This window comes from Cryptomeria japonica, chromosome 7, assembly GCF_030272615.1.
Source record: "Cryptomeria japonica chromosome 7, Sugi_1.0, whole genome shotgun sequence".
Lineage (NCBI taxonomy): Eukaryota > Viridiplantae > Streptophyta > Pinopsida > Cupressales > Cupressaceae > Cryptomeria > Cryptomeria japonica.
Window position 1 is genome coordinate 695,579,902 of NC_081411.1, and position 144,179 is coordinate 695,724,080.

The following is a 144,179-nucleotide window of genomic DNA, read 5'->3' on the forward strand; positions in this document are numbered from 1 at the left end:
CACATGTGCACCCCTTAGGACTTAATTGAACCACATAAGACCAAATAGTGTCGCAAGAGGGCTTATGTGGTCCTAAGGGGTCATGCATGTGTTCTAACACATGGGTAACCCCTTAGGACCACATAATGTCCCTTATGATACATGTGAAACCCTTAGGACCTAATTGGATCACATAAGACCAAATGGTGTCGCAAAGGGTGTTATGTCATCCTAAGGGATCATGCATGTGTTGTAACACATGGCTGACCCCTTAAGACCACATAAAGCCCCTTATGACACATGTGCATCCGTTAGAACCTAATTGGATCACATAAGGCCAAATGGTGTCGCAAGGGGTCTTATGTGGTCCTAAGGGGTCACACATGTGTTCTAAAAAATGGGTGACCCCTTAGGACCACATAAAACCAAATGGTACATCGCAATGAGTCTTATGTGATCCTAAGGAGTCATGCATGTGTAATAACACATGCATGACCCCTTAGGACTACATAAGGCCCCTAACACATGTGCACCCCTTAGGACCTAATTGGACCACATAAGACCAAATGGTGTCACAAGGGGTTTTGTGTGGTCCTAAGGGGTCATGCATGTGTACTAACACATGGGTTACTCCTGAGGGCCACATAAGACCCCTTACGAAACATGTGCACCCCTTAAGACCTAATTGGACCACATAAGACCAAATGGTGTCACAAGGGGTCTTATGTGGTCCTAAAGGGTCACACATGTTCTGACACATGGGTGACCCCTTAGGACCACATAACGCCCCTTATGACACATGTGCACCCGTTAGAACCTAATTGGATTACATAAGGCCAAATTGTGTCACAAAGAATCTTATGTGGTCCTAATGGGTCACTCATGTGTTCTAACAAATGGGTGACCCCTTAGGACAATATAAGGCCCCTTAGGACCCAATTGGACCACATAAGACTGAATGGTAAATCACTACGGGTCTTATGTGGTCCTAATGGGTTAGGCATGTGTTGTAACATGTGGGTTACCCCTTAGGACCACATAAGACCCCTTACGACACATGTTTACCCCTTAAGACCTAATTTGACCACATAAGATGAAATGGTGTTGCAAGAGGTCTTATGTGGTCCTAAGGGGTCATGCATGTGTTCTAACACATGGGTAACCCCTTAGGACCACATAAGGCCCCTTAGGACACATGTTTACCCCTTAGGACCTAACTGTACAACATAAGACCAAATGGTGTCACAAGGTGTCTTATGTGGTCCTATGGGGTCACGTATGTGTTCTAACAAATGGGTAACCATTTAGGACTGTATAAGGCCACTTACGACAGATGTGCACCCCTTAGGACATAATTGGACCACATAAAACCAAATGGTACATCGCAAGGGGTCTTATTTGGTCATAAGGGGTCATGTATGTGTTCTAACACATGGGTGACCCCTTAGGACCACACGAGGCCCCTTACGATAGATGTGCATCCCTTAGGACCTAATTGGACCATATAAGACCAAATGGTGTTGCAAGGGGTCTTACGTTGTCCTAAGGGGTCATACATGTGTTCTAACACATGGGTGACCCCTTAGGACTTTACTGGACCACATAAGACCAAATGGTACATTGCAAGGGGTTTTATGTGGTCCTAAGGGGTCACACATGTGTTCTAACACATGGTTGCCCCCTTAGGACCACATAAGGCCCCTTACGACACATGTGCACCCTTTAGAACCTAATTGCACCACATAAGACCAAATGGTGTCGCAAGGGGTCTTATGTGGTCATAAGGGGTCACGCATGTGTTGTAACATATGAGTGACCCCTTAGGACCACATAAGGCCCCATACAACACATGTGCACCCCTTAGTAGCTAATTCAACCACATAAGACAAAATGGCTTTGTAAGAGATCTTATATGGTCCTAAAGGGTCACTCATATGTTCTAACACAAGTGAACCCTTAGGAGCACATAAGACCGCTTATGACACATGTCTACCCTTTAAGACCTAATTGGACCACGTAAGACCAAATGGTGTCAAAAGAGGTCTTATATGGTCCTAAGGGGTCACACATGTGTTCTAACACATGGGTGACCCCTTAGGACCACAAAAGGCCCTTAACGACACATGTGCAACCCTTAGGACCTAATTAGACCACATAAGACCAAATGGTGTCTCAAGGGGTTTTATGTGGTCCTAAGGGGTCACACATGTGTTCTAACACATGGGTGACCCCATAGGATCACATATGACCACTTACGACACATGTGCACCCATTAGGACCTAATTGGACCACATAAGGCCAAATGGTGTTGCAAGGGGTCTTATGTGGTCCTAAGGGGTCACCCATGTGTCCTAACACATGGATGACCCCTTCAGACCGCATAAGGCTCCTTATGACACATGTGAACCACTTAGGACATAACTGGATCACATAAAACCAAATGGTACATCACAAGGGGTCATGTTGTCCTGAGGGGTCACAGATGTGTTCTAAAACATGGGTGACCCTTTAGGACCACATAACGTCCCTTAAGACTCATGTGCACCCCTTAGGACCTAATTGAACCACATAAGACCAAATGGTGTCGCAAGGCACCTTATGTGGTCCTAAGGGATCACACATGTGTTCTAAGACACGGGTGACCCTTAAGGACCACATAAGGCCCCTTATGACACATGTACAAGCCTTAGGACCTAATTAGACCACATAAGAACAAATGGTTTCACAAGGGGTCTTATGTGGTACAAAGGGATCACACATGTGTACTAACACATGGGTGACCCCTTAGGATCACATAAGACCCCTTACTACATGTGCACCCCTTAGGACCTAATTGGACCACATAAGACCAAATGATGTCGCAAGGGTACTTATGTTATCCAAAGGGGTCACTCATGTGTTCTAATAGATGGCTGACCCATTAGGACCACATAAGGATCCTCATGACACATGTGCACCCCTTAGGACATAATTGGACCAGAAGACTAAATGGTACATTGAAAGGGGTCTTATGTGGTCCTAAGGGAACACATGGGTGACCCCTTAGGACCACATAATGCCCCTTACGACACATGTGCACCCCTTAGGACCTAATTGAACCACATAAGACCAACTAGTGTTCCAAGGGGCCTTATGTGTTCCTAAGGGATCACACATCTATTCTAACACATGGATGACCCCTTAGGACCACATAGGGCCCCTTATTAAATATGTGCACCCCTTAGGACCTGATTGGACCACATAAGACCAAATTGTGTCGTAAGTGGTCTTATCTAGTCCTAAGGGGTTACGCATGTGTACTAACACATGGGTGACACGTTAGGACCACATAAGGCCCCTTACGACACATGTGCACCCCTTAGGAGCTAATTGCACTACATAACACCAAATGGTGTCACAAGGGGTCTGATATTATCATAAGGGGTCACACATGTGTACTAACACATGGGTGATCCTTTAGGACCACATAAGACCCCTTATGATACATGTGCACCCCTTAAGACCTAATTGGACCACATAAGACCAAATGGTGTTGCAAGGGGTCTTATGTGGTCCTAAGGGGTCATGCATGTGTTGTAACACATGGGTGTCACATTACGACCACATAAGGCCCCTTTCGACACATGTGCACCCGATAAAACATAATTGGATAACATAAGGCTAAATGGTGTCGCAAGGAGTCTTATGTGGTCCTAAGGGGTCACTCATGTGTTCTAACACATGGGTGACCCCTTTGGACCACAAAAGGCCCGTTACAACATGTGTGCACCCTTTAAGACCTAATTGGACAACATAAGACCATATGGTACATCACAAGGGGTTTTTGTGTGGTTCTAACCAGTCATGCATGTGTTCTAACACATGGGTGACCCCTTAGGATGACATAAGACCCCTTATGACACATGTGTACCCCTTAGGACCTAATTGGACCACATAATATCAAATGGTCTCACAAGGGGTCTTATATGGTTCTAAGGGGTCAAAAATGTGTTATAACACATGAGTGACCCCTTAGGACCACATAAGGCCCCTTATGACACAAGTGCACCCCTTAGGACCTAACTGGACCATATAATACCAAATGGTGTCACAAGGGGCCTTGTGCGGTCCTAATAGGTCACACATGTGTTCTAACACATGGGTGACCCCTTAGGACCACATAAGGCCCCTTATGACACATGTGCACCCGTTAACACCTAATTGGACCACATAAGACCAAATAGTATCGCAAAGGGTCTTATTTGGTCGTAGAGGGTCACACATGTGTCGTAACACATGTGTGACCCCCTAGGACCACATAAGGCCCCTTACAAAACATATACACCTGTTAGAACCTAATTGGATCACACAAGGCCAAATGCTGTCACAAGGGGTCTTATGTGGTTGTAAGGGGTCACTCATGTGTTCTAACACATGGGTGACCCCTTAGGAACATATAAGGCCCCTTACGACACATGTGCACCTCTTAGGACCTAATTGCACCACATAAAAACAAATGGTACATTGCAAGGGGTCTTATGTGGTCCTAATGGGTCACACATGTGTTCTAATGAATGGGTGACCCCTTTGGAAAATATAAGACCCCTTACGAGACATGCATACCGCTTAGGACCTAATTGGACCATATAAGACCTAATGGTGTCGCAAGCGGTCTTATCTAGTGCTGAGGGTTGGGCATGTGTTCTAATAGATGGGTGACCTTTTAGGACCACATACAGCTCTTTACGACACATGTGCACCCCTTAGGACCTACTTGGACCACATAAGACCAAATGGTGTCGCAAGTAGCCTTATGTGGTCCTAAGGGGTCATGCATGTGTTCTAATAGATGGGTAACCCCTTAGGACCACATAAGGCCCCTTATGACATATGTGCACCCCTTAGGACCTAATTGGACCACATAAGTCCAAATGGTGTCACAAGGGCTGTTATGTGGTCCTAATAGGAAACACATGTGTTGTAACACATGGGTGACCCCTTAGGACCACATAAGGCCCCTTACGACACACGTGTACCCATTAAAACATAATTGGATCACACAAGGTCAAATGGTGTCGCAAAGGGTCTTATGTGGTCCGAAGGGGTCACACATGTGTTCTAACACATGGGTTGTTGAAATGTGGCGACTGATCAGCAAAGTACTATACATTTTTTTTGCCATTTTTCGTTGATGAAAACCGACATTATAATAAAACCCTAAAAAGGCCGACTTTGTTTGTTGCCCTAAAAATGCATGTTATAAGCGGCTGGGATGGTTAAGGCATTGTAAGGTTGATGTACTATTTTTTGCTGGATAATAAGAAAGATTGGACGGCTGTGTATTGGTATCAGAGTGAGGTTTTCTGTAAATTGGCAGGACTTTCAAATTTGAGTGGGAGCAATGGAGGATTCCAAATTCAAGGTTGAAAAGTTTAACGGCCAGAATTATCAGTTATGGAAAATGTAGATGGAGGATTACTTATATCAAAAGGATTTGTGGCGGCCATTAGAAGGAAAGGCAAAGAAACCGACCACAATGTCAGATGAAGAGTGGGACATTTTAGATAGAAAGGCACTGGGATCCATTCGATTGTGCCTTGCACCATTTGTAACATTCAATATAACATAAGCAAAAATGGCTATAGATTTGATGGCAACATTGGCTAAGTTGTATGAGAAACCCTCGGCTTCGAATAAGGTATTTCTTATGAAGCGTTTGTTTAATTTGAAAATGAGTGAGGGAGGATCTATAGCAGAGCACTTAAATGAATTTAATACAATTACCAATCAATTGTCTTCGGTAAAAATTACCTTTGTAGAAGAGGTTAGGGCTCTCTTGATTTTATGTTCTTTGCCAGAAAGCTGGAATAGCTTGGTTATGGCTGTAAGTAACTCTGTCTCTGGTAAAAATACTCTGGTATTTGATGATATTGTTGGTGTTATCCTAAGCGAGGAAATGTGAAGGAAAAGCACAGGTGAGACTTCAACATCATCAAGTAGTATTTTGAATGTGGAGAACAGAGGAAGATCAAAAGAAAGAGGAAAAGGCCCTGGGAATGAGAAGTCACGAGGGAAGTCAAAGAAAGGACGCTCTCAATCTAGAGGAAAGAAAGATTGCTGGTACTGTAGAAAGCTTGGTCATCTAAAGAAAGATTGTTGATCTCAGAAAAACAAAGAAGGAGACAAAAATGAAAATGATAGTAAGGAAGCTAATATTGCAAGTAATACTTTACAAGATGCTTTAATCTTATGTTTGGATAATGTTAATGATTCCTGGGTAATATATTCTGAGGCTTCATTTCATGCCACACCCCATAGAAAATATTTTCTAGATTATGTTCAAGGTGATTTTGGACAGGTATATTTGGGTGATGATGAGCCCTATCAAATTGTTGGAAAAGGAAAGATAAAGATCAAGTTGCAGAATGGTAATGACTGGTTTCTGCAGAAGGTAGGATATGCTCCTAATTTAAGAAGAAATTTAATTTCTGCAAGGCAACTAGGTAGTGAAGGTTGCATAGTTACCTTCTTAGATAGTATGTGGAAGGTCACTAAAGGATCATTAGTAGTAGCTAAAGGTGCGAAGGTAGGCACATTATATCTATGTACTGGTAACAGTTACTCTACCTTAGTTGCTACAGATAAAGTTACTACAGGAACAACAACAATAAATGTTGCAAGAACAGATTCGATAATGTGGCACCATAGGCTTGGGCACATGAGTGAGAAAGGGATGAAAATCTTTCACTCCAAAAATCTATTACCAGGACTAAAAAGGATTGATTTAGAGCTATGTGAAAACTATGTTTATGGTAAACATAAAAGAGTCAGATTTCTCAAGGTTGGGAAAGAGAAGAAGAGTGAGAAGTTAGAGCTTGTACATTCAGATGTATGGGGACCAGCTCAGGTATCATCTCTTGGTGGCTCTTGCTATTATGTTATATTTATTGATGACTCAACTAGAAAAACATGGGTATATTTCCTAAAACAAAAATCAGATGTTTTTGAAACTTATAAGAAATGGAAAGGTTTGGTTGAGAATGAGATAGGAAAAAAGTTGAAGTGTCTCAGATCGAATAATGGAGGTGAGTATTGTAGCAAAGCATTTGAAGATTACTGTTCCTTAAATGGGATTTGAAAGCAGAAGACAGTTCCAGGAACTCCACAGGAAAATGGTGTGTCAGAGAGAATGAATAGGACTATCATGGAATGCGCGAGGAGCATGAGATTGCATGTTAGATTGCCCTTACATTTTTGGGCAGATGCTATACATACTGCTATCTATTTGATAAATAGAGGACCTTCAACCCCTTTGGATGGTGGTATTCCAGAGGAGGCATGGACTGGTAAAAAGGTAAATTATTCTTTTCTAAAAACTTTTGGTTGCGAAGCTTTTGTCCATGTTGATAAAGAAAACAGAACCAAGCTTGATGTTAAATCTTAGAAATGTACCTTCATTGGATATGGGATAGATGAATATGGCTATCAGTTATGGGATTTTGAAAATAAGAAAATAATTAGAAGTAGAGATGTTATATTCAATGAGAAGGTTATCTATAAAGAACAGATGCAAGAAAAGAAGCATGAACAGGACAAACAAGAATATGTGGTGTTGGATGAGATTCCTGAAAATGAAATGCCACATGTACCTGATGCTCAGCAACAACAGATTGCCCCAAAAACTCCTGCAAGTGTTAGATGTTCTACGAGGACAAGTAGACCCCCTGAAAGATTTTCTCCTTCTTTGTATTCTATTTTATTAACGGATTTTGGTGAACCAGAAGAATATGAAGAAGCAATGCAGGTAGATGCTAAACAATAGTGGGAACTAGGCATGAAAGAGGAGATGGACTCCTTGATGAAAAATAAGACTTGGGACTTAGTCCCTTTACCTGCAAAAAAAAGAGCCTTACCTAACAAATGGGTTTATCGGCTAAAGGAGGAGGAAGGAGGTCAGAAAAGATATAAGGCTAGACTTGTGGTAAAAGGTTTTGCACAAAAAAAGGGTATAGATTATGATGAAATATTTTCTCCAGTTGTAAAAATGACTTCAATTAGAACTGTACTTAGTCTTGTGGCTGCAGATGATTTACATCTTGAACAATTAGATATCAAAACAACTTTTCTCCATGGAGATCTAGAGGAGGAAATTTACATGTTGCAACCATAGGGATATGAGGTCAAAGGTAAAGAGAACTTGGTGTGCAGGTTGAAGAAAAGTCTGTATGGCCTAAAGCAAGCACCCCGACAATGGTATTTAAAATTTGATAGTTTCATGGCTGAAAACAGTTATCTTAGATGCCATTCTAATCATTGTGTATATTTTAAGAGATTTGATAATGGCAGTTATATTATCCTGTTGCTTTATGTTGATGACATGCTTGTTGCTGGGTCTAAAATGCAACATATAAATGATCTTAAACAAAAATTAGCCAGGGCATTTTCTATGAAGGATTTGGGTGCAGCTAAGCAAATTCTCGGTATGAGGATTACATGGGACAGGAAAAATAGAACCTTGAATTTGTCTCAAAGTGAGTATATAAAGAAGGTGTTGAAAAGATTTAACATGCAGGATGCAAAAGCAGTTAGTACACCTTTGGCTAGTCATTTCAAATTGACTAGGGAGATGTGCCCAAAGGCACAGGAAGAGGTTAATAAAATGTCTAACATCCTGTATTCATCAGCTGTTGGTAGTCTGATGTATGCAATGGTATGCACAAGGCCAGATATTGCACATGCGGTGGGAGTTGTGAGCAAGTTTATGAGTAATCCGAGTATGGAACATTGGAATGCTGTGAAATGGATTCTTCGGTATTTGAAAGGAACTACTACGAAGACATTATGTTTCAAAGGATCTAATGCTGCTCTGAGTGGATTTGTTGACTCTGATCTGGTGGGTGATATTGATTCATGGAGGAGTACTATAGGGTATGTTTTTACTATAGGGGGAACTGCAGTTAGTTGGATTTCTAGGCTGCAAAAGGTTGGTGCACTTTCAACCACTGAAGCTGAGTATGTTGCTGCTACAGAAGCCATCAAGGAGATGATTTGGTTGCAATGTTTTCTGAAGGAATTGGGTCAGACACAAGAGGATAGCCCATTGTATACTGATAGCCAGAGTGCCATTCATCTTGCGAAGAACTCTATTTTTCATTCAAGGACAAAGCACATTCGGCTCAGGTACCACTTCATCCGAACTATTTTGGAGGAGGGTCAGTCACGGCTTGAGAAGATTCACACAAGTGAGAATCCTACCGATATGTTCACAAAGGCAATTCCACAAGAGAAGCTAATTTCTTCATCAATTTCTGTTGGTCTTCTTGATTGATAATTGTGGAATTTATACCAGTCAAGTCCTAGTGTTTTATCTAGCGGATGTTGCATGTACAGTGGTGTCATGTAGTATTAGTCTCCAAGTGGGAGATTATTCGGTGTGGAGCCTGATCAGTCTCCAAGTGGGAGATTGTTGAAAAGTGGTGACTGATTAGCAAAGTATTGTACACTCAGCACGTATCCTCACCGGGGTCTAGGGCCGAGCTGGGCCCCGCGCAGGGGTTCGGGGGCGGCAGCCCCCAAGAAATTTTTTTTTGCCATTTTTCATTGATGAAAACTGACATTGTAATAAAACCCTAAAAAGGCCAACTTTGTTTGTTGCCCTAAAAATGCATGTTATAAGCGGCTAGGATGCTTAAGGCATTGTAAGGTTGATGTACTATTTTTTGCTAGATAATAAGAAAGATTGGACGGCTGTGTATGGTGGATGTAACCCATTCTGGGTGAACCACGTTAAATCTCTGTGTTATCTGTGTCCTGTTTTATTTCTTTATCTTTTGTATTTAAATCTGCATATAATTGTTAGTTCATATTTGCTTCGGATCTACTTGAAACCCTAACATGGGTGACCCCTTAGGACCACATAAGGCCCCTTACGACACATGTGCACCCCTTAGGACCTAATTGGATCATATAAGACCAAATGGTTTTACAAGGGGCCTTATGTGGTCCTAATGGGTCACATGTGTTCCAACACATGGGTGAATCCTTAGGACCACATAAGGCCCCTTATGACACGTGCACCCGTTAACACCTAATTGAACCATATAAGACCAAATGGTGTCGCAAAGGGTCTTATTTGGTCGTAGAGGGTCACACATGTGTTGTAACACATGTGTCACCTCTTAGGACCACATAAGGCCCCTTACGAAACATGTACACCCATTAGAACCTAATTGGATCACACAAGGCCAAATGGTGTCACAAAGGGTCTTATGTGGTTGTAAGGAGTCACTCATGTGTTCTAACACATGGGTGACCCCTTAGGAACACATAAGGCCTCTTACGACACATGTGCACCCCTTACGACCTAATTGGACCACATAAAACCAAATGGTACATCGCAAGGGTTCTTATGTGGTCCTAATGGGTCAAGCATGTGTTCTAACGAATGGGTGACCCCTTAGGACAACATAAGACCCCTTGCAGCAAATGTGTACCACTTAGGACCTAATTGGACCGTATAAGACCTAATGGTGTTGCAAGCGGTCTTATGTGGTCCTAAGGGTTGGGCATGTGTTCTAACAGATGGGTGACCTTTTAGGACCACATAAGGCCCTTTACGACACATGTGCACCCCTTTGGACCTATTTGGACCACATAAGACCAAATGGTGTCGCAAGCAGCCTTATGTGGTCCTAAGGGGCCATGCATGTGTTCTAACACATGGGTAACCCCTTAGGACTGCATAAGGACCCTTATGATACATTTGCACCCCTTAGGACCTAATTGGACAGCATAAGACCAAATGGTGTCGCAAGGGGCGTTATGTGGTCCTAAGTGGTCACGCATGTGTTGTAACATAAAGGTGACCCCTTCGGACCACATAAGACCCGTTACGACACACGTGTACCTGTTAGAACCTAATTGGATCACATAAGGTCAAATGGTGTCGCAAAGGATCTTATGTGGTCCTAAGGGGTCACACATGTGTTCTAACACATGGGTGACCCCTTAGGACTACATAAGGCCCCTTACGACACATGTGCACCCCTTAGGACCTAATTGAACCACATAAAACCAAATGGTACATCGCAAGAGTTCTTATGTGGTCCTCTGGGGACACACATGTGTTCTAATACATCAGTGACCACTTAGGACCACATAAGACCAAATGGTGTTATAAGGGGTCTTATGTGGTAATAAGGGGTCATGTATGTGGTCTAACACATGGGCGACCCCTTAGGAACATATAAGGCCACTTTCAACACATGTGCACCCCTTAGGACATAATTGGACCACATAAGACCAAATGGTGTCACAAGGGGCCTTATGTGGTCCTAAGGGGTGACACATGTGCACCCCTTAGCACCTAATTGGACCACATAAAATCAAAAGGTTTCACAAGGGGTCTTATATGGTCCAAAGGGGTCATGCATGTGTTATAGCATATGGGTGATTGCTTAGGACCACATAAGGCCCCTTATGACACATGTGGACCCGTTAGAACCTAATTGGATCACATAAAGCCAAATGGTGTCACAAGGGGTCTTATGTGGTCTTAAGGGGTCATGCATGTGTTCTAACACATGGATGACCCCTTATAACCATGTAATGCCCCTTATGATACATGTGCACCCCTTAGGACCTAATTGGACCACATAAGACCAAATGGTACATCGCAAGGGATCTTATGTTGTCCTTAAGGGTCATGCATGTGTTCTAACACATGGGTGACCCTTAGGACCACATAAGACCCCTTATGACACTTGTCTACCACTTAGGACCTAATTGGACCACATAAGACCAAATGGTGTCACAAGGGGTCTTATGTGGTCCTAAGGGGTCACACGTGTTCTAACACATGGCTGAAACTTTAGGACCACATAAGACCCCTTATGACACATGTACACCCCTTAGGACCTAATTGGACCACATAAGACCAAATGGTGTCGCAAGGGGCCTTATGTGATCCTAAGGGGTCACACATGTGTTCTAACACATGTGTGATCCCTTAGGACCCGATAAGGTCCCTTATGACACATGTGCACCCCTTAGGACCTAATTGGACCATATAAGACCAAATGGGTTCGCAAGCAGTCTTATGTGGTCCTAAGGGTTCACACATGTGTACTAACACATGGGTGATCCCTTAGGACCACATAAGGCCCCTTACGACACATGTGCACCCCTTAGGATCTAATTGGATGACATAAGACCAAATGGTGTCGCAAGGGATCTTATGTGGTCCTAAGGGGTCACACATCTGTTCTAACATGTGGGTCACCCTTTAGGACCACATGAGATCCCTTACAACACATGTGCACCCCTTAGGACCTAATAAGACCACATAAGACAAAATTGTGTTGCAAGGGGTCTTATGTGATCCTAAAGGATCATGCATGTGTTCTAACACATGTGTGACCCCTTAGGACCACATAAGATGCCTTACGACACATGTGCACCCTGTAGGACCTAATTGGACCACATAAGACCAAATGGTGTCGCAAGGGTTCTTACATGATCCTAAGGGGTCAGAAACATGTGTTCTAAGACATGGGTGACTCGTTAGGACCACATAAAGCCCCTTACGACACATGTGCACCCGTTAGGGCTTAATTGGACCACATAAGACCAAATGGTGTCACAAGGCATCTTATGTGGTCCTAATCGGTCATGCATGTGTACTAACACATGGCTGACCCCTTAGGACCTAATTGGACCACATAAGATGAAATGATGTCACAAGGGGTCTTATGTGGTCCTAAGGGGTTGCACATGTGTTTTAATATGTGGGTGACCCCTTAGGACCACATAAGACCCCTTACGACACATGTGCACCCCTTAGGACCTAATTGGACCACATAAGACCAAATTGTGTCACAAGGGGTCTTATGTGGTCCTAAGGGGTCACACATGTGTTCTTGTTTGTATTTTGATGATGTTTTGATTATCATTGATGGACACACACTTTCTTGATGTATGAGTTATGCTCAACCGGTAATTGTTCCAACTAGTATTGTGTATTATTGTATGTATAGTCTTTAGACTATCGGTATTTTGTAGAAGATTTTTACCGGTCACAGATTGACTGAAGAGCTCAAGCGGTATGGAGACCCCAAGCAGTTTGAGGAGTTCAAGCAATATGAAGGAACCAAGCGGTAGTTAACTTTTTTGATCGGAACACTATGATCTACCAGTCTTCATTTTTGACAATCGGTAATCGGTATATTTATATTAACTGGTATTACTCTATGATGAGTTACCAACCGGTATTACTGTAATGTGTGATGAGTTATCATCCACCAAAACTTTGGCTGTGTGTTTGTGTCATGTTACCAAATGTGTCTAGATGCACTAAACCTAGGAACTTGTAGTCTAATTCTATTGGACCGACAAGAAATCAGTTTCCTTTATAAGGACATCATGTCTAGGGTTTGCATGCGAGATGTGTGATATGTGTAAGAGACAGAGTATGAGACATTGTGCAATCATTGAAGAGAATATTAGGTCTGTGTGAAGAGATAGAGTGTGGAGATATTGAAGACTGAAGTAATGCTGAAATGCATTAACAATGAGCTGACAAGGATCTAATTAAGCATACTATGCTATTGTCTAGATCATTCACTTGTTGATTACTAATATCTTCGACAAGTCTAAAACCCTTAACCGGGTAGGCCTAGAAAAGCCTTTGTAAATCCTCTAAGAAGGTGGTTCACAACTGTGGATCTGAAATCCTTTAACAAGGTAGTCTTTAACAGGACTTATCTCCTAACAGAGATCTAGATTCCTAACAGGATCTGTTCTAGTGAAGAACATTGTATGACTTTAACCGATCTGGTTTCTATTCTGCAGATAGTTACTTGTGAGTTTCTGCTCACTGTGGTTTTTCCCATTTGGGTTTCCACATCAAATATCTTATGTTATGGTGATTGTGCTCTTGTGGGTGAATGCTTTGTTCGCTATTTGGTTTGCATTTATCTTAACCAGTTTATTAGTGAATCTGTTGCACTGGTTATTTGCTAAACTGTTTAAGAGTTTGTTTACAATAATTTTTGGTATACTAGTTCACCCCCCCTCCTAGTATTCATCAATTGGTATCAGAGCCAACCTTTCTATAAGTCTAACCACTTGGAAGGAGATATGGGGGAATACAGTGTGAGGGAACTTACTCACCGTCTCACTCAGACTAATAGAGCCTATGATGAACTCAAAGTTGAGTATAAAGCCTCTTTGGCCAAGAGAAGAGAGGATGATGAGAAACTGATGTAACTCACTGAAAATAGCTCTTCTGATGAAGCAGACATGGATGCCCTAGTTGAAGAAGTTGAAAACTTGAATGAATCTAATGCCAACCTGAGAAGGGAGTTGGAAGGACTGACTATCAAAATGTGTCAAGAGCTTGAGAACAGAAGGAAAGCTGAAGATCTGGTAAAAGACAAAGATCATGAGATCTCCAAGCTAAAGTAAGAAATCAGTACCCTTACCGCTCATCTCCAAGAGAGTAAAGTGGAAAAAGAAGAAATGAAAGGTGAACTAAACATGGCTATTTCTGAGAATGCAACCTTGATGGAATCCAATGCTTCTATTTCCAAGGAACTTACTAAGTCAAAGGAGATACTTGCCAAATTCAATCAGAGTACTGCTAAGCTAGAGCAAAAGCTGGAATCGGCAAAACCAGTAAAGAATACCACTAGACTTGGTTTCTTTGGGTATGAGGAAGGTGAGACCTCTGGAACAAAAGCTGAAGCATCAAAGAAGTAACTGATATCCAAGGATAAAGGTAAGCAAAAATTTAAACCTGTTTGCTTTAATTGTCTCAAAGAAGGACATACTGCCAATGTGTGTAAAAGCAAGGCCTACAACAATTTTCCTTATTTTCTAAACAATAAGCCTAGAGCCAATAGATTCAATGGAAACTGTTATGCATGCAACAAGTCTAGGCATAGAGAATTTGAATGTAGGTCTGATTTGCACAACACTAGGAGATATCCTCCAAGGACTCAAGGAGTTATTCCAGAACTTCCTATGAATCGGAATCCCAACCAGTACAATACCTATGACTATTGTTCAGTTGGTTATCAAGTGGCAACTATTTGGAGAGCAACCTATTTGATCTGTCGTGGTAGCGGTCACACTACTGCAACATGTAGAAGAAAGAATGGAAGTATGAATAAAGGACCATGGAGAACACCTGGAATGGTATGCTATCATTGCAACAAACTGGGAAACACTGCCAGAACTTGCAGACTGAGAAAGAACCTATCGAATGATATACCAATCACTCCAGAAGGGAAGATTGATGCTGAAACCGTTCAAGTGGAAATGAATAAAACTTGGAAAAAGAAATCTGAAGAAGGATCACATGATGAACCTATTTTTGCACCTAGTGTGGAAGTCTCTGAACTGGAAAACTGAGCTTAGAAAAGCTTAGGGGGAACATATCGGTGAAATATTTTGAACCCTTGGTTTATATCGGTAAAGACCTTAACCAGTATATGTTACTTGTCAATCGACAGAAGATTTGAAGTGGTAAAAGGAAAAATTAGGGTTTGTGCCCTAGCAGTGATGCATTTATTATAGTAGGTGAGAGTTGTTTAAAAGGGATTTTCGTCATCATTATCACTTATTAGTTTTCGAGAGAAGAATTTTCAAGAGCAGAGCGACAAAGAGCGATTTGTCTAGCAATTCAAAGTGAATTCAAAAATCTTGCAGAGGAGTCCAACAATCTTTTTTCAATCTATCAGGGAAGAACACTAAGCGGTGATCTAGCAACTGAAGTGGTGTATTGTGGGTGACATTGGAAAACCCTAAATTTTGGATTGTAAAGGTATTTCTAAATTTCTTTCCTATCATGGCTTCTGCATCACACTCTAGCTCTAGTGCACCTATAGATTCAACCGAATTTCTTCAAAAGAAAAAGAAATACAATGCCCTATCCCAAATACCTGCCAGAGTTATAGTTGAGGGAGATATTTTAGGGTATATTGACTATAAATTGGAAGACCTAGGATCCCTAGTGATTCATTCCCAGCTAAGTCTGTTCTATGGGGATGACAAGAAGATCAAACATGAGTATAGTGTCCTTGAGAAGATGAAACTGCATAATGTGGTATATTTTTTGGAAGAGTTCACAAAAGATCATATTCACATCATCCTTAGCAGAGTGCATGGTGATAAGATGTATCTCAAGCGAATGCATGACATCACATCGGAAGAAATTCATGCCATCATCGGTTTCTGCAATATTGGAGAGGTGCTAGCTCTATAAAAGGTCACCAAAAATGAAATGAAAAAGCTCATCGGTTCTATGAGTGACCAATGGGCGATGACTGTCAACACCATCTTTGATGATCTGGTAAAATATGCTTGCATGGTGATTGGCTACCGGATATTCTATGCCAGCAAAATGAATTATGTCCTTGTTGCTGCAGTGAATGCTTCTTACAGGATGATCAAGGAAGACACTACATTTGACCTATGTACCTATATACAAAAGCAGTTGTTGTTGAATCTGAATTCCATCAAACAGAACAATTCTCTGAGATTCAAGTTTGGACAACTTCTGGTCAGTTTATTCTTCTACTTTTAAGGTTATTTCCCTAGAGTAGGCGACGTTCAATGGTCTGCTGACCTACCGGTTTCCAGAAAAATTAAGGAAAGTCTACAAGTAGTAGGAACTGGATATCCTGAGGTTCTTAACAAGTATTTTAATGAATTCAAGTGGAAGATAAGCCAAAGAATGAGGATATTTGGTGGTATTGTGAAGAAGTATGAAGATGACATCTGCTTCACAATAAGGATAGATGACTACATAATGGAAGCAGTGGAACTGAGAAAGGAAGTAGTTGGCCCTATGGGGTATGAAGTGATGTATGACATGTTGATTGGGTATGCCTCTACCCTACTTGTCTCACCACTGGATGCAAAGAAAAAGAGAACCAGTACCTACTTGGAGAGGGTAACATCGGTTGAAGAACCAATACAGAAAAAGGGCAAAGTAGTGCCATCGGTATCTGCACCAGTTACCTTTACCAGTCTGAAAGTGACCAAGCGGTCACCAGCTAAGAAGAAACCTAATATCATTCTAGCAAAAGTCTTCGAGAGGAAGTGGAAATCCAAGAATCACTCACCGAAGTTAGAGGACACTGAATCGAAGATTCAAACAAAGAAGACAAGGCAATCTAGCAAGAAGGCAAAGTCTACCGGTAATGCATCAACAACTTCTGCACCAGTAAGCATAGATATTTCCTCTTATAAGCCAATGACACATTGTCAGAGGACAATTAAGAATATTAAGAGGAAAGTGCTTGGTGATTTAAAGGAATATTTTGATGATTTTAATGATAGTGAGAAAGAGGAGGTAGAACAGGAGGTCATCAAATACTTATGTGTTAATGATCGGTCGCCTTCTAAGATCAAATCTATTACTCCAAATTCTTTGTATAATTCTGTAGATAATAAATGGTGCATTGCCATTGAAAGAGAACAAGAGATCAGGGAGAAAAATTTTGCACAATACTTTCTATTAGGCCAAATAAGGAAAGCTAATGTACTGAGAGGGGAGGGGTGAATCAATACTTCAAAACATTTCTTCAACAATATCTTTACTATTATGCATAAAATGAATAGTGCAGTAACATAATATAAAACTAAAACAAATAGATAACAATCATACATGATTCACTCCATAACACATATATTTTGGTTACATAGAAACTCTTGGTTAGAGAGAAAAACTGCAGTAGGGATGGCACCCACAACTTCACTACTGCAATAATAAAGAGTGCTCGATTAAAGCTACATGTTTAGCTATTTCTGATAGCTTACCCTGTTAGGAGTAACAAGATCTGTTAGGTCTACCTTGCTAAAGGATTTTATAACACTTCATCCAAATGTTGCACCTGGTTAGAGGCTTTACAATTTATAGACTTGATTAGAGTCTTTTACCCTGTTAAAGGTTTCTCTTTCAACTTCACAATATTACAATAAAATCATTACAAATATCTGCAACTTTACATCTGAAATGTTATAGAAGATTCTATGTGCTCAGAATAGATTACCTTGTTTATAGAATACCTCAGTAACCCATATAGTAACTCGGTAAACCCTTCTGTTTACTCTGTTCTTCGATTGTTCTCTAAAAACCTTCTTGGTGACCTTTGTGTCCCTGTAATAGTCTTCTTACACTCATGCACACACCTTTAACTCTTAACTCATGTTTTATAAATAGATCTCTTATGACGGTGATCCAATTCATTGCTTCGATCTTACAAACATGATTTATTGAATGAATAACCATGCAAAATATTTCATTGGTTAAATAACCTCAAAATCATACACAATCTTTAAGTGCAATTTCCAATGTAATAACAGTTAGATGTGCCTCGATCTTGTAACATGTTTTCATATGCATGTCCAGGTTCAATGAATATGGTAACACGTTTCACTCGGTGTAAATCAACTCGGTGTGTCATCTTTGCTGCTCGGTAGACATGAAATGATACTCAGTAGATAGCTCGGTGTATACTACATTCTGTGACTGCTTTCTTCTGTAACCGACTAGACTGTACATACTGATTGAATATTTCGGTAGTAGTTAACCAACTAGAGTATATAGTATAACTTTGACATAAAACTAATGGCAATCTGATAAGTAGTAACAATCTCCCCTTTTGACATTAGTTGAGATGTTTGACAAAAACTACTTTCAAAGTTATAAGTCAAAAATCTATATACTTTGCAAAATGACTATACTGACAGTATATACAATAGTCAATAATATAATATATCAGATATACTTCCCTTGTCAATATACTGTACATAACTCTAATTTTGCATGCTTGGTGATCTATTCTTGTGTGCTTTGCTTACTAATCTGAATACTGCTTGGTTCACTACTTTTGGATATTCTGTTTATTCTGCTCGGTATACTCCCCCTGTATACTATACTCGAATACTATATCATTCTCTCAATATTGTATCAAAACTATATCACTCCCCAAATATATTGTATTTCTCCCCAAAGATTATCATATTACTCTTCCTTTTTGACAAACATCAAAAACTTAATTTCCATCCGGGGGCGGTAACTGGTCAAAAATAGATTTGTACTTGGTCCGGGCATTGGTGAGAGCGACAGAGAGTGCATCCTTTACACTGTCCATTAAAGAATTCTGAGCTTGAATATCAGCCAATAGTGATATTAAGCCATCTAGAGTGCTCAGTGTTATAGCTGCCTCTTGGGCTTCAGATTCCTCTTCGGTAATGGCAATGGTGCCTTTGACAGGTGTAGAGGAAGAGTCTCCTCCGAATTTCTCAGACAATGCCTTAATCATCTTTGTTGCTTTTCTTGTAGCATTGGGTATAACAATGTTCATTTTTACCTTTTCCTTTACTTCCTCATAGGTACCATACCTCAACTCGATAGCATGTCTAGGCAATGTAAGAAATGCATCAATTTGCTGTTTTGTAATGTCAAAATCAATCTCATAACCCATTGGTGACAAAGATTGAGTCCTTGGTTCCACAGAATTCACATAACAGTAATCGATGTCAAATTCAAAACATATATCATTTTTGTATTTCTCTACTAACTGGGGTGGTATCCTATATCTGTTGTGCATTTTCTCTTGGAATTTACTGAAGTAATCATCCATGATATCATTGAAATTATCTCCTAACTTCTTAATGAAGTCATTAATCTGATGGGTGATTGGTCACTGTAGCTCCCAAACAACTTTACCGACTGATGGAAAGAATTTTTCAAAGTAGAAAAACATGCATACCAGTAGTGATCCAGAATTTAGAGTATTAGCCGAGTTATTCTTCTTCGGCTTCCTGATGGTGTTCAGATTTTTAAATAGGTTCTTCAGCAATACCTCGCATAGGTAAATTTTCATTCCCTTTTTCACAACTTTGTAAGCCAAGTCTATTGCTGCACAGGGAACACTGTTTTCCCTTGCCGATTGGAAGAAACAGTAGCCCATTACTCTAATGGCAAATTTTAGTTCTTCATCAGTGACATTATTCAGTTTCAATCCTCTACAATCAGATTCCACTAAGGTTAAACTGATCAATTCCTTCAGTGATATCATCTTCTAGGCTCAGGCATGATCATAGATAGGGTAACCGATAATCAGATGAATGATTTCCTTAGTAATCTTGAATGGTTTCTCTTCTAGCCACATGAAATCATTGTGAACTCTGCTCAGAACAAACTTGACCCACTGGGGTTTGAACACACGAGGATAGGTTAGGGCTTCAGTTAATCCCTTGACTTTGATGTGCTCATACTTGCTGTTCAATATACCATCAGTACATAGCTCATCATAGGTGTCTCTAATTTCAACATGACCGAGTTCTTCAACATGACATTTGGTGAAGAATCTTACATCTTCGACTAACAACACTTTGTCTGGGATGAGTGAAAAGGTGGTTTTGTCATCCAGTTCAGAAGCGACTTTGGGAGTCAAAAAGTATTTCAGTGAGGGTTTCTCTATATTCTTGACAACTATGGGATCTTGGATCTTGGGCGCCATTTGAATATTTCAGATAAAAAACTAACAAGGAGTCCTTAGGGTTTCAGGATTTCAAACGACATATGCTTTATACTTAGCCAATAATGGTAATTAGATACGCTCGGTAAACCAACTTAACAATGTGTTGAGATTTGATGTAAATACCTTGAATTTGCTTTGAAGGAGGTTTGATCGCCTTTGAATCGCTTTCTCTTCTTTCTCAAAAACTTGGTAAGTGTAAATGACCACGAAAATGCTTTTAAGTACACAAAATACCTTATCAGGCTCCGTGCGGGTTAGGTCAAAAACATTAAATGCACTCAGTTCACCTTTAACTAATTTACTCTCCTTTTCTATTTTAATCAAGTAACCAAACCTCCTTTATTTACCGACTTGACAGGTTTCCTGTATTCACCGACTTGACAGGTTTCCTATAAAGTGCTTCAAAGAATTTGATAGAATTTCAAAACTTACTATTACATCTTAACTATGCAGATTTTGAATTAAGTACATAATAGAATAGGAACTGTTAAGATTTTAACCTTTAGAGAATGCAGTCCCTTCATACCTTTACCGATTAATTTGGAATAGGTGCACCTAACTCGGTAGGTAAGGTGCTTTCTTCATTTGACACAATTTCCTTCTTTTTCCAAATCATCTTTAATTCTTCTTTTATTTCCTCAATGTCTTTTCTAGGCTGATCTCTGCAATCTCCAGCTAAGTGTCCCAGTTTGTGACAATGAAAACATGCCATACCAGGATTTCTCCATGATCTTTGGTTGTTCATTCCAAACCTTATAAAGCAGTTAGCACTAATATGTCCATATCTTCCACAACATTCACACCATATCCTTGTATTGTAATCCCATGGTACTGCATAATACTGTCGGTAAGGATCTGTGTGAGTTCGGTAACCTCTAGCATTTGCTTGGTGTGCATACCACATAAAGTTCTTTTGCTTAAACCAGTACTTCTCGGTACTATGTCCATATCTATTACAGTTTTTACAAAACCCTTTGAATTTTGCCTTCTGATAATTGTTAACAAACTTTGTCCTACATTGATTAGATGTGTGACCATATTTATGGCAATTGTAACAATAGCCATTGGACTTAGTGACATTCGGTTGCTTACCTTTTCTGATTTGATATATGTTGGTAGTGTGACCTTGATTTCCACAGTAGTTGCAAATAGGCTTCTTTCTTTTGATGTTATTCTTGTTTCCATCTTGCTTTGATGATTCTCCTCTCTGGGTAGTATGAATTCCTTTCTTGGTAGAGTATTTTCCTTTGTAACTGAGTCCTGCATCTTTGTTGGGTCTTCTTGTATTCAGTTTCTCATCCAACATCTTTGATGCTTCATAACTCTTCTTTAGTGTTTCTTTGGATTTCTTCTCTATTTCTAGTTCATCAACCAACCTTGATACTTCAAGTTTCAATGCTTGATTCTCATCATTTTTTAGAATTGCTTCATGATGTGCATAACCTAGTTGATTTGATAGGTTTTGTTGAATTCCAATTAACCTTGTGATTTTATCATTTTTGTCAGATACTAAGACTTCAAGTTGTTGTTTCTCTCTTTCTAGATCTCTTACTTTATCCTCAGCTATTCTCAATGCATCTAGATTTTCAGTCATCTATGTGCTAAAATGTTCATGTTCTCTTTTCATTGCTTTCAGTTGATCAGGTAGTGCTTTTTTCTTTTCTTTCAATACTCTAATCATTTCTTCAGTTTTTTCAGATATACTATTCTCAGATGATGTCTCAATTTGTTCCACTAACTCTTGAGAGTCCTGCAAATCATCAGATAATCTTCTTCTCACTTTTAGATATTTTTGCATTTGCCTTTGCATGTCTGCAATCACTTGATTAGCATGATCCAGCTCTTCTTGTAGATACACAATCCTCCGAGATTGTTTATAGCCTTCCATTGATAAGATATTTCTCTTTAGGCAGTTAAACCCTTTTCCAAGATTGTAGCTCTGATACCAATTGTTAGGCCCAATATGGAAAGCTAATGTACTGAGAGGGGAGGGGTGAATCAGTACTTCAAAACATTTCTTCAACAATATCTTTACTGCTATGCATAAACCGAATACTGTAGTAACATAATATAAAACTAAAACAAATAGCTAACAATCATACATGATTCACTCCATAACACATATATTTTGGTTATGCAAAAACTCTTGGTTAGAGAGAAAAACTATGGTGGGGATGACACCCACAACTTCACTACTGCAATAATAAAGAGTGCTCGATTAGAGCTACATGTTTAGCTATTTATGATAGCTTACCCTATTAGGAGTAACAAGATCTGTTAGATCTACCTTGCTAAAGGATTTTACAACACTTCATCTAAATGTTGCACCTGGTTAGAGGCTTTACAATTTATAGACTTGATTAGAGTCTTTTACCCTGTTAAAGGTTTCTCTTTCAACTTCACAATATTACAATAAAATCATTGCAAATATCTACAACTTTACATTTGAAATGTTAAAGCAGATTCTATGTGCTCAGAATAGATTACCTTGCTTATAGCATACCTCGGTAACCCATATAGTAACTCAGTAAACCCTTTTGTTTACTCTGTTCTTCGACTGTTCTCTAAAAACATTCTCGGTGACCTCTATGTCCCTGTAATAGTATTCTTACACTCATGCACACACCTTTAACTCTTAACTCATGTTTTATAAATAGATCTCTTATGACGGTGATCCAATTCATTGCTTCGATCTTACAAACATGATTTATTGAATGAATAACCATGCAAAATATTTCATTGGTTAAATAACCTCAAAATCATACACAATCTTTAAGTGCAATTTCCAATGTAATAACAGTTAGATGTGCCTCGATCTTGTAACACATTTTCATATGCACGTCCAGGTTCAATGAATATGGTAACACGTTTCACTCGGTGTAAATCAACTCGGTGTGTCATCTATGCTGCTCAGTAGACATGAAATGATACTTGGTAGACAGCTCGGTGTATACTGCATTTTGTGACTACTTTCTTCTGTAACCGACTAGACTGTACATACCGACTGAATATTTCGGTAATAGTTAACTGACTAGAATATATAGTATAACTTTGACATAAAACTAATGGCAATCTGATAAGTATTAACACTTTCTTGATGCTTCAAATTTTGAATTATTTGAAATAATGGATAAGATCAAAGGCATCTTGTTCATGAGAAGGAAAAGCTTTTGAAGTGGAAAAGGACATGCATCTACATGTTAAAGCTGTAGTTAGAATACACCAAGTATCTGAAGCCAATAAGAAGGATGAACAAGAACCTGCCCTATCCTCAGGCAAATCGGATGAGGCATCTGATAGTGAAGGAGAAAGAGTGATAGAGAAAATTGACACTATTGATGTTGATGCCTTAGATAATGAGGATGCCACTCCTGATAAGGAGCAAGTTAAGAAAGAGAAATAGGACAAAGAACAAATGGAGAAAGAGCAAGAAGAAAAAGCAAGGCAGGAAGAAAACAAGAGAAAGGAGGAAGAGAAAAAGAAAGAGGTAGAGAAGAGGAAAGAAGAGGAGAAGAGGAAAGAAGAGGAGAAGAGGAAAGAAGAAGACAAGAGGAAGGAAGAAGAAAGGAAGGAGGAAGAGAAGAAAAAGAAGGAAGAGGACAAGAAGAAGGAAGAAATGGAGAAGAAAAAACAAGAAGAGGAGCAAAAGAAGAAAGAAGAGGAAAAGAAAAGAGTAGAAGAGGAGAAGGAAGCAAAAAAGAACAACAGGTGGAGATCAAGACAAAAGGAGGGAAAAATCCTAAGGCAATAGGTGATCAAACCAAACAAGTCGATACCACCACTCATATTGATCTTCAATCAATAGATGAGTCTGAGCTGCTTCAAAGCATCAAACTTGCACATGAGAGATTGGAAGCATTGCGGAGGAAGAAAGAAAAGGATGTCATACAAACTGCGGTTGACACCCTTACTGGTCTAATTCCTAGTACCAACCTCCCCAGTACCGATTCCTCTCTATCCAAGCTTAAATTTCTTTGTACCATAGTGGAGGACCAAGTACAATGCTTGGAAGATGTTGGTGAAGCCACTACAAAGAAGAACCATGAAAAGGCACTTAATGCTGCCTTAGTCAAGAAAATGAATGAGCTCCAGACACAACTACTGAAACAACAAAAGGATATCAATTTTGCTATGGATGAGGGCAAATTACTTTTGAGTAAAATCTGCCAACCCCATCTGTTTTGTGATGATGTGCTTAAACAGAAAGATAAAATCCAATCGGAGTTCCAGGCATATATTAGCACCTTCAAGATTCCCTATGATCTGTTAAGTACATATGGGCAAACGGTTCATCACTTTCAGCGTCAGATAGCCAATATGGACTCAGAGATCAGCAACCAGACTAGAGATTTGCAGGAGCTTCAACTACTCTTATTGCCAAGACTGCAGATTCTTCAGAAATGTTTTCTCAACCTAGAAGCTATCATGGTAACTCAAGAGATGAGTACCATTGATGCAATGGAAGAACTAGCATTCTAGATGAAGACTGAAAGTGAGGTTGCTACCTCATTACTTGAGTCATGGACATTGGCCATGAAAACTTTTATGCAGGACTTTAAATCTATTTTTGATAAATTTCATTCCTTATTGTCATGAACATTTACTCTATTTTTATTGTATAAGGAAACAGGGGTTACTTTGTATTACTTTATCATTGTTGGCAAAGGGGGAGTAGTGTACATTAAATTTTTTGGTGAATGTTACCATTTCACATACTTTCATTTTGGGGAGTAGTGTACATTGTAATTTTTGCAAAAAGGGATAGTGTATATGCTTAGGGGGAGTAATTTTGATTATGGCATTTTTGTTGTAAAAACACTTAGATGTCAAAATTTTTCCTAAGTGTTGCCATCAATGCCAAAGGGGGAGATTGTTGGCATTTTGATAATGTTTTGATTGTCATTGATGGACACACACTTTCTTGATGTATGAGTTATGCTCAACTGGTAATTGTTCCAATCGGTATTGTGTATTATTGTATGTATAGTCTTTAGACTATCGGTATTTTGCAGAAGATGTTTACCAGTCACAGATTGACTGAAGAGCTCAAGTAGTATGGAGACCCCAAGCGGTTCAAGGAGTTCAAGCAATATGAGGGAACCAAGCCATAGTTAACTTTTGATCGGAACACTACGATCTACCAGTCTTCATTTTTGACAACCAGTAATTGATATATTGTATTAACCGATATTACTCTGTGATGAGTTACCAATCGGTATTACTGTAATGTGTGATGAGTTATCATCCACCGACACTTTGGTGGTGTGTTTGTGCCATGTTACCAAATGTGTCTAGATGAACTGAACCTAGGAACTTGTAGTCTAATTCTATTGGACCGACATGAAATTAGTTTCCTTTATAAGGACATCATGTCTAGGGTTTGCATGCGTGATGCGTGATATGTGTAAGAGATAGAGTATGAGATTGTGCGATCATTGAAGAGAATATTAGGTCTGTGTGAAGAGATAGAGTGTGGAGATATTGAAGACTGAAGTAATGCTGAAATGCATTAACAATGAGTTGACAAGGATCTAATTAAGCATATTGTGCTATTGTCTAGATCATTCACTTGTTGATTACTAATATCTTCGACAAGTCTGAAACCCTTAATCGGGTAGGCCTAGCAAAGCCTTTGTAAATCCTCTAACAAGGTGGTTCACAAATGTGGATCTGAAATCCTTTAACAAGGTAGTCTTTAATAGGACTTATCTCCTAACAGAGATCTAGATTCCTAATAGGATCTGTTCTGGTGAAGAACTTTGTATGACCTTAACCAGTCTAACCTTAACCGATCTGGTTTCTATTTTGCAGATAGTTACTTGTGAGTTTCTGCTCACCATGGTTTTTCCCATTTGGGGTTCCACGTCAAATATATTGTGTTATGGTGATTGTGCTCTTGTGGGTGAATGCTTTGTTTTCTATTTGGTTTGCATTTATCTTAACCAGTTTATTAGTGAATCTGTTGCACTGGTTATCTGCTAAATTGTTTAAGAGTTTGTTTATAGTAATCTTTGGTATACTAATTCACCCCCCCTCTTAGTATTCATTAGTTCTAACACATGGGTGACCCCTTAAGACCACATAAGACCCCTTACAACATTTGTGCACCCCTTAGGACCTAATTGGACCACATAAGATGAAATGGTGTTGCAAGGGCTCTTATGTGGTCATAAGGGGTCACACATGTGTTCTAACATGTGGGTGACACGTTAGGACCACATAAGATCCCTTACAACACATGTGCACTCCTTAGGATGTAATTGGATGACATAAGACCAAATGGTGTTAGAAGGGGTCTTATGTGTCCTAAGGGGTCACGCATGTGTGACCTTTGAGAACCACATAAGACCCCTTGCAACATATGTGCACCGCTTAGGACCTAATTGGACTAGATAAGACTAAATGGTGTCATAAGGTATCTTATGTAGTCCTAATTTGACTAATTTGACTTAATTTGACTAATTTTCAACTTAATTATTATATATGCAAATATATATAATTATAAACTAGACATATATTGAAATTTAAAATTAAATTTGTAGTTGTTGTTTAAATTTATTTTGTGCATAGATTGAGAAATTTATCTTAAATTTATCTTTATATAGATAATTTTAGTGTATGCATTTATGATGTTTAAATTTCTTTTCTGTATATCTAATTTTTTTAATTTACATGTTTAAATATGTTTAAAATGATGAAAATGTATGTATACTTTTATATTTATTGTAATGTGTAGTGCATACATGCACATGTGTATGTATATATATATATTACCCACTATCATCATGTCTGATGACCCTGGATCCCATAACACTAGTAGTTCTAAGCCTAGTGTTAATCCTTCTGGGAGTGAGAAGACGTCACATAGGTCTACCAAAACTCCATAGGAGAGATAACAACTCTTTAATTAAACATCTAAGGCGCTCTAATTAAATATTTAAATCATTTAAATATCACATTAGGAAACATGTGTGATCAAAGAAATAAGAAAAGGGGTGAGATAATTAAACAAGAGCTACTTCATATGATTAACCTCATTGACAATTATAATCCATATGATGAGGTCAACACAGTGGAGTTCTATAGATCCCTTTCACGCAGTGTATGTGGTATGGTGAAATGGGACACAGTGAATGATAAGGTTTCTAGAGCTGATGTGAAAACCATGTTTCCTCATTATCAGGCCTTTGGTAGGGTGAAGGGTTATATTCCTACCAGGTACAGGGATGCACTAGCAACACCTATTATTTATCCTAGATTATTTTTGCAAACAATTGTTTGCAAAGTTTCATTTATTGAATGATGTTGACTACACCAATTTTCCAAAACATGCTGGGCAAGGGAAGGGAAAATTTTCAGTTAAGTTCAGACGACCAGGTACACCCCCACCTATTAATAAGCGAGCATTGATTGGTCCAAACTTTGTGGTTCTTCCCAAGAGTGCGGACCTAGCACATGCTATAGATAGTGTACTAGATGACACTCGACAATCCATCTTTTCCAATATTGCTACTATAGCCACACAGGTGGATGAGATGACATCAGATTGGGTGGATAGATATTTGTTGCACTCTCATACTAGAATTCATGGAGCTCATGATGCATCAACGAGTGATGTTCCATATTAGAAATACCATCATCGATGGATGCTGCACGCATGCATGACATAGATCCTTTATGATAATTGAGCACATTCTTATCCAGTGATCTCTTGGATTCATATCAGGTCATTTCTATGGAGCATGGGATCCCACTAGAGGAGGTGCCATCATATGTTAGGCGTGTACTTGGTAGACCGAATGATTCTAACCATGGTTGTGAGCATATAGATTCTCAGCCTACTACTGCTACACATCTTATTTCCCCACCCCAACATATAGTAGTTGGTGAGGATACACCTCCTCCTCCTATTTATACATCAGTTGATCGGGCCATAGTACCTGGTACTAGATTTGAGGGGATGTTCACTACCATGCTTATGGAGTTAGATAGTGAGGGAAATCATGTTGCAGTGGGCTCCTTGCATGATTCTAACATCAACAAGATCAGACAAGCCTTACATGCTGCATGAGAGGTATGAATTATAATATAATTTACTAATTTTAATTTAGCAATTTTATATAGCTACTTGATTGTACACATGAACTGCATAGATTAAATTAAATATATATTGGATTGTATTTTTTGAACTATATAGGGTACCATGTTAGGGTCGATGTATGGAGATTTGGATGCTGCCACTGACCCAGGTGTTTATCAGGAAACACAGGTATATAAAGTTTAATTTTTTTTTTTTTTAAGTTGTATTTAAAGGGATATCTAGGTTTTGATTAAATAATTTTAAGTTAATAAATTATATATCGAACGAAATGTGTGCATTGTCTAGGATGATTGAGCGTTGCACAGAATGAGCCATTCATCCTACAAATGCTCTAGAGTCCAGCATGCGCGCGGTGGAGGTATTAGAGACCCCAAGGTATGTTTATCTGCAACCACATACATGTACATGTTCAACTATATTCAATTTGATCTAAATAAATTATATATATATATTTAAAACTCTTAATAATGAATGTTTAAATAATGTACATGTGAGTTCATGTGTAATTTATATTGCAGGTGCAAGGTGCTATGTTTGAGGATTTGCACATTGCCATCGACCTTGTTCATTAGGAGACACAAGTATACATTATAACTTTAAATTAATTGTTTCTTAAATATTTAAGTTCTATATGTAAAGGTTTAGCTTTCAAGTTATCAATATGTGTATGTATATCTAACAAAATTTCAACATGGTAGGATGCACCACTCTCACGCGTGTTGAGCTCCTCGTCACATAGATGTCCTAGAATCTTGCATGCACATGGTGGTGATGTTAGAGACCCTTTAGAGGTATGTGTGTCTACAACATGTATGTACACACAAATTCTCTTAATCTATGTTACTTAAAAAAAAATACTCTAGTATGGATTAAATGTTTAATGTATGAGTTTATGTAGATACTCTATTGTAGGCGCATGGATTGGGAGATGATTCAAGACAGGGCCCCGAGTGACCCATTGTTTATATATGTGCATGTGCACACATTTTCTAGACATTTCATATTTGTACATGTGTACTAGACATTTAATACATGTGTACAACACATTTCATATGCGTATGTGTACTAGATATTTATTTTCCATATTTCATGTGTATGTGATAGATAGACATATATATGTATGTGTTAGATAGATCTAGATTTTATATTACTTTGCATGTTTATATATATACATTATGTTTTTGAAAGTTAAGTGTTTAAATGATAAATAGTCATTTGAATTTAGTTAAGTGTTCTAGTTAAGTGTATGTGATAGATAGACATATACATATATGTGTTAGGAATCTACATTTCATACTAGACTTTGCACGTTTTTTAAAGTTAAGTGTTTAAAGATTAAATTTTTGAAATTTAAGTGTTTATGTATATTTTAGTTGTTCATTGTAAAAAAAATATAGTTGTTAAAATGTAATTTAGTCGTTCATTTTAGTTAAGTGTTTATGTATGTTTAATGAACTTACTTGAAAAATTTAATGAACTTATATCTATATATTTAATTGTAATGAACTTAGTTATTATCCCTTTCAAATTAAATACATAGATGAATAAAACTAATCCATGCATGTGTAAAAATATAAAAGAATCCATGAAGCAAATATCCCCTTAAATCCCCTTAGGACCACTTAAAACACCTTAGGACAACATAATTAAATGAATCCATACAACATAATTAAAGGAAACCATACATGTGTAAATATAAATTTAATAAATACATAGATGAATAAAATGAATCCATGCATGTGTAAAAATATAAAAGAATCCATGATGCTGTTAGGTCCCGAAGATAACTGAGAGGGGGGGTGAATTAGTTGTCCAATAAATTCAACCAAAATTAACTTAACCAAAACTTAATGCTTAATGCCGGTAAACCAAAATTTATGTCGGTAGACAGTTTTATCAGTTAATTGTAGTACTGATAAAGATTAATGCATGAAACATAAAGACAATAACATCCACAACACATAACACAAATATTTGTACGTGGAAACCCTGTAAGGGGAAAAACCACGATGGGAAGCCTTACCCACAATTAAATGATATTACTGCAGATAGTATGTGTATACAATATGGAGTTTGCACATGCAGAAAGGCCAACTATCTAGAGCTCACTGCTCAATCACAAAATGGGAGTCACAGTGACTACAATTGGATGGTTAAATCCAATGATAATGTATTTCATAAAATAGCATCTTCATATGCTGGATTCAGTACCAGTTAAGTTTTGATTGCCTTCACAAAAACCTTCCTTCAACCTTCAAATGATGTTTGCATGTATAGCTCTACTTATTTTTGCATATACCTTATTACAATCCTTTTCCTTATCGCATTTTAATCTCACTAATGAGATCTTACATTTATACCATAACCTAAGACCAATTGAATAGGTCGGCTCACTAAAAGATATTACAATAAAATCAATTACAGATGAATCAATAAGTGATGCATCATGTCGACTCAATGCATTTACAATAATAACAAATCATCTCTATAATGTGTCATGCTGATCTGGAATATATATGCTTGCCGATGCATAACCTGGACCTATTTGCCGGTAACAACAAATATGCAAACCCGAATAGACCAATAACCAAATTGCCAAAACCAAGTGATCAAATAATGTCTTCAACATTACCAGGTAGTCTCCAAGTCATTCCAAGTGCCGGTGAATCAAATACTAGTGACTGTGCATGGGTCACTGACTTGTCGGTGAACATAACCAAAGATCTCCAAGTGCTGATAGGGTTGACAAGTGTTGACAAGTGTTGACATCAATGACAAAACCATATCAACATATCCAAAATACTAACAATCTCCCCCTTTGGCATTGATGGAAACACAAGATGGAAAAACCATCAAAGTGCCAAAATAGAAATGCCAAAAACCAAAAACCAACAATCTCCCAAAGAGATCATTAACCATAAATCAAAATACATAATTTCTCTCCCCTAGGAATAATTTCTCCCAAAAATATCTCTCCCCAAAAATGTTTTTCAAAATGTTTTTCCATAATATCTTTCCCCCTTTGACATCAAATGCTAAAGCAATACAAAATACCAACTCATTACAACATATCAACTACCCTCCCTGAGAAGTAGCTCTCCTCATCAAAGTTGGAATAAAATTTCTCTGTTAATTATGTCGGTTGATGACAAACACCAACTGTCTAAGTCTCTACCGGTGGGGGTAGGACTCCAAGATGCTCTCTGAGATATTCAAAAGTCTCCTTAGGCAAAGGCTTAGTGAAAATATCTTCAATCTGCTCTTTAGTATTCACATAAACCAATTTCACTTCTTTCTGTGAATATCCCTTACACACTAATCTTGCTTTGTTTCTGATTACCTTGCCATCTTCATTAAGTTTATTTGTAAAAACCCATTTAGTTCCAATTACATTTTTGTCTTTAGGTCGGGGAACTAATGACCAAGTGTTATTCCTTTCAATTTGTTCCAATTCATCTTCCTTAGCTTTAATCCAATATTTATCTTCACATGCCTCATTAATTGATGTAGGTTCAATTTGAGAAATAAGACATACCTCTTCATTTGCCAATCTTCCTCTAGTCATAACTCCTTGAAATTTGTTTCCAATTATCTGACTTTCAGAGTGATTTAATCTTACATACCGAGGTGTTTTTACTTCTTGTTGTTCTTCAGTAACTGTTGAATCCTCAGATGATGCTGGTGTAACTAGATCAACATTTTGTACCGGTGTACTCATAGTAGGTTCATTTGTGATTATCTCTATTGCCGATTCAGAGTCCATGTACCTTGAATTTCCTCTAAACTATTCATCAATCTTCGCATTGCGCTCTCAACAATTTTTTGCAATCTCTTGTTAAAACATCTATATGCCTTTCTTTTAGATGAATAACCAAGAAATATTCCTTCATCACTTCTAGGATCAAATTTTCCAATATACTCATCTCTTCTAATATAGCATTTACTTCCAAATATTCTAAAATATTTTAGAGTAGGAGTATTTCCAAACCATAGTTCATGAGGGGTCTTCTTGGTTTCACCTTTGATGTGAACTATGTTGAATGTATAAACTATTGTATTGACCGCTTCTCTCCAGTATATATGAGGTAGATTTGCTTCTGATATCATACTTCTGGTTGCATCCAAGATAGTTCTATTTTTCCTTTCAACAACTCCATTCTGTTGTGGTGTCTAGGGTGCTGATAACTGTCTTCTTATCCCATTCACTTCACAAAATGTATTAAATTCTTTAGATGTGAACTCACCTCCTTGATCTGATCTCAAACATTTGTTTTTCTTGCCGATTTGATTCTCTACCCTCACTTTGAATAGTTTGAATTTCCTAAATGATTCAAATTTCTCCCTGAGAAAAGTATAACCCAACACATTCTAGAATTGTCATCAATGATTAGCATAAAATACCTATCTCCTTGTGTACTTCTAGTTCTTGTTGGACCCCATAAATCAGTATGAATTAAATCAAGAACATTGTTAGACTTCTCTGGAATACTTTTGAAGGTTTCTCTAACTTGCTTTCCAAATTGACATTCCTTACATATCGGATTGTGAGGTTTAACAATCTTAGGTAAATCTCTTACTGCCTTAGTTGTACTGATTTTCACAATGCAATCAAAATTTACATGACAAAGTCTCTTATGCCATAAGAAACTTTCAAAAATATGTTCAATCAAACATGCTTTCTCATTGTTGTTCAAATGAAAGATATTACGTCTAATCTAATTACTGGTTGCAATTCCAAACCAGTTCTATTTAAAATTTTGCATTTACCATTCTTGAATTGTAACTGAAATCCTTTCTCAACTAATTGACCAACATTCAAAAGATTATGCTTCAAACCTTCTACATAGTAAACATTATCAGTATTGTGCTTACCATCAAAAGATACAGTTCATTTTCCTTTGATCATACAAGCTTTATCATCTCCAAATCTCACTAGACCTCCATTGTAATCCTGAAAGGTTGAGAATTTACTCTTATCACTAGTCATGTGATGTGAACATCCTGATTCAATAATCCATTCATCCTTATCTTCAACTTTAGCTGATAGGGCTTGCTCTACCTATTGAATAGTAGGTGTCGGTTGATCTTTTGTTATAGCAATAAAAGCCCATCCATTGTCTGTCAGTTCCTCATCAAAATCATTAGTAACTCCTTCATCAGCATAATAACAAGATTTGTCTCTATTCTTCTTGAATTTGTATCTTTGATAATTAGGGTTAGGATTATATGTTCTTTTAGCTTCTTCTCTTAGTCTTGCATGTCTATCAGGACATCTAGAAGCCATATGACCAATCTTATTACAGTTAAAACATTTAAATGGTGCTTTACCTTCATACTTACTTCCAACTGGACCTTCAGGCATTTTCCTTGCAAATAGTGCTTCAAGCTCTTCCACTTCTTCATTCTCCTAACCGATTTATTCAAGTTCTTTTGCATAAAAGGCTTTCCAATCAGATTTCTCAGATGATGATGATGATGTTGTAGATGATGATAATATTTTGAAAGATAGATTTGTCTTAATAGTAGCAACAGGACCAAATTCCTCAAGTTCAAAAGCTGAAAGTTTTCCAACCAAGGTGTCTCTAGATACTGATGCATTAGGTATTGTTCTTAATTCATTTATAGTAGTAACTTTCATTTTATATGCTGGTGGCAATGCTCTTAAAACTTTAGAAAAAATATCATCTTCACTTAAGGTTCCTCCACAACATTGTATACCCAAAACAATTTCATTTACTCTTTCCATAAAAGTACAAATTCTTTCATCTTCTTCCATTTTGAGATTTTCATACCTGACTCAGAAGCATTCAAGTTTTGCAATTTTGACTATGGAATCTCCTTCATTCAATGTTTCCAATTTGTCCAAAATAGCTTTAGCAGTAGATCTATCTGATAATCCCACGACTTGCTGATCTGATAATGCGCTCAAAAGTGCTTCTCTTGCTTTGCAATCATTTTCCTCATCTTTAGCCAAGTTAGGTGGATTAAGTTGACCTTGAGTAGGAGCAGTATAACCATTCTTTGTAACATCCCATATGTCCTTTACAATGCAATTCAAATGTGTCTCCATCCTGATCTTCCATATGCCATAGTTGGTTCCATCAAGTTTCAGACTATTCTTCCTGAAATAGTTAGAAGACATTGGATCTCCTTAAGCTGTTAAACTTCTACAAAAAGAGGACTAGGATCTGATACCAATTGTTAGGTCCCAGAGACAACTAAGAGGGGGGGGTGAATCAGTTGTCCAATAAATTCAACCAAAATTAAATTAACCAAAACTTAATGCTTAATACAGGTAAACCAAACTTTATGCTGATAGACAGTTTTATCAGTTAATTGTAGTACTGGTAAAGATTAATGCATGAAACAGAAAGACAATAACATCCACAACACATAACACAAATATTTGTACGTGGAAACCCTGTAAGGGGAAAAACCACAGTGGGAACCCTTACCCACAGTCAAATGATACTACTGCAGATAGTATGTGTATACAATATGGAGTCTGCACATGCAGAAAGGCCAGCTACCTAGAGCTCACTGCTCAATCACAAAATGGGAGTCACACTGATTACAATTGGATGGTTAAATCCAATGATAATGTACTGCATAAAATAGCATCTTCATATGCTGGATTCAGTACTAGTTAAGTTTTGATTGCCTTCACAAAAACTTTCCTTCAACCTTCAAATGATATCTGGGTGTATAGTTCTGCTTATTTTTGCATATACCTTATTACAATCCTTTTCCTTATTGAATTTTAATCTCACTAATGAGATCTTACATTTATACCATAACCTAAGACCAATTGAATAGGTCGGCTCACTAAAAGATATTACAATAAAATCAATTACAGATGAATCAATAAGCGATGCATCATGTCAGCTCAATGCATTTACAATAATAACAAATCATCTCTATAATGTGTCGTGCTGATCTGGAATAGATATGTTTGTCGATGCATAACCTGGACCTATTTGCCAGTAACAACAAATATGAAAACCCGAATAGACCAATAACCAAATCACCAAAACCAAGTGATCAAATAATGTCTTCAACATTACCAGGTAGTCTCCAAGTCATTCCAAGTGTCGGTGAACAATATAACCTGCCGGTGAACCAAATACTGGTGACTGTACATAGGTCATTGACTTGCCGATGAACATAACCAAAGATCTCCAAGTGCTGATAGGGTTGACAAGTGTTGACATCAATGACAAAACCATATCAACATATCCAAAATACCAACAGACGCAAATATCCCCTTAAATCCCCTTAACACCACTTAAAACACCTTAGGACAACATAATTAAATGAATCCATACAACATAATTAAATGAAACCATACATGTGTAAATATAAATTAAATGAATACATAGATTAATAAAATGAATCCATGCATGTTTAAAAATATAAATGAATCCATGACACAAATATCCCCTTAAGACAGCATACACACACACACACACACACACATATATATATAATCTCTTGGATCATGCTTATCTATAAATGAATCAATACATGTATACATACATTTAAAGATGATTTAAGAGGTGATTCACACATTGAAGATTCAAGCTACTTGTGTAACTATATATACATGCACTATGACCACTTTGTAGAAATCCCCTTAAGACCACTTAAAACACCTTAGGACAACATAATTAAATGAATCCATACAACATAATTAAATGAAACTATACACATGTAAATATAAATTAAATGAATACATAGATGAATAAAATGAATACACGCATATGTACAAATATAAATGAATCCATACATGTGTAAATGAACCCTTAAGATAACATAATGAAATGAATCCATACACGTAAATAAACTTAAAAATTAAAATCAATACATACATGTTCAATGCATAGACAAAAAATATTTAATTTGAGAATAAAACATGTAAAATCAACATATAAAACGTAAAATAGATGCAACAACAAAACTAAATTTCCACAATATCCGAATGTAAACACATGTCTAAATATCTAAATATATATGAGTTCATCAAAATAAGACCTATCTAATATAGTTTACTTGTTCAAACATGACAAGTGAACTTACAGCTCCTGGTACATATAATTTGGATCCTCCCTATCTTTTATAATCTCTAAATTTTTTTCATGATCTTCAATAGGCAACCTCCACTTTTGGTTGCCACGTCCTCTTTTTGGCAATGTCTCCAACTGCAATCTTGTCGTTATTACTAAGTGATTGTAGTGTAGAACTTTTTGGCCAAGCATATAATCAATGAATGTTACACCATTTGTATCTATCTTTATATGTTGATAATAGGTGCCTTCAACAACAACTAAACCAGTGGGATATTGTTGCCTGTCATCATTGTTGACTGATTCCAATACCTTGCATTTTGGTTGTGTGCATCTCAATAGATAATAATCTACACCTTCAGTATTGTCAGGATCAACAATCACTGCAAAAATATCACCTATGAAAATAGACCACATGTATATATATTTCAAGCAATATTAGGTCATTATAAATTTTTAAATTAATTTTGAAAAAATATTAAATTAGATAAGAATTTAAAAATTTGTACATGTACATATATAATTTACAAAATATGCATGCATGCACTTGTAACAACTAAATCAGAAACACGTTCATAAGAAACTAAATATCAATAATGTCACTATCTTCATAAGGAGGCATTGTGTAAAATTCTTTCATTTCCCATTGCAAAACATATCCATCAACGATATTTTGACAATGAGTATCTATGTTGTTTGCAATGTAATCAACACAAAAACATGATTTTCCCCTTGCAAGAATAACACGAGGCTTTCTAAATCTCATAGTCATGACTTGATGGAAACTTCTAATACCATTAATTGATTGACAAATATAAGGATTTGATCGATCAATATCTGATAATACAAATTATTTAGTTCATTTTGGTTCATTTCACACATATTCATGTACATACAAATTTTAAAAATAATTCAAGAACACTTGAATGTAAGAATATATATATACCTTTAACTTCCCAAAAGTAACACTTGTTGTAAGTTGTATCACAACCAACAAAATGATTTTTACACCATTCAACAATATCATTAGAATTACATATGGTGTTACTTGTACAAAAGCTTTTGATTTAGAAAATTGGACAACCCATGTACATACATATATATTTAAATTAATCTATAAAGAGAATTAAAACCGTACACAAATATGAAGAGAATTTACCTACAAGTTCATGTTGGCGAAGTGCACACTTCACAAATGCTCCTGCTCCATCACGCTCTCCTTTTCCATGTCCACTCTCAAAGAAGTTCCACAAAAACTTTATGCTACATCGAGCATGTTGTAGGGATAAACAGTTAAAAGATTTTGCAAACTTAAATTGCCCTAACATGAATAACATATATTTTTAAACTTTTGACCTGTTATACAATCAAATCATATATAAGAAAAAAATCAACTTATAATCAATTTCAAATCTAACACTTATTGGCACATCCATCTGACCAAATCCAATGTTGTGTACAATCTATCCCACGATCTTTAATATCTTCAAAAAAAATTCCAAAAAAATGTGCTACACAAATCCTATCATGATACATATCATCACTGATATAGAAATGAACCTCCTTGATGATAATGCATTCATTTTCAGTACTCTCTATACCATCCACCTGAAATTGTTCATGTCTATAGAAAACTTGTACAAATATTGCAACGTGATCGGAATGATAATATTGACTTTGAATTTTGTGTGAGGACTAAATGTATAGTTCTTAGAGAAATCTACAATTGAAAGAATACAACCTGGTGGAAAATAATTCTTTGAATCATGAAACTGTTTAGCCTGCCATCTTGCACCATGACAATGTTGGATATGTGGATATATCATATTACAAAATCTATCTATAAACTGAATGTAGGGAAATTCACTCTCTTTCAACATAATTTTTTTGGATTCAGTTCTTGACTTAGTTTGGTATGTCTCATATTCAAATCTCTTCCATATAACTAGCACATGAATATCAATATTTTCAGTTTGCAACACAAACTTACTCAAAAATCCAAAATCACTGCATTCACCTTTTATACATTGTACTTTGAACTCATCTAAATCTTCTAATTTATCACATAAAATAGACTTCACAAATTGTGTTGTACTTGTAGGAATCACTAGATTTGGATTAATTGTTGCCACAAACTTCTTATATGATTGCAAGTGTAGATGAAATTCAATATGATTTTGACAACAAGAAGTTTCATGTACCTTATTTATGTGTACAAAGAAAGGACGCAATCTCTCAAACATCCTTTGGAAAATCTTTACATTTGAAAATTATTGCTTGAATTCTTTAAACAAATCACTTTGTGTTGTATCTAAGAAATTTTTTGGATGTTTAATCTTTTTACCATCTTCATCTATCATTTGTATAGTGTCCCTTCTATTGGAAGAAGCATGAGAGTGGTTGGTCCAGTAATCGATGACCTATCTTTTTACATCTTCAAAAATTTTGTCTTTTCTAGGAACCCTACATATATTTACCCAATTCTTTTCAATGTTTTCATCCAACATATTTCTCTTCCTAATGTATCTATGAACAGTTCTTCTAGATACATGCATTAATTGAGAAATTGCATTAACTTGATTTCTACGAGTAAATTTCTTACTATTAATCATAGTCATCAATGCTCTATGTGTAACACTTAAATCAACACCTCAACTTTGTTGTCAATACAATTCAATGCTTCTTGTAAATTTTCAATTATAGTTTCTTTTACTAATGTATCAGGAGAACTTTTCTTATCATCAACACCCAACAACTCCAAAACAGGGTTCATTTCCCTTTTCCTAAATAACTTAGCAAATAATGGTGCTCTTCCAATAATAGACTTATTTTTAAAATAATCATCCCATCATTTATTACAACGTAATTTTAATGTGATTTCAGGTATCATATCTTTAGATGGAATTTTATTGAAAAGACTATCTTCATCCATTTCCATCAAATTTTTCATACCAGAATTTTTTTCGAACTTGAGCCTATACCAATTTCATCTCGTACCTAAGTAGATGTTTCTTGAACATCAACAGGTTGTTGTTGACTATGTTTAGTATGAACTTTCATCTTATCATCCCTTCTATGATCATACAACCTTGATCTATTCCTCTTATTCCCCATTGCAAAAAATATTCAAATCTTCAAAATTTCGTGCTTTGAACCTAAAAACACAAACATGCAAATGTACCATATATAAGAAAAATATATATTTGCGCGCACCTTTCAAGTTATTTTAAATTCTATAAGTTATCTATATACATATATACTTATTAGAACAATGTTAGAGTTAAATCTATAAATAGAATTCATTTGTAAACTATGAAAGTTAAAAAAGTTATATAGTTACTTTTCCTTGTTCTTAACAAACAAAATATAATTAATGAAATGTATTTAATTTTGTATTCTTAAACTTTACACATTGAATATATGAAACACGTGTAAATTTCATCCATTTAGATCATTTGAATTGTAACTTCACTTTTTAAAATTTAGAAAATAAAAAAATAACATTCAAGAAATAAAACCTAGTTTCTACCAAACATAAGATAAAGAGTAAGAAATTAAGTCTAGTTGGATTCTACATTTGACTATGCAATGTACATATGAAAGTGATTTAATAACATTAATTGCTTGAAATATAGTAGCTAATATATAGAGAATTTCAGTCAAGTATTAGTTTCAAAAAGTGTTTAATATATATTTTACAAATTCACTATTTAGTTCTTTTAAGTATGTAAATAAGAACGAATCTACTCCCTATTCATCACAAAGTACACACACACACACACACACACACACACACACACACATATATGAACACATATAAATGAATCTATACATGTAAATAAAAATGGATAAATGCATACATACATAAATAAAAACATATGGAATCCATGTACACGTAAATAAAAGATTCAAGATAAGATACACATGATTGAATCCACACTTAACGTTTAATATAAAAAAATTAAAAAATAAAAGTTTAATATAATATACTTGAAAATAAATGATTGAATCCACAATTAATGATTAATAAAATAAAGTTTAATTAAATCTAAAAAATATAAATAGTTTTCAAAAAACCTTCAAATATTTGTATATTTGAACATAATTGAAAAAATAATTTAAAATAACATAATTGAAAATAAATGATTGAAGTGCAATTAACGAATAATAAAATAAAGTTAAAAAAAATCTAATAAATATTTAATTTCCCAAAAAAACATCTAATATTGTTAATTAAGCATGATTGAAAAAAAAAATTTAAATAGCATACTTGGAAAGGGTAGACGCCTTCGAAAAAAAAAATCAAAATCTTTGCCCCTATATAAAATTACAAATATTCGCCCCTTTATAATCTTCCTCCTCGCTCCAAAATGCCACTTTATTTGAGAAAAAAAATGATTTTATTCAAAAATCACTTTTATTATTTTCGCACTTGATTGAAATTGATTTTTTTATTGGAAAAAAAACATTATTTTATATAGGGTTGAAGCGATCGGTTGCTTGTATGAATAGTCAAGTTAGCCTCCATAGTTCTGGCCGAACACAGTTCCGGTCAAAACACTTCCGGTGGGAAAGTTTTCAGCTGAAATGTTTTTGACCGAAACTATCTATGTGGAATGATAAGTGGCAGCCACATCAACAAAAATGTTGATTTTCTGAAACTTGTGACTTCTGCAAAAAATTCAATAGGTAAATTAAATTTTGTTAAAAAAAAAAATACCCTTTTGTAGAGATCAAAGTCAGGATTCTACTCATATAATTTTTATAATGTTTTGATTATATTTAATATATAAAATATTAAAAATACTACAAGTAGGTATTCTTTTGTTCGGTAAGAGGCTGGTTTGAAAAGAAATAAAAAAATCAAATAACTTCAAAAAAAAATGAAAAGAGTATGGTTCACTAGAGGAGAGAGTCTTCTCCAAAAGGGTATTTTTTTGTTTTTTGATTAACATAAATTGAATAGAGAAATTGTTGTGGGAGACAAAAACTATCAAATTCTGGTATTTTCGACTTCCAAACGCTATAACAAAGAAAAGATACATCAAAAATTAATTTTTTTTTTGATACACTGTATATATATTCATCTATAATGGACATCAAAATGAGAAAAAATAAGTTGATTTACATTTTCTTTTGCGGTGGGAACTAAACCCCCTAATTTTCAGCAATAAAAAAATGGACGTTAAAGATTAAAAAAAAGATAAAATAGTAGACTTAAACTTCACCAAATTTTACACATTTCATCAGTTTACATAATCTTCAAATTCAAAATACAAATGCCACTTTATGTCAACGCAATTGAATAGTTATTTTTGTGTTAACCTTTTCCTTTGTAAAAGTGTGACGCAGGTTTGTACTTTTACCCTTAATGGAAATAAGCACAACTTCACCTCCTTCTGATTATTCATCTATAACACCTTCATCTGCAGCATAATAACAGTTCTTCTGGTTCCTAAACTTTTGGTTAGACTTATAAGACTTATCATACTTCTCATATCTGTCATTTATTTCAAATGTATCATGTCTGTAATACTCAGCCACTCTCTCTGGACATCTAGAAGCAAAATGTCCTATCTTATTACAAGAAAAATATTTCAATGGTAACTTTCCATCATACTTACCAATACCTTTAGGCAATCTCTAGGAAATCAATGCTTCAAGCTCATCAAGCTCTCTTTCTTGCTCTACTATCTCTCTCCTTTCTCTTTCATTTCTAGATATCCTACACTCAACAGGATCATATTTCTGCTTACCAGACATAGATGTTGATGCTTTGAATATTGTCTCAAACTTTCTATGTGATTCTCCAAATTTGCTCAACTCAAATGCAGAAAGTTTTCCAACCAATACATCTCTTGTCATTGTAGTTACACTCGAGATCTCATCGATAGTGGCAACCTTATGTTTATAAGCAGGAGGAAAATATCTCAGCACCTTAGCAACAATCTCATCTTCTTCAATCTTTCCACCGACAAATTTGATACCAAGGACAAGCTCATTTACCTTATCCATGTATGAATGTATGATCTCATCGTCTCCCATCTTCAATGTCTCATACTTTCCTTTTGAACTCCGCAACTTAGCAACCTTCACTTGACTATCACCTTCATACAGGATCTCAAGCTTCACCCAGATCTCATGTGCAGTCCGAAGTTCCATAACATTTGTCATTTCAAAATCTATCAGGACACTGAGTAAGGCTTCCTTCGCTTTGATGTTATATTCAGCTTCCCTAACCTCATCAAAAGTAGATAGTCCATTCCGAGGAACAACAAATGCATTCTTAGTAATCTTCCAATAATCTTCTCCAAGACATTTCAAATGCACCTCCATTCGTTTCTTCCCTATAGTGTAGTTGCTTCCATCAAACCTCAGACTTTCCTTGAAAAGAATACCTTGAGCTTCCATCCCGAATCTCCTCAAGTGATTAAGATTCCATCGAAGGATCTAGCTCTAATACTAATTGTTAGTAGCAATCAAGAAGGAAGACTGAGAGGGGGGATGAATCAGTCTTCACTAGATCTCAGTAAATTGAACTCCAAAACTTAAACTGATAAACCCCAGAAACATATAGATAACCAAATTAACAGCACAAGACATAACACCAAGATTTTGACATGGAAAACCTGGTTAAGGGAAAAACCACAGTGGGAACCTACCCACAATAAGATGATACTTTGCAGTAGTATGTGAAAATATTACAATGGGGAATGCACATGCATTTAGACACATTGCCTAGATATTACTACTCAAAAGATATATGCCTGGAAGGTTATAACCCTCAGGGAAGTCTCACTGACTTACAATATAATTCAAACTACAATCTGGAAGGAATGAACTACAATAACAACATCTACAAATGGCTGATGAAAGTTCAAGTTAGGTGTAGTTGTTCGCTCTGCAACACCAATCTCACCACAACACTTCGTTGAATGATATATCCTTGTTCACACATTTACCTTTCTCTAATAATACAGACACAATACCAACACCTAAATTACATAAGTATATCACCTATACATACAAATCATCAAACCTAATAACAAGGTCAGCTAAGCCATCAACCCTCAACTCATAATTACAAAAAATATATTACACAATACAAAGATCGACCATCAGACTAATGTTACGATTTACATTACATAACATGGACCTAATTCAAATTCTCAAACAATTATATCCACCGGAAATCCTATCAAGATCAAGTGCAACATGATACACCACCAGAAATACTACATAACATGTAAATTATCAACAATTCATATAAATCACACAAAGATCAATGTGGATAACCAAAACAAATAGGACATGACTAGGAAACACCAACAAGCACGTTAGAATCATTTGAAACAATTGCACCAACACCTCTTTTCAAATCTTTATCGATCAAGATCTCAAGGCTCAAGAACACAACTGATCAGCAACTGTCACAAGGAAAGATAACTTGTGGAGCACCAAATCATGAACCATCTAAAATGAAGATACACAAGATCATCGTAAACAATAATCCAAAGTATTAGCACAAGATCTTATCACATCAAAATGTACCGGAGGGAATACCAGATTCTGCAAAATAGTGATCAACACAACCAAACTACAAAACCGGACCAAAAACTCTTCCCAAACTGACTGGAATAACTCACAGGAATATGTTGACATCAATGACAACAACATATCCTAGCAACAACAATGATCAACCAAATCGAAAAATCTCTCCAATAATCCAACATGATGATTTCCCATGAGTCTTTAAGTGCTTAAATATCAAATCCAAATAATAGAAGTGATATGTGTTAGCCTTCCAAGTCCAATTGCTAGTGTAACATGTGTGTCAAATTTGAGTGCTTGAAGAGGGTCCAAAACTAGATGCAAATAGGTGTAGCACCGTTTGTTCAACCATATATCCACCATGCACCATTTTGTGCATGTTCAACAATTTATGGGAAAATTCCACACATATCCACCTTTAGGTTTGGTCTTAGGTTTTTCAAGATGCCCCTATATCAAAAAATCCTAATGACCATTAATCAAAGGGACTACATACTCTTGATAATCAAAGATAGAATTTCAAACATCTAGATATGCCAAAACTATGTTATGAGATTGGTCCAATTTGTTTCCTACCAATTATTAATTAGAAACTCTCTTCCCTATAGTCCTTCAAGAAACTAATCAAATAAGGTAGTCCATCACCTACATGATACTAAGATTAATTATTACCTACCACTAGCAAAAAACCAACCAAGCCTTTATAATACACTAGACATCCATCATTTACATTTCATTGACCTTGATACCCATATCTTCCTAGTAGAATCCATCTAGGCCTCTAAGTAAGTGAGGTATCCATAACCTACATGTTGATAGACCCACGTGCTACTCATAGGATATATCTCACTATCTAAGTAGTATGGCTAATAATTTATTGGTAGAGAATGCTCCTTGACTATTTGTCAAGAAGCATTGATAAGATTTATACAAATTCTACATATTCCCTTTTCAGTAACTTATTCCATCCATCAAATGTTTCCATAATATTTAGCATCCATCTTAACACTATAGTTACCTACTATGTCTTCCAATGAAAAATGGAACCGTACTAACATTTATGCACCCAACACTAGAGCTATCAAGAAAGCCTTATGGGATAAAACTACTTCTCTTATGAATTCATATTCAAATTACCACCAGATGATGGGAGAAATTTCAATACCCATCTATTTCCTTCAAATAAATCAAGTGGATGAGAGGATTACTATGATAGTTTTATGGATTTGGAATTTTTGTAAAGAAAATACTAGCTAATTGGATGTGGACCTCAAAGACTGCCTTTTTATTGGGTCTAATGGGAGAATGAGAGTTGATTTTACTCGAGTTTAATAGATTTATCATTTCTAATGGTTGGAATATACTTCCAAATCTCACATACAAGGCCCATCTAAGAATAGGGCTTGATCATAACCCCCTACTCTTTCTTTGGGAAATCACCCCCAAGCGAGGACCTTTTCCTTTTAGATTTGAAATTATGTGGTCTTTGCATCAGAATTTTTTAGTCTTAGTTGATGTCTAGTGGAATATTCCTATCAATGGGACCCCATGTTTAGATTTGCTTACAAGCTAAAGGAAATAAAGAATAAGTTTGAAGGATAGAAATGATATGCCTATGGAAATATTAAAAAAAAAATGCTCAAACTTTAGTTTATTTAAAAGAGATTCAAAAACCTATTGTTGTAGGGAACACAAAGCTTGAAATTTGTTTTAAAGAAAGGCAACTAAGATAAGATGTAACTATCTTCTTAAGGAGGAAGAAATACATTGGAAATATAAATTTAGAATCTAGTAGTTACTTCAAAAGGAGATAGGAATATCCATTTCTTCCATCAATCCACTTTAAAGCACAAGAATAAAAACACAATAAAAAAGATCATAGATATAAATGACAATATATGGGAGAATGGGGAAGAAATTGGGAAAGTGGTTGTTTCCTTCTTTCAAGATACCTATAGGGATTTTGGTGGAGATTTTATTCAAGAAGAGGAGTTTTTTGAGGTGATCACTAGTATCTTGACAAAAATTTACATCTACAACCTAACTAAAGGCATCTTAGAAGATGAGGTCAAATCTGTTGTCTTCTCCTTTGGAGCCTATAAAGTGTCTAGTTCTCTTGGATTCTCCCTATTTTTCTTTCAAGAATAATTAAGACATAGGTAAGGGAGATGTGATTGTTGTGAAGGTATTCTTCAATTGTAAAGAAAATCCTAAAGTAGATCAACACCACTTTCATTGCTTTGACTCCTGAAAAAATAACAAGTGGAACAATACTCACTCTACAAATTTTATTTTAAGTTATATGTTTAAAATTTATTTTATTTTGTAAATTAAAACAAAAATTCAAAATATAATTGTTCAATAATAATTAAAATTTTAATAAGTTAAATAATTATAAATTAAATTAATTCTAATAATTTTTTTTTGTTATAATTAGTAATTTCATAAAAAAGATAAATAATTATAATAGAATTCTAAATTTTAACCTAAATTAAAAATCAAATCAAAATAAAGTAAATGTGAAACCAAAAATATTAAATATCAATTATTAATAAAAATAATAATTTAAAAAAAATAATAATAACACACATCAAAATAATAATTAAATAAGTAAAAAGGTCAAACTAATTTTTTAACTTATTAGAATTGAAATATTAATAAAATATGTAACTAAGAATATAATTAATATATTTCAGATAATAATAACATGAATTAGAAGATAAACTTAGTATTAACAATTAAAATTTATTAAAAAGTTTAGCATAAATATAATTATTAAATAATTTAAATTTTAAAAGCTAAAATTAATTTCAAATAAAATAAATAAAATGTAAGGAATTAAAAAAATTATATTAAAATTATTAATTCTAAAATTTTAACTTTAAAATCAAATTTAAAAGAAAATAAAATGAAAATCTATTGAAAATTTAAGAAGTCAATTTGCAATGTTTAATATTTTTATAAAAACAACAATAAGATGTTATGCTAATAACACACTTGAAATCATATTTTTATTACTAAGATATATCTTTTCTCTTTTTAATACAACTTTAATATTATTGAAAAAAGATTATATTAATATATAATAATATTTTTTTCTAATATATTAAAAAACATATGAATTATAATTAAACATTATAATCAAAACAATAAATATTTATTTATCAATTATAAAAAATAATTAATTTTTTATTTATTTCTTCTCAATTTCAATATTCCAAATTTTACTACATAAAAATAAATATAAATTCAATTAATCATATTTTATTAATTATTATATTAAAAACTGCATATTAATACTTAACTAAACTTCACTGATTACCATATTAAAAGAACCTAATATTAATAATAACTAACAATAAACTTCTTTAAAAAAAGAACATCTCTTATCAGGGCCTCATTTCAAACCATGAAGTTTGGAACATTTGTTGGCCTTCGAGTTGGGCCTCAATTGTTCAACTTTCCTCCCATCTCCATGTGTTTAGGTTTGCTCATTCATGGTGACTTATCATTTGGTAATTAATGGATTTGGTATCATTCCAGCCAATGTTGGCTATGTCTGATCAGCAATGCATTAACAATATGTCTTAGCTACGGTCATGAGTTCTAACAGCAAATATCAAGGCACATTGGGTATGGAGAGTAATTTATTTTGCAGCAAAGTCCTTCCAATCATGATATATTTGGTATACACCATATTCAACAAAAACATGTTTTTCAAAGGATTCTTTCTCGACATTCATGTTGTCTTATCTGTTGTTGTAGCTTTTTCTTAAGCATTTTTATCCATTGGAGCTACTGTTCTAGTTTTCTCATCTGGACTTAGTCTTTCAGGTCTAGGGATTGCAGACATTAAGCACAAATTTGAAGCTAGGATTGCATTCTCTCTTTTAATTTTCTGTTGTTTCTTTGTAACATTTTTAACATTAATAATAAAATTCATAATTTTTGTCTTTCATAAAATATAAAATAAAAAACTTTCTTTTGAGTTGTTTCCGGTGCTTGATCAGGTCGTTAGTCATGATAAATCTATAATGTAGATGTTCTTTGTTGGATTATTTGCATTCTTTTATTGAATCGAAGAAAGAAAACCTTTGATCTTGTCCAAAGATTATTCTTAGAAAGAAGGAAATTACCTTCACCCATAAGGGCTACAAATAAATCGATGTCAGCCATTAGCTGACTACAGAAAGATTACAGTAAGACATATCTATCACCTCCCCTACTCAGAAACTAGAAAACTAGTACTTTTGCATTCCCCACAATGCGAGTTCCTTGTCTGCGTGGGTGATCTGGGAGGATCTAGAAGACTTGACCTCCCCCTCTCTACTTTTTCTCTGCATCGCTAAGAGCAAGCGGATTCCTTGGACACGATAGGGGCTAAGTTTCTATTGAAAGTAATGAAGCCTATATTAAGGAGGTGGCAGTTCAAACCACCAACCCTCCGCTTACTGTTCATGCCTCACAGCTGGTGCTTCCGCATAGCCTTAAAACAAATTTTGTTTGGAAACAAAGGCAGTCCGTGGAGGTAGGGCCTGAGCCCCTTCATTTACACAAGATCAAAACAATAATTAAACCATACAAACCTGAAATTAAGGAGAGCCCATGTTATAATATTTTAAGCCATTATTAAAAGATTATAAGGCTCGAATTAGGGTGTATGGAATATTTGTAAAATATTATTGTTTTAACCCCATTTTAGCATATGAAATTGTATATAACTGGGAGTGTTTGTCTTGTAAAGGCAATCAATTTTTCATTCTGAGAAGAATTTAGAATTTCTCTTGAAAAGAAATTGGAGAACAAGAGTCTTCCAGATTTTTGTAAGCACAAAAACATTTGTTAAATTGTAATACTCTCCAGTGCAATTGGGTTAAGAGGCAATTGAAGCCTAGCCCGTGAAGAAGAGTATGTGAGTGTCTTTAGGTGCGTGTGGAGACTGTGAGAGATGTTGCAAGTTTGAAGCTTGGATGATGTAATAAGGTGGTTTATGCTTGGCGTCATCAATAAAGCGGTCCTACATTAAGAAGCGGACCCGGAGACGTAGCTCATATTGAGTGAACTCCGTTATCAAGCTCGTGATCTCTCTTCTATCTACTAATTCTCTTTTATTCGATTGATTTTCAATTTCTTCTTTAAGTTATTGTTTAACATTATTAAGTTGTGCAAAGGATTAATTGAGCTTAGCTTTTGTAATTTCAACAGTTAAAAAACATAACCACGTAATTCTGTTTGCGATTGGGAAAAATCTGTGATTCAAATTAAGCACAATTTTATTTGTAAGCCTTAATTTCAGATCAAGTGGTATTAGAGCAGTTTAACAGAAAAAAAATTGCAAGTGGTGGATGTTAACCAGGTTGAAATTAAAGCAAGGAGAAGGTGCACTTGAAGAATTTAATCCAGAGATCAGATTGAGGCAAGTTACTCGAAGATCAACCATGGCACAATAGGAAGAAAGAAAACGTGTTAATCCTGAACTCTTTGAGAACGAAGAAAAATTCCGTAAAGCATTCCTAGACATGAAGATGATGGTGGAAGAGTTGTACAAGGATAGGTAGAAGAAAAAGGAAAGAAAAGACAAAAAGAGGAAGGAAGGTGAATCCCCTTCGAAAGACGTCAAAGACAAAGGAGTAGGAGGTGGTAGTGACCCTCCTGAACCTCCATCCCCATCTTCTTCCTCTTCTTCTTCTTCATCTTCTTCATCTTCTTCTTCTACTTCTTCCCCCAAGAAAAAACAACCTGTATAGTCCGAGTCTAATTCACCTTTGTTAAAGCTTGATGTTAAATTTGAATTGCCAACCTATAATGGAGAAGTGGATGCAGAAAAACTTGATAATTGGATAAAACAAGTTGAAGTTTATTGCAGGATTCAGAAGTTTACTAATGATGCTTCAAAGATCCAGTTAGCCACTCTTCGCCTAGGAGGCACAACCTTAATCTGGTGGGAGAGCAGAACTCAGGAAGATCTTAGCTGATATGGTAAAATAATTTCTTCTTGGTTTGAGTTTACAGCTACACTTAAGAAACAATTTTATCCATTAGGTCACATGCAAAAAGCAGTAATGAATTGGCAATCATTAAGGCAAGAGAAAGGACAAAGTGTGCAGAAATATACACAGGAGTTTAGAAAAAGAGCTTTAATTTTGGGCGTTCCTTTATACACGCAAGAAACTTTGTTAAAGTATATAGGTGGATTGCATGAGAATTTGAGACATACAGTACTTATGTTTAATCCAACTAACCTTGATGAAGTTAGTGTGCAAGCCATTCATCTTGAAACAGGCTCAAGGAATAGCCATGATAGTCTTTTCATGGAATCCAGTTTACACAAAGGGAGCAAGAAACGGAAGGAGAAAATGCAACGAACAGTTTCTGTGAAGAAAGAGGAGGAGAAGCCTTATTCCTCACACTGCAAAAGGGAAGGGCATGAAGATGCAAAATGTTGGAAATTGCATCCTGATCAGAAACCCAAGTGGTTCAAGAATCAAAAGGGTAAGCAAAATACCACAGCTATCGTGCAAGACCTTGGTTCAGAATCTGGTGATGAATCCAAGATAACAGTTGTGGGTATAAAAGGTATTGTTCCTGTTGCTAATTCTAGTTCCCATACTTCCTCTATGAAGTGTAATGAGTTCTCTGTTGAAAGTAAAAGGAATGAATTGTTTCATATAAGGGCTATTGCAAAACAAACTAAAATTGATACACTCATAGATAGTGGATCACAAGTGAACTTAATCTCTGAACAAATTGTTAAGAAATTGGGATTAAAAACAACACCTCATCTTAAACCATATCCATTGGGTTGGGTGCATGATAATGCCCGGTTACATGTATCAAAACAATGTAAACTCCGATTTGCAATCACATCCAAGTTTGTAGATGAGGTAGGGTTAGATGTAATTTTGCTTGACATCTATGGGATGGTTCTAGACAGTCCTTATTTGTATGATAGAAAGGCCATTTTCTACAGGGAACATAACAGGTATCATTTGTTTAAAGATAGAATTGAATTCATTGTGAAAGCTCATCGCATGAAGAATGATAGATCTATTGTAAACACAGGGCATTTGAAGATGATTGTAAATGCAAGGAATACATTAACCCTTATGTCTGTAACAACTAGTGATACTGAGCATGAAGATGAAATATTCTTTGATCATGATAAGGTGTCACAGAAAGCACAGTGTGAGGATTAGTTGCAAGCACATTTAAGCCTTCAATCGAAGGTGGTTAAAGAAGGTTTGAATGATTCATTTTCTAATGATGTTCCTGTTCAGGAGATCCAGCATGTTGATACTTTTTCTTTGGCATCATTTTATTCAGTCTTGTTTGCTATTCTGCTAGTTAGTTCTATGTGGATGGTGGATGCGACAATGAATATTGGTGAAATTATAGTTGATTGTATCAGTAAAGTTATCTCATTTTTCATCTTATTTGTGATGAGTCAGATGTTTGGAATTCCAGTAGGGTGGACAAATGATACTGGGCAAGTGAGGCAACAATGCCCTCACTTAAATTCTATGTAAAAGTAGACCTTTTGGTGGTCCAAAAGCTTCTCAATTGGGAGGAATGATCTGGGAGGATCTAGAAGACTTGACCTCCCCCTCTCTACTTTTTCTCTGCATCACTAAGAGCAAGCAGATTCCTTGGACATGATAGGGGCTAAGTTTCTATTGAAAGTAATGAAGCCTATATTAAGGAGGTGGCAGTTCAAACCACCAACCCTCCGCTTACTGTTCATGCCTCATAGCTGGTGCTTCCGCATAGCCTTAAAACAAATTTTGTTTGGAAACAAAGGCAGTCCTTGGAGGTAGGGCCCGAGCCCCTTCATTTACACAAGATCAAAACAATAATTAAACCATACAAACCCGAAATTAAGGAGAGCCCATGTTATAATATTTTAAGCCATTATTAAAAGATTATAAGGCTTGAATTAGGGTGTATGGAATATTTGTAAAATATTATTGTTTTAACCCCATGTTAGCATATGAAATTGTATATAACTGGGAGTGTTTGTCTCATAAAGGCAATCAATTTTTCATTGTGAGAAGAATTTAGAATTTCTCTTGAAAAGAAATTGGAGAACAAGAGTCTTCCTGATTTTTGTAAGCACAAAAACATTTGTTAAATTGTAATACTCTCCAGTGCAATTGGGTTAAGAGGTAATTGAAGCCTAGCCCGTGAAGAAGAGTATGTGAGTGTCTTTTGGTGCGTGTGGAGACTGTGAGAGATGTTGCAAGTTTGAAGCTTGGATGATGTAATAAGGTGGTTTATGCTTGGCGTCATTAATAAAGCGGTCCTACATTGAGAAGCGGACCCAGAGACGTAGCTCATATTGAGTGAACTCCGTTATCAAGCTCGTGATCTCTCTTCTATCTACTAATTCTCTTTTATTCGATTGATTTTCAATTTCTTCTTTAAGTTATTGTTTAACATTATTAAGTTGTGCAAAAGATTAATTGAGCTTAGCTTTTGTAATTTCAATGGTTAAAAAACATAACCACGTAGTAATTCTGTTTGCGATTGGGAAAAATCTGTAATTCAAATTAAGCCCAATTTTATTTGTAAGCCTTAATTTCAGATCAGTGGGAAGAGGGATCAGAATGAATAAAATTTCTCAGTTGCCTGGGGAACCTGCAAAACCACTGAAAATTCATCTATAAAGTCGAGTTAAACTAAAAGAGTAATTGACTAGAATATCAAACCAGTCAATGTATATTGCAAGATTACTGCCTGAAATACCTGAGAGGCGAATACATAAGACATTAAAGTTAAGAGTGCCCAGACCTGATCACAGTAATCTGTGGTTTCTAATCAAATAGCTGACCAAATTAAAATTCCTGCAACATCAGCCAGTTAACACAAACGATGGAAAAGACTAGGAAAATAAATATCTAGCCCGAGCCAGGGCCGTTACAGCCGTGGGTCCCCTCAAGCTGAGCTATGGGAGAACATGATCCGAATAGGGCATAAGACACACCAACGACATGGAAGAGAAAACGGGAGAAAAATTAAACGGAAACGGAGAACCACAGGGAGGCGGAGAAGGAGAAGAAGCAGCTGAAATGGAGAGAGAGAAGAGAGGCTGAAGAGAAACCAAAACGTCGACGACAGAAAGAGGGAATAAAAATGTATAAAGAGAGTGTAGGTGAGTATATCTATGTATCTATAACTAACTATATATAAATATATATATACACTTATAATTATATATATATATATATATATATATACATACTCTGAATATATAAGTAATAATAATCTAAACACCAGACAAAAAAAAGTTGATCCATAGTCTGAATTTAAACACCCACCGTAGAGAGCCCATGAAATTGTCCAGGTGGGAGTGCCAGTATAGAAAATGTAAAATTGTGCATAAGTTCCTATATGTAAGAAGGAAAGGAAGTTAGTAGACAAGAGAAGATTATGTACTTATTGGAAGTTAGTGGACAAGAGAAGATTATGTACTTATTCGAAGATATATATCTATGCATGTATATTTATTTGTTTATAAATATATATGTATGTCTATATATTATCATATAAGTAAATAATAATAAAAAGATGAGAACTATCTTTCATGAGGAGGTGGGGATCTATATGGTTTGAAAATAAGGGTAGAGGAGTAATGAAATGATCCCAAAAACCAAGTTCTGTTGAGAAAATGTGTCCAATCAGACCAGCTCCCTACCCTATACCTCAGCTCCCTATCACTCAACCACCCTATCACTCAACCATCAGCATTAACAAATATGTCACACTCTACATAAAATTATAGAAGATAATCTATGATAGCATGAATGTGTAAATGTTCTTATGTATGAGTATGCAAGTTAGTGAATAGATGAAGTATTGATGACCTGGGGCAGTATCTATCAGCTAGACTAATAGAGATAAAGATGATGAGCCTATGAAAATTGGTTGGAAACTTAGGGAAGGAGGGCTATAGGTAGGAGGATTTACCCAATGCCCTTACTCACAAAGTCTCTGCCATCAACCCCCATGTTGGCTATTTCATCGGCTCTACTATTGCCTTCCCTATATATATGATTAATGATGACATTGCTAAAATAAGATATCAGATCTCTTGATCTTCTAACCAAGTTATTAATTTTCCAATTATGAGTTTGTACTAATCTTAAGGCGTTGATAATATTCGTCGAGTCCCCTTCTATTTCTAATTTTTTAATACCTAACTGATGGCTTAAGAGTAAACCTTCTACTGCAGCGGTGGCCTCTGTCACATTGTTAGTAGCTACGCCTAGTGGTTTGGCTAAAGTTGCTTGCTCTTTCCCATCTGATGAGTGAATGACACATCCGATCCCTACCGGACTAGGGTTGCCCCGAGAAGAACCATCGAAGTTAAGTTTAAACCATCCTTCTAGGGGGTGTCCATCGACACTGTTCCCTAGCCTTGCAATTTGTGTTCCCACCCTGACCATAATGCAGGGGGAGAATGAGACCCTTCCATAGTTTCTTGAAGCATTCATCCCTAAAGGAGAACCTAGTATTCCTAATGGGAGAGTTTCTAATGTGATTGTTGGCCACCTCAACAATGGATGCTTCTATTTTGACTATAAGTGCTGAGAGACTTAGAGACTTGTCTTTGAATATCCTTATGTTTCTTTCCTTCCAAACCTCCCAGAGGAGAATAGAGGGGGAGATAATCCATATATGTCTATAATGCTCATAATTGAGGGAGGTGGGCCAACTCTGAAGGAATGATAGGAGATCATTCTCACAAACTGTGCTCCAGTTGAGCTTATGAAAGAGTCACTGCCAACAGGAGAATGTGAACTCACAGCTGAGGAGTAAGTGATCAACATCTTCCTCCTCCTTGCAACAAAGTGTACATCTAGAATGACTTTCATACCCCCATTTCCTAAACCAATCAGATGTAAGGATCCTATGTTGCAAGGCTATCCAAATGAATGTTCCTGCTTTCAGAGAGCAAGATTTATGCCAACAAAGTTTCAGGGGTAGAGAAGAGAGCTGTCTATTTTTTAGCTTGTGAGCTATTGAATGCCACCACTTTACATTATATTCCCCATTGGGAGATCCCACCCAAATTATGTTATCTTGGTTGGAATTGAAGGTTAAATTCCTTGTGGATAGAATGGAAAGAAGCTAGGCATAGTCCCTCTGGTTATTGGGGGAGGAAACCAAGGATTTCCATTGCCATCCCAAAGCTGGATCAGAAAGAGGAAATTCAACAGACACATTTCCCATAGGTAGCTTCCAATTTCATTTTCAAAGAATCATTTTGAATGAGACTCTAGATAGGGGGGTACAGGATCAATGTCTCTAGTAATGTTGATGCCTGCTAGATTTCCTAGCTCTTGGGAATTCTGTATAGTTCTAACTAAGACATCTACCATAATTATATAGAGAAAAGGGGAGATTGGGTCCCCTTGTCTCAGGCCTCGAGAATTGTTAAAGAAACCATGGGGTGTTCCGTTCACAAGGATGGAAAAACGTGGGGTTGATATGCATTCAAATATCAAATTTATCCAACTATTGTTGAATCCGAAGGCTGCCATGCATCTGCAGAGAAATCTCTAGTCCACTCTGTCATATGCTTTTCTTATATCCAGCTTGATGAGAATTGACGGGTGGAGGTTCTTTTGAGAGGAGTGAATTGCCTCATGTGCGATGATAATTCCATCAAAAATGGATCTACTAGGCACAAAGCCCATTTGTTCTTCTAAGATTATTAAGGGGAGTAAAATTTTCATCCTTTTAGCTAAAGTTTTGGTTAAAAGTTTATAGATCGTGTTGCACAAAGCAATAGGCCTATACTCTTCCATTCTTTCCACAACCTCAGATTTGGGGATGAGAGCTACAAAGGTGTTATTAATCTCTCTGAGGATCCTTCCCGATTTCCTAGCATTTTCTAGGACTTCTACCAAATCATTTCCAAGGAAATGCCAACATGAATGGAAAAAGGCCATGTGGAATCCGTCCAGCCCAGGGGCCTTTTCTACGTGTAGTGCTTTAACAAGTTCTCTAACCTCTTCCAAGGAGAAGGGTTTGTTCAACATATGATTATGCTCTTCAGTTAATACCCTAGGAATGTTTTGCAAGAAACTTTCTTGCGCTACTAAATTTGAGGAATCATCATTTAATAATTGTTGAAGGAAGTTAACAGCTACCTTAGCTATATCTTCATAATTCTCTGTTATATTCCCATATTCATCTCTAATTCTAGTAATCTTGTTGACTCTAGTCCTGGCTTTCACACTTGCATGGAAAAATCTAGTATTCCTATCCCCTTCAGCTAGCCAAGTTTCTCTAGATTTTTGTTTCCAGAAAATTTCTTCCTTTGTTAATATATCTTCATATTTTTTCATTAACTCTCTTTCTTTGTTGTAATGATCTTGATCCATCCCTTGATTATGACTAACTCATTTAATCTGGTTAAGTCTAATTCAAATTGGTTTTTGGTCTAAAAAATATTGCCAAATTTCTCACGATTCCAAGAGAGGAGGGATTGTTTAACTTATCTCATCTTAGAAACAAAACAGAAAAGTTGTGATCTTGTAACCTTAAAGGAGTTCCACCAGCTTTCAATTGTATTTATGAGGTTTTCTTCCTTCAACCACATGAGCTCGAATTTAAGAGGGCATTTTAAAGGTTTATGATCTTTTGTGATTGTAAGTTGCACCAGAAAGTGGCCCGATCCTGATGTAAGAAGAATGGATGCTTTCAAAATGCTATTACCTAAACTTCCTTTAAAGAAAAATATGTTGCGTCTTTCTGCTATCCTACTAAACTAAGATCATCTGTTAGTCCATGTAAACACTCCATTGTCTGTGGGGATATCCATTAGGTTAATCTGATAGGACCAGTTCCTAAAGTCGATGAGGGATTGAGGTTCTCGAGTGCATCCTCCTTTTTTATCAGAGAGTCTAATGATGGCATTAAAATCTCCTCCGATTAGAAACTTCTCATCCTTGTGATTGTTAAGAAAGGTTGTTATCTCCTCCCAAACTCTACACTCTAGATTAGTAGGAGTAGGACCATAGACATTGATTAAGACATAGTCTATGTTACTGCTGACACTTCTCAGTGCTAAACTCATCCAAAATCTGTTTGTTTCCAAAGTAGCTAATGTTATGCGCCTTGGATCCAAGATAATTCCTAGACCCCAGATGCGCCTTCTGCTGGAACCCCCATCTAATTGAGATATCCTAAACTCTTCCCGAAATGATCCCCCCCCACATTATCTAGCTTGGTTTCTTGAATCATGATTATCTCAGCTCTAACATTAGATATACATTCCACGTTATCATTTTCATGGCGAGGTGGGAAGGTACTTCCCCCTCCCTGCATTGAAAGCATCTGTGATTTTAGTTTGATCCCCAGCCTCCACTGCCTTGAGCCAGAGTTCTGAGTTAGTCCTTCTCCCTCGCCTTTTTTGGGAGGATCCACAATCCGGTTTAGTCCTACCTACCATGTTTTGGGAATGTCCCAGCGGACCTATGTCCAGAGAAGAATCAGGACAAAGTTCCAGAGGTTCCTTCTCCTGATCTATCAAACCGATTTGCCCATTCAGGTTTACGACTTTGTGAAGCTTATCGAGATTATCCACAGCGTGTCTCAGTCCATCAGGGGTGTCAATGGCTATGGGGGAGTTCGATTGTCCTTCAATGGCTATTCCTTCCAAGCAATGATCCACAATTTCTATTTGCTCAACTATGTTAGCTTTCAGGGCGTTGGTGAATTCGAGCAATTCATTTAGGGCTACTTTGTTTAGGGAAATGGAGTCTCTGTCCAGTTTATTACTGATTTGCACAGATTTGGAGGGACAATGAGAATCTCTATTCTGGGTGTTCGATGGGCTAGACTTGCTAGGCTTATGAGAGTGGGTAGGGCAGGCATTACCTGAAGAGTGTTAAATTTTCTGCATTGCAGAATATAGATCTAGCTAGAAAGAAGAAACAAAACTTAGAAAACAGAGCAAAGAACAAAGCAGAAAAATGAATCTGCATATGAATGAAAACTAAATTAATTCATTGTTGTTTACAATCTTCTCAATGCATGATTTATAAAAAAGAGCCACCCTATGATCACAGGATTTACAGTGGAAACAGAGGCAACCGCTGGCAGTGGAAGAGACGAAGGTCACAGATAATCTCGTAGTTCGCTGTTTGTTAGCTTATATGCAAAACATGCAAGCTTTGTTGTGATTATGGTGCAAACTGAGCTCTCACCGTAAATCACGAAGCAAACATAAGTTATGCACTAACAAAGAGGGGGATAAGCTTTTCTGGGTGCTTAGGCGGGATTTGACTTGGTAATTGTTTTCAATAAAGTTTTACCTTTTTATTGTCAAAATATTAATAAAAACAGAACCATAAACTTCAAAAAAAATGATCATCATTGCTTTATACGGAATTTGAATATGCTGTATAGTAGAAAAAACATTAATATCAATAAATAAATTAAAGGCTTTAAAAAATGTTTCGCCCGAAGATGTGAACGAATAGGATTTTTAATTACTACTTTTTAAAACATACCAGGTTGACTATGCAACAAACTGCGTCATTCCCAGCTTGACTATGCTTAATAAGGAAGGGTTGTGCGTGTCAACCATCATTGGAATATTTATTGTCTTTGGGCTTTATTTATTGTTGCCCTTCTTTATTGAGCAGTTTAGGCATTCAAAGAAGGGTTTATTTTTTTATTAGTTTTCACTTTTTTATTTTTATTTGGTGTCTGCGGAGGTAATAATCATTCAAATTGTTCAACAAAAACTAACTCTGTGAAATTATTTTTAAAAACTAATAAAAATGTATAAAAATCAGCTAATTGTTCAACCAGCAGTGGAAATTAATAACAAATAAAACTCAGTCAATAAATATTAGAATGATAGCTTATTATTCATATGAAACTGAGATAGATACTTAATACTATAATTATACGGAGTTTGGAGTTGTGTGGTACATCACAGCCAAATTATGTACTCCAAATAAACACTGGAACACAAGAATAATATCATTCCTCTTCCAATTCTAAGATTTCTCTTAATAACTCTAGTTTTGACTCTAGTTTTGATTTCAGCGAACATTGTAATTCTAATTGATCATGGCTATAAAGCACTTCGACTGCAAAACTCGTCTCTACTTCTACATTGTTCTCAACACTATTTCCCAGTTCTACAAGACTTTCAAAGGAACCGATTTCATCCAAATATTTGGTTTCAGTCAAGGCATTCAGATCATCACTAAAACAAAAGTTCAAGTCCACATGATCTTCCTTCTCCTTTATGTGGACTGAACTATTACAGCCATCTGATATTAAGGTTCCGGGACTTGTCGTCAATGCTGTTGTTTCTGTGGCTTCATCTTTTGTTATACAATTGTCTTCAATACAAGTAGAAGAAGAATCACTTTTATTAGAATTGTGAGATTTTGCAACCCTCTTGCGGAGATGAGCATTCCAGTAGTTTTTTATTTCATTGTCTGTTCTCCCAGGAAGATGTTTTGCTATCAGTGACCATCTGTCATTCATCACAGGAAATCATCAAGAAACTATGTCGGTAACTTCTGAATTTGATATATAGACAGAAGAGGACGATACGATACTTTTCTGTTCTAGGATTAACATATAAACTAAGAATAATAATATTATATTGTTATTTATTCTTTTTTCGCTCTAAACAAAATGGTGTTAATTATTAATTATAAACGAGATAGAAAACATATTTAAGAATTCCAAACAGAAAACAACATAGACACATAACACAAGTTTTAACTTGGTTCACCATTAAGTGGTTACTTCCATCAGAAACACAGCGAATTAATTAATAATACAAATACAACACACCAAGCATGGACTGTATTCATGGATTTATATAATCATATAAAGCCTTCAAGCGAAAAGTCTCCAGAAAATGAATGGTCATGACTGTTGGGGTTCACGTCCCAACATTGATTAATTATTCGAGCAACTAGCAGTACCATGATTCAATTATTCGAGCAACTAGCAGTACCTGATTAAGGAGCACTGTGTTTTTTTCACAAGTGCATAAAATCTAACAAACTATAAATGTTTCTGGAATTCAATAACAGAATTAAAAACAAAGCATTGTCCAAAACAATTGACCATGATAATCAAATCTAAATAAAAAACTCAATGGAATCATTATTCATTGGATTAAAACCCAGAAACTAATTTTATAGCCAAAGTCCAAGGACCTTCTGATGAGTCCTTGAGCAATCTTCAAGATTAGAAAAAAGAAAATAAGATAAAACAAGACTATTGATTGTTGATCATTAAATAAAATAAGATTTAATTAAAATATTTTATTACTATCTTTAATGAAAGAAATTCCATTAAACATTTCTTAATGAAATGTTTTTTTTTTAAGATTATCAACATATACTATTTTAAATATTGATTGTTCATTTAAAACTTTAATGAATGAAATTATAGTATACTGGAATGCATAAAGTGGGTATATGTAATGTGTAAGGTATGTCCTTGATTGAAGCAAAACAGTCCCAAATAGTGGAAGCGATAATGCATAAAGTGGGTATATGTAATGTATAAGGTATGGCCTTGATTGAAGCAAAACAGTCCCAAATAATGGAAGCGATAATGCATAAAGTGGGTTTATGTAGTGCATAAATAGTGAAAGAGATAATGATTTTACATTAAATAAAGTAATTTTTTAATTTTTTAAAAAAAGATTCTAACTTTAAGGAATTCTTATATGATTTGATAATTTGATTTTATTATCTTTTTGCATCCATAAACATACACATTCCCCTTTTTATTGTTTGTTATAGATTGTGTTCCTTATCTGAGTATTTAATATATTAATACAACGAATATCTTATTTCTTTATAAGCACTATATCTAACTTTTGCATGTATGATAAAAGGCTGATTTTATAGGTACCTATTGCCAAGCAGACGATACATTTTAATAATGAGGTCATCTTCCTCTGCGGAAATATTTCCACGTTTAATATCAGGACGAAGATAATTCACCCATCTCAATCTGCAGCTCTTTCCACTCCGTTTTAACCCTGCAAATCCAGATCAATGCTTTTCTCCATTCATCAATTTATTTTCTATATTGAATGAAGCTAGAACAATACAGATTAAGTACAGTTAAATACATTTATTGTGCTGAGAAATGCATTAAAAAATCTCATTAGAAACCTCTTACACAGATTTTAATCAGAAATATGTTTTGTCATTCACACTGAACTGCAGAAATCTCAAAACCTTAACATATTGACAGATCAAATCTATTTTGAAATACATTAACATATGAAGAAAATCCAGATTTAAACATTTTGACCGTGATTTCTTTCACTGTACAGAGCCACTCGTAGTGTTACAACCCAATTTTGTTTTAATTTATTAACTGAAATATATGGAATTTTTGCAGTTTATAAGAATAACAATACTTTTAATCATTTTTCATAATGTATTATAAGAATTGCAGAAATATGACAATCATTACTGAACAACATTCACTACAAACGTTGTAATAATCAGCATTCAGAAATAAAATGAAAATGAACAATAACATTACCTGTTTTGTTGGGCACATAATCCCATGCACCATCACCGTGGGTTTTTATGTATTTAAATAAAGTGAAATCTTCCTCGACAGTCCATACCCTTCTCTGGGGCTCTTTTGAACGGCAAGGAGACCTCATCTCAGATTTAATCGAACAACTTCCTTTTATTTTCTTTCTATAAATTAGTCAAGACGCATTAACTTATGAAACAAAAAATAAATTAAAAAAATTACCCAATAATAATACTATTATTTAACTGTGATAAAACATCACATTTTCTGTGAAAATTATGAATATTTTCAGAAAACTTAAGAGAAAATTCGAAACTGTTATCTCAAAAAATATTACAGTCCCAAACTATTTCATCAATATAATAAAAATCGTAAACATTTATTTATTTTAATTAATTAAAATTTAATTGTTAATATTTATTTTACTTATTCTAATAATAAATAAAATGTGTAATACAATTTTCTCTTAGAAAAGATGAGTGTTCAATCCTCATCAATTCCTAATCAATTATTTAATTTTCCCTGTCTAATGTCCAATTTTATTCTATTCAATGGTTGGACCACTTCTATTTGTTTTTTTTTCCTTTCTTATTCATCCACTCATTTCACTTTATCATGTGTTAAATATAGTTGTATGTCTACATCAATTTTTTAGTATATTGTACAATCTTTTGTTTTCTTTCTCATTCATCCACTCGTTTCATGTGATCATGTGTCAAATCTTCCTGTTTGCTCACTCATTTTGCTTTATTATGTGTTAGATACCATCCCATGTCTACATCACATGGGTTGGTTTGTCTCTTATATTGTATAGCCTTTTGTTTTTTTCTCATTTGTCCACTTGTTTCACTTTTGCATGTGTTGGATAAGGCTGGATGTCTACATCGTTTGTAGGCATGATGTTATTCTTAGATTTTTTAAGCTTTAGGCAAGTAGTATGTGGGAATATATTTATCTAAACATGATAAATATATTATTTTCAATTCAGTCCACATTTTTCAAATATGATTATGTTTAGGCAAGTAGTATAGGCAGAGGTATAATTCATCATGTTTAGCCTTCATCATAGAATATTTGTTATTCAATTCACTCCATACCTTTTTAAATATTTTTTTACCAAATTCTTCAAGATAAACATAGAGATAATGAAAAAGATGGTAACCAAGAATGGGTCCTCCATATAGGCACATTAGAACTTGTTGATGGTATAAATTACTTGTTGAATTATGAGTACCCACCTTCTCCTCTAGCCATTATTGTTTTCCCCACTTAGTGACCTCCCAATATCAAGTTGATGTTTTCTATTTTGGGTTGTAATCCTATTTAGAATTTTAGGGTGGCTTTTTCAAGCCACTTGTTTTTGTGGAAATAGATGTGACACTATTTTATAAATGGTAATTCAAACAATTATTCTTTAAAAATAAAATTAAAATAAAGGTATCGTGTATGTTGTGAATAGAAGTAGAATTAATAATTTTAATTTTTATAGATAGAATATTTAAATTAACTATTGATAAGGTTATGCTATAATTTTTAAAATAAATAAATTATTAAATTAGCTGGTAACTTTTAATCATATGGACATTCGATTATTATTACATTATAATAGTAAATATTAATCACTACAAAAAAAAAAGTTATTAAAAAAATTCAATTGATTGATGTGATTACATAAAAATGCAATAAAACATATCACAAAATGAGCTCATTCATAGAATGGTAAGGGGTGCCATTACTTTGGAACTTGGTACAAATATTCATCAAACATAAATGATGGGGGGATTTCATTAGATATTATGATTACAAGCTGCAATCAACATGCACAATATGAGGAGCATCAACTCCGATCACTTATCAAATTGTAAATAGAGAGACCAGAATAAAATACTAATTAATAGATATGTTCACCAAAATATGCTAGATCAACAAGAAAGATAATTCTCTTAGATCAACATTATTCCTAACAACAATTTTGGTTGTTAGAACACTCATGTTGATCCAGGCCAAAGGTATAAATAGGTGGATCTAACATATCATTTAGGTTCAAGTCTTTCACTGTTAGCATATGCACACTCCAATGAGATATTGTAGGTGATTGAAGGTTTTGTCATTGATGGCAACCTTACAATCCTATGACACCAACAAGGAATTCTACCGGCACTAGCAAGATCAGACTCTACACTGACACTCAGGTCACCGACAGCAGCAGTGAAAGGTAGCATGCCGGTACAGAGACCGACATGATTTTTTATTGTAATATATTTTGTTTATTATTTGTTAAATCATTGTAAGCCGACTTGGCAAGTTGTAAAATGACTCTTATATAAGAGAGATCATTGTATAACATTTAAAAGTAAGGAAGAGGAATGTAATTAGGCGAAATAAGGCAGACCTATTATGCGAATTATAGGTTAAGGGTTTATGTAAGAAGCAGAGCATAAACCAATACTGGATCTGGCATTATAGATGCTATTTTGAAGCAGTACAAGACATTGGATTTATATAATCTATTTTGTAAGTTAGTGAGACTTCCTATTTTGTATTTGAGCAGTGAGCTCTAGGCAGTTGGCCTTCCTGCATGTGTAGGCCCCTCTTGTAGCAGTAATAATCTCTTATTGGCCAGCAAGTGAATATTGTGGGTCACAAATCCCACCGAGGTTTTTCCCACACAGGGTTTCCTTGTTAAATCCTTGTGTTATGGTATGTTTTTCATGTGGTTGTTTTTATATCTGTTTATTGCATTACTTTTTGCTTACCGGTACACAGTATTAATATGTTCAGCATGTTTTAAGTTAAGAAATTTAATATATCAGTTAGATACTGATTCACCCCCCCCCCCTCTCTCAGTATATGTGGGAATCCTAACAATTGGTATCAGAGCCTGGTCCTGTATTTTTAGAAGCCTAACAGCTTGATGAAGATCTTGACACCGATAGAGATGGAAAATTTGATGAAGCAACTTGAAGGAGCTCTCTCAGACTATGATGTAGAAAAATTGAAAAATATCAAACTTGAAGATGATCTAAAGGTTGCTCAGGATATTATTCAAGCACTTCAAGAAAATCTTACTATTTCAAGAAACAAGAGAAGAGAACTTTGTGAAAATATCCAAAATGAGAATGATGAAAAAGAAACTCTTAATGATATGATAAACAAGCTAAAACAAGAGAACATGACAACAAAGAATGAGATGTAGGATATGACTATGAGATTTTGTAAAGAAATTGAAGATAGAAACAAGAATGAAGAAGATTTGACTAGAAGACTAAGTGATGTTGCAAATGAAAACACAAGACTCAGTTATGAAAATGATTTATTGAAGATGGATCTGATGCACACTCAAAATGACTCCAATGAACTAATGAGATAGAAAGAAGTCTTAGAAAGAGAACTAGATACTACAAATCAACATAAAGAAAAAATCAAGAAAAGCTTAGAAGAACTTGGTAACTTGTTGAAGAATCAAAAACCCAAAGGTGACACTTCTGGAATTGGCTTTGAAGTTGGTGAAAGCTCTGGTACTGCAAACATACAAGATCATAGCAAACCGGTAAGACAACCTACTGCTTATAAATTTAATAGAAAATACTTTAACTATAACAAGTATGGTCATAGAGCAAATCAATGTAGATCTACAAATTATCAGAATATCAACACCCCCACCAGTCAATGTTCAAAATGCAACAAAGTTGGTCATAACTTTGAGAATTGCAGAATGCATGTAAAATGTTATGTTTGTGGAAGATTTGGACACTTATCTAATCAATGCAGAACACAAACCGGCATAGGTTATGGGAAAGCTATTCTGAAGAATAATGTGACTTGCTATGCATGTAACAAAATTGGACATATTGCTAAATTTTGTAGAAGTAAATGATCACCGACAGACAACAAAGGTCCTAGTTTGAAAGGAAAAGAAAAGGTTGAAGAAGTTAAGCAAGAATTTTCAAAACAATGGATCAAGAAATCAGAACTGAATGTGGATAGGAATACTACTCCACCGGTAGAACCAAGCAACACTCAATCGACAGAACAGAGTAGCACTCCACTGGCAGGAGTCTCTTCATTAAATTGAAGAAATTTCCTTGAGGGTTTGGCAATCAATGAGACATATGCTATTATTCTCTCGGTTGATGGTGAGAAGTTGAAATTAATTCTATACTGGCAGACAAAGTTAAGTGACTACTTAATCGGCAAGCATTAAATGTGGTAGTTGGCAAATTGAGATTATAAATTAATGTTTTTGGCTCCATTTCACTTCACCGAGCATTCAAACATTGGAAGAGCGCGGAATCTCCAGAGCTAAGGCATTTAGAGCAAAGAGGCAAGACATTTCAAAAATCAATGCTTCCTAAGGCAGAAAAAGGTATTTATAATCATGGCATCCTCCTCTATACCTAAATTCATAGCAAACCTTACTGTAGTCAAGGTAATCAAATGCCCTAGGCCCGTATTTCAGCTAGTTCCCGAGATAGCTAAAAGGGATGACAATGTAGGTGATTTTTCCCAAATTCCCAAAGGAGTTGTTTATGCACAAGACCCTAGAATCTATATTCATTGCCATATAGAAGAATTAGGAGATGAATAAATCAAGAACATGTACAAATCAGTTATCCATGATGATTCCGATAAAGTAAAACCTGAACACCAAATTATTGAAACCCTAGGATTCATAGAAATTCTCAGCATTCTGGATTTCGCCAAGGAAGTTATTAGGATAGTATTGAACAGAGTACATGGTGCACTCTTTTGGTTAGATTCAATCCATAAAATTACCAAGGAAGCGGTGAAAGCTGTAACAGGGTTACCCTCCATTGGTAGAAGACCAGGCAAAACAAAGAAGGTCTCAAATGACCTGGTAATGAACCTAACTGGTGCAACATCCGATAGAAGGTCTCCAAGGGTTAATGATGTGACTGATATAAATGTGAGATTTGTTAGCATGATTTTAGGATACAAAGCAACACATGCAAACAAACTTAACTCAATTTCCAGTTTATGCATAAAAAGTGCACATGATATGGTTAAAGAAAATGTGAAAATTGATGTATGTGAATGGCTAAAGGATGAATTGATTGACAATTTAGGGAAGATCAAGAAGGATAAGAAAGGAAATTTTAGATTTGGTAATTTACTTGTATGCTTAATGCTACATATAACCAAACAGGTGCCTGGTATAGGCAACAAGAATCTTGGATTTTACATACCGGTAGGAAAACAATTATCAGACTTATTTAACAACATGGGTGAAAACAAGGAAAAGAATATCAATGAGTATTTTCAAGCACTAAAGACCAGAATGAACAAAAGAATCAAACTATCATAGGAAATTGTTAACAAATACAAGGATGATATATGTTTTGTGATTAAGAAGGATGAGATCTGGATGGAAGCAGTTATCCCAAGAACAATTTGGGTTACTAAAATGGGCTATGAGACTGATGACCACATCATTGAAACATATGCAAAATCTCTTCTGGAAGCACCAAATGAACCTAAGGAAGAAATATTTGGTAGTGCTGAGACCATTGAAAACCAAATTCAATCTAAGAAGAGGGTAAAGAAAGTAGAAGCAACTGTGAGAAGAGGTTCAAGGCAGGCCAAGGCTATAAATGAAGATGTACTGAAACAAACCAGTATCAGTGAAGTTGAGTTACAGGAACAACAACCAAAAAATTACCTGTCACCGGTAGCAACTTCTTCAAAGAGTGACAAGCTAGCCAAATTTAAAAGAGTTGTAAGGAAAAGACAACCTTCACCGGTATCCACACCCTCGCCTAGAAGAACTAGACAAAAACAACAGGCAGTGAGGTCTCCGGTAAAGAAGACAACCCCAAAGAAAAAGCTAATACCTAAGAAGGAAAGAACTCAACAGAATATTTCTCCAATTGACAAACTATTGGATGAAATCATAGAAGAAGGAAATCTCAAGAACATAGAAAAATTATATGATACACTATCAGCAGATGAGAAAGAACAAGTTGAAAACAGTGTCATTTTACACCTGGACATCTATAAGAAGTTTTTGATGCAAGTTGTAGATGAACTACCAGATGAATTATTCAAGTGACTGGAAGCAAGAAGACAATCTGTTGTAGAACTTAACAAGAAAATCAAAATTGAAAAATTACTTGCTGTCTACCTAGTCAACTCTCCAAAAGAAATAGATGATTTGATTGCAAAGGCCAACTGGTCAGTATTCTCTACTGCACATTGGCATATTGCACTAATGGTAGGAAGAGTAAATGAGGTAACAGAAGAAACAAAAAATGGATGGGATATATTCCTTGTGGAGAGAGAAAAGCAGGAAGAATACAGGAACCCCAAGCCTATCAAAGTCTATCAGAAAGACAAAGATAAGGGTAAAGGAAAGGTTGGTGGACCTCCTAGTATCAAAATAAAAGATAACCTATCCCCACCGCCTCTGATTACTCCACCGGTAACAACAACAGAAGACCAATTTATAGCTGAAAGTATGGATGTATCACAAGAGGATACTAATCCTAATCCTGAGGTACTGTACATAATGGATGTTGACACTCAAAAGGTCAACATTGTGATAGATAAGGACACAACTGGTAAAACTGACATGGCTAGTGAGCCACCGGTAGCTGACAACACTGATAACACTAAAGGTAAACCGACAGATGGGAAGACAGAGACACAGACAGAAAAACAAGCAAAGCAACAGGCTCCAGAACAACAATAGGTTCATGTGGAAATAGTGCCACCAGCAACAGGAGAGAAACAAAAACCCTTGCTTAAGGAAATGAAAACACAAACTGACCTACCAGAGGTCACTACAAGCATCGTTACTTCCTCCATCGGCGGAATTTAGAATGTTGGTTCTTCCTCTGCAGGCCACAAATCAACCAATGTAACTGAAGTTCCTTTAGATTCTTTGAAGAAAATAACTGATTGTAGTTCACAAGCTTATAAAGCTATATATGACACAATCCCAATTTTGAGGATGATAGCTCCTAAATGTAACATAGATAATAAGGATTCTTTAAGTCAACTTGACACTTTGTCGAAGTACATTACTGACAACAGAGTGATAGTTGAACAGATAAAGGAATAGACATTCAAAGACAGGTTGGAAATTGAAAAACAGAAATTCTTTGAGGATCAAATAAAGAAGTGTACTAGGGAATTTGACACACTTCTACCGGAACTATGCAACATATTGAAGGAATGTAAAACTCTATACAAAGATACTTGCAAGACAAACTTTTTGACAGTGGACATAGATAAGAAAATTAGCAAGGCACAAGAAGAAATTAATAAACTTGCTGACAATTTTGTTAATTCACTTGATACATTATCAATTTTTGAGCAAAAAATAACTAGTTTTGAGGTAGAACTATTGAAGCTAGAGAGAGAAAAGGAGAGGATAATAAACAAGGCTAAAAATTTGTAACTAAGACTAATTCCAAGACTGGACTATCTAGCATCCTTGAGAAGGGAAATATCTGAGGCATTAGTACAAGGACAAAAAAACATCGGCAGAGCATATGCAGCACCTCACCGGTATAGTTCAAAGAACAAAGGCAACATTAAAAGATAGTAAGAAGTTTATGGAAAGCATAAATTTGGTTTTGGTGGAGTTCTTTCAAATTGTAACCACCCAATTACAAGGTTGAGACAGAAAAACTACAACTATATTGACACCTTGACAACCTTTGTCATTGATGCCAGAGGGGGAGTAGTAGTATCAGAAAATAATCTGCAAAAGACTTATCTGCTCAGAGGGAGCTCAAGTATTTTTGGTACACATTTTTGGATTACAAGTTTTGGATACACTTTTAAAATTTTCTCATGAGTGTTGCCATCAATGCCAAAGGGGGAAATTGTTGGCATATGCACACTCCAATGAGACATTGTAGGTGATTGAAGGTTTTGTCATTGATGGCAACCTTACAATCCTATGACACCGGCAAGGCATTCCACCGGCACTAGCAAGATCAGACTCTACACCAACACTCAGGTCACCAACACTGGCAGTGAAAGGTAGCATACCGGCACAGAGGCCGATAGGATTTTCGATTGTAATGTATTTTGTTTATTATTTGTTAAATCATTGCAAGCCAACTTGGAAAGTTGTAAAATTACTCTTATATAAGAGAGATCATTGTATAACATTTAAAAGTAAGGAAGACAAATGTAATTAGGCGAAATAAGGTAGACCTATTATGTGAATTATAGGTTAAGGGTTTATGTAAGAAGCAGAGTAGAAACCGGTACTGGATCTGGCATTATAGATGCTATTTTGAAGCAGTACAAGACATTGGATTTATATAATCCATTTTGTAAGTCAGTGAGACTTCCTATTTTGTATTTGAGCAGTGAGCTCTAGGCAGTTGGCCTTCCTGCATGTGCAGGCCCCTCTTGTAGCAGTAATATTCTCTTATTGGCCAGTAAGTGAATATTGTGGGTCACAAATCCCACCGAGGTTTTTCCCACACCGGGTTTCCTCGTTAAATCCTCATGTTATGGTATGTTTTTCATGTGGTTGTTTTTATCTCTATTTATTGCATTACTTTCTACTTATCGGTACACAATATTAATATGTTCTGCATGTTTTAAGTAAAGAAATTTAATATACCGGTTAGATACTAATTCACCCCCCCCCTCTCAGTATCTGTGGGAATCCTAACATTCACAACATGTTCAAATATGCTCCTTACTACTAGTTATGACTTTTTCATTCTTAAGTTTGTCAAGACTATGGGTCTTCATATAATGTTTAAGTACAACTATTTCATCCTTATTGAAGTTGTTCCTATATTGAGGCCCAAATTAAGCCCTCTCAATATCTTTTTGTAAACAATAATAAGGCATTCCTTGAGAAAGATCAAGATTCTCTCCTCATAAATTTTTAAAACCATGATAACTTGTGTGAGTTTGCATTGGCATGCATCTCCTTTTCCCTTTGATAATATATTTATTCCTCATCTTCTAGATAAACTAAGAATATCTCATTACTAAACATGAACCAAACTTTATCATCATCAATAGAGAAATCCTTCCAATAGCCAAAAAAATCTTAAAACAACTAAAGCCACATATAATATTCTATCCCAACATGTCACCAAGAAAAGAGGGGAAAAAAGGGGCGATCAAATAAAATATATTCAATGGTCTCAATTTGATTTAAAAAAATACATTTTTATACACATACCTTAAGAAACTAATTCAACATTCATACTAATATTCTTCAAAATAAGTGTTGGTAAATATTTCCTTAGAATAGTTATCTAGTTGCATTTCCATAGGAAGTAACTCAAGAGAAAATAAAGCTTTATAAATTCAATAGGAAAGTAATGTAATTTCATCTGAATAAATCAATATTTTATTTTTATAATTTTACTATTACCTGGAAACAATGGTTTGATTTTCTCATCATTTTAACATGATATAATAACCCTATAGATTTGTTGTACCTATGTGTTGCTCATGAAGATTGTGGAGGCAGCTAATTTCTTGCTAGTTGTGCTAAAAAGAAAGCTACGTCTTAGATTCAATGAAGTTTTCTTGTGATACATGCCCTATTACGTTTTGTTCATGAAACCCAATAAGGGAAAGGTAGGTATGTCCAAGGAAGCTAGAATTAGGTAGCCATGTTGGTCTACTATTTTCTTTGATAACATTGACCAGAAGAGTCAATTATGATAGTTTAGTTTTCTTCATTACTGCAACATCAATGAAGAAATCTATGGGGATACAAGTGAAGATATCTGGTCATCAAACTTCTTACAAGATCAAGAAAGCTACCAATTGTTGGGAATGTGAAGTCCAACAGTCATAGGACCATTCCTTTCCAATTCTCCTTATCTCTTCATATTCAAAGATCTAAATATTTGTATATAAGAATGAGTGAAAATCATGTATGGTGTATCTAAGAATTGTCAATAAAGTTTTCCCCTTCTTGGAAGTGGATGTAGCCAATTGGTGAACCATTCTAAAATTTTGTCTTGTTGTTTGTATTTGTTTTTGTTTTATTGTTTCATGTTTTCTCTTTGATTGTTTATATAATTTACAATTGGTATCAAAGATTAATGAAGTTATTGAGTAGAGAGTAATGTTATGCAAATGAAAGCTAAAACAAAATGACATGTACATTGGTGGGACGGATAGAAAAATGAGGAGGATTAAATTAAACAAGAGGATGTTGAAGCAAGTGAAGAGGATCTTGAAGAAGGTGAAACATATGATGTCAAAAACTATCAAGAGAACAAAATTATGAGGCTAAAGGAGGAGGATCTATTTCTCATGGATCTATTGTATTTTATGGAGGATTCCTTGGAAAGAATTTTGGAGGTTTAGACTATGTCAAGTCTAAGGGAAAAAAGAACTGATAAATATTGGTAGCCTTGAAGATATATCGAGTGAAAGGAATCTTGAGCCTGAGAACCTTGTAACTCTAGAAAATAATCATAACAATACACAAGACAAATTATTTTCTCTTAAAGAAGATCTATATAATGCTCATTTAAGAGAAACTAAGCTTTAGATCAAGTTGAAGTATGTTGAGGAACAACTGATGAATGCCCATGTAAAGGCAGATTAAATTCTATCAAAGGATCAGAGTCTGAATCTTATTGCAACTCCTCATAGCTCCAAGGTGGAAATTCAAAGGCATAGAAGCTCAACCCAATCCCTATCAGATGTGGTAGAAGTTGATCCAGTTGTGGTTGATCTTATAGTGATGCAAGTGATGAAGAGGGTAAAACAAAGAAGACCTTTTCATAGACAATTTCATAGACTACCAATGTTTAGAAGAGGATCGATACAAGCCTATGGACTTGGATGATGAACTACAAGATGAAAGTGGTTTTGACCAAATTATGTCATATTGAATCGAGCAATAGATGCTTGGGGAGGTGCTTCTATAAACAAAAAGATTCATAGGATTCTAAATGATCAAGACATAGATGATGATGCTTAATTCAAGCCATGGAAAAGACAATGTATTGAGCCTCTAGTCACTTATCAAATTGAGGAGTGTGAACTAGAGTATGAGCAGGATCATGAGCCTAGTGATGTGGTAGCAGAGTTGCCATAAACCAAGTATTTTTTGGGCCCTATTTTAGATCGATCTCATATTGTGGCAGAGAAAGAGTTATGTAATTCATAGAAAGTGGTGAGAATTAATACAAATATGCATGGTGTGATAGGAAGTGCTAATTTGTATGCACTACAAAATGGAAGAATTTCACAAGTTGTTTTACCATGGGTTCTTGTAGGTCAAGAACTAGAGGAAAAGTGGAGTGAGAAAGGTCAATCAATGTGTCTTAGTTTGTTCCAAAGGTTACGTGCGATGGGACCAAGGCCTACCAATTTGTATATTTTCCTATCCCTTGAAATTCCAACTCGAGGGGAAGACATTAAAGATTTTTGTTGTGTTTCACATTGTGGCACTTTGAGCATCAAGAATTTGAAGCCCATGATCACTTGGCCAGAGAATAAGGTCGTGTGTTACCCAAGGGCTAGTACACATGAGTTTTGTGTCAAGGTGCAAGTTGTTGATACTGCTTTGTGGATCTAGTGGTCTACAAGGATGCATTTTAAAATGGACTCTTCTAGGATCAGTTGGTTCATAGGCACCATTTCATCAGTTTAATTTGTTGATACGATTCACTGGCCTCTCTCCATGAAGTCTTTTACAGGTAACACAGGATGAGCCAAATTTTCTAGAGAATATGAAGCAAGTGATTATATGGCTAGTTGAAGTCCAATCCAATTGTCACCTTTCAAATTACCCAAGAAGAATCTTTGAGTTAGTCAACATCTAGCTTTTCAAATTGAGGGGAGGGCAAAGAGATCAATGGTTCATGAATAAACTCTATTTTTGTTATCCATCAGGATGATGATGGGAGAGAAATTGATGTTTCTTTTAATTGTTCAATTGCTTTAGGTTCACCACTTACATTTGTGAATGGCCTAGAGGATGAGTATATGAGTGATTTTTCTGGAGAATGTATAGCTAAAGCATTGTTCAGAAGATATGTTGATCATGGATTATGGGCAAGTTTGTGCCTATAAAAGTTACAAGAGAAGATGTTTAGTGGTTAATTTTTATTTAGTGTGGCATGCTTTGGAGAAGATTTAATTCACAATGTTTGTGAACAAATTTTGGTGAAATTAAAATCTTCAATGGGTCTGGTTGCAATGTGAGTTTAGAACTGGAAATGTAGGGGATTGCATAGTGCATGGCTATATTGTTTGGCCTTTAGGGGGGAGATTGTTTGGAATGTGAAGTCCAACTATCACATGACTATTCCTTTCCACTTCTCCCTATCTCTTCATATTCAAAGAGTTAAACATTTGTATATAAGAATGAGTGTAGATCATGTAGGGTGTATCTAATAACTATTAATAAAGTTTTTTCCCCAACTTGAAAGTGGATGTAGCCAATTAGTGAACAAGTATTAAATTTTGTCTTGTTTGTGTTTGTTTTAGTTTTATTGTTTCATGTTTTTCTCTACTCATTATATTATTTACACCATCTATGTCAAAAATGATAGCAAGTTTGGAGTAGAATAATGAGAGAAGACATGGTATTGAAATTTTTCAAGGGGCATTGAGATGTGAATCCACCACTAAGGTTTGAAAAAATATAAGGGAAGATTTTTCATTTGGGAAAAAACAAAAAAAATCTTATATATAGAGTTCTAAAGCCATGATGGACAATAGGAGGCATATTTTTAGATGTATCTATAAATTTATTTTTCCATAGTGGGGTATGAGGATCTACGAAGTTTTTTCAAAATCCATGAGTACAATCCTTTAAAATTGTTTATATCTTTAAAGTAATAATGTTAAAATGGAAGAATTAGCTACTATTGATGTGATCTTCACACATGTCAAATAGAGAAAATTATTTTTAGTTGAAAAATATTTAGGGGGACATTCTGAGTGGAGTTGTTAAAAAACCACAAGATATTGTTGGAAAATTTATTTCTCCTAAGCCTCCATGCACACCTACGTGTTAGGAGTTGTTTGCAATGTGTGCATACTTTGGGATCTCCATCCCCAACTTGCTTCTCACATTGAAATAGAAATATCTAGAAGAATTTAATGCGAGTAGATGATTTTGAATTCAAATTTTTTAGAGGGAAAATTAGTGGACAACCCCAAGAAAAAAGGGAAGCATGTTTTCCAATAGTTAGTTAGTTAGTGTATGCAACAAGAAGAAGAATGTTTTTTGTTCTCTAAGTGATTCAGAGAGTGCAACAACAAATATGTGATTGTTTGTACTAAATGCAATGATTTCTCTAGGTATTTTGTGGCTCTTAATGAGTAGTGTTTACTCTAGTCATTTTTAGCTCCAAGTAAGAAATGTGTGAGTTAGAGAGAGCCCTAACAAGCTTCATAGTTTGTAAGAGAGCTCAAAGAAGATCTAGATTGTTAGGTGTTTGGGTGCAACTCTAAAATGCTACAAATCTAAATTTTAATCATTAGTAGTCAGAAATTAGTTTATTTTCTGAGTTTTTTATTTATTTTGTAAAATTTATTCTTCAAATTTAATGCAAGCAAGAAAGTTGCATTCCTCCATCCTATGTTTTGTCTCCTTGGGTTTTTCTTCCACTATGTATTGTCGGTGATTGGAAAATCAGAGTTGCAATCTCAAAGCTTTGTATATGAGTATTTTTAGATTTCTAATTTAGGATTAGATCCATCTTGGCCCAAATTCCTTATGTTTTTTGGCTTTTTATTTTTTGGGTATTGAGATTTACTATGTAGGAGACATGGCTAGAGATGAAGGAAAGAGCTAGTAGTAGCCACCATCCTTTAATGGAGAAATTTATTATGTTTGGGCAAAGAAGATGAAGTCCATCATGGTTGTAAATGATTTGTGGAATCTTGTGGCCAATGGATTTGTGGATACAAATGACCCAGCTTAGTTTGCAACCCTCACAAACTGTCAAAAGACTCAGTTGAGAGGGATGAGGAAAGATACAAAAGACCTTAGTCTAATTGAGGTAGACCTGACAAAGACCATTTTTCCCAAAATATTAGTAGCTAACTATGCCAAAGAAGCTTGATAAATCCCCCAAACAAGCTACAAGGGGAGTAATAAAGTCAAAATGATGAAGTTCCAGATGTTTCAAAGATATTTTAAGACTCTTTTAATGAAGGATAGTGAGTCTACTTTAGACTTTCACACAAGAGTCTTTGGTTTATTGAACTAGTTGAGGGGAAATAGAGAAACCATGGAGGAACAATGGATTATGGAGAAAATCCTTCGTAGTTTGCCCTCAAATTTTGATGCCATCATCATTTCCATTGAAGAAACAAATGACCTCTCAAATTTTATGGTGGATGAGTTAATGGGTTCTCTTCAAACCCATGAGTAACATCTAAATAAGTCTGCTACATCATCCCAAGACCAAGCTTTCAAAGCTTGACCCAATGCAAGAGGCGGGGGGAGAAGAAATAATGTTGGAAGAATATCAAGAGATAGAGGTCATGGAAACTCTAGACAAGCAAGTACTAAAGGAGATAGCTCTGAACAAGCTCAAAGCCATCAAGGAGAGAGCAACTCTCAAACCTGCTCCAAACAAGGTAAGAATAATAGTAGTTTGAATCAAAGGTATGACAAGATTAATGTTGAATACTACTATTTTCATAAGTTTGGTCATTATGCTAGTGAGTGGTGGAAAAAGCATAATAATCAGTCAAAGCAAAGTGCGAATGTGGCTGATGTGAATGTGTTTGAAAGTAATTAGTCCACAATATTCATCATGTACAATATTGGTGAAGAAGGTAGACCTGAGATTTGATATTTAGATAGTGGCTATAATAGCCATGAGTGGTAATAAAAAAAAATTCTTTCATTGACAAGAATGTCAAGTCTAAGATTAATATGGGCAACAATGGAGTAGTTCCAGTTGTGGGCAAAGGATCTATTATTGTCATCACCAAGAAAGGTGAGAATAAAGAGATAGAATGTTTATTTTATCTTATGTATTAACCACAACCTGATGAGTGTTGGACAATTGATCTGAAATGGATACAAAATGTTGATGAAGAAGGGTGAATATGTCATTTTTTACAAGGATGAGAGTAAGAAAGTTGTTGCAAAAATTAAAATAATAAAGAACTGAATATTTTTATTGAGAATAGAGACATGCTTCTCTTCTTAATCCATGGTTGTACCTCCCAAGCAAGGAAAATGTATAGTATTACAACAATCAACCTACAATGCAATCATTCGGGACCCCTCCAAGCTATTCTATCTTAGGTATGGACAATTGGGCTATGTTGGTTTAAGTTTATTGTCTAAGAAAATAATGGTAGATGGTTTGTCAAAGATAGTTGAGTCTAGTAGCGAGTGTGAGCTTGCATTTTAGGAAAGAAAAATAGGTATCCCTTTCAATCAGGCAATTATAGAAGGGAAATAAAACCATTAAAGTTGGCGCATGCTAATTTTTTTGGTCCCATGTAAACCATATCAATAGGCAAGAGCCAATATTTCATAACCTTCATTGATGATTTCAGCCATAAAACATGGGTTTGCTTTTTACAACATAAGTTTGAAGCATTTAGTAATTATTTATTGTTTAAAGCCCAGGTTGAAAAGGAGAGTGAGAATGCTGTCAAGGTCCTAAGGTCAAATTGTGGGGGAGAGTATACCTCCAATGCTTTTCTACATTATTGCAACAATAGTTTATACTACACAAAAAAATAGAGTGGATAAGAGGAAAAATAGAAACATCATGGAGATGGCAAGGAGAATGCTAAAGAAAAAGGAACTCCCAAATGAGTATTTGGGAGAGGCTATAGAAATAGATGTTTATTTGATAAATATAAGTACAGCCAAGGTGATTTGTGATAAGATTCGATAAGAAGCGTGATCAAAATGCAAGTGGATGGTTGAGAAATTAAGAATTTTTGGGTGTGTCACATATGCTCATGTATCAAGGAGAAGAGGCAAAAGGTGGATGGCCTAGGTGAGAAGTGTATTTTCATGGGCTATAGTGTTGAGTCCAAGGCATATATATTGTATAATCCCATCAACAAGAAGATCATCATTAGTAGAGATGTGGAGTTCATTGAAAATGAGTCATGGGATGGATCGATAAATACCTCTTCATCCACTTCACATGGACTATCCATTGATGATGAATATAATGAGTGTGAAGATGAGAAATATGTTATAGAAGTAGATATGGAAAGCTTTAGATAGCTCCTAACATAGACAGGTAGTTAAACAAACTGTCTTAGAATTCAGTTTGAGAGAGATCCAAATAGCTCTAGATAGCTACTAATATAGATAAGTAGTTAAATAGACTATCTCAGAATTCAATCTAGGAGAGCTCCAAATAGATTTGGATAGCTACTGATGCAAGCAAGAAGAAAGGCAAGTAGTCACTGATAGTTAAAGAGTCAACTCTAGATAGCTCTTGATAACTCCAATCAGAATCTGCACAGTAGAACAACAACAATAGTGAGAGTTTAGACCTCACTCTTGCCTCCCTAATGCCAAAGAAGACCAAGAGTCTAAAAGAGATCTACCAAAATGAAAGGTGTGATGAAGGGTTTGATGAGAATGTGAATTTTTCATTATTTTCTCATTGTGATCCAATTTATTTTGAGGATGCTATTAAAGAGGAGAAATGGAGTGAGGCCATGGGTGATGAAATAGATGCAATATAGAGAAATAGAATATGGGAGCTAAATGATATGTATTCTAACAAGAAATTTATTGGGGTTAAATGGGTTTATGAGACCAAGAATAATAACAAAATAATAATAGAATGACATAAGGAAAGATTGGTTGTTAAGGAGTACACACAATAGTTTGGGAGAGATTATGATGAGGTGTATGCACCCTTATTGCAAGGATAGAAACCATGTAGGTGTTTGAAATGGACATGAAGTTTTCCTTCTTGAATATAGTATTAAAAGAGGAAGTTTATGAGGAGCAACCACCTAGTTATGAGGTTCTAGGTCACGAAGGTAAAGTGTATAGGTTGAAGAAGGCTCTTTATGAACCAAGGAAAGCTCCATGGGCATGGTACAATAGGATTGACTCATACTTGATGAGAAATGGTTTTAGCAAAAGTGATGATGAGACCACACTTTACATCAAGGCAGCTAATGGTAAAATTTTAATTTTTGTCTTGTATGTACATGATTTAGTTTTCACTAGGGATGATGAATTACTCATAGCTAATTTTAAGGAGGCCAAAAAAAGAGAGTTTGAGATGAAAAATTTAGGTCTCTTGAGATATTTTCTAGAAATAGATGTAGAACAAATGCAAGATGGTATATATATTTCTCAAGAAAAGTATGCAAATGAGACGTTGAAGAAATTTAGAATGCAAGGTATAAAAATTGTACCAACACCAACATTTGTAGGCCTTAAGTTGAGCAAGGAAGTGATGAATAATGATGAACAGTAAATACCCAACAGGTACTGAGAGGGGGGCAGGTGAATCAGTACAGACAAAAATTTCTCTAACAACTTAAATTACAAAGACTGCACTAACTGCCAAGCAACATCACCAACCTAAACCAAGACAATACCGGTAAAACACAATAAGACTGCAAAAGACATAAATGGGTAACACTTAGAACTTCTCAAAACCTAATATCTCATCACAACTTCACCCGTATGCTTAAGAAGGTAATACATCATAAGTACAATGACCATTAGATCAGCATGCATTACCACTTAATAGAAAACACTAAAACATCACATGAAAAAGCATCACACATAAAACACTGATTTTTCATGTGGAAACCCAACTGGGAAAAACCACGATGGGGATGAATACCCACAAGTTGTTTTTGAACTCTTTTGAAGTTCGCTCTATTAGGAGCCTAGTCCCGTTAAAGAATTTACAATAGGTTATGCTAGGAACCGATCCTGCTAGGGATCACCTAGTTAAGAGATGGCTAAATACCCGGTTAGAGGTTAAAATCCTATTAAAGGTTATTTCGTAAGAGGATTTGAAGAACTCAATGATTTTGAGTCACCCTATTAAAGGATTTACAAAAATCTTGGTAAAGCTACCCAGTAAAGGGATTTTCCAACTGTTGAAATGGTTAGAAGTCAACAGGTAATACACTGATATGATAATAGCACTCAATGCCAAGGTAGATCCACTCCAGTTCCTTTACATCTACAATCACACTCTACAGATCTCTACTCACTTCTCTGGTCTGGTAAGAATCACCTCACATACATTCATTTGCCAACAACTTCAAATGAAAATCATCATCGACCTTATAAACAACAATTAGGTTGGTGGCCAAAACCTAAAACCCTAAGCATCTAGGTTAACAATACGGTCGGTCCAATCCTGACAATTTAATCACATTACATAGGGTAAAACAATCTTGAACAAATCTCAAGACGTTTTGCATCACCCATTCTTCACCGCTTCTGGAAGCTGATAACCCATCACACGCTCTCCATCGTTTACTAAGATTTTGCACATTCCTGAGGTAGATAGAATCAATATTCTCATGCAAGATCCTTAAGGAAATCCTTCACGTGCATAAGGTTGACATAGCAATGTGATCTATTCTTCATTTCAATGCTAACTCATCACAGGATGTCATTGGTTGAATCACACAGACTTGGAATGCATCAACAAAAAACCTTGAAGCTGGGACTACCAACTGGTATTCATATCAAATGAAACCCCGATACAAACTTTGCATATACCAATTCACTTGCCAACTTACTTACTTCAACATACCAGTTCACACTTCATCATATTGACATCAATGACAACATACATTACCATCATATCATCAAACACTACACATATGCCAACAATCTCCCCCTTTGGCATTGATGGCAATACACAAAGATATCTCTACATCTTCTTCCATATTATATGTCATAAATACTGTAGATATCTTCTCTGCTTCACATCTTCTCCCCCTTTGACAACAATTCCAAAGTGGAGGCACAAGCTTCCATGTTCCACTATGTTGCTCCCCCTGAGGATTAGCATCCTTCAACACATCAATCCTGAAAATATTTGACAGTGCAATACCTGACTAATGTGGAGCACACACCTTTAGTTCACCTCTTGAAGGGGAAGCACCCCTAATTCACCTCTTAAATAGGTAAATGTAGCCTTTGGTAGAGGCTTGGTGAATATATCTGCTAACTACTCCTTACTGGAAACATGTTCCAATACAACCTCTTTGTTCTGAACTTTCTCCCTCAAGAAATGATACTTGAGCTTGAAGTGCTTGGTTCTAGCATGCAATATCGGATTCTTGGAAATATTTATTGTACTTGTGTTATCACAAAATATACTCACCGATTCAGATACAAGGACTTTGAAACTACTTAATACATGCTTCATCCAAATTGTCTGAGTACAGTTCATAAATGCTGCTACATATTCTGCTTTTGTTGTGGACTGAGAGATACAACTCTACTTCTTTCTCATCCATGAGACTAGTCTACCACCAAGAAAGAATGCACCACCGGTTGTGCTCTTCCGGTCATCCATATTACCATCCCAATCGGCATTGGTAAACACTTTGAGATTAAAATCATTATTGTATGGATACCACAATCCATAATCTATAGTTCCCTTGAGATATCTAAGAATCCGCTTGACTGCTACCAAGTGGGATTCTCTTGGACTTTTCTAAAAACATGCAGCAATGCCCATTGCATGTGTAATGTCCGGTCTATTATGTACTACATAGTGTAACTTACCAATCATTGATCAGTATTCCTTCTCATTCACCAACACTGAATCATCTTCTTTTGACAATTTACAACCAATCATCATTGGTGTACCAACCAATTTTCTATCTTCCATGCCAAAGATCTTCAACACCTCTTTGACAAACTTGAACTGAGTGATAAAGATACCATCTTTCATTTGTTGAATCTGTAGTCCAATGAAGAACTTAATCTCTCTGATTAGTGACATCTCAAATTCCTTCTTCATTTCATCTGCAAACGCATGGCTCATCTTATCATCTCCACCAAAAATTATGTCATCAACAAACACTTCACAAATCAGAATCTGATCTCCTTCTGACTTTAGATAGATATTGCTATCTTCACTTACTCTTTTATATCCAATCTTCACAAGATAAGAGTGTAAACGTTCATACCATGCTCTAGGTGCTTGCTTCAATCCATATATACAAGGATTTATGTAGCCTACACACCATATCACTATCTTCTGAGAGGGAAAACCTATCTGGTTGCTCTATATACACTTCTTCTTCAAGTATTCCATTCAGGAATGCATACACTTTGAATACCTTGAAGGTTGCATATGCAAGTAGCATTCAAACTCCTTCCAATCTAGCTACTGGAGAAAAGGTTTCTCCATAGTCTTCTCCTTCTTCTTGAGCATATCCCTTACATACCAATCTTTCTTTGTTTCTTGCCACTGTGCCATCTTCATTCAGCTTGTTTCTAAAAACCCATTTGGTGCCAATAACATTTTTGTGCTCAGGTCTGTGTACCAAAGACCATGTACCATTCTTTTCTATCTATTCAAGTTCCTCTTCCATAGCCTTAATCCAGTCTTCATCTTTGTGTGCCTCTTTAAATATGTTGGGCTCAAATTCAGAAATCATGCAAGAATTCTCTCTAACCTTTCTTCTTGTATGTATTCCTGCATCCTTATCCCCTATGATTTTCTTTGGATCATGATGCATCTTTACATACCTAGGAATGATCTTAGTTGATTCCTCTTTCTTTTCCTCTTCATCCTCATCTTCATCTACATCTACCGCAACATCTACTAGTGTAGGAGCACTGTTACTTGTACTTGGTTTTTTTGTAGTCGGTTCCCAGAAGGTTACACCCAGTTCATCTACCGCTTGCTTGCTACCAGTTTCCTCAAGTTTCTCAAAGGTTTCATCAACTCTAACATTGATACTTTCAACAATTCTCTGAGTCCTATTGTTAAAACACTTGAGAGCTTTTCTCTTGGTGGAATACCTTGGAATATTCCCTCATCACATTTTGCATCAAACTTGCTCTAGTGTTCACTTCTCTTGATGTAACACTTTCTACCAAATACTCTAAAGTAGCTTACTATTGGAGTCTTACTAGTCCAATACTCATAAGGAGTTTTATCCTTACCTTTCTTGATGAGTACCTGGTTCATAGTTTAGACTCCAATGCTCACTGCTTCTCTCCAAAAAGTGTGAGAAACCTTCCCTTGAATCAACATTGTTCTGGCTGCTTCAACTATAGTCTGATTGTTCCTTTTTTCTAGGCCATTCTGCTATGGAGTCTGGGGGACAGATAGTTGCCTCTTGATGTTGTTCTCTTCACAGTACTTATTGAATTCACCAAAAGTGAACTCACCTCCTTGGTTGGTTCTAAGACATTTAATCCTCTTATCACTTTCCTTTTCAACTAGTGCTTTGAAGGCTTTAAACTTTCCAAAAGCTTCAGACTTGTCTTTCAAGAATGTGACCCACATCATTCTTGATCAATCATAAGTAAGAATCATAAAGTACCTATGTCCTAAACACTCCTAGTTTTCATAGGACCACACAAATCAGTATGCACAAGATCAAGTAAATTATTTGCTGTGAAATATTTACCTTTGAAGGTTGAGGAAGACATTTTCCCTAGTTGACATTCTCTGCACAAAGGATTCTTTGGTTTGTTCAGCACAGGCAATCCTCTAACTACCTTGATCTTACTGTCCTTCACAATATTATCAAAATTTACATGGTAGAGTCTATTATGCCATATCCAACTGTCATCAAACTTAGCCATTAGACATTGACTGATATTTGTATTTAACTGAAATAAGTTACCTCTGGTCTATATACTAGTGGCCATCAGTTTACCACTCTTTCCTTTTAATTTGCACACTCCACCTTTGAATTCTAGACTGAGTCCTTTATCATTCAGCTGGGCAACACTCAAAATGTTATGCCTGAGACCTTCTACCCAATACACATTATCAGCACTGCTTTTTCCATTTAGAGAGATGGACCCTTTTCCTTTTACCATACATGGTGCATCATTACCAAATCGGACTACACCTCCATCGTACTCTTCCAGAGACAGAATTTTTTTTCGATCACCAGTCATGTGGTGAGAACATCCACTATCAATAATCCACTTATTAGAATTATCAAAGCGGGAGACAAGAGCCTTCTTGTTTGACACATCTTCCTTAATGAATACAAACACTATGTCTTCGCTTTCTTCATCTTCTGATTCATCATTAGTGACACCTTCATCGACTGCAACAAGATAGTTTCTCCTATTTCCTCCTTTGAACTTTTTAAATTTCTCCAATTTATCCTTATTATCACTATTAGGATAGTTGATAGAAATGTTTCCTATCCTATTGCAAGAAAAACATTTCAAAGGGAGCTTACCTTTGTATTTTCTAGTTCCCTTAGGAATTCTCTTGGCAAGAAGAGCTTCAAACTCCATCAGGATCTACTCATCATCCATATCTCTACTTTGTCAAGGTTCATAACTGGTACCAACTTCTTTTCCCTTTCTAGATGGTGCAATAGACACTCTAAAGGCTAATTCAATCTTCTGAACATTGCCATCATAACTATTTAGCTCATATGCGGTCAACTTAGCAATGATGGAGTCTAGGGATACCTTTGTCTTGTCAATATATCTCAACTCATAAATAGCAACAACCCTTATTGCATAGACCGGTAACAAGGATCTCAAAACTTTGCTAACAATGGTGGGATCATCCATTGTACCTCCTACACTCTTGATGTCTCCAACAACAGTTTTAATTCTTATCCCATATTGTTGAATGGTCTCTCCTTCAACCATCTGCATGTCTTCAAATTTTCCCTAAGGCTCTCTTCCTTAGCTTGCTTAACATGCTCATCACAACAATAGATAGTCTCTAGAGTATCCCATACATCTTTGGGATTGTCTTTATCTTGAACATCTATAAACTCAATATTAGATAAACTATTGATAAGGGCTTCCATGACTTGCCCATTCTCCTGAATCTCTCTTCTTTGATCATCGGTGAGAGTACTGGTAGGGACAACATAAGTATTCTCAACATAGTTCCAATGTTGAGCACCCATGCTTGTAATGTAGATCTTCATTCTTCCCTTCCATATCTTAAAGTTATCTCTGTTGAATTTAGGACCTTCCCTCTTCATCATTAGAATAGGATCTTTTCCTCAAGCGGTGAAGCTTATAGCACCGAGGACCTAAAGGATGCTCTGATACCAATTGATGAATAATGATGAATAGTAAATACCAAACAGGTACTAAGAGGTGGGGGGGTGAATCAGTACAGACAAAAATTTCTCTGACAACTTAAACTGCAAAGACTGCACTAACTGGCAAACAACATCACCAACCTAAACCAAGACAATACTGATAAAACACAGTAAGACTGTAAAAGACATAAACCGGTAACACTTAGAACTTCTCAAAACCTAATATCTCATCTCAACTTCACCCATATGCTTAAGAAGGTAATACATTAGAAGTACAATGACCATTAGATCAGCATGCCTTACCGCTTAATAGAAAACACTAAAACATCACATGAAAAAGCATCACACATAAAACACCGATTTTTCACGTGGAAACCCAACTGGGAAAAACCACGGTGGGGATGAATACCCTCAAGTTTTTTTTGAACTCTTCTGAAGTTTGATCTATTAGGAGCTTAGTCCGGTTAAAGACTTTACAACAGGTTCTTCTAGGAACCGATCCTGCTAGGGATCACCCGGTTAAGGGATGGCTAAATACCTAGTTAGAGGTTAAAACCCTGTTAAAGGTTACCTTGCAAGAGGATTTGAAGAACTCAATGATTTTGAGTCACCATGTTAAAGGATTTATAAAAAGCTTATTAAATCTTCCTAGTAAAGGGATTTTCCAACTGCTGAAATGGTTAGAAGTCAACAGGTAATACACTGATATGATAATAGCACTCAATGCCAAGGAAGATCCACTTCAGTTCCTTTACATTTGTAATCACACTCTACAGATCTCTACTCACTTCTTCGGTCTAGCAAGAATCACCTCACATACATTCATTTGCCAACAACTTCAAATGAAAATCATCACCGACCTTATAGCCAACAATTAGGTCAATGGCCAAAACCTAAAACCCTAAGCATCTAGGTTAAGAATACAGTCAGTCCAATCCCGACTATTTAATCACATTACATAGGGTAAAACAATCTTGAACAAATCTCAAGACATTCTGCATCACCCGTTCTTCACCACTTCTGGAAGCTGATAACCCATTACGCACTCTCCACCGTTTACTAAGATTTTGCACATTCCTGAGGTAGATAGAATCAATCTTCTCATGCAAGATCCTCAAGGAAATCCTTCACGTGCACAAGGCTTACATGGAAATGTGATCTAGTCTTCATTTCAATGCTAACTCATCACAGGATGTCATCGGTCAAATCACACAGACTTGGAATGTATCAGCCGGAAATCCTAAAGCTGAGACTACCAACCGGTAGTCATATCAAATGAAACCCCGATACAAACTTTGCATATAACGGTTCACTTGCCAATTTACTTACTTCAACATATCAGTTCACACTTCATCATATTGACATTAATGACAACATACATTACCATCATGTCATCAAACTCTACACATATGCCAACAAGAAGATTGTAGTAGCAATGTGGATTTGACCATCTACAACAATTTGGTTGGAATTTTAATATTTTTGATAGCAAGTAGGCCTGATATAATGCATGCAATGAGTCTTGTTTCTAGATTTTTATGGAGACTCTAAAGGACACCCATTCAAAACTGAGTAAAAGAATCTTGAGCTATGTGAATAGCACCAAGGGATTTAGTATTTTATATATTGCAACAAATTATTTTAGGTTGGTTGGTTAAATGGATAGTGATTGGGTAGGAAGTGTATGTTGAATATTCGGGCAACTAAGTTGGGGGTGAATCAGTTTGCAATAAAATTTTCTTTCAAACTTAATTCATAGATCTAGAACAATTAGCAAAATTAATAAAAGATGAAAGAATATTCACAAAACATATTGGGCACAAAAAAAACCACAATTTTCATGGAAAACCCAACAAGGGAAAAACCACATAGAATGCTAATTCTCAATATATAAACATCGCTTAAGGTGATTTTTATAAAGGATGGCTCATTGCCAAGGTGCTCACTATAGGTGGTCTCACTATCGAAGGGCTCACTACCTAGAAAGGCTCATTGCTGAAGAAGAAAGAAATATGAAGAGAATCCACCACTAAAAACCATAGTCTACACTACTAGAACTACATCTGGTAACAATCCACAACACTATACTCACACAACAACTAGATTATTTTAATATTGCATGTCTTCAACACAAAAAGTCATATATCAACTCATCAAGACATACAACTATATATATTGTCTCTAGAGAAACATAATCCTCAATGTCGGCTCAGACAGAGATCTAAAATATGTCTCCACTAATCATTCTGGTGGTGGGAAGGAATGAGAAGTAGACTTTATTACACAGTTCCACATCAAACATATCAACATGTTACATATACCACCAAATCCAAACCCAAAACATTATCCGCATCCTATATAACTGTCATTACATAACTTCAATGTATGGTCCAAAAACCTCAAACTCTTAACCAATCCGGACCCAAAATGTAATGTCCCCTTCTCAGTGTCAGTGATGATGCATTTATTGGTCCATTGGCCTATTCTAGAGATTCGTAGGCTATGTGGAAAGGAGAATAAGGGTTTTCAACTTTTGTGGACATCTAAATGAGCTTGCTGGGGTTAGTTAGGAGGGAATTCTTCAGTCCTGCTTGTGGTTTCCTTCTAGGTTTTCCATGAACTCCAGTGTGGCATAACATGCAATTGACTCTTTGGTGAAGTGTGAACTTACTAATTTTTAGTAAGTTAGGGTTTGGCTGTTTGGATGATGCAGTTTTGCTGAGCTTTCCAAGCTCTCTCTTTGGGTGCGAAGATCATGTTTTTCGAGAGTATTTCATGACTTACTATTTTTATTAAGTGGCAGTATTGGGCATTTCTATTTTTAGCAGTCTTGGCCAGGGTCCTAGTCCAGTGTAGTTCAGTGATCTTCATTACTTAGCTTCATCCTAGATTTTGTGTTAATCAGTATCGGAGTTATAAGTTATTCAATTAAAATATTATTTCCTTGTCCTAAGGTTTAATATTTAATTATTCTATGGCTGATTAATGATATTGGGAATTGTGCATATTATGATTTATTCTAAGTCTACTAGGTGAATTATTTGTGTGATGAAGGGGGACGCCAAAATGAATATTAAGAAGACTTTATTTTATTTGACCAAGTTTAATTTCTACCAAAATCATGGTCCTCTTGCTAGGAACAATTTTTGACTAAGGAAGGGGGTGCCATGCTTGGGTCCACCATTCAAAATAAAATGCAAATTACAGAGGTGAATTTGAAGGGAGTTGAATTTGAATTTTTGACTTGGAAATCTATATATATAGATGCTTGGCTCCTCATTTGATCATCCCAAGAAATTATAATGTTATGCTGTCGGAATGACTCCATACTTCTTCGAGGGTGAAAAGTTCCTAGATTTTCCTTTGTAGTTTCAAGTGTGAGACATCACTGCTAGCCGTGGTTTGATTTTGTTGACTATTTGGTGTTCCTGTGGACTACGTTTGGTGCGGATTTGTAGAGATGGTTGTTGTTGAAATTTTCAATGTTGCTAGTTCCCGTGTGGCTGAAGCAAAGATTCGGTCCTACCTCCCTGCCTGTGCGACTTATCTTTTTGGGTATTGGCTCGAACTTCTTCTATGATATTGGTGATATGTTTTGTAAGTTTGCAGGGCCTAATTCGGAGTCTTTGATGTAAATCATACTTTTCCAGCTTAGGCATGGGTTTTGGGAGTGCATTGGGATGTATGCTAGGTGTTTGGGGGTGTTCAGAAGATCATTTGCAATTTCTTCTTAGTTGATTTATGCCTAGTGTTAGTTTGGGTTAATTATGGGGTGTGTTGAGTGAGTTTAAAGAGAGTTGGAAGCCTTTTAGTGTGTTTTTGTGTTGCTCGTTATGCATTTCCAGCTTGTTGTCATAAATTATAGATTTCTAAAAGTTGGCTTTTGGGTGTGCATTTTGAAGTGTGAGTAGATTAGTTCATTTGGGTGTGATTTGGGGTGATTTGGGTGAGTTTGGAGAGAGATTTGAGCACTTCATAGTTTCTTGAAGCTGTTGGTCTACATGTTATTGATCCTAGAACTTCATATTTACATGTTGAGGGATCTTTTGGGAGTTAGTAATGGTTTGGAGATATTTATCAGCATTGGACAACATTACTTCTCTATTCTATCTCTCTATTTCTATATTGTAAGGTTAAGTAGTAGTACTACTAACCATTTATGGAGTGTTGCTTGCCCACTGCATAAGTGGAAGAGGCTGGCTTAGCTGCCTTCTTGCTCTGTAATTCAGTTTATGTACTTTTGTCCTCCCACTCAATAAGTGGTTGAGTTATATTTTCCTCCCGCTAAAATATGCGGTAGAGTGATAGTTTTATGTAATGTCCTCCTATTGAAATACACGGTAGAGTGATTGTGTTAAGTTTCTTGTTGTTTTCCTTGCCTGGTTTACTACCAAGAAGTTTAGTTTCTATTATGTTGAATAAGCAGAAGGGGTTGGCATGCTACCCATGCATTGTAATTTTAGTTTAATTTATGGTGCTAACGATCCCCAGAACATCGTATGCTCTCACCCTCCCAGATTGGGCTCTTAGTGAACAAAAGGTTGAAGGGTCCCCATTCAGTTGTTTGGATTATTTCTTTAACCTTAATGGGTTACTGTGTTTGCTTTGTAAATCTCATTAAAAAATCAAAAAAAATATTAAGGGGGTTTATTATAGAAGTATCAGAGCCACACATCCTGTCAGCCTGTGTTACATAAGAGTTCCAAGAGTGACAAAGATATTAGATACTACAATTGGGAATAGAGAAGGAAACAGTTTCAGGTTCCAATAGTGCCAGAGGAAGATGCATTTTTAGAGGTATTGAGAAATAGAGGGAAGGAAGTGGATTCTATAGATTCAATAGATTCAATGGCAGAGAATGTTCCATAATAGAATGAGGCACTTGACAAAAAGGCTGAGAGACAGTTCAATGCCATGATGGATATCATGTCTTAGTTGCTGGCCAAACTTAACCAAAATGTTGTTGGGACCCCTAATCAACCTAGAAATGGCCCAAAAGATAGCACTCCTAATACTCTTGGAGGAAATGGAAATGGAAGTAACAATGGGAGCAATAATGGAGGTTTAGTTCCAAGACCTGTGCAACCCGTCTTCCTACTTAGGGAAGCACCACAAGCTGAAGTTGAGATACCTACAGCTAATGAGATAAGGAACAACTATATGGAGTATGCTTGTCTCCCTACAAAGATTTGAGATATCCTCACCTTGGATCAGTATATGAATCAGAAAATGAAGTGAGGAAGGAAGGATGAAAATCGATTTCCTACCCCAAGAGATTATCAACAAGCTCTTGGAAGGGTGACTCTGACATATTTTGATGGAATCTATAAGAGCACAGCTAGAGTGCGAGTGCAAAAGTTGAACAATTATTTGTCCTTGAGGCCTATGCCCGAAGAAAACACCATAAAGTTCAACACTTTGCACTTGGATGGTGTTGCTCACCAATGGTGGTACCATGGGTTGGTCACCCTTGGTCATAACTTGATAACCACTTATTCTGATTTCACCAACAAGCTGATTGAAAGGTTTGATACCAAGGATCCTGAGGTGAAATTTAGAGAACTTGCTCAACTCAAACAACAAGGTTAGTTAGACACTTACATAACTGAATTCCAAAATCTCTCAGTTATGGTAAGTAGTATTTCTGAGAAGTGATTAGTGGTCTTTTTCATTGAAGGAGTTGAAGAACCTTTGAAAGGTTGGGTTAAAGCTTTTGATCTGCCGACCTTGGTAGAAGCCATTAAGAAATCTAGGAGCATGGAGTTGGCTGCCCCTAAGAACAAAATTCAGTCCAAGCCATTCTCTTTCCAGAAGGATAAGAAGAATTTTTAAAATCAAACCAAGAAATTCCCTTCTCAGATGGATGATGAGCTTTGTCAAAATCTTCAGAGGAAGAATTTGTGTTATTCATGCAAATAACCTTGGGTTTCAGGTCATAGATACCATGGGAAGAGTGACGCTTAGAAAATGGAAGCATATTCAGCTGATGGATCAGATTCTAAAAATTCAGAACAACTTGATTTAGAGGGAAGTGAGTATGAAGAGGCTCTAGAAGGGCCTAAAAGTGATAAAGAAGATAGGGGTATAGTTTCCCAACTCTTTAGCTTCCACAAGAATGAATCATTTAGAGTTCGAGGAGCATTGGGAGAGCATTGACTTGTTGCTCTAATTGATACCAAAGAAACTCACAACTTCATTGATGCTAGGATTGTCACAAGAGAGGCCTTATCATTGATGATATTGAGGACTTCAAGGTCATTATGGCTGATGGATCAACCATTTGTTGTAAATGGAGGGTATCGAACATGTCAATGAAGCTTAGTAACTATGAATTCAAGGATGACTTCTATGTTGTCAATATTTGAAGGGCTGATGATGTGGTCCTTGGCATTTAGTTGCTCCAATCTCTTGGTGAGATCACTCTTAACTTCCAAACCATGGAGTTAAAGTTCACATTTGAAGGAAAGAAGGTGATTTTGCAAGGGATGTCTAATGGAGGCCTGTGTATTGTGTCCCTAAAGAGGATGGAGAGGTTGATCCGTCATAACCAAGTGGAGTGGGCAGCAGAGTTTTTGATCATGCCATCAAACCCATTAAAAGACAAGGGCAACTACACAACTTATATTCAGGCTCTAATCACAAAGAAGAGCAAGGTCCTTGGAAATCCGCCACTTAGAAGATCTCTAGAGTGTATCGTTATGCCATCTAACTCACCTAAAGAAAACAAAATCTATCCTAAAGACATGTAGGCTTTTATTTCAAAGAGGAGTAAGGTATTTGATAATCCACCCCTCGTAGGCCTTCTGAGCATGGTCCTAAACACATAATTGAGTTGGAAGAAGGCACCAATCCTATCATGACTACTCCTTACCATTGCCCAAAGAAGCCGACAGACAAGATTGAGAAATCCATTAAGGAACTGCTAGACATGGGTTACATTAGGCCAACCAAGAGCCCTTTTTCTTCGCTCATTGTATTGATGAAAAAGAAGGATGGGACCATGCATATGTGCGTGGATAAAAAATCCCTAAATAAAAAAACAATCAAGAATTGGTACCCAATTCCAAGGATTGATGAGCTTATTGATGAACTGCATGGTGTTGTATACATCTCCAAGATAGATCTCATATTGGGCTAGCATCAAATCAGAATGAGGGCATCTGATATTGAGAAGATTGTTTTTAGATGCCACTTTGGGAATTTTGAATTTCTAGTCATGCCTTTTGGTTTGAAAAATGCTCCTACCACATTCTAGTCCTGCATGAACAGGAGCTTTCAGAAGTAATTGAGGAAGTTTGTGCTCATATTCTTTGATGACATCCTCCTCATCTTCAGCAAGTCTTAGAAGGAGCACTTGCAACACTTAGATGAAATTCTTAGAATTCTAGAGTCTGAATCATTGTTTATGAAAGAATCTAAGTGTGGTTTTGGAATGGGGGAGTTTCTCTACTTGGGGCACATCATTAGTGCGGAAGGTGTGAAGGTGGATCTTGAAAAGATTAGAGCTATCCTTGATTGGCCATCGCTTGAGAACATAACTCACTTGAAGGGATTCTTGGGTCTATGTGGTTTCTACCAGAGGTTTGTGAAGGGGTAGTCTCAGTTGGCTACCCCCCTCACAGATCTCACTAAGACATGAGCCTTTAAGTGGTCAGAAAAGGTGCAAATAGTGTTTGATCAGTTCAAGGAGATCATGAGCTCATGCCTTGTTTTGGCCTTACTAGATTTTACCAAGCCTTTTGAACTGTAGTGTGATGCATCAAGAGAAGATGTTGATGCAATTCTTATGAAAGACAAGCATCCTATTGTCTTTGAAAGTAGGAATTTGAGAGGAATTGAAAGGCTATATTCAATATATGACAAGAAGATACTTTCCATAATGCATGTCCTTACAAAGTTTAGGCGGTATCTTGTGGGGAGTAAGTTCATTTTTAAGACTGATTACAACAATCTTAAGCACGTCATACACCAGAAAGACTTGAATGAAAGGCAGTAGAAGTGGGTTAGTAAGATTCAAGATTATGACTGACATTGAGTATGTCAAAGGGAAGAACAACATAGTGGCAGGTGCACTTTCACGGAGACCCCATCTAAGCTCTATATGTGAGCTCACTGCTAATTAGAGGGACTTGTTGCTTGTTGATTATGCTAAAAATCAGTTTGCAACTAGCATTGTTGAAGGTACTTTTCATGATGAAAAGTATAGTATGGTTGATGGATTGATTTGGTATAAGGGGAGGATCCTTCTTCTACCAGAATCTAAGTTGAAGGAGAAGGTATTATAGACTTTCCACGACATTCTTTTTTCTAGTCACCAAGGGTTTTTCAAGACTTACAAGCAGATCCGAGAGAGATTCTCTTGGAAAGGGTTGAAGAAAGATGTTTTGAAATACATGAGGGAATGCCATACTTGTTAGAAGAACAAGGACAAGCACACTACACCCACCGGTTTATTGCAACCATTGTCGATTCCTAGTAAAAAATGGGAAAGTATCTCTATGGATTTCATCACTGGGTTGCCGAAAGATAGTGGGAAGGATTGTATCTATGTGGTGGTAGATAGAATAAAAAAATTTGCTCATTTTTTTGCTATCACTAGCTCATTTATAGCAACTCGGGTTGCTGATTTGTTCTTCCGTGAGGTGTTTACGCTACACAAACTACCTAAAAACATTATGAGTGATAGGGATAGCAAGTTGCTAAGCTCTTTCTGGCAGGAGACTTTTAGATTGTGTGGTACTATGCTCACCCCAAGCATGAGTTACCATCATCAGACTAATGGACAAACAAAGATAGTAAATAAGTGGTTGAAAGGTTACATGAGAAACTATGTTCCAGAACAACAGAAGGAGTGGGTAAGATAGCTACATCTTGGTGAATACTACTATAATTATACTTATTACATGTCCATTGGGATGTCTCCTTTCATTGAACTCTATGGTTATGAGGCCTCTAGCTTTGCTAACTTGGTGTTTGGTGATAGTAGAGCACCCCAAGCTAGGGATATGGTTCAACAGTGTCAGGATATTTTGAAGGCATTGAAGGACAACCTCCAGATTGCACAAAACCAATAAAAAGTTGTACACTAATCAGCAGTGTATTGAGCGCTCATTTGAGGTTGGTGATATGGTCTACTTGAGACTTCAGCCCTTCAGATAGTCTACTCTCAAGAAGAGTGGAGCAAAAACACTCAAGCCACATTTTTATGGACCATTTAGGGTCATCAGGAGAGTGGGAGATGTGGCTTATGAGTTGGAGCTACTAGCAAGTAGCCGAGTACATAATGTCTTCCACCTATCATGCCTCAAAAAGGTTCTTGGGCACAATGCGATAGTCTCTTCTAATTTGCCTCCTTTGGATGAAGAGGGAGAATTGCTGCTAGTTCTTGAGGCCATCCTTGATGTTAGAGAATGATTGTTGAGGAGGAAGACCATCAGAGAGTATTTGGTTATGTGGAAAGACTTACTGGTGGAGGATGCTACATGGGAGAGTGAGGAGATTTTACAACATCCTAGCTTGTGATTGCTTAAGGACAAGAAATTTTGGGAAGGGTGGATTGTAATGTCCCCTTCTCAAAGTATATGGATCAGTGGTCCATTGGCCTATTCCAAAGATCCATAGGCTATGTGGAAAGGATAATTAATGTTTCCAACTTTTGTGAAGTTCTGCACAACCTTGTTAGGTTAGTTAGGAGGGAATTCTTTAGTCCTTCTTGTGGTTTCCTTATGGGTTATCCATGAACTCCAGTGTGGCATAACATGCAATTGACTCTTTGGTGAAGTGTAAACTTACTATTTTTAGAAAGTTAGGGTTCGGTTGTTTGGATGATGCATTTTTGCTGAGCTTTCCAATCTCTCTCTAGGTGCGAAGATCATGCTTTTTGGAGTAGTATTTCATGACTTACTATTTTTAGTAAGCGGTAGCATTGGGCATTTCTACTTTTAGCAGTCTTGGATAGGGTCCTGATCTAGTGCATTTTAGTGATTTTGATTGCTCAACTTCATCCTATATTTTATGTTAATAAATATCAGAGTCATAAGTTATTCAATTAAATATTATTTCCTTGTCCTAAGGTTTAATATTTATTTATTCTATGGTTATTTAATGATATTGGGAATTGTGCATATTATGATTTATTCTAAGTCTGCTAGGCAAATTATTTGTGTGATGAAGGGGGACACCAAATTGAATATTGAGAAGACTTATTTTTATTTGACCACATTTATTTTATCCCAAAATTGTGGTCCTCTTGCTAGGCACAATTTTTGACTAAGGAAGGGGGCACGATGCTTGGGTCCACCATTTGAAATGAAATATAGATTAGAGAGGTGAATTTGGAGGGAGTTGAATTTGAATTTTAGACTTGAAAAATCTATAGATACAAATGCTTAGCTCCTCATTTTATCATCTAGAGAAATTATAATGTTATGATGTTAGAATGACTCCATACTTATTCGAGGCTGAAAACCTCCTAGATTTTCCTTTGGAGTTTTGAGTGTGAGACATCACTCCTATTTGTGGTTCAATTTTGTTGACTATTTGGTGTTCTTGTGGACTGCATCCTGCATTTGGTGTGGATTTGTAGAGTTGGTTGCTGCTATAATTTTCAGTGTTGTTGGTTCTCATGTGGCTGAAGCAAAGATTTGATCTTACGTCCCTGCCTGTGTGACTTATCTTTTTCGGTACTAGCTCAAACTTCTCCTATGCTATTAGCAATATGTTTTGTAAGTTTTCAGCCCCTAATTTGGAGTCTTTGATTTTATAATGCAAATCGTACTTTTTCATCTTAGGCATGGGTTTTGGGAGTGCATTGGGATGCATGCTGGGTGTTTGGGGGTGAAGCCCATTTTCAATTTTTTCTTAGTTGCTTTATACCTAGTGTCAGTTTGGGTAAGTTGTGGGGTGTGTTGAGTGTGTTTGAAGAGAGTTGGAAGCATTTTAGTGTGTTTTGGTGTTGCTGGTTATGCATTTACAGCTTGTTTTCATAAATTAAAGATTTCTAGAAGTTGGCTTTTGGGTGTGCATTTTGAAGTGTGAGTAGATTAGTGGATTTGGATGTGATTTGGGGTGGTTTGGGTGAGTTTGAAGAGACATTTGAGCATTTAATAGTTTCTTGAAGTTCTTGGTTTGCGTCTTATTGATCCTAGAACTTCATAATTACATGTTGAAGGATCTTTTGGGAGTTAGTAATTGTTTGGAGATTTTTATCAGTATTGGATAGTATTACTTCTCTATTCTATCTCTCTATTTCTATATTGTAAGGTTAAGTAGTAGTAATACTAACCTTTTATGGAGTGTTGCTTGCCCACTGCATAAGCAGAAGAGGCTGGTTTAGCCGCCTTCTTACTCTGTAATTCAGTTTATGTACTTTTGTCATCCCACTAAATAAGTGATTGATTGATATTGTCCTCCCACTGAAATATGCGGTAGAGTGATAGTTTTATGTCATGTCCTCCCACTAGAATATGCAGTAGAGTGATTGTGTTAAGTTTCTTGTTATTTTCCTTGGCTGGTTTACCGCCAAAAAGTTTAGTTGTTTGGATTATTTATCTAACCTTAATGGGTTAATGTGTTTTCTTTGTAAATCTCTTTGAAAAAAAATTAAAAAATTAAGGGGGTTTATTACACAAAATAGCACTGAATAACATCTTTCAAAAAGCCAAAACATCTGGTAAATATGGGAAACCCCCAAACACTCAATACACCTTATTCAAACATTTATGCTGAACATATCACATCCGAACCTAATTCAGACCATGCGATTTGACATCAATGATAATAAATAAAATAATGCTAACAATATCCCCCTTTGTCATTGATGGTACATCCAACAAAAAATCATCATGAAAACTCTCTCTCTCCCCCTTTGACAACAGTAAAAATGTTGGACAAAAGTCCCCCTGAGAAACTCACTCATGCCCCCCTGAGTTGAAACACACAAGCATAAATCTAGAAAAGGATATACAGGTTGTTCACTAGACCAATGCACATCAAAATGCATATTAGTTCAAATTGGACAACAATAATACCCCTAACTTCTGTCAAAGATACTCAAAAGTAATTTTGCACAATGCCTTAGTGGATATTGTTGGCATATGCTAGATTTGGTCAAGTGTTGTCATTGATGTCAACACTGTATACTTGTTGGATATGATTTTTCTATCCCGGTTAGACTTGGTGTTTATCTTGGTTTTAGATTTTATTCTAATCCAGTATGATCAAATCCTTGGTTTTGGTTTTGGATGCTTATTCAGGATGGTTATATGCTTGCCATATTTTGTTGGTTCATGTTTGGTGCTCCCATAACTATCGCTTATGTTCTCAGTTGATATTTCTTGGTACCGATTAGCTTTACTGGTTAGCGATATTTAATGTTTTGATTAGATGATTTTGGTCCGGCTTATGGAATCAATTTCTATCATGTTGAAGGTGATTCTTGATCGTGTCCTAAGTGTTTGGTGACTTTGGATTGGCTGGTATGCTATTATGGTGGTCCTATTTGGATTCGGTTAGACTTTTTGTGTTATTGCACTAAGGTTTTCTACCAGTTGGTGAAACATGTTGGATTTTGGTCTTAGCAGGATTTTCGATGGATATAATTGTTTAGATATTTGAATTAGGTCCATGCTATGTAATTTAAATCAAAATATTGGTTCGATGATACCGTGTGATGTAATTTTTGTAATTATGGGTTTTTGGGTTTAGGGTTTAGTCGACCTTATCATTAAGGTTGATGATCTATATTTATAGGTGACTTATTCATGTAATTGGGTATGGTTTTTAGGATTGGTGGTTATGTCTACATTATGAGAGAAAGTTTTATGTGCAAATAAAATCATATCTTTTAACGAAGGGATCAGAAGGATTTGGTATTGCAGGGCAGACATCTCTACTTAACCGTAATTGTATCAAGAATTAGTGGATGCTACTTTCACAGTTCATTATCTCCAGATTGTAGTCTAAAGTTTTGTAAGTTAGTGAGACTTCTCTTTTGTGATGAGTAGTGAGCTCTAGGGTATTGGCTTGATTGCAAGTTCAATCGCCATTGTAATTATTTCACATACTACTGCAAAAGTGTAATTTGATTGTGGGTAGGGTTTCCCATCGTGGTTTTTCCCTTTAACAAGTTTTCCACGTCAAAATATTGATCTCTTGTGTATTGTGCTTTCATGGTTTTTCTTTCATTGTGTTGTGCTCTAGTATTGATCTTATAATTTGCATTAACTATTGTACTTGTGAGAAAACTGATTCCCCCCCCCTCTCAGTTTTCTCCCAGTATGAGATCATTCCAACAAATATATCTACAATCTTCTCTTTTGTAGATACATACTCAAGTGTGACCTCATTATCCAATAATTTTTCCCTCAAGAAGTGGTACTTGATGGATATATGCTTTGTTCTAAAATGTTATACTGAATTATTTTAAATATTTATTGCACTAATATTATCACACATGAATGACATAGGGTCATCAAACTTTACATCAATATCGTTCAAAGTCTACTTCATCCATAGAATCTAAGAGAAACAAGAATATGTTGCAATATATTCTTCTTCTATTGTAGATAGAGACACAAAATCTTTCTTCTTATTCAACCAAGCAACTAACTAGGAGCTAAGGAATAATGATCATCCATTTTTACTTTTCCTGACATCAACACTTTTGGCCTAGTCTACATTTGTATAAGCTATCAAGGTAAAATCTGAGCTCCTCGGATACCTCAAACCAAAATCTTCTATGCCTTTAAGATATCTGAAAATCCTTTTCATGATCACAACATGTGATTCTTTCATTTCTTGCTAAAATCTGGTTGCCAAACATACTACATACATTATATTCAGTCTGGGCAGTCAAATATAACAATCCTCTAATCATTGATTTGTACTGACTTGCATCTACGTTAGGGTATTTATCATCCTTGGTTAACTTGCATCCGATGGTCATGGGTGTACACACCACTTTGAAATTCTCCAATCCAAACTTCTTTAATAGCTCTTTGATATACTTAGACCGAGAAATGAAAATTCCTTTGTCATTCTGATTAACTTGTAAACTAAGGAACAAATTCAACTCACAAATCATGGACATTTCAAATTATTTCTCCATTTCATTAGCAAATCTTCTACACCTACCTTTATTTCCTCTAAAGATTATAACATCATATACAACTACAATTAAGGTTTTGCTTGAATCAGTTTTTAAGTATAAATTTTTGTCAGTTGAACCTTTTTGAAATTCTTGATTAGTCAGATACTTATATAGTCTAACAAAGTAGGCCCTAGGGAATTTTTTTAATCCGTACAATGCCTTTTTTTCAGTCTACAAACAATGTTTGGATCATCTCTAAACCTAAAACCTTCTAGTTTCTCAATATAAACTTCTTTCAATTCTACATACAACGAATTTGGCCAATGTATTGTGGCGGTGGCTCTACCTTTGGGCTATCAAACTAATCACTTAGTTGAGGCCATGGGTGCTCTTCAATCCCTTATTCTAGCTAAAAAGATGGGATATAAAAAGGTCTAGATTGAAGGGGATTCTAATAATATAATAGGATCCCTTAAGGGTCCTACCCCACCTTCCTAGATAATCAACAATATAATAACTTTGGCCAAAGATACTATGAAATCCTTTGAGCAAAGATTTATATTTCATGGCTAGAGAGAAGTTAATGGTATGATGGACTAGATTGCTAACATGGTGGTGAAAACTGATCAACTAATTTGGTGGCATGGTGAGCTGGATCTTCCCCATGAGGCATGTTCCATCCTTAATTATGATAAGGTTTACAAGAAAGTGGGAGTTCTTACTGATGATTACAATGTACACTCTAATGAATAAAGTTATTATTAATCATGAAGGGTGGAGTCTAATTAATAGATTGGAGATTAATTCTGATAAGACCTTGCATGCTTTTTGGGTTTTTCTTGTTGCTTTTAGCCTCAGGGTTTCTAAATTTTGCATATCATATTTTATCTTGGGTTTAGCTCTGTTGTTGTTTCTGGATATCAAGGAGGTTTTGAACAGTGTTGTTGGAGGTTTGATGGGAGGAAAGAGGAAGAGAATGGAGCCCCTATCCTGTGATGAATAGAAGCAAAATCCTAAGGTATGAGAGATCTTGGAGGCTGGTAATGTGACTGGCTTCATTGAGCATCTAAAAGGCCAGAACCCCTCCATTACCATAATCTTTAAAAATAATTGGATGGATGGTAGGATAACTATTTGTAGAAGGAAGGTGAATATTGACGAGGGCGTTATTGCCGATATTACTAGTCTACCCCTTGATGGTAGGAAATTCTACTCAGACTAGAAACTCACTGACTCTACCATCAATAGATTTCCAAAAGAGGAGGCTAAAAAGGCCAAATTGGTCAAGGGAAGTAAGACCTACTACTCTTCGAAGGTGATTAAGAAGGTTTGGAGGTGGGTTTTACTTGCTATTATGTAGTATATTTCTCTGGATGGAAGGTTTACTCAAGTATACGGGTATCATTTTGTGCTGCTAAATCATTTTCATCATAAAGATAAGGTTTCCATTCCTTTCTATGTTCTTTGTTATATGAATACTAGCATTAAGGATGCTTGCGCTAATCTGGATAGTAAGCTTTCTCTCCATGAAGGGTTAATGGTGTTATTCTATGATTATTTCAAATCCAATTCTATACAACAAACCATTTCTAATCACTTTGCCTCAGAAGAGGACATGCATAATTCAGATGATGAGGAGGAAGGGGGGTCTGATACATAATTAGAATAGGAGTGGTAAAGGTAAAAATAAAGAGATGGTTTCTAGGTCTGCCAAGAAGAATTTGGGGAAAGTGGCTAAGAATAGGGGTAAGAAGACTCAAGAGGATGAGATCTGGTATGAGGAAGAAGATGATGGAAATGAGGTTATGGAGATAGAGAATTAGGATGAATGGGTTTCCTTCCCTCCAAATAAGAAGGCAAAGATTACACCCTCCATCTCTGCTTGATGGTCGGGGGATGATGTTGGCAATTCAAAAGCTCTCACCCCTCATCTGCAGTCTAAAAGCCCTGTTCGATCTATTGATAGTATTTCTAAGGAAGCAATAGGTGAGGTGTAGTGTCCACCCTTGATTTGACTTATTTTGATTAGAGTTTACTTTTATATTATGCTTGATAGACTTATATAGACAATATTTTGATGATTTGGATGATGACTACTCATGTGGTTCAATGACATATGATTGATTTTAGACACTATTGTACATATGCTATTTTGATTATCTATATAGATGTTCGTACTATCATGATTGATCATGTGATTTTATGATATATGTACTCGATGGATTTTATATGGTCACTATGTGATGGATTATTGATAGATTAGATTTATCATGGTTTTGATGATGATTATGATTATGCTAACCCTACATCATGATTACATATGATGAGATGTTTATCAGATGTGTTTGACTATTGTTTGACTGTCTTTGTGATAGAGATGATTCCACATCACTCATTGCGAGTGGGATGTGTCTTCGTGATTCTCTATCACTTGCTTATTCTATATATGTATATGTATATGTGGTATTGTCATCTTGTAGTTGCAAGATTTTGCAGGTACCAGACATCAACTCCACCTGGCTTCACAGGTCTGAGCATTTCTTTAGTTCCAATGGCTTATGTAGTTCAGAGATGGCATGGGTTCCCCTCACATACTCTAGGTCTAAGTTGTTCACTTTGAGTAGTTAGCATCTTTGTGAGGCCCTACCCCAACTCATCCTGACATTTATGTTATTTTCATATTGAGACTATTATGGATGCTTATTTTTATGCATTATGGATTTAGAACTTATATGATTCCATGATTTGGATAACATTGACGCATATTGATGCTTCATTTTTATGCATTATGAATATGAAACTTTATATGTTGCTAGAATAGAATTACTTTGAAATGATGTATGTCATTATTGGATTTGTAGGACTTCATTTTGAAGATAGAAATAGGATGCTTATAATATGAATGGATCAATTTTGAGGATTATGATAATTGCTTATGTGGAATCAATTGGAATATATGAGATATTGATTTATTACTGTCAATTGTATGAGTGTTTGATGTGTATTGCAATTCATGTGTTTAATAATATATTTGTGGTTATTTAGAATTACTAATGTGTTAATTGAGATGCACAGGAAAATTATCCATGTGACCATGGAAATAATATGGAGAAACAAACTTAGACCTATGTATTCTTGTTAAGCCAGGGGTTGTCTATTTGGAGAGACAACACCACGTTTGTATTGTATTTTATTTGTGAAAGTAAATGATGCATGTGTGTTAAGTTGATTTTGTTAATTTGTGTAAACCTACAAGAGACAAATTTCATGTGTGATTTTTTGTAATGTATTTTATTGTGTCACTTGACACATGTGCTAATTAGTGTCATTGATTTTGACTTGTCTCTTGGAGGGAGTTTTGTTTCTACCAAAGCCATTTCAAACATATGAGTGTGGTCCCAAATTTGCCTTGGGTAGGGAGTCTTGGGAGTGGTCAATTCAGGTTTGACCCGTAGGTTAACTTCAATTGGGTTTCTAAGGGGTCAAATGGACTTCTAGGGTCAGTTTTAGGGCTTTTCCAAAGGTCCAAAGGGTATACCTATGGGTTAGGGGTATTTTTAAACATGTGACTACTCCCATGTGATTGTTTTGTCACCTCAAAAAGTGGTTTTCCCAAGGTGAGCGAAAATTCAACTTAGAAGGTTCCTCCTAGGATAGACAACCTTCTCTTTTGGTGTCAGACTCTCTTCCCTATCCTCTCTTACCTTTTCTCTTTCCAGTTTTAGCAACATGTAAGAGGTTGGGAAGAACAACCAATGGGAACTCTCACTTTACCCAAGGGGTTGGGAAGAGTGAGAGAGGCCTTCTTAGGCAAGGATTAGAGACTTAGTGAGTTAATCACCCACTCTCCATTGTTGGAGATCATGCAAATTTTGAAGAATAGTTGTAGGATAGAAACTTTGGTCAAGTGTTGGTGAAGAGTTTGTGTGGATTTGGGCTGCTCATCCCCAACTAAATCTATCAAACCTTTTGGTAGATTAAGGTTGGTTCTTACTTCTTTTGTTTATGTTGTATATGTTTGTTTGGAGAAATGCTTGTATGGAAAAAGATGTGTATATGTATTTTTCTTTGTAGAAGAAAAATGTAATTTCCTTCCTTTGTTTCTTTTTATGTTTTCTTGTATTGGGAGTGTCCAAGGCCTTCTACTCTTGGGAGAGTAGGATGGTCTTGGGGTGGAAGATGTATGACAGCCTTGGGTGAGAGGCTCTCCTTTATGGAGAGTGATCTCAAAGGTGTTCTTTGTGACCCTTGTTGCATAGCCTTATGTAAGCATTTGGGGGTCATAAGGGGAGAAGATATGGCTTATATGCCTTTGGGGGGCATAAGGGTGTGGAGCTGTATCTTGTTGTATTTTGGTTGCCATGAGGTGGCTTGAGCTGTTCCATGCTTGCAGTTTCCCCAATGGTATTTGGTCCACTTCCACCCATGGAAAAATCATCACAAGTTGTGGTGAAGTGTAGCCTTGGTTGGGAAAATTGTTGTTGAGTGTTTACCCCTTTGTTTGTTGTGAATGTTTGTGTGTAACCCATCTAGTGCTTGGTTCTCCAAGCTCGGGGGTGGCTTCTAGTAAGCCTAGGCTGGGAGGTGAGCACTCCATGGTCAAGCCTTTGTTCTATTTGTAGGTTGCTTGGGATGGGAAGGAAAGGAAGAAATTAGTTGCTAGTTTTTACTTAAGTTGCAGAAAAGATTTTAAAAAAAAGAGTTGTACTTATTATTGTAGCTTTGTAAAGGATAGCCAAATGATGTATTTAGTTTCCAAAAGTAAAGAAATGCATGTATTTTATTTAAAGTTCTCTTTCAAAGGAAAGGAGAAACTGGAAGGGTTTTCAAAGCCCTTTGTATTTGTTATCTAGATTGTATATTAAGTATGCTTTAAAGAAATGCTTCATTCTATTAATTTACCTTTGCAAAATGAAGTGTGTATTACTTTTATCAAGTCCCTGTAGTTATTAAAATGATATTTGTTGTGATCTTGTCATATAGAAAAAATATAAGTTCATTTATTTCCTCATGTAAGTAAACTTATGGAAAATGGGAAAAGCATGCACATGGGCCTTTGATGTTAAATACAACTACAAATTTAGTGAAATAGGTTTTAATATATTTAACTTTAAGTTGTTCTTTTTAATGTTTCCTAGACTAATATAGTTGTTGTTATAGTTTATTACTTTCTGTCATTTAATTAGTTGCAGAAAAATGACACTAATTAGTGATATATTTCTAAAGTTAGCATGTAAGATTTGCAAAAGAAAAATATATAAAAGAGAGCTTGTTGTTGGTGTGTATTTTAAATATTAGATAACAGAATGCTTATGACATAAAAAATAATAATAAGGCAGAATATAAAGCTCACATATTCAACCTATTATAAATGAATATATCACCCATTATCATGCTATAAATGAAATTATAATTTTCCACATATATAAAAGGATTAATCAGAAAGGAAACTTATAGTTTTCTTAAAGTGTGTTATTGAAAAATATATATATATATATATATATATATAGATATACCTTAAAATATTTCACTCTAGAAATCTGCATGTTAAGTGAAAAGAAAACAAATGAATATATATACATGATTTTATATATATATATATATATAAAAGTTGGTTTTATTATTAAAAAAAAATACAAAAAAAATGTAAAAAAAAAAATATACTATTGCAGTTGTGCTTTACCCCCCCCTCAGCCCTACAGGAATGCACGTAGGTGAGGTCAGGGAAAGTACCCCCGTGGTGTGGGCGGCGACCCCCAACGGCGGCTGCAGCCACCTCTGTGGGCCGTAACCCACAGTCGGGGAAGCTTCGGCTCCCCCCTGTGGGCGGCGCCCTGCAGCGATGGCGCAGCTGGGTCTACAAGCTGTGTACCGTAGCAGCGGCCTTGGCTACCTCTGCGAGCCGCGACCTGCCGTCCCTGCAGGGAGCTCCCGTGGGTAGCCTCCGCCACCCCTCCTCGCTCCCCTCTCCCCTTCCCTTCGCAGTCCGCTCGGCCTCCTCTACCTTGCGTGAAAACTCTGCCCCTTCGGCTCTGCCCAAAAATAAAACCCAAGCCGCTGCCTCCTCCCTCCTGACCCTGCAACAAACTTGGATTTTGGCCTTAGGGCAAAAGGAAAAAAAAAAAAAAGATGTTAATACAAAAATATAATTAGATAAGAAAAAGAAAGAATTAGTTTAGGGTTGCCACACCCAAGGTATATATGCAACCCTAACCCAATTCAGGTTAGGGTTAGCATTAAGATTTTAGATTCTTGTTTAAAAAAAATAGAAAAGAAAAGAGGGGGGCAAATACCCATTTAAATTTTGAATAGGGTTTTCCCCATCCCTTTAATTTATAATATATGTTAGTTTGGTTTTAATAAAAGAACTTTTCATCTTCCACATATATATATATATATATATATATATATATATATATACATATGTATGTACATATGTACATATGTACATATATATATGTATATATGTATGTATATATGTACATACATATATATATATATGTACATATATGTATGTATATATATATGTTATATATGCAAAATTATGTATATATATATATGGACAATTAATATCTAATTCTAGATTAATAGATTTACGTTCATATTTTTATTTGATGCATTAAATTTAAATTATTTGGAGATTGACCTTGAGGGAGTTATAGTGATTTTTTTGTAAGTCATGATGGCCCCTTTAATTTGAATTTATTAGGCACATTTTAATTAATGGTAATTTTGCATAATAGGTTTATTAATCTAAATGTTAGGACTCATTAATTTATTTCCTAGCAATTAAAAGGCCTTTAGAGAATAATTATTTCTCTTGTCGATTTAATTTTGAACCTTGTTTAAATGAGTTAATTATTTATTCATTGAAGGAATAATATTAACTCCTTGGAGGGACAACATCTTGTTTTTAAATATAAAATAGTTTCACCAAATCAATTTAGTTTTTTTAGATTAGTTCAAAAACTTAGTTAAGACAAGACTTGTTGTTGCGTTATTTAGTAAATTTAGTTTTATTACGTTAAGTTTTTTTGTTTTTTTTTTTAAATTATTCTGTTTGTGCCCAAAAGTTCGGGCATGACATTTTGGTATCAGAGTAAGGTTTCCAACACTAGGAACCTTTCTCCATTACGTTTTGCTTTAATTATTTAATTAGTTAAATTATATTTATTTTTTTTATTATTTTTATTTTTAATTAGTTAAATTTTTCTCCAAAATTATTTGCTTATTTCATTTTATTTTATTTTCTCATAAGGATGCCTCCAACTACGCGACAAGCTCGTAAACGTGGTAGAGGCCCTAGGCGTGAATGCATGGCACACGAAGAGGTCGATAGGGAGGAATTAGTTCCAGAAGTGAACCCAGAAGCTCCTCTCGAATGGCCAGTTGACCCGAACCGAGACATCTTGGTAGCTCTACAGAACCTGATTGGCATAGTCCAAGATAGGCTTCTGGCAGTAGATCATCATGTTGAGAACTAGGACTCAGGAAGCCATAGAACAGTAGAATGGGAATGGAGTAGGAGTCCACCTCCTAATCCCATAGAGAGTCAGGTTGGGCATGAGCCCGAGTTCGTTCACCTACCAACACCACCTCCAGTAGTAGCACCAGTGTATTATGAGAGGGCTCGTCAGGATCCAAGGGATCTAATCAGAGAGGTTATGCACCTTCAATCGCCATCTTTTGGGGGATCTACCGATGGGGTAGAAGCAGAGGCATGGCTTTTGAGCTTGGATAGGTGCTTTGCATTGCACTCCTATGAGAGCAATCTAAAGGCACGTGTAGCAGTACACCTATTACGAGGAACGACCTCCACATGGTGGAGACAGGAGGAATATAAGTGTGGCTTAGTGATAGATACTCTCACATGGGAGATTTTCATAGAGAGATTCAGGGAGAGGTACTTATTAAAGCATTACAAATAACATAGGGTGGATGAGTTCCATGACCTCTAGCAGAAGGGTCTTTCAGTGACCCAGTACGAGAACAAGTTCTTCAAACTCTTACCATACGTAGACTACCTGAAAGATGAGAAGCTTCTTGTCAACTGATTTATCAAAGGACTGAATACCGGCATAGTAGGACCGGTGAGGATGGCCGCTCCAGGGAGCCTTCAGGTTGCCATGGAGAAGGATTTGATAGTAGAGGAGATTCAGGTCAGACCCCAAGACTCGAGGGATCGGTTCCAGAACCATAGCCCTACACCCTAGACTTACGGGTTTCAGAAACCCCATTGGAAGGGTAACAACAGACACACATCGGGGTTCTCCAAACCCCCTCCTCCGCAGCAGTCACATCAAAACCAGAGGCAAAGGCCTCTGCAGATTCAGTAGGGTGTGAAGCCCAAGCAGTGGCAGTCACAGGGTCAGAGGTGAGATCAATGATCTCAGGCTCCTTACACACCTCCAGCAAGGACTCAGCAGTCCTCCAGGGGTGGGTACAGTGGTTCTAGTAGAACAGGGGGACAATCCTTCTCTAGACCATAGGGTGTGCAGCTTCAGGCACGTGGCGCTTGCTTCACATGTGAAGCCATGGGACACATGGCAAGAGAGTGTCCTCAGGGTCAGATGGCAGGTAGTTAGAGGATGGCAGCATCAAATTCGATAGTTGGGGATATGGGCAAGTCCCATAGGGTCTTCGCAGCGGTTGACAACCGCCAGGCAGAGCATCAGGCCACGGTTATTGAGGTTACAGGTATGATCAAAGGTAGCAGTGTATCTATATTATTTTATTCGGGAGCTACTAAATCTTTTATATCTCCATTGGTTGTGGAGCATTGTGGGCTGGTGGCAATTAGATAAGAGGTCAGTTGGGAAGTGGAATTAGCTTCAGGGGCTAGAGTGTCAGTGGAATCAGAGGTTAGAGGATGTCAGCTTCAAATTGGCAATACCACCACCTTAGTAGACTTTAGAGTTACACCACTCAGATCATATGGCATCATACTTGGTATGGATTAGCTTTATGCCCATAGAGCCAAGATGGATTGTCACCTGAAAAAGATCAAGTGTGAGGATGATCATGGTTCTCCCATAGTAATCACTGGAATTCAGAGACCCGTGTCTCTTCGTATGATTTCCGCAATGCAGCTTAAGTGGAGCATGCGAAAGGGATGCCAGTTATTTGCCATCGCCATTAGTGATAGAGAAGAAGAAGAAGAAAAGGAACCATCTATTGACAACCATCCTATCCTTAAGGGATTTTTAGATGTATTTCCTTTAGAGTTACCCGGTATGCCACCCCGTAGAGAGATTGATTTTCATATAGACCTTGTTCCAGGAGCCGAGCCAGTTTTGAGAGCACCATATACGATGACCACAAATGAGCTTAATGAGCTCAAGATGTAGCTTGGGGAACTCCTAGAGAAAGGCCACATTCATCCTAGTGTATCCCCTTGGGTTCACCAGTAATCTACGTGAAGAAGGACGGATCTCTCCAATTATGCATGGATTACTATCAGTTGAACAAAGTAACCATCAAGAACTGTTATCCTTTTCCCAAGATTGATGATTTATTCAACCAACTTTAGGGTGCCAAAGTATTTTCCAAAATTGATCTAAGTCAGGGTACCATCAGTTGAGGATAGTGGATAGCGATATCCACAAGACCGCATTTTGCACTAGATATGGCCACTATGAGTTCACCATGGTTCCATTCAGTCTTACGAATGCCCCAGCTATTTTCATGAGTCTCATGAATGGAGTATTCCACACATTCCTTGATCATTTTGTGATTGTGTTTCTTGATGACATATTGATATATTCACGGAATGAGGAGGAGCATGAGGAGCACCTAAGATAAGTTTTGTAGTGTTTGAGAGATAATCAGTTGTATGGCAGTTTGTCGAAGTGTGCTTTCTTTAGAACGAAGGTCAAGTACCTTGGTCATGTTATATCTTGTGATGGGATCTCAGTTAACCCATCAAAGATCAGAGCCATTATGGATTGGCTAGTGCCAACTAGTGTGACAGAGGTCAAGAGCTTCATGGGCTTAGCAGGTTATTATCGATGTTTTGTTGAGAGATTCTTTAGAGTCGCACATCTTATTACTTCTCTTTAGCGTAAAGGGAAGAAATTTGAGTGGACGGAGAAGTGAGAGAAGGCCTTTTAGGAACTTAAGAAGGAACTTACTAGCGCACCTATCCTTGTAGTGCCAGATCCCTTAGCTGACTTCATAGTTTGCACAGATGCTTCCCTAGAGGGTTTAGGAGCAGTCCTTATGTAGGATGGCAGAGCTATAGATTTTGAGTCTAGACTCACGAGCTTAATTACCCTACTCATGACCTTGAGCTTGCAGCAGTAGTGCATGCACTTGTGAGGTGGAGACATTTCCTTTTGGGTCATCATTTTGAGTTACATTCAGACCATCAGAGCCTTTAGTACATATTCACTCAGCCAAATCTTAATGCACGTCAGAGGAGATGGATGGAATTCTTGTGCGAGTATGATGTTGATGTTCACTACATCAAAGGGAAAGAAAATGTAGTTGTAGATGCTTTGAGTAGGAGATGTCACGAGGTATACACCATATCTATGGGCACGGATTTGAGAGATCAAATAATGTAGCAGTTGCCAAAGGATGGATGGTATTTAGAGGTTTTCCAGGCTATATGATCTCAGGAAACTTTAGAAGGGAAATATGTGGATTATTCCTTAGAGTCCGATGGATTATTATTCCATAGAGGGTGCATCTATGTACCTTCTTCTGGGGGATTGTGGGAGTTCATTATCATAGAGGCCCATAGAGCTCCTTATCCAGCACATCTCAGAGTTAAGAAGATGAATGCAGACTTGAGGTAGCTATATCATTGGTCAGGAATGTAGCAGCTTATTGCTGAGTTAGTAGCCCGATGCCTCGAGTTTCAGAGAGTCAAGGCAAAGCACCGCCATCCAAGTGGGTTGCTCCAATCTCATGCTATACCAAAGTGGAAGTGGGATACTATATCCATGGATTTCATCATTGGTCTCCCTATGTCATCTCGTCGCCATGATGCCATCTTGGTGACAGTTGACAAGTTGACCAAAGTGGCCCACTTTTCACTAGTTTGTACCAACTTCACAGCACCAGCAGTAGCACAAGTGTTCTTGCGAGACATTGTCAAACTTCATGGCGTTCCACACAAGATCATTTTCGACAAGGATTCCCTCTTCACTTCTTCCTTTTGGAAGGCATTACAGGTAGCTATGGGTACTAAGCTCAATTTCAGTACAGCCTATCATCTGGAAATGGATGGTTAGACAAAGAGGGTTAATCAGGTGTTAGAGGATATGCTTCACATGTACGTCATGGATCACCAGACCAGATGAGAAGAGTACCTTCCCTTAGTGGAGTTTGCCTATAACAATGGGCATCACACATCTTTGGGGATGCCACCCTATCGAGCATTATATGGTAGACCTTGTAGGACACCGTTGAGTTGGGACCGCATAGAGGACAAAGTTGCTATTGGTCTTGAGATAGTTCAGGATATGGAGCAGTAGGTGGATTTGATTAGGTAGTTTCTTAGAGAGGCATAGGACATACATAAGAAGTATGCAGATGCGAAGAGGATAGATCATAGCTACTTGGTTGGAGACAAAGTCTTCTTGAGAGTGTGACCACATAAGAGTCCAACCCATTATGGAAAGGGTTCTAAGCTTGCACCTTGACATGTAGGACCATTTGAGATCCTTGAGAGGATAGGACCAGTTGCCTATCATTTAGCATTGCCACCTAGCCTATCGCGCATCCACGATATGTTTCATGTTTCAGTTTTGAGGAAATATATATATGATGAGTCTCATATTCTAGATTGGGATGCCTTGTAGGTGGAGTCAGACGAGCAGCTAGCTTTGGAGCCCATTCACATTTTGGCACACCAAATGCTGGCCCTTCAAGGTCGAGAGCTGGACTAGGTTAGGGTCTAGTGGGATTGCTATGATGAGGTTATAGCTTCATGGGAGGATGCAGCACGTATGAGATCATAGTACCACCACCTTTTTGATGAACTCTAGGAGGACGTTCATGCCTAGAGGGGGAGGGTGTGAGGCCCTACCTCAACTCATCCTGACATTTCTGTTATTTTCATATTGAGACTATTATGGATGCTTATTTTTATGCATTATGGATTTAGAACTTATATGATTCCATGATTTGGATAACATTGACGTATATTGATACTTCATTTTTATGCATTATGAATATGAAACTTTATATTTTGCTAGAATAGAATTACTTTGAAATGATGTATGTCATTATTGGATTTGCAGGACTTCATTTTGAAGATAGAAATATGATGCTTATAATATGAATGGATCAATTTTGAGGATTATGATAACTACTTATGTGGAATCAATTGGAATATATGAGATATTGATTTATTACTGTCAATTGTATGAGTGTTTTATGTGTATTGGAATTCATGTGTTTAATAATATATTTGTAGTTATTTAGACTCACTAATATGTTAATTGAGATGCGCAGGAAAATTATTCATGTGACCATGGAAATAATATGGAGAACCAAACCTAGACCTATGTACGCTTGTTAAGCCAGGGGTTGTCTATTTAGAGAGACAACACCTTGTTTGTAATGTATTTTATTTGTGAAAAGAAAATGATGCATGTGTGTTAAATTGATTTTATTAATTTGTGTAAACCTACAAGAGACAAATTCCATGTGTGATTTTTTGTAATGTATTTTATTGTGTCACTTGACACATGTGCTGATTAGTGTCATTGATTTTGACTTGTCTCTTGGAGGGAGTTTTGTTTCTACCAAAGCCATTTCAAACATATGAGTGTGGTCCCAAATTTGCCTTGGGTAGGGAGTCTTGGGAGTGGTCAACTCAGGTTTGACCCGTAGGTTAACTTTAGTTGGGTTTCTAAGGGGTCAAATGGACTCCTAGGGTCAGTTTTAGGGCTTTTCCAAAGGTCCAAAGGGTATACCTATGGGTTGGGGGTATTTTTAAACATGTGACTACTCCCATGTGACTGTTTTGTCACCTCAAAAAGTGGTTTTCCAAAGTTGAGCGAAAATTCAACTTCGAAGGTTCCTCCTAGGATAGACAACCTTCCCTTTTGGTGTTAGACTCTCTTCCCCATCCTCTCTTACCTTTTCTCTTTCCAGTTTTAGCAACATGTAAGAGGTTGGGAAGAACAACCAATGGGAACTCTCACTTTACCCAAGGGGTTGGGAAGAGTGAGAGAGGCCTTCTTAGGCAAGGATTAGAGACTTAGTGAGTTAATCACCCACTCTCCATTGTTGGAGATCATGCAAATTTTGAAGAATAGTTGTAGGATAGAAACTTTGGTCAAGTGTTGGTGAAGAGTTTGTGTGGATTTGGGCTGCTCATCCCCAACTAAATCTATCAAACCTTTTGGCAGATTAAGGTTGGTTCTTACTTCTTTTGTTTATGTTGTATATGTTTGTTTGGAGAAATGCTTGTATGGAAAAAGATGTGTATATGTATTTTTCTTTGTAGAAGAAAAATGTAATTTCCTTCCTTTGTTTCTTTTTATGTTTTCTTGTATTGGGAGTGTCCAAGGCCTTCTACTCTTGGGAGAGTAGGATGGTCTTGGGGTGGAAGAAGTATGACAGCCTTGGGTGAGAGGCTCTCCTTTATGGAGAGTGATCTCAAGGGTGTTCTTTGTGACCCTTGTTGCATAGCCTTGTGTATGCATTTGGGGGTCATAAGGGGAGAAGATATGGCTTATATGCCTTTGGGGGGCATAAGGGTGTGGAGATGTATCTTGTTGTATTTTGGTTGCCATGAGGTGGCTTGAGTTGTTCCATGCTTGTAGTCTCCCCAATGGTATTTGGTCCACTTCCACCCATGGAAAAATCATCACAAGTTGTGGTGAAGTGTAGCCTTGGTTGGGAAAATTGTTGTTGAGTGTTTACCCCTTTGTTTGTTGTGAATGTTTGTGTGTAACCCATCTAGTGCTTGGTTCTCCAAGCTCGGGGGTGGCTTCTAGTAAGCCTAGGCTGGGAGGTGAGCACTCCATGGTCAAGCCTTTGTTCTATTTGTAGGTTGCTTGGGATGGGAAGGAAAGGAAGAAATTAGTTGCTAGTTTTTACTTAAGTTGCAGAAAAGATTTAAAAAAAAAGAGTTGTACTTATTATTGTAGCTTTGTAAAGGATAGCCAAATGATGTATTTAGTTTCCAAAAGTAAAGAAATGCATGTATTTTATTTAAAGTTCTCTTTCAAAGGAAAGGAGAAACTAGAAGGGTTTTCAAACCCCTTTGTATTGGTTATCTACATTGTATACTAAGTATGCTTTAAAGAAATGCTTCATTCTATTAATTTACCTTTGCAAAATGAAATGTGTATTACTTTTATCAAGTCCCTATAGTTACTAAAATGATATTTGTTGTGATCTTGTCATATAGAAAAAATATAAGTTCATTTATTTCCTCATGTAAGTAAACTTATGGAAAATGGGAAAAGCATGCACATAGGCCTTTGATGTTAAATACAACTACAAATTTAGTGTAATAGGTTTTAATATATTTAACTTTAAGTTGTTCTTTTTAATGTTTCCTAGACTAATATAGTTGCTATTATAGTTTATTACTTTTTGTCATTTAATTAGTTGCAGAAAAATGAAACTAACTAGTGATACATTTCTAAAGTTAGCATCTAAGATTTGCAAAAGAAAAATATATAAAATAGAGCTTTCTATTGGTGTGTATTTTAAATATTAATTTACAGAATGCTTATGACATAAAAAAAATAATAAGGCGGAATATAAAGCTCACATATTCAGCCTATTAAAAATGAATATATCACCCATTATCATGCTATAAATGAAATTATAATTTTCTGCATATATAAAAATATTAATCATAAAGGAAACTTATAGTTTGCTTAAAGTGTGTTATTGAAAACAAAATATATACCTATATTTATATATATATATATATACCTTAAATTATTTCATTCTAGAAATTTGCATGTTAAATGAAAAGAAAACAGATGTATATATATACATGATTATATATATATATATATATATATATATATATATATATATATATAAAAGTTGGTTTTGTTATTAAAAAAAAAATACAAAAAAAATGTAAAAAAAAAAATATACTAGTGCAGCTATGCTTTACCCCCCCCTTGGCCCTACAGGAATCCACGTAGGCGAGGAGAGGGAAAATGCCCCCGCGCTATGGGTGGCGACCCCCAGCGACGTCCACAACCGCCTCTGGGTGGCGACCCCCTGCGACGTCCGCAGTCGAGGAAGCTTTAGCTCCCCCCTGTGGGTGGCGCCCCGTAGCGGCGGTGCAGCCGGGTCTACAGGCCGTGACCCACAAGAACGACTATGGCTGTCCCTGCAGGGAGCTCCTGTGGGTAGCCTTTTCCACCCCTCCTCGCTCCCCTATCCCCTTCCCTTAACAGTTTGCTCGGCCTCCTCCACCCTGCGTGAAAACTCTACCCCTTTGGCTCTGCCCAAAAATAAAACCCAGGCCACTGCCTCCTCCCTCCTAACCCTACAACAAAATTGGATTTCGGCCTTAGGGCAAAAGGAAAAAAAAAAAAGAGATGTTAATACAAAAATATAATAAGATAAAAAAAAGAAAGAATGAGTTTAGGGTTGCCACACCCAAGGTATATATGCAACCCTAACCCAATTCGGGTTAGGGTTAGCATAAAGATTTTAGATTCTTGTTTAAAAAAGATAGAAAAGAAAAAGAGGGGAAAATACCAATTTTAAATTTTGAATAGGGTTTTCCCCATCCCTTTAATTTATAATATATGTTAGTTTGGTTTTAATAAAGGAACTTTTCATCTTCCACACACACACACATATGTATGTATGTATGTATGTATGTATACATTTACCTATATATATATATATATATGCAAAATTGTGTATATATATATGGACAATTAATATCTAATTTTAGATTAATAGATTTATGTTCATATTTTTATTTGATGCATTAAATTTAAATTCTTTGGAGATTGACCTGTAGGGAGTTATAATGATTTTTTTGTAAGTCATGATGGCCCCTTTAATTTGAATTTATTAGGCACATTTTAATTAATGGTAATTTTTCATAATAGGTTTATTAATCTAAATGTTAGGACTCATTAATTTATTTCCTAGCAATTAAAAGGCCTTTAGAGATTAATTATTTCTTTTGTCGATTTAATTTTGAACCTTGTTTAAATGAGTTAATTATTTATTCATTGAAGGAATAATATTAACTCCTTGGAGGGACAACATCCCGTTTTTAAATATAAAATAGTTTCACCAAATCGATTTAGTTTTTTTAGATTAGTTCAAAACTTAGTTAAGACAAGACTTGTTGCATTATTTAGCAAATTTAGTTGTATTAGGTTAAGTTTTTTTTTTTTTTTTAAATTTATTCCGTTTGTACCAAAAAGTTTGGGCATGACAGTCTTGGCATAATTCACCATGTCAGTTAGTAAGCTTGGTCCCTTGGTATTGTGAGTTCGATTTATGTTGGTTGATTTACTTGTTTATGTTAGGGTAATTATGTGGCTCTTGATGTGTAGTTTAATATTTGGTAATGTTTATTTTAATACATTTAATTTTTTTTTAAATATTGAATTATTTGGTATTTACATTTATTTGATAATTAACATTTATTGATTTTATGATTATTTGATATTTGATAAGCCTTATTGTTGTTTGATATTTTTTTAACATTTGTGATTTAATCTTTAATGGTATTTTATTATTTAATTATTTATTTGACCTTCTATGGTTTGATATTTATTTGATATCTTACATTTATCTGGTTCTTTAACTTATTTTATTAGCTTTTGGTTTATTTGATTTCAATCCCCATTTGGATTATTTATTTACATTTTATGTTTATTTAATAGTTTGACTTTTATTTCTAAGTGGGGTGTATGAACATATTAAATTAAATAAAAATAAAACATTCCCACTTAGTTGGATAAGTATATTTTATTTACTTTACCTACCCTTCACTCTCATTGGTTAAATTCAAAATGGGTGAATAAATTCTACTATATGGTGGGTTGGTAAAATATACTCCAAAATAGAATATTTTGACTGGCCAAGATTGAGGCTAGGGTTTTTATTTTCATTCCCGTGAGGTTTTTTGGGTTGGTTGGCTCTTCTCTGCAAATTTCTCCAGCAGGATTTCTTTCTTGGCTTTGGATTTCTTCTCTCTTGGTTTTGGTTGGAGCTGGGATTGGATTTGGTTTAGCATGTGGGAGCTCTTCTTTAGCTTCAATTCATTACTTCAAGTTGCAGGTTGGAGTTCTTCACTTTGCATTTTGTTTTCAATGGCTTCTCTGTGTATGCATTGTTTTGGGTCTGGGTTGAAATATTACTTTACTCTATGGTTTTATTATTGTTGAAAGTTAATATTTGGGATGGATACTATATGTTATGAGAGTTTTTATATAGTTGTTGGGATTATATATATATATATTTTGGTTTTTACTATGTAAGGCATTTCACGGCTCTGTGAAAATTGTTGTGAAGATCTTTGGTTTATTAATCCTTGTCTGGATGAGAGTAGATTGGTTTCCCCTTGTGAGTCCTTAAGTTGTGATTGTTTGGGATTGTCTTCATGGGATTCTCTTTGAGTTTTGCAGTGGTTCTATTTGTTTTATGCCATGAAGATATTTGATTTAATCTTGGTTTATAGTCTGAGATACTTCGGTGTGTTTATACCTACATATTCCTTGTTTTTGGGCGTCTCTTTTCATATGTTTTAAGAGCCCTTTTGTAAAGTCTAGATTTTATTATTTTACTCAAAAATTTTCTATGTTTTCCATAAGTCTTGTGTAAAAGCGTTGTCTTAATGTGCAAAAGTATTGTTCTGTATTGCATTTGCGCTACTCTGTGCAACATAAGCGCTGTCTCAGGATACATATGTGCGATTCTGGAAACAAAAGCATTGTTCTTCTTGACAGAAGTGTTGTTCTTCTTGGCAGAAGCGCCGTCCTATGGGGCAAAACTGCTAACCTGTATGTGTTTTGTTTTTTCTTAGTTTTGGTCATTTCTGAGGTACTTCCCGAATTGATTTTTGTACCAGAGGCTTTATTTGAGGTTTGTTAATATTTCCCATTTTTGGGTTTGATCATTTTTTATGCATTTTTGTGGTTTTGAGTATATTTGCTTCTCTACTCCATTGTGTATATTTTAGACTCTCTTCCATGTGGATAGGCCATGGATGATTGAGATGATTACTATGTTGTTTTGGACCAGCAAGTGAGTAGGCCTTTCTATGATGTTATCTTTTATCTAATGGTACCATTTGATGGCTTGATATGCCTTTGTTTATTGCTAGCCAAGAGGCACATTTTTCTATATTGATGTTGTTGTAGCCTTGTTTATGTTGTAAGAGTATGTGCGGGAGTTGTTGGCTGCATTGAGTATTATTTTCATGTAATTATGTTGGTAGAGCCTCTTGTGATTTATTGTTGGGCCATGTTAGGAGGAGTGGGTTTCCTTGTGATGACCGAGGTCACAAGAGATAGGCTTACATGAGGTCCCTTGTAAGGATACATGAATTCTAGACAACCAGGGCACATTGGAGTTTTTCATGATTTCTAAATAAGTGATAACCTAATAATTGATGGGTTGGGTAGTTAGATTAATTAATAAGATGATAAATTGATTTGTGCCTCATGAATTAGTCATAGGGAGGATGTTTTAGGATAAGCATTGGAAGGCCATGAAGATGGTAAGCTAATCTCCCTTAGTCTCTCGTAGGTTGAGATGGCTCCACATGTCCATCACGCTAGTGCCTTGTGATATTATGTTATTATGTTATAAGGATGGCATGTGATGAAACTCCACTCCTACATGTTTTTCCCCTTTATGATTTATGATTATGTTTATTGGAAGAATTTATGTCTTGATGAGTTTTACGCCTTTGGGAGTTCATTCTTACTGTATGTGTGATTTCTTGCTTGAGTTTGCTTGTGTGGTTAGTCTCCTTGGTTATAGCTATCAGCTTAGGTTTAGAGTATGTGTTGGGACCTTGTGTCATCTCCTAGCATGAGGGGTGGTTCCTTTGGTTCCACATGGTCGGGAGGTTGGTTCTTTTTAGCCATTGGGATGTTCTCTTGGATTCGTCTTGCGTGGATGTGGATTATTCTTCATGATGTACTAATGGATATACCTTGTAGCATATTTATGTAATGTAACATTCTTGTATATAGTATATGGATTCTTGTATTAGAAAGAGCTATGCTCATAATGTATTTAATGTACCTGTATTTGTAAGATGAATTGTAGTTGGAAATTGGTATTTAGGGATATTGTATTTGTACTGTTGTAGAGATGTGATCTTATGAATCATGGAAATAAGTGGATTATAGTTGGAATAGGATGGAATTGCATTATGGATTAGTTGTATTATTTCATGGAATGTTTAGAGGCTAGTTAGAATGTTAAATAATCTTGAAAGAGAAATATTCGTAGATTAACAAGTGAATATGTTAGAAGATGCTATTTGGATCTAGTAAATAGGAATGATTCACATAGATGCATTGTTAGAAAGGAAATTATGCATATCATGAGGAATAAGTAATATTGTAGGTTGCATATCTCATGGTTAAAAAATCAGAATATGATGCATTAGTGAAGGTGAAATATACCTATCATGTGTGTAGTATGTTATTGTGGAAATGAATTAAGTAATGACATTAAAGTACCCTAGAGAAAGATTATTAATGTTGTGTTATTTCCGCCTGTGTTATTTGATGAAATGAGCAATGATGTACATTCATATTGGTTGATTGGTTAATGAATGTTAATAGATGGAGATGTTATATGTTGCATTAATTGTTATTAGATGTTAATTAAGAAAAAAATTATCTCCATTTGTATTTTATTGTTTAGTTTCTCTAGGGTATTTTGGTGGGAATTACAACTTGGTATCAGAGCCCATGTTCAACACTGGGTACTATGGTTTTGATTGAGCCCATTGTGCATTTTAGCATGGGGTAGCCCAACGGTTTTATCCCTGCTATTTATTCTTCCTTATTATAGTTCCCTTAGATGTTTATCTTATAGTTTCCTTTGCATTTTCTTAGACAAGATGTCTGTTAGGGGTAGAGATCGTTGTTGTGCTGGTCGCATGGGTACTCATAGGAACTCTCGCCTTGAGGTTTCTGAAGAGTCACACCACGAGGAACAGGAGCAGGAGTAGTCTAGAGATGATCCGATTCCACAGTTGGTGAACATGCTTCAAGAGATTCTTGGTCGCCTAGGATCGAGATAGGAAGAGAACCAGAAGGAGGGATCTCATCATTTGAGGCATCAAGAGAGAGAGTGTTCGTGTTCTCCTAGGAGGAGAATTAAGGTGGATTAGGAGGCACTTACAGCTAGTCACATTAGAGATCTGAATAGGACTCATCCTCCTACCTTTGATGGCTTAGGCAGTGGCATGGAGGCAGAGACATGGTTATTGGACTTAGGTAGGTGTTTCTCTATGCATCAGTGTAGTAGTAACACCAAGGAGAGATGTACAATTTTGCATCTTTGTGATTTTGCGACGACATGGTGGCACATGGAGGAGTAAAAGTTGCATTTGGACATAGCGAGGATATCTTGGGAGTTATTCTTGGAGTGGTTTCATGCTAGATTTCTTTCAGATCTTTAAAGGCAAAGGAAGGCCGATGAGTTCCACGATTGGAGACAATAGAGGATGAATGTGGAGCAGTATGAGCGTAAGTTCTTCGAGCTTAGACAGTATGTTGGATATGCAGATGATGAGCCAATGTTGATTCAACACTTTATGAGGGGTATTAATGATTGTATTGGAGAGGTTTAGATGCATGGACCTAAGACCTTGGAGGCAGCTATGGAGAAGGTGAGACTACCAGAGGAGAATCTTTCATTAGCATTAGGAGGAGAGATTGGAGGATAGATAGTTAGTGCACCTATTACAGGATCTATGGTGAGAGGACCACAATAGTAGTCTTTAGGATATGCTTGGATCCATCCTTCTTATTTTCATAGTGGTCAACAGTTTAAGAAGATGTTTTCTCAAGGGCAGAGCTTTGCTCAAGGTGCCAAATTTCAAGTTGATAGGAGTCACAATTGTCAGCGTGACAGGAGACCTACTCCTTCTCAGTCAGCATAGATTTTGTAGCCAGTTTCTAGTAGAGGCAGTTTTTAGTAGTTGAGTATAGCATCAAGTAGCAGAGTGTTTGTCAGGAGAGATCGCTTTGCATGTGGACAACCAAGTCACATTGCCATTCATTATCCTCAACATACTTCTCAGATGTCAGGGCAACAAAAGCCAGCTACTTCTAAGCCTACAGCTGGAGATGCAGGAAGGTCTCATCGCATTTTTGTGGCAGTTGATAACCGTCAAGCTGAGCATCAGGCCACTGTTGTAGAGACATTAGGTGTGATATGTGGTATCTCTTGTTTAGTTTTATTTGATTCTAGAGCATCAAACTCTTTTATTTCTCCTTTTCTAGTAGAGCGATGCAGGCTTTCTATGACAAAGAAAGATGATAGGTGGTAGGTAGAGTTAGCTATGGGGTCCAAAGTGGTAGTGGATTCCCTTGTGCTCAATTGTCCTTTAGTTTTAGAAGATTGCCATATTTATGTGGATCTTTGTGTTATGTCTTTGGGATCTTATGATGTGGTTCTGGGTATGGATTGGCTTGGATCTCATCAAGCATAGATAGAGTAAGGATGTGGATGAGGGACTTATCTCAAAGGATTTATTGTAGCAACATCCCATTCTTCATAATTTTGTAGATGTTTTTCCTGATGAGATTCTAGGTATGCCCCCTCGGCAAGATATAGATTTTAGGATTGATTTGGTGCCAGGAGTTGAGCCTATTTTTAGGGCTCCCTATCGAATGACCACACATGATTTGAAGGAGTTGAGGGTTCAGTTGGAGGAGTTGTTGGCGAAGGGGTTTATTCATCCTAGTGTGTCCCCTTGGGGTGCACCTATGTTATCTGTAAAGAAGAAGGACAGATCTCTTCAATTATGCATTGATTACAGACAACTTAATAAGGTAACAGTGAAGAGACGATATCCCTTTCCTCAGATAGATGATTTATTTGATCTGATTAAGGATGCCAAAATCTTCTCTAAGATTGACCTTAAGTCCGGGTATCACCAATTGAGGATTCAAGAGGCGAACATTCATCGGACAAATTTTTACACTAGATATGGTCATTATGAGTTCATAGTGGTACCTTTTGGTCTCATGAATGCACCTTCGGTTTTCATGATCTTGATGAATGGTGTATTCAGGTTGTATTTGGATAGATTTGTATTAGTATTTCTGGATGATATTTTGATTTATTTGAGATTGGTTGAGGAGCATGAGGATCATGTGAGGCAGGTTTTGCAGTGTCTTAGGGAGAATCAGCTATATGGAAATTTGGAAAAGTGTGAGTTCTTCTAGATAGAGGTGAGGTATCTTGGTCATGTGATTTCTGGAGAGGGTACCACAGTTGATCCCTTAAAGATTTAGATGATTGTTGATTGGCCAGCACCCACTAATGTGGGAGAGGTGCGTAGTTTCATGGGTTTAGCAGAATATTATCACAGATATGTTCAGGATTTCTCTAGGATAGCTTATCCTATCACTTCTCTTCAGAGAAAGGGAAAGAAGTTTGTTTGGATAGAGCAATGTGAGACAACATTTCAGATCCTTAAGGAGTGTTTGACTAGTGCACCTATTTTAGTAGTGCCAGACCCTTTGGGGAATTTTGTGTTGTGCACAGATGCTTCTTTGGAGGGTCTAGGAGCAATGTTGATGCAAGATGGTCGTGTGATTGCATATGAGTCACATAAACTTAAGAATGCTAAGAAGAATTATCCCACCCATGATCTTGAGTTAGTGGTAGTGGTTCATGCTTTGGTTAGATGGAAGCACTTCCTTCTTGGACATAGATTCAAGTTGCATAGTGATCATCGTAGTTTGCAGTATATCTTCACACAACCGAATTTGAATGCTAGGCAGAGGTGTTGGATGGAGTTCTTATGTAAGTATGACTTTGAAGTGAGATATATTCAGGGTAAGGAGAATGTGGTAGCAAATGCATTGAGTCACAAGAGTCATGAGATTTCAGCAATGTCTCTTGGTGTGGATTTGAGGAGACCTATTCTTAGTGCCCTTCCTTAAGATGTATGGTATTAGGAGATTATTACAAAGGTTGTCATAGATAGAGCTCTTGAGGGTAGATATGTAGGTTACTCAATGGAATCAGATGGACTTCTTAGACATTTGGGATGTATTTATGCTACACCATTAGATGGTCTTCAAGATTTGATCATGTCAGAGACACATCGTGCACCTTACTCGGCACATCCAGGTGTCAAGAAGATGCACATAGATTTGAGACAAATATATCATTATTCTGGTATGAGGAGAGATATTGTAGATTTTGTGGCATGTTGCCTAGAGTATCAATGAGTGAAGGCAGAGCATCAGCATCCCGCAGGATTATTACAGTCACATTTGGTTCTAAGATGGAAATGGGATATTATATCTATGGATTTTATAGTTATATTACCCATGTCTTCATACCATCAGGATGCTATTATGGTCACTGTAGACAGATTGACCAAAGTAGTGCACTTTTCTCTGATCAGGTCTTCATATATAGTAGCGACAGTAGCTCAAGTTTTCTTGGAGGGAGTTGTGAGGTTGCATGGTATTCCTTGGTGGATCATATCAGATCACGATCCAGTATTCACATCAACATTTTGGACAACTCTTCAACACGATTTGGGTATGCAGTTGAACTTTAGTTTAGCTTATCACCTCGAGATAGATGGAAAGACAGAGAGGGTGAATTAGGTTTTGGAGGATATGTTGAGGATGTACGTGATGGATCAGTAGTCTCATTGGGAGGATTATCTCTATTTGGTTGAGTTTGCATATAATAATGGTTACCATAGATCTATTGGCATGTCTCCTTATCAGGTGTTATATGGTAGACCATGTCGCATGCCCTTGAGTTGGGACCGTTTAGAGGATAGAGTACGTATTGGATCAGAGATGTTGTAGGATATGAAGGAGTAGGTGGCTCATATTAGAGAATATTTGTTGGCTGCTCAGGGTAGACAAAAGAAATATGCAGATGCTCATCGAGTGGACAAGCAGTTTTCTGTTGGCGATAGGGTAATTCTGAGAGTTCGCCCGTGAAAGAGTGATCCGTTACATAAAAAGGCTCTAAGTTGGCACCTCTATTTGTTGGAACTTTCAAGATTTTGGAGTGGATTGGTCCTGTGGCTTATCTCCTTGCCTTGTTGCCTAGCTTGTCTCACATCCATGGTGTCTTTCATGTTTTAGTTTTGAGATTATATCATCCAGATATTTCACATGTGTTGGATTGGAATGCTTTACAGGTCGAGGATGGGCAATTTTCTATGGAGCTCATGTGCATTCTTCAACATAGAGAGATGTCCCTCAGAGGTCAGAGCGTAGAGTAGGTAAGGGTCCAGTGGGATCTGATTAATGATTCTTCAGCTACGTGGGAGGATGTAGTGTCGATGAGAGAGCTATACCCCTATTTGTTCTCAAGCTTCCAGGAGTAAGCCTAGGCAAAGTGGGGGAGGATGTAGTGTCCACCCTTAATTTGACTTATTTTGATTAGAGCTAACTTTTATATTATGCCTGATAGACTATCTAGACTATATTTTGATGATTTGGATGATGATCACTCATGTGCTTCAGTGAATTATGATTGATGTTAGACACTATTGGACATATGCTATTTTGATTATCTATATAGATGCTGGTACTATCATGATTGATCATGTGATTTGATGATATATGTACTTGATGGATTTTATATGCTCACTATGTGATGGATTATTGATAGAATAGATTTATCATGGTTTTGATTATGATTATGATTATGCTAACCTTACTTCATGATTACATATGATGAGATGTTTATGAGATGTGTTTGACTATTGTTTGACTGTCTTCGTGATAAAGACGATTCCAAATCACTCATTTCAAGCAGGATGTGTCATCATGATTCTCTATCACTTGCTTGTTCTATATATGTATATGTATATGTATATGTGGTATTGTCATTTTGTGGTTGCAAGATTTTGTAGGTACCAGACATCGACTCCACCTAGATTCATAGGTCTAAGCATGTCTTTAGTTCCAATGGCTTATGTGGTTCAAAGATGGCATGAGTTCCCCTCACATACTCTAGGTCTAAGTTGTTCACCATGAGTAGTCAATATCTTGGCACAATTCGCCATGTCAGTTAGTAAGCTTGGTCCCTTGGTATTGTGAGTTCGGTTTATGTCGGTTGATTTAATTGTTTATGTTAGGGTAATTATGTGTCTCTTGATGTGTAGTTTTATATTTGGTAATGTTTATTTTAATACATTTAATTTATAAGTTTTGAATATTTAATTATCTGGTATTTATATTTATTTGATAATTAACGTTTATTGATTTTATGACTATTTAATATTTGATAAGCCTTATTGTTGTTTAATATTTATTTAACATTTGTGATTTAATCTTTAATGGTATTTAATTATTTAATTATTTATTTGACCTTCTATGGTTTGATATTTATTTGATATCTTACATTTATCTGGATCTTTAATTTATTTTATTAGCTTTTGGTTTATTTGATTTTTATCCCCATTTGGATTATTTATTTACAGCTTATGTTTATTTAATAGTTTGACTTTTATTCCTAAGTGGGGTGGATGAACACATTAAATTAAGTAAAAGTGAAAAACATTCCCACTTAGCTGGATAAGTATATTTTATTCACTTTACCTACCCTTCACTCTCATTGGTTAAATTAATAATGGGTAAATAAATTGTATTATATGGTGGGTTGGTAAAATATACTCCAAAATAGAATATTTTGATTGGCCAAGATTGAGGCTAGGGTTTTGGATTATTGTTTCTTTTTATTTTCATTCCCATGAGATTTTTTGGGTTGGTTGGCTCTTCTCTGCAAATTTCTCTAGCAGTCTTTCTTTCTTGGTTTTGGATTTCTTCTCTCTTGGTTTTGGCTGGATCTTGGATTGGATTTGGTTTGTCTTATGGGAGCTCTTCTTCAACTTCAATCCATTACTTCAAGTTGTAGGTTGTAGTTCTTTACTTTGCATTTTATTTTCAATGGCTTCTCTGTGTATGCATTGTGTCTGCATTATTTTGGGTCTGGGTTGAAATCTTACTTTACTCCATAGTTTTATTATTGTTGAAGGTTAATATTTGGGAGGGAAACTTTATGTTATGAGAGTTTTTATATAGTTGCTGGGATATATATATATATATATTTGGGCTTTTCTTGTGTATGGCATTTCATAGCTCTGTGAAAATTGTTGTGAAGATCTTTGGTTGATTAATCCTTGTTTGGATGAGAGTAGAGTGGTTTCCCTTTGTGAGTCCTTGAGTTGTGATTGTTTGGGATTGTCTTCATGGGATTCTCTATGAGTTTTGCAGTGGTTCTATTTGTTTTATGCTATGAAGATATTTGATTTAATCTTGGTTTATAGTCTGAGATATTTCAATGTGTTTATACCTATGTATTCCTTGTTTTTGGGCATTTCTTTTCATATGTTTTTCAAGCCATTTTGTAAAATATGGATTTTATTATTTTACCCAAAAATTTTCTAAGTTTTTCATAAGTCTTGTGCAAAAGAGTTGTTTTTGCAAAAGCGCTGTCTTAATGTGCAAAAGTGTTGTTTTGTATTGCATTTGCACTGCTCTACGCAACATAAGCGTCATCTCATGATACATATGCACAATTCTGGAAACAGAAGCACTGCTCTTCTTGACATAAGTGTTGTTCTTCTTGGCAGAAGCACTGTCCTGTGGGGAAAAAATGCTTACCTATCTATGTTTTGTATTTTCTCAGTTTTGATCATTTTTGAGGTATTTTCTCGAATTGATTTTTGTACCAAAAGGCTTTATTTGAGGTCTGTTAATATTTCCCAGTTTTGGGTTTCGAGTATATTTTCTTCTCTACACCATTGTGTATATTTTAGACTCTCTTCCATGTGGATAGGCCTGTAGCGTCCTAAAATTGCGACATTTGCAATTTCGACTGCATTTCAGTCTTCACGATGGCAACGCAACACGCAACCTGAATGGAGACCCCGAAACCTGATTATGACACTGAAAACTGCATTTTCTTGCACCCTGGCTTGAACCTCCTTTGCACCCTGCTGTCCCGGGAGGTGGGACCAGACCGCCCAGCGCCCTGGTACTTCAGGACCAGGGCGCCCAGCGCCCTGGTCCCTGGGTCCTATTTTGGGCCCGGTCTCCTATGGGACTTCGGGTCTTTTTGTTTGCAATTTGGAAATTAACTTTCCTGGTTGGCCTAAGGTCGGGAAAATCAGTCTATCAGCCCTAAATGACAAGTATATAAACTACTTCTCCTCTCTCATTTTGGTAGGATGAAATAAGAAGGACATATGTGTACAAGACGTGGAAACTATACTCAAGCATTCAAGCATTCAAGCATTCCTTCAAGCAATTGATCATTTCAAGTCTCCATTCAAGGCTAAGTGTTGCATTTAAGACAAGGATTCAACCATTGAAGAGGAGATCACATATTACTACATACAACATACTACAACAACATACAACATCTATACCTTCGCACATAAGGATACAAACATCCTTAGAACAAGGTATTAGTACTTGTTTTACATACATTTACATTTACAGCACTTGCTCATTTCTTGGTTAATTCCAAAACCGGGGTTTGACCTAAAGGCAAACCCCTAATCCCTAACCCCCCAATCGTCTTCACTTTTCTGTGTGTAGGTTGCAGGTACGCGACTGAAATTGAAGATCTGAAATCCTTGTACAGAGACAAACAGATCCCCCTTCATTTCGTAGATTTTTCGGAGGACCGTGGCGGTCGGGCGCCATCGTCCTGGCAACTTTTGCTCAAATTTGCAGGATAGCGCCGTATTGACATTTTACTGCTAATTCCAGGTCCGCAGCTTCATCCTATATCCCTATCTCAGTTTATAAGCGAATCTTTGTCACTTTCTATGCATTCCTAGCTTAATTCTTCTATGCACATTCTTTACAAAAGAGGGTAGCCTTGCTGTCTTAACCCTTGAAATGCATTTAGCATCCAATCTTGCATTGCATGGGATTGGATCTTTTGGTTTTCAACCCCTCTTTTGAATGTAAAGTCTCTCCCCTAAGTGAAAACCATCAACCCTAGTGAATCTCCCTTCTCTCTCCTTGGAGTTGGAAGAGGGTAGTGCAACTAGGGTTCGATCGCGATTTTCTGCTTTACATTTTGGTGAGCCCGACGTGAACATCCTTTCTGATTATTCATAGTTAGATCTAAAAATTGGATTCCTTGATTACATTTCCATGTTTGATCTTTTGCAAAATTTTAGAGGTTAATTGCATAAAAACCCTAAATTTTCTTTTTAGTAATTAAGCTTGCGAAATGTTTAATTGTTAATGCTTGTTTCAGATCTGCCCTTCTATCACAAATTATCAATTCATATTTGTGCTTTAATTTTGAAAATTAAGTGGTTAAGTGTCAAAACCCTAATTTTTGAAACCCTCTTGATTCAACATTTGTCCGACAATTTCACTGATCAAAACATTTCCAAATCAGCTGTAACTTTGGATTCCGCAATAAAATCACAATATCTTTCATCCTTGAAAATTTGGAAAAAAATTGTGAGGACCGTGTGCACTCTGAGCGCCATCGTCCCCGACATTTTTTCTGAAATTTTGGGAGTGAGATCTTACTGTATTTTCCTGCTAAAATCCAGAATTTTGGCTGATTTTATCAATTTTAACACCTTCAAAATTACAGTCAAAGTTGGTCTTGTGATTGCTTGGATTAAGGCTTCTAAACATTCAAAAATCATTGAAATTGAAATTTTGTGTCAAAATTGTGTTCTTACTGTCCTAAATCTGAAAAGTGTGTTTGCATTCATTCGAAATTTCAGTGCTTTATTCAAATTCTTACAATTTGTGACTTTTGAAATTAAGTGCTTAATTACAACAACTTTAATTTCCGCTTTCAAAATTGAATTTTGCGTGAAATTGAGTCAATTTTTAAATTTCAAAATTTGCATTGCTCTTGACATTCCCTCTAAAATCATAACATTCAAAATTTCAGTTTCCCTCTCTTTTTCAAAATTCAAATTTTTGCATTTTTCGACAATCTTGGTAGGGTTCAATTTTGAGATTGCAACTTTAATTTGGCCTATCTACAGATCGTAAAATCACTCAATTTTTTCAGATTAGCTCTAAAATCATCATACCTTCCATCCCTGCAAATTTTGAAAAAAGTTGCAAGGACCGTGTTGCACTCCGAGCGCCACGGTCCTAGACATTTTTTCTGAAATTTCGGGAGACTGTCGTGATTGTATTTAACAGCTTAAATCCAGAAGATTGGCTGATTTTACTGAAAATTGCTACCTCTAAATTCAAAACTTTCTCTCTCTCTCTAGTGCATGAGTTTTACAACAATAAGCCCTACTTACACTATTCCCGTTAGACGAAGCTGTAGAATTAAGTCTTTCCGAGGTTTAACTACTGAGGAGATGGAACCTAATTTGAATAGCCTTTTTAATGAGGACATGGGTAATTCCTCTAATCCTCCTAATGATGAAGAAGCTCTCCATGAGGTTTTTGAAGAACAACTTTCGAAATTGGATAACCAATTTGACGATTTTCGACAATGGATGTCTCAAGAATACACTGATAGTCAAGCTCTTCCTTTAATTGAGGGTCTAAAACATATGCTTCAAAGTGATAAGAATGGAATTGATATTTTGCGTGGTATTGCACACATTGTGGATTCAAATGTGATGCCTGTGAAAAGTTGTGCCGAAACCTTAGGTTATACACAACCTCCTACTCAAGTCAATCATTCTATTCCTTTGATGACTTCTATTGCTAGCATACCTACCTTTACATCAAACATAATGGCTACTTCTACACAAAACATTCCTCCTGTGATCACCAGTCATGGGGGCAATCCTTCCTCTTCAATTAACCCTCTTCCTTCATTCAATCCGACTTCTTCATTCATTCCTTCAATAAGTGTTCCTATTACATCACCACAAATGAACATGACGCAAGGGGTCAACTCGTTTAATCATTCCATTCCTCCTTGTAGCGTTCCTCCTGTCCAATAATCTCCTATGACTAACTATCATAGTGTCCCACCACCTTACTCTCTACCTTCTTTCAATAACATAACACCTCCATCTCAATCTAACACATCCAATATGAATTCTTTGACTAAAGCGACCATTAACAATCTTGCACAAACTGTCTCCTCTTTAGAGAAACAAATTGCCTCTATGAATCAATCTAAGTTTAGTGTGCCCAGATTTGATGTTGTGAGCCCACTTTCTCTTGACATTGTTCGAGCTATCCCTCCTAAACATGTTGAAATTCCACATTTGGAGCTTTATAATGGTAAGGGTGATCCTCTAACACATGTTAAGACTTTTCAAACAATATGTACCGATTTTGCTTATGACCAAAGGTTGCTTGCAAAACTGTTCACTAGAACATTAAGAGACAAAGCCCTGCAATGGTATTGCTCGTTGCCTTCTTATTCTATTACTTCTTTTGAACAACTTGCAAATGCTTTCATTCAACAATTTCAAAACAATATAAGTCCTAAAGTTACTTTGATTGATTTAATGCATTGTAAACAAGGTGTTAAAGAAAAAGTGACTGATTTCATTGGTAGATATAAGCATTTGTATGCTCAAATTTCTTTTCCAGTGCCTAACAATGATATTCAAAGAATCTTTATTTCTAATTTACAAAAAGACATTAGAGACAAACTTCTGTTTTCTGAGTTTACTTCTTTCCAACAGTTGTGTGCAACTCTTCACAATTATCAACTGACTGTGAGTCAAATGGAACAATCACATCCTATGGCTCCGAGTGATAAGGGTGATAGCAGTCAACAACCATTTGGGAAGTTTAAACCGAACAGAGATTCCATCAAATTCAATGAAAACATCATCAACAACAATGTGAATGCAGCATCAGGTGTGCCTCCTATTTCTAAATTTTTCAAGAAAGAAAGAAAGTATACTCCTTTGAATGAATCATTGCATAGTATTATGAATAAGTTATTGGAACAAAATGTGCTTACTCTTCCTCCTATAAGGCAAATTGATCCTGCAAAGATTACTTCACCTTATTTTGATAACAAAGCTTTTCGTCAATTTCATCGTCAACCTGGGCATGATACTGAAAAATGTTTTTCTTTAAAGGGTAAAATTCAAGATTTGATTGATAATAATACTATTTCTATTTCTGGAGTGAATGATAAAGGCAATACATCTGTAGCTCCTCCTAATCAAAATCTTTAGATTTTCACTGATCCATTACCTTCTCATACCTCTAATGCAATTGAGGCTAATGATTCCTCTCTCTCATCTGATGGTCTTGTGTCTATGACTCCGAATGTGATTAACTTTGTAGAGCAGCAAGAAAACCCTAAAGAACCTTCCATCACATTTGATTCCAGTGAAACCATTAGGGCACCTGATGGTCCTTTATACATAGTTGCAAAAGTCAAGAATACACCTTGCCATGGAGTGCTTATTGATCCTTCGTGCATGATTAATGTTATTACTGAAGAATTTCTTTTTACTTTGCAATTGAATCAAGTGATCTATGACAAAACAAATGTGGTTGTGAAATTATTTGATGCATTTTCTTCTCCTGCAATTGGTTCTATTACATTGCCTATTGAGGTCCATAACAAATCCCTTGATGTGAACTTTGCTATTATTCCTTCATCCGAACAATTTCGTGTGAAGCTTGGCTATCCTTGGCTATCTTCCATGAAAGCTATTGCTTCTCATATTCACAAGTGTTTGAAATTTCCCCATAATGGTGAAGTTGTCACTGTCAATCATAGTCTCTTTAAACCAGCTGAAAGAACTTCTAGCGTTCCTATTGATTACTTTTGGCCTAAACAATTCCAATCTCTTCCTCCGCGAAGTGATCATCTTTTCAAATCTTATCAAAAGTGGAAAACAGATATGATCTTATCTCTAAGTGAACCTAGAACACCTAAACTTGACATTCCTATCATTCTTGAGAGGGAAGTTTTTCCTTTGAAAGATAAAACTAATGTCTTTCCTCAAGAAGATTCCCAACCCATTCCCATGGATGTGACTATGTCTATGCCTAATAAACTTCCTAAGAGTAGACCTATACCTCCTCGTCATGGTGGATTTGGTCTCCTTCCTAAACCTAGTATTCCTCCCTTATACGGAGCAGTTCCTCCTCCGTCCTTTTATAGAGAGAAGAGACCTTCCTCTTCTCCTATTATCCAGCCTAAGAGACCACAACCTAAACACCCAAGTGATAAGGATGAGAACAGTCCTCCTCCTCAATCTCCTAATCTTCCTACTAAGACTAGACGAAATCGTTCTGCACGTGAACACCGATGAAAGCGTCGTCTTAGAGCTCAGGCAGCTGCTTCTCAAACTTTACAATCTCCAAAAACACCTTCAACAAGCATTATTCCATTTTCTCCTCAGCCGACAATTGAGCCGAAGTCTCCTAAACATAAGATGCATGATGGTCTTGATCCTGTGCGAGTTAAAGATCCTATTTTTATAAATCTTGATGATGACATAGATGAAAATGTTATTCATGATGAAAATGTTACTCCTCTTGCTTCTGATAGTGAATATGAACTTGTTGATATTGATAACCATTTATCTAATGAATTTTCTAAAGCACTTATCCTAGCTCCTAGACAAGAACAATGTGGCTCGGAACATGAACATAGCCCTTGTTTGGATCTTGTGATAGCTCCATCTGCTGTGTTGGATGTTCCTCCTCTAGTGTGTTCCCTGCCTTCCCGAAACATTGATCAGCAAGATCGGGGGGTAGATGACGTGCTAGACTAGTTACATTAGCATAGCAGATTCTCTCCTCCTCTCTTTTGTTACTTCTTCTATATGTTATTTTCATTCTTCTATTTGTTGTCCTTAGTGTTGTCTACTTGAGGACGATGCAAAGCATTGAGATCTCTCGATCTCTCTCATGTTGACTCAAAAGACACATGTGTTCCCTTCTTCTAGGTGACCTTCCTTGATTGGGGAATGAAGAACAATTATGCATACATACATATGATATATATACATGAATTATCATACAGCATACTGACCCCGAGGAAAGCGAAGTCACCTTGTGCTTTGTGTTTTGTGTCTATTATCCTTGGGTTTATCTCACACTTGGGGGCTAAATCCTTGCGATAACGTGCTCCTTTCTCATTTCTTATATGTATCACTACCTTAAAGCAATCACCCCCGGTGAGGCGTGTGCGATCGCTTTAACGTAGGGGGGCATACATCCCATCCATATCTTTTCAAGATACTTGAAAATTTCTTGACAAATTTAGCTTTGCCTTGAAAATTTTTGATATCTTTCTTGCATGACTCATAGTGAGGGAACCTTACTACTGACAGTCATTGTTCTCCCTCATGATCTTCCCTTTTACTTTGTTAGTCGAAGTCGTAAGATCCTTAGTCCACTGGGGGCTTGGTGTGTCTTGCCTCCTTGAAGTGGTGAAAGTCTTTCAATGTTGTTTCCTTGTACTTTACCGGAAGTATGAGCATACATACTCCCGCTAAAGTGGGGGCTAAATGTAGCATCCTAAAATTGTGACACTTGCAATTTCGACTGCATTTCGGTCTTCACGATGGCGACGCAACACGCAACCTGAATGGAGACCCCGAAACCTGATTATGACACTTAAAACTGCATTTTCTTGCACCCTGGCCTGAACCTGCTTTGCACCCTGCTGTCTCGGGAGGTGGGACCAGAGCGCCCAGTGCCCTCGTCCTTCAGGACCAGGGTGCCCAGCGCCCTCGTCCCTGGGTCCTATTTTGGGCCCGGTCTCCTATGGGACTTCAGGTCTTTTTGTTTGCAATTTGGAAATTAACTTTCCTGGTCGGCCTAAGGTCGGGAAAATCAGTCTATCAGCCCTAAATGACAAGTATATAAACTACTTCTCCTCTCTCATTTTGGTAGGACAAAATAAGAAGGACATATGTGTACAAGGCGTGGAAACTATACTCAATTATTCAAGCATTCAAGCATTCCTTCAAGCAATTGATCATTTCAAGTCTCCATTCAAGGCTAAGTGTTGCATTCAAGACAAGGATTCAACCATTGAAGAGGAGATCACATATTACTACATACAACATACTACAACAACATACAACATCTATACCTTCACACATAAGGATACAAACATCCTTAGAACAAGGTATTAGTACTTGTTTTACATACATTTACATTTACAGCACTTGCTCATTTCTTGGTTAATTCCAAAACCGGGGTTTGACCTAAAGGCAAACCCCTAATCCCTAACCCCCCAATCATCTTTGCTTTTCTGTGTGTAGGTTGCAGGTACGCGGCTGAAATTGAAGATCTAGAATCCTTGTACAGAGACGAACAAATCCCCCTTCGTTTCGCGGATTTTTCGGAGGACCGTGGCAGTCGGGCGCCATCGTCCCAGCGACTTTTGCTCAAATTTGCAGGACAGTGCCGTATCAACATTTTACTACTAATTCCAGGTCCGCAGCTTCATCCTATATCCCTATCTCAGTTTATAAGCGAATCTTTGTCACTTTCTATGCATTCCTAGCTTAATTCTTCTATGCACATTCTTTACAAAAGAGGGTAGCTTTGCTGTCTTAACCCTTGAAACGCATTTAGCATCCAATCTTGCATTGCGTGGGATTGGATCTTGTGGGTTTCAACCCCTCTTTTGAATGTAAAGTCTCTCCCCTAAGTGAAAACCATCAACCCTAGTGAATCTCCCTTCTCTCTCCTTGGAGTTGGAAGAGGGGAGTGCAACTAGGGTTCGATAGCGATTTTCCGCTTTACAAGGCCATAGATGATTGAGATGATTACTATGTTGTTTTGGACCAGCAAGTGAGAAGGCCTTGCTGTGATGTTATCCTTTATTTGATGTCATCATTTGATGGCTTGATATACCTTTGTTTATTGCTATCCAAGAGGCTCATTTTGATATATTGATGTTGTTTTAGCCTTGTTTATGTTGTAAGAGTATGTGTGGAAGTTTTTGGCTGCATTGAGTATTATTTTCATGTAATTATGTTGGTAGAGCCTCTTGTGATTTATTGTTGGGTCATGTTAGGAGGAGTGGGCTTCCTCATGATGACTGGGGTCACAAGAGATAGGATTGCATGAGGTTCCTTGTAAGGATGCATAAAGTCTAGACCACTAGGGCATATTGGAGTTTTATGTGATTTGTAAATAAGTGATAACCTATTAATTGATGGGTTGGGTAGTTAGATTAATTAATAAAATGATAAATTGATTTGTGCCTCATGACTTAGTCCTAGGGAGGATGTTTTAGGATAAGCATGAGAAGGTCATGAAGATGGTAAGATAATCTCCCTTAGTCTCTCATAGGTTGAGATGGCTCCACATGTCCATCAGGCTAGTGCCTTGTGTTATTATGTTATTATGTTATGAGGATGGCATGTGATGACACTCCACTCCTACATGTGTTTCCCATTTATGATTTATGATTATTCTTATTGGATGCATTTATGTTTTGATGAGTTTTATGACTCTGGGAGTTCATTCTTGATGTATGTGTGATTTCTTGCTTTAGTTACCTTGTGTGGTTAGTCTCCTTGGTTATAGATGCCAACTTAGATTTAGAGTATGTGTTGGGACCTTATGTCATCTCTGAGCATGGGGGGTGATTCCTTTGGTTCCACATGGTTGGGAGGTTGGTGGTTTTTAGCCATTGGGATGTTCTCTTGGATTCTTCTTGCGTGGATGTGGATTATTCTTCATGATGTACTAATGGATGTACCTTGTAGTAGATTTATGTAATGGATAAGATAGAATGTATTTAATGTAACATTCTTGTATATAGTATATGGATTCTAGTAGTAGAAAGAGCTATGCTCATGATGTATTTAATGTACCCATATTTGTAAGATGAAATGTAGTTGGAAATTGGAATATAGGGATATTGTATTTGTACTGTTATAGAGATGTTATCTTATGAATCATAGAAATAAGTGGATTATAGTTGGAATAGGAGGGAATTGCATTATGGATTAGTTGTGTTATTTCATGGAATGTTTAGAGGCTAGTTAGAATGTTAAATAATCTTGAAAGAGGAATATTCATAGACTAATAAGTGAATATGTTAGAAGATGTTATTTGGATCTAGTAAATAGGAATGATTCACATAGATACATTGGTAGAAAGGAAATTATGCATATCATGAGGAATAAGTAATGTTGTAGGTTGCATATCTCATGGTTAAAGAATTAGAATATGATGTAGTAGTGAAGGTGAAATATACCTATCGTGGGTGTAGTATATTATTGTGGAAATAAATTAAGTAATGATGTTAAAGTACCTTAGAGAAAGATTAAGATTATTGATGTTGTGTTATTTCCACTTGTGTTATTTGATGAAATGAGCAATGATGTACGTTCATAATGGTTAATTGGTTAATGAATGTTAATAGATGGAGATGTTATATGTTGCATTAGTTGTTATTAGATGTTAATTAAGAAATTTTTTATCTCCATTTGTATTTTATTATTTATTTTCTTTAGGGTATTTGGGCGGGCATTACATGAGGGTTTCCCTCCTATCAATGATAAAATACCCATTGTTAATCTGGAAACCCCTAGTGAAGAGACTAATTTTATTGACCTGAGCAATGATAGAAAAGACCTTTCTCTCAATGTGCTACAAATTGCCTAAGATGGAGTGTTGGATTTCTACAAGGTAATGAAGTGGGTCTTTCATGAGGTCAATGATATAAAATCCAAGCATAGATCTTCCTCTAGCAGGATTGAAATTATTGAAGCTATGAGCACTGACAAGCTTAACTCTCTCCTTGATAATTTGAGGGAGCTAACAAAAGTGGTTAGTGATGCTAAAGCCATCACTAATATCTATAGTTTGAATTTTAAAGTGGTGGAGGTTAGGTTTATAGACCTAGAGAAGAGTATTTTCAGTGTGGAGAGTACCCTCAAGAAAATTGGGGAGTAGAGTCATAAAATCCTCAAGGCCTCTGCTGGAAACCTAAATATCCTAAGCACCAAGTTGGATCAAGTCAACCAAGAGAATGCTACTGTTGAAGTAATGGAAGACAAGGATACAAATCTTGAAGATGCTTATGATGGCCTAGCTAAGAGAACACATACAACACTAATACATTTGGCCTAAAATTCTGATGAAGGTTTCTGATGGAGAAGGTATATTGTTACCAAATTTGATTTTTTTTTGAAAAAATGCCCAAATTCATCGGAATTCTGATGATAATTTCACATTTGGTTTCGACGGAGAAGGCATTACTAATAAAATTTGATTTTTTTGAAAAAAACGTGCCCGCGTTCACCAAAATTCTGATGACCACATGTATTACTTTAAAAAAAAAAACATCAAAATTCATTTGCTCAATCAATCTCATGCAAGCTTGGCATCGACCTTTGGCAACCCTACATGCAATCTCCTAAAAGGTTAGGCTCTACTTCATATGAATTTTGTATATGAATTTTCATTTTAAATTAAATCTTCTTATGTCTTAAGCTTTCTATCTTGAATATACAAACCCCGGTGTCTAGTTTTCTCAATCTAGCTACATCCACCTGCCATGGCTTCCTCTGATACACCCACCTTAATAGATGCCTCCACTAGTATAGTGGATTGAAATCAATGAAAGAGTGCAAGAGTAGATAGATATATTTTTGGAGGAGATCAGGTTGTGGTGATCATGATTCCTTAAGAGGTAAGAGGAGAAGAGGGCACACTTGATGGAGGAGGTCAGCAAGTGTCCCAACTAAGTATAAAAGCCATATGCACAAGATGGAATGACAATTGGTAGATGTAAAAGCCATATTCCACAACCTTTGCTAATATCCATTTTGCTAGTGCCAAAATGTGAGGTTTGTAATAGGATGCGACATCCATCAAAGAATAATAGAGAGGATATTTCTAACAAAATGGTAGATCAAACAATGTAGAAAAGCATCAATTAAAAATAAATACAAGGTTGCAGTTTATAGAGTTGAGTAAAAGGGGAAATGAACAAATGTAACACTACTTTGAAAGGATGCAGAGATGGTGTGTGGCACAATATAGAGGTAGGCTATGTAAGAAACAAGAATAGAAAAGATGCAAGGTTGAGTCATAGAGTAGGCTATGATATCCATCAAAGCGTAAAGGCTTTTTAAACTCTACCATAAATATAATTACCATGTGTTTGATCAAATCAATAACTATCTAAAAAATTGAAATGCTAGGGAGAGACATTAAATGTGAAGACAAAAAGCAACTAAAAAGGCATCAAAGGTGAAATGAACCACTAGATGAATTATTGTAATTCAAAACATGAAAAGGTATCAAATTGGAGAAGATACAATATAAGAAGTATCGACCAAGCATGTGGAGGTGTGTGGGCATCGACCAAGATTGGCCAAGAGAGAGAGAGGTATTGTAGAGAGGATTGATGTGCATGGAGATTGTTAATTGCATATTTGAATTAATATTTTGTTGTAATCTTTATGTCAATTCAATTTGTGTGCAAATAATCTATACATTTGTGCTAACTATTATTTAGTTTCTAAGTTAGGTAGAGGAATATTTATGTGCTTACATCAAATGGTATAAGAGATTGAGATATTAAGTGTGTAGATAACATCTAATGTCACAACTTATATTTTCCAAATTTCACAATAAAGCCCTACAAATAGACCTAGGCGAATCTTTGTTGAAGGTCTCAGGAGATGTGATCTACACAAAAATATCGAGAGATATATACATACACCATTATAGGAAATCAACCATAATAGCTTTGAGCCACTCTGAGGAGAGCTCTTCAAGAGAAATAATGTGTATAAACCAGAATATGCAAGGGTTATAGAGAAGAAGCTTGATGTCTTTAAGTATTTCTTGGACTTCACCCAAGAACATGAGTGAGTCCGCTTATTTCTAAGTCATCTACATGATAAATTCCTATACGTAGACAAACCATAGAAGATCACAAAGAAATATAGTCAAGCGATCATTGGGTTGACTACAGGAATTGTTGTTGGCTCTACTCAAACAACAGCAAGCAACCCACAAAGGGAGTTTCAACTATTTTTTCTACAATAGCATATTAGTACACAAAAACACTCTTCATAATGATAACCATAAAATTACAACAAATTTTCACACATAACTATGAAAATGTATACTATCTATAATTCATAAGATGGCATACTTTAGTACTTATAAAATAGTCTTATTGGTTAGAAAGTATCATGGTTTTAGAGTAAAAATTTGCAGTAACTAGAGTATAAAATTCTATCAAGCCAAATAAAAGAGTCATTAAAATAGGCTCATAAAATTGATCATGTGTTTCTCTATATTATTGTCATTGAAATGTGGTGTTATATTACAGATTCAATATGTCAAACAATGGTATGCTTGGGATGGACACACTAACTAAATTTGTTTGGCTAGATGTACTAAAATATATGAGATCATGTTCCTTGTGGATAGGGAGAGTAAAACTAGAGGTAACTTGCCACCCTTGGTAAGTAGAGACTGAAGATAATAACTAGGATTTGAATCAAGGACCATTTTAATTACTTGCATCCTTTTAGTATATTGTAAAAATTCATATATGTCTTCCAATATAGCAACTTGATGAAGATCTTTTATCAACACCTTTGAAGATGAAAACAAAATATTTTGAGATTCCTCTAGAGATAGTAAATGTGAAGGCATTCCACACTTAAATTCCTCTTGACTTGTACCTCCAAGTTTTTCTTATGTTTTAAAAGTGTGGTCGTCAAGTATAAATTTCAAGTTTGCAAGTTTGTAGTTTGTTTCCAAGTGTCGTTTCAAGTCTAGTTTGTCCAAAAGTTTCCTATTTTATAGGTGCGAAGTCATGATTGTGTGTCTGATTTGGAAGGTTTAAAAAAAAGAATGATATTGAACAAAAGCATAACTAGATTGTACAAAAGTATAGAAAAATAGTGCAAAAGCATCATTCAAGGTTACAAATGAGTAAAATAATTGGACAAAGGATAAATTATAGGTTACATATGTGATCCTTCCCTTGAGACATTGAGCTTAAAATGCAATTAACAACCCTCTTAGATGTGTCATCAAATGTTAAAATTAAATTATCCATTAGAGAAGGAATTCATTTGACCCTATTCTTGCTTTTCGACAACTAGTGTCTTATTCACCAAGCTCAAGAGATTCAATCAATTGTTGAGAATATCCATATTGATATGGAGAGGGTCCCTACTTATCATTGGATTCACCAAGACATTTGTCTTAGCCAAAGATCTATTGATAATTCTATAGACATTATCTATTGGTTTCATGCTAATTTGGATTTTCTTTTAATTCTTTCTAGCCAAAATGATCCACAATCATTAGTAGAACTATTCTAGAGATAGATTAAAGTAAAAGTGGTGTTTAAATATAGAAAACATCTCAAATCATCTCAATGGCAGTTATAGACAAGAGTTATGGCCTTGACAAATGGGGGTACCAAATAAATAATTTTCCAACAAACATTTTCAGTTTTCCATTAGGTTTGTCCTTATTTGAATGTTCATTTCAACTTTCAAGGACACTAGTTATTACTAGGTGTGATGATTCTTTAGTTCCACCAAGATCCCTAATATACTACTTTTAGTAAGTTTTCCTCTTTTTGAAAGCTATATAGTGGCTGAATTTGAATCATGTAACAAGAATAGAAGGCATTCATCTCTACTAAAAAGTTTACCCATTTTGTAAAAACATTCAATTAAAATAAAGATCATTTTGTTAAGCTATATTGTAATTATCAATTTTGTGTTTTATTTTGTTCAATTTTTACTTTTGGTACAATAAATTTCTCAACTAGTGTATTGCTCCCCAAATTACTAGCCTAATTTAGATAAGTGCTATCACAACCTAGTTGCTCTTGCATGTACCATCAAATGCAGTTAGATATTGGATATTTGAATTAAAGATGAGATTCAATGATATTGAAGAACTAGCTACTAACTCCCCAAATTCCTTCAAGTTGTTGATCTAGGTGGCTCGAGGAAAACAAAGATCAAGGATGATGAACCAATTTGTGTTGATGCTCCGAAGTAACCAAAATAAGTAGTGGGCCCCATTGGAAAGGTCATTTGGCAATTGGACTCCCTTAAGAGCCTAGGTAAGTTGTGACATTCCTAAGTTTGATGGGAAAATTGATATAGATGTTGTTGATGATTATATTTCTTAATTGGAGATGTATTTCTTTGCAATTTCTTAGATTAGAGAAAATTATGTATGCCCTACTTAAATTAGAATTCCAGTTCAACAATGTTGGATTGCTAGCTTGCTATCCAAGAAGGAGTTGAAGGAACTCCACTTGATTTAGTGATGGAGGTGAATTTCAGTTTGGGTGGTTTCATGGAGGTCATCAAGGAATATATTTCTAAAAGATACAAATGAAGAAAAGTAAATTTTGTGGCAACTGTGAGAGAAAATTTGTATTTGACTACATCCATACTTAGCACACATTGTGTTCAAAACTTGGCATCAAGAACTCTAAGAAGGATTGGTTCTTTACAAATTGTAATGTCTAACATCCATCATCAGTACATCTAGATGAAAATGACATCTTTAAACATCAAAATATTGGTTGAAGATAAACTCAACCCCAAAGGTAAGAAAGGCCCTTTTGTGGGTGCCAAGGCAAAGGGAGACAACAAAAATGGGTTTGTAGTCAAGCCATAGAGTAAGGATGTATTGTCACATAAATAATCATAAAATAAGATTGATAAGAAGACCCAAAAGGACACATGCAAGTAGTGCAGGACTAAAAAGAGCCCACGCATAATTTTGAATTTCTCTAGGAAGAAGGCTGGCTTAGCATAGTCACAAGAGTTGGACACATATTTTTACATAGTTAATTGTAGATCCATTTGAGTAGAGAGAAGCAAATAAAATCATTGATATAGGTTAATATGCCTAGAGTAAGGAGTTTGAAGCCTAGATACATTGATTTGGCATTGTGGCCATCAATGAGTGTTTACCCAATAGAAGTCTTGAGACTAACAATTTGGGAAGTGTGGCATTGTTGAGAGCCAACACTTAGGTGTGAACCATTTCTTCACAAATTATGATCATTTTCCATGATACTTGACCCTATCCTCATGGTGTTGCCTCAATTCATCTTAATTTTCCCAAACCTAGAAGCCAAGTAATGTATCCAAGGGTGTCTAGAAGAATGGCGGGTATTATCAATGACTTTGTATTTTGAAACCATTATGATTCCCCTTCATTGAGTGTATTGAGGAAGATTGGGAATAGTGTGTTTTGGTGAAAAAACATGATGTGAGAAGTTTGATGCAGAGGAAAGGGTAGAACTCAGTATTTCATATTGGGACAGCAACCAAATTGATTAGGCAAGTCAAATAAGGTCTCTCCAATTTTTAGGATACACAAGGGTAGTATTAGTCATGTAAGTATGCATGGGCATGGGAATGGATAGTTACTTTCCTTTTAGACTAACTTGGGTCTATGAATCTTAATGGTGTTAATCCCAAAAGTATATGTAATATCATTCACTTGTACCCAAGGTGTGACTAAAATTTTTGTCTTACTTGTCATTGATTTGGATAGTATTGAGAGGATCCTACAAGGATGACTATCACCATACTCTTGATAACTTCACAACATTGATAATTAATTCACATTAGACACTCATAGATTACCCCAATTAGACATAATTCAACTTAAGATTTGATAAAAGGATTGCATACCATAAATCCATTAGCATATCACCTGCTCTAAATCACCACAAAGCCATTAGATATGTTTTGAGATGAAAAAGAAGAGTTAAATGGTTTTGGTTCAATTTGCATTATTTCTATGCTCAAGTAATTTAATTTGGTATATTATACTAAAATGTCATTTCATAACTAACATTTCAACTTCTATATAACTAGTTCTATAGCTCAATTTTTTTGTCTGTGAAGAAAGACCATGTCAGATAATATCAGCGAACAACAAAATAAGGAGACAATTGCTAGATTGTGGTTTAACATGAAAAGAAAAGGTGATGGAAAATGTTATTGTCCCTATAAAATTTGTAAGGGGTTAAATACTAGAAGACTTCTAATCAAAACAACTAAGAAAAAATTGTAGGTTGCATGGTCACATTGAAGGGGGACATGATTATCATCCATTGGTAAGTTTTTCATTATATCATTTTAACAATTTATATAGAAATAACTTGATGATGACATCATGATCATGGTTTATTTATGTTGATCATTTTTATATAGGTCGAGCACCCTAGAGCACATGATATGGATCAACAAAATCTGGACAATATGGTTTTTGAAGTGGAGGATCATGGAGGTGTGAATATCGAAGCTAAAGATAATGATCCCATGGAAGATGATGATCATGAGCCACAAAACATAATTGAAGATGATGGTACAAATACATTGATCCATGACACATTTAGTACTAGCACAACTGATCATGATGATCAAGATGACCTTGATGTTGTTCATGATTTACCTCTACTTGAGAAGGCATATGAGACCCTTTATGAAGGCTCCCAAACAACTCTTCTCTCCGTTGTATTGTTGTTGGTGAACTTGAAGGTTATGAATGGTTTATCCAACATAAGAATATCACGTATGTTAAGGTATATCATATATGTCATTATAGTTAATAAATGGTAAATCATGTACCATTAATATTCTTTATATTAATAAATTATATTTTTTTGTTGTAGATTGATAGGCGAGTTTTTGTTACCACCATCAAATATTCTACCTTGCTCATACTGAGAATTATTTACCATTATGAAAGATATTGGAATGGAGTATCAAGCAATAGATGCTTGTCCCAATGATCATATTATATATCACAAACAACATGAATTTCGAACTGAATGCCTTAAATGTCATATTAGTAGATATCAAATAGATCAAATAAGAAAAAAGGTTCCTCGCAAGGTTCTTCATTATATTCCCATTATTCCATGTATGCAACGATTATTCAAGTGCACTATCTTGGCATAATTTATGGATTACCATGCACACAATAGAACTCGAGATGACATTATTTGAATGCCTATGGATGGTTCAACATTTATGGACATATAGGAAAAGAGGTCACACTTTAAAGAAGAACCTCGTAATATCAGGCTTCCATTGGTAGCAGATGGTGTCAATCCATTTGGAGAGCTGAGATGTGTTTACTCGGTGTGGCCTATTTTTGTTATCAACAACAACATTCCTCCATGGATGTCAATAAAGAGGGAGCACATAATGTTGGCAATGATTGTTCCAGGTATGTTATCATTTAATAATCATCTACATTTAATTATCAATATTGCAGTAAAATGGTTATAATAATTATGTAATGTTTTTGTTCATTCTCTTAGGTAAGTACCAAGTTAAATATATGAATGTATATATTGAGCCTCTTATCAACAAGTTGTTGGAGTTATGGAATGGTGTCACTATGTATGACATCTCTATACCAATAGGACAAAGACAATTTCAATTCCATGAAATGCTTGTATGGACAATACACGATGCCCCAGAGCTAACACATTTTTGTGGTATGTTATAGTATTCAAGTTGTGCATGATAATTATAATTAAAAAAATTAACATATTTTATCCAATTATACATTATCTTGTAGGTCTTCAAACAAATTAAAAATTTGCATGTCCAGTTTGTGGTCAAAAGATGAAATATTGTCATTCAAAAACTTTAGGAAAGCAAGTGTCTGATGAGTATAGGCACTTTCTCCACAAAAATCATAAGTATCAAAATACTAAAAAACATCTTTTCAATGGGAAAGAAGAGAATACATCAAAGCCACGAAGAATGACACCTCACATGTGGAAGTTGGAATATAATAGAATTAATCGTCAAGGTAATGTCATTCCATCTAATGGTTTATGTCATAAAACATATTTTCTATCGTGTTTTGTTTACTGATGATGTGATTGATGATCGTGAAGGTCATCGAGGCATTAATGACCTCCTTCCTAAGGGACTAAAAATTTATCCCTGACAATTTAGTAGGTCACCCTACTATGAGCAGTTACAAATTGTACATTTGTTTGATACTATACATATTGGAAAGAATATAACA

At 36.1% G+C, this 144,179-nt stretch overlaps 1 protein-coding gene across 1 annotated transcript; it reads right to left on the reverse strand.

Annotated features, from left to right (window-relative positions):
• Window positions 1–59,225: 59,225 nt before the first annotated feature.
• LOC131033056 (transcription factor WER) lies at window positions 59,226–61,905 on the reverse strand. Its single transcript, XM_057964178.2, has 3 exons — window positions 61,779–61,905; window positions 61,134–61,263; window positions 59,226–59,730 (listed from the first exon to the last, which is right to left on the reverse strand). Exons 1-3 carry the CDS (start codon window positions 61,903–61,905, stop codon window positions 59,226–59,228), a joined length of 762 nt encoding a protein of 253 aa, XP_057820161.2.
• Window positions 61,906–144,179: the final 82,274 nt, after the last annotated feature.

Excerpts from the sequence above, each read along its gene's own strand:
- LOC131033056 (XM_057964178.2), bottom strand. The coding sequence starts at position 61,905 with ATGAGGTCTCCTTGCCGTTCAAAAGAGCCCCAGAGAAGGGTATGGACT. Across the intron at positions 61,264-61,778 it reads TTATGTGCCCAACAAAACAG|GGTTAAAACGGAGTGGAAAG; the intron begins GTAATGTTATTG and ends CTGGATTTGCAG. Across the intron at positions 59,731-61,133 it reads TATCGTCTGCTTGGCAATAG|ATGGTCACTGATAGCAAAAC; the intron begins GTACCTATAAAA and ends GATGAATGACAG.